We start from the raw sequence: 144179 nt of genomic DNA on the forward strand, positions 1-144179 counted from the left end.
GAGATCACCAAGTAAGTTATTTTGATGTTTATGAATTTTGATTTGGTACTAAAGTGTTTGAAGGGACTCTAGGGTGCTTGGAGAAAGAAGTTTAGAGGAATTTAAGCTAAATATTAGAAGATGTATAGGAGAGAGGTACCAAAGCTGAATAAGGAGAACTTTTCTTCATGGCAAGATAGAATGAGGCTACACCTATTTGGAATTGGAGATAATATAATATACTAGTTGGATAATGAATACACTACACCCGGTGCTCCTATGACTATGGAACAATTGATTGAAAAGAGGAATCATAATAGCCTAATGATTGAGATTGCATCTTCTCTTAATGATGTCGAGTTCGATGATACCAAGAATTGCACAAATTTCAAAACAAATATGGAATACATTGACACTTGTACATAGTGGAGATCTAAATGTGTTGATAGCTAAAGCTAAACTGATAGAGGAAAGTATGATGACATGAGAATGAAAGAAGGTGAGAATGTTGCACAATATGTGAACTAAATCAAAGAAGTTGTGAATGCAATCAGAGTTTTTGGAGGTATTTGTAAATGAAAGTGAAATTGTAAGTAAAGTTTTTAGAACTCTTTTACCTATTTATGCAACAAAATCTTCGACAATTCAAGAAGTAAGATCTACACTTAGTAATGATTTGACACTTGATGGTTTAGTTGGTTAGTTTACTGCTTTTGAGTTGAGAGATTATGATAATAGTATGGTTAAGTTGTTAATGTTTTTAAGTATGCACTAGCTATTGGAAGTTCAAAGAAAGAGAAGAAATATAAAGAAGAAAGTGAATTTGAATTTGAAGTCGATGATCTGGATGAACTTGAAGAAATGCTTGAAAGAAGGTTACCAAGTGGTAATGGTAAACTACCCTTGATTTTCTCTAAGTGCAATGAAGTTGATCATTTTGTTGCTAAGTGTCTTAACAAAAGTAAGAGTGGCAAAATTAACAAGAAAGATTACAAGTATAGGAAGAAAAAGGACTATAAAGACAAAGGAAAGAAGTCATGTTACATTCTAGAAGAAGAGTGCAGTCAGTCCAATATTGATGAAGAGAAGGAAGTAGTTGAGATGGTCTATATTTCTATCAAGGAAGATCCCAATGGAGAAAGGCATGAAAGTGAAACTTCCCTTATTTCACATGTTACCAAGAATGATTCATAGATTATAGATAGTGGATGCTCATGTCACATGACTAATGACTGAAGTAAGTTTGATAAATTTGAAGAAATTGATGATGGTGGAACTATTAAGTTAGGTAATGATGTTCCATGTTTGGTGAAAGGTAGAGGATCACTAATGTTTAATGATAATATCATATATGATGATGCTTACTAGGTACAAGGACTAAAGTATAATATTTTGAGTGTTTCTCAATTGAACAATTCAAATCACAAATTGAAGTTTCAAAATAGAAAAGTCAAGATCTTTAATGGTGAAGGAGATCTAATTGGAATTGGGATGCAAACTAAAGGTAATTTGTACTTTATCTTAATCCTATCATTGAGACATATTTATTTTCTAAAATTGAGGATGTATGGTTGTGGCATTGAAGGTCATGTCATGTAAATTTTGAAAAAATGATAAAGGTTATTAGAAAGAAAAGAGTTATAGGCCTACCGAATCTGCAAAAACTTGAGAATGCTATGTGTAAAGAATGTCATCTCGATAAGATGACAAATTCAATATTTTCAAGCAAGACACACACTTCAAATGATATATTGGAACTAGTGCATACTAACTTGTGCGGACCAATTGGTACAAAAAGTTACTGTGATGACAAATATTTCATCTTGTTTGTAGATGGCTATTCTAGAATGATGATTGTTATGTCTATGAAGTTGAAATCACATAATTTTCATATGTTCAAATGGTATAAGGCTAGAGTTGAGAAAGAAACTAGTAAATCATTGAAATGTTTATGATTTGATAGAGGTGGTGAGTTTATGTTTGTTGAATTCACTAACTTTTGTACTAAGCATGGTAATGAGAGACAATTGTCTACACTGAGGACACCATAATAAAATATGATTTTTGAGAGAAGAAATAGATCAATTTTGGATTGTGATAGGATACTGATGATTGAAAAACATATTGCATAAATTTAATGGAGAGAAGATGTTAGTATTGTTGTTTATACTCTCAACCAAGTTCAATTGAAGAAAGGAGCAAACAAAACACCCTATGAACTTTGGTGTTGGTCATACACCTAATGTAAGTTATTTCAAAAAAATTGGAAGTAGGTGTTACATTCATAAGGATACAAGGAATGGTAAATTTGATTCAAAAGGAAATGAAGTTATATTCCTTGGCTATTCATCAAAGATCAAAGCTTATAAATGTTTGAACAAAGCTACTAACAAAATGATTGAAAGTGCAAATGTGATTATTGATGAATTTGTAGATAAGAACAATGTGGAAAGCAAGAAGGAACCTAAAGATTACAACAAGTTTGTGTATGTGTATGAAGAGGCACCATATACATTACCTGAGTTAAAGCAATGAGCTACCAAGCATCAGACACTATTGCTCAAGTTACAAATTTCCTTACCTGACAACTAGATAGTACAACCCAAGAAGGAAGTTGAACCCCTATCAAGTGAAGAAATTGTTGAGAATCAGAGATCAAAACTTGTATTATCCAAATATTTGAGAAACAACACATTCACCTGAATAAATCATTGGAGGTAGAATCACAAAAGTAGAGACAATAAGTAAGTTAAGAGACAATACTTGTTTAATAGCTAATTTTAAACCAAGAATGCTTAAGGTTGTACTAGAAAATAAAAATTGGATAAATTCTATGAATGAAGAGATTGATTAGATAAAGAAGAAGAACACATGGAAATTACTACCAAGACTTGCAAATAAGAATGTAATAAGAACAAAGTGGATCATCATAAATAAGCCGAATGAAATGGAAAAGTAGTAAGAAACAAGGCATGAAAGTTTGCAAATGATATGCACAAGAAGAAGGAATAGACTATGGTGAGACTTTTGCACCTGTTGCAATATTGGAAGGAGTAAGAACATTATTGGTCTATGTTACCTACAAGAAGTTCAAAGTATATCAAATGGATGTCAAATCTATGTTTCTAAATAGAATACTTGAAGAAGAAGTCTACATTGAACAACCAGAAGGATTCATTGAATCTAATTAGAGGAACATGGTTTGCAAATTAAACAAGACATTGTATAGATTGAGACAATCATCGAAAGCATGGTATCAAAGGTTATATTCATATTTGATGAAGATTGTGTTTTCTAGAACAAGTAAAAACAGTAATTTGTATTTGAAAAGTGAATCTAATAATATGGTGTTGATCTTTGAAATATTTGTGGATGATAGTATATTTGGCAAGAATGATATTCTATGTAAATCATTTTTTGGTCAAATGAGTAAGGAATTTGAGATGTCTATGTTTGGTGAGATCAAATTTTTCATTAGCCTACAAGTTCATCAAACAAGGAATGATATACGTGTGACTCAATCTAAGCATGTCAAAGAAATCTTGAAGATATTTGGAATGGATGAATCTAGACCAGTCAGTACACCTATGGTGACTGGAGTGAAATTATCAAAGGAAGATACTACTATAGAATTAGATGAAACACAATATAGATCAATGATAGAAAATTATAGTGTGTTGTGCATAGTAGACCATATTTTGCACATGTTGTTGGAATTGTTGTAAGGTTTTTATCTAATCCAAAGGAAACACACATGACTACTATGAAGAGGATATTTAGATATCTAAAAGGAACTGAGGATTCTAGACTATGGTATAAAAAGGATGATGACTTTACACCTAAAGTCTATACTAATGTTGATTGGGTTGCTAATGTTGATTATAGAAAAATTACAAGTGGTGGAGCTTTATTTTTTGGATAAAGATTGATAACATGGTTAAGCAAGAAATAGAGTTGTGTTTCACAATCTATTGTTGAAGTTGAGTATATTGTTGCTTGAATTAATTGTTCAAATATTATATGAATTAAGAAATTTTTGGAAGTTATTCAAGAAGAGATAATCAAGTATGTTACCATTTTTGGTGATAACACTAGTGCAATAAATATATCAAAGAACCTGGTGATGCATGCAAAGTCAAAGAATGTATCAATAAAGTATCACTACTTGAGGGAGCAAGTACAAGAGAAATAAATTAGGCCTGAATATGTGAAGTCTAAAGAACAAATTGCAAACATATTTACTAAGTTATTCCTAAGGATACTTTTGAGTATCTACGAGGTAAACAAGGGGTCCTTCCCCTATCCAAAATTCACTAAGTGAAAGATGCATTTTGCATAAATTCATGGATGAACAAAAATATCTTTGTGGAATTGATGCAAGAGTTCACTCTTTAGGAGATTCTTGAAGTTGTGGAGATGAGTTTGATGAAACTGATGTAAATTGTACATGTAAGGTACAAGGATAACTACAAGGTTTTATAAGTTTCACATTGAAACTTATGTTAACCTTTGACATTGTTGTCAAAGGGGAAGAGAATAAGTAGAGAGGATTAATAAAGGGGGAAAATGAATAGGGGGAGAACCAGTAAGAAGAGACCAAGTAGAGAAATGGTAAGGGAGAATATCAGTGAGAAAGATTAAGCCTAATGGGGACTAGAATAAGTCAAAGGGGAGTGAAAGACTAAGAGGAAGAAACTTTGTGAGAAATAGTAAGGAATGATGAAGATGATGTCAGAATATAGGAGTTTGTTGCTGAAGAATATTATATCCTAAAGGGGAGAAATGTTGAAGATGTTTGTTGGTGTTGAAGATATAGACTGAGTATGCCTAATGATTAAATATGTTGAAGAGAACCTATTGATGAATTCAAAAAAATGAAAAGTTATATTTTTGTCAATGCATACATTTGATTATCTTATGTAATATTTTGTAATGCAAAATCTTGTGTTATGTGTTGCCATCAATGCCAAAGGGGCAAATTGTTAGCCCCAACTGATGATGTAACTAATTTTTTTTATAAATATATGTAAGAGTCATATCAATTGGTATGTTGTCATTGATTTCAAAGTCTTAGTTGGCTAGACATTGTGCTAACTCAATAGAGTTCTATATCATTTATTTGATGAAGAGGATTCAATTGATGAAGAGGATTTGAAGAAATTGTGTTGATGATAGAGTTGATTAGTATGGTATTCAATGGATACTTGAATGAGTTGGACAATGATAATGTAATTGTGGTTTAATTATTCTGCAATCATGTAATCTCTTAATGTAATCATCTATACAAGCTACACCAAGTAACAAGGTTAAAGAGGGAAGATAGTGTTCACTGAGTGACTATAGTTGTCACCAAGAACTTGACAAAGCAAGTGAAGGTTCAATATTAACCTAGAAAATTTAGTATTGACCAAGTGATGTTTTACCTAAGTGAAATGTTATGTTCATAGAGTAACAACAAGAAGAATTTTTTTGCAAAGATGGAATATGAGGCTAACTTTTGGTGAAAATAAAGAATGTTCGAGAAGTTCAAAGGTGCGAGCCAAAGTTTGTTACAAGATATACGACTGGAAAAATATAATGAAGATCTAATGATAGAGATTAAAGAAGGATAAGGATGAGCATAAATTTCTATGGAACTTCTATTTTCCAAGTGACTAAATGCATGAACTTGAGATCGACAATTGTGGTTAAGCGGTAAAACCTGGAAGAATCTAGAAGAAGAGGAACTACTATTTAAGGAGGAATTAGAACAAGTTTTGGTTATTGGTTGAATGTTGATTAAGTTGTTGGAAAAAGGAGATCAAAGTGAAAAGTTTTTGAATTTGAAAGAAGAAAGAAGAAATTGTGAAGAGCGGGGAGAAGATCAAAGCAGAACTAAGTGCAAAGTGAAAGTGAAAAGGAGTGAATCAGCCAGAAAAAGATTAGAAGAAAGAGATTATAAGAAGACTAAGCATAAAAGAGATATGAACAAGAAAGGTACTGCTAAACTCAACATATCATTTGAATTGTTACTTTCTATTCATTGTAGCAACAAAATCTCTTAACCGAGTGGACCTAACAAGTTTGTGAAATCCTATATGGTAACATTGATCAATGATGTTTGTAAGTCCTTTAGAGTAGACCACTCTTTAGAAAGGATCAAAGAGTGATAAGGTCTAGATGATCTTCTAGTTAAAATCCTCTAACTAGATCATATTAACAACATGTATGTAATCCTTTAACAATGTGTGCTCCTAATAGAGCTCACTTCAAAAGAGTGAAAATTTTTGGGTTGCTAGTCCCAGGTGGTTTTCCCTTTATAGGGTTTCTACATTAAAAATATGGGTGTCAAATGTGTGATTGTTGTTATGTTGCAAGTTGATTTTCTTGATATTTACTTAATATTGCAAGTTGGTAACAACTAAGTAACATAATAATTATATTACTGATAGTCAATAATAACAAAGACAGTGAGTTAACAAGTTGAAATAAATTGATTATAAGAGTTAGTTGTGAAGTTGAATGAAATCACCAAGTAAATGCTTTTGATGTTTATGAAGTTTGATTTGGTACTAAAGTGTTTGAAGGAACTATAGGATAATTGAACATAGTTCATTGTGCCCCCCCCCCCCCCCAACTAGTTATCTACAAGATTCATGAATATGAAAGAAAATGCAAAACATTTGAAAGTAACATTGGGTAATACCTCTGAAGTGAGAAAATGTTGAGTATACCAAGAGCGGGGGATGAGAAGGCTCCTCCAATATATGCAAGACATCATGACTTATCCAAGAAAAATATCCTCATAGGTTTGTATTGAACTTATGTCCAACCAAGGTATAGGCTCCTTAGACTTTCTGTTGAAATCTCATCATGAGTATACATCTCAACAATATGCCTCTCATATCAAGATAAATCTAGCCTCACCTAAGTCTCTAAGTGTCCATGAGCACCTGTCATCAATCAATCCATGCCAAAACTCAAAATGCAACACAACACTATCATGAAATATCAAACAAATGATCTAAGTACTTAATGCCGATAAACTAAACCAAGATCAATATGAAAGCTCTAGTAATGGAATCAAGAATATAAACATGACAACCTGATCTAAACCATCTCCTTGAAAGAGATAACATGCTCCAAGTGAGAAAATCGCGGTCTCATGAAAAATTTATTATGCCAAAACTCTAATGTCCAATCAAGAGTATATCATGACATAACACAAACATACTTTAAACCAACATCACTTGTCAAGCACCATGAACACCTTAGTCAAATATTTTGAGAGTCCTCCATGGTTAAAAGATGTTAATATCTACAATCACATGAAGTTACCATTTCTAACTAGTGAACCAACAAATGTCAAAGTATCTTCTATGTAACAACAAGATCTAAGGCATCCTTCAACATCTACAACACTAAAGAAGATTATCTATCACTATGGGATGAGTGTATTATCACTACTAAAGCTCCCACTCAAACATGATATCGAGATCTCCAAACATATGAAATGATATCCCACAAATCTAAAAATTATCTAGGCCCACACATTACACTAAGTGAAACCAAGTTCTCCAAACTAAGTAAACACACCATGCTATAGGACCACATAATTGACTATCCAAGTACTCACTTATAATCCATCCTCTCATCCCAAAAAAATACCACACCAATTCACAAGTCACCAGAGAAAAGGCCATATAACCTGTCTACACCAACATTGAATCAAATATGAGGGATATTGACAACCCACATCCAAGTTATCCCACTGTGATTAAATGGGTGACCTACTCACCTAACTACATAATGTGTAATCCAATCATTGAAACATGCAAACTTGCTATCACATTAGTGACATGTAAAATAAAAGAGATCTCAAAGAGTACAATCATGTAGATTACATGACTCAAACACCAAATCAAGCATAGATCCAATTTGCCAATTATGTCCACACCGAGCACCGTAGTCTAGGAATCCAAAAAAGCATCACCATACAAATGTTGAGTGATTGATCAGGTACCAACATCACCATGTAGAGAAAGAATCACACTTCTCACCTGCACAAAAGCATCCACTCATGTAGAACTACAACTATCTTATCCAATAACACCTTGAAGGAACCAAGGTCTAGAAAATAACTCTTCTATAGATCTGCAAAACATCACAATTTTTTCCTTGATCATACAAAACTTGTAAAACCATTGTGTTCAAGAACACTCAAACACATCCACACCCACTTCTTGTAAGATCCCATCTCATTTAGGACTTATAAGATCATGACTCGTAGGTGATTAATGCAACCACAATATGTTTTCATTATATTGTTAAAGCTTAATTAATAGTTGTATGTATTGTAAACATAAATACTCATAGTGTTATTAGTAAATATGATATGGTCTATGTGTCTTCCTTTTTAACGGTTCCTTGCATGATTAAAAGGTTTATTTGTGAATTATTTAAATTTGATTATCAGGATTTCATCCCATGCATTAGTATTTAATTAAATAGATTTGACTTGTCTGTGTAAGTCCTCAATAACCATTTGAACCGACTTTCTGAGTTATGTAAAAATGTGTATGTGGGACTTTCTATAGAATGCTACTCCTTTCATAGAAGGAAAGAAGTTTGGAGTAATTAAACTTATAAACAATGTCTTAATGGAAACCTTTATTGTCAACGTACAATATAATGGAAGTAAATACACGTTTACATAATATGAAGATACCTCTTTAAGAAAATAAATATTTGTGTGCTAATATAGGACTTAAATTATGATTAACTAGGGACATTAATTTAAACTTACATCATGACTATCTCTTTGAGATACTTATTGTAGACACCTAAAAATCCTTTAGAAAATAATATTTTTATTTTTTGAAAAATTTCTGATGACATCATCATTTATTAATTAATTAATTATTTAATTAATTAATTTATTTTTATGCCATTAAATCCCTTTATCTTAATTTAAAATATTTAATTAAGGAATCCCTCCCAAAAATGTTTAAATCTTATTTAAACATTATTTTCTTATTTATTAATTATTTAATTAATAAATTGACCAAAAAACCCAAAATAAATAAAAAATTTATTTTTTGCCCAAAACTTAGCCAATTTCCTTAAGACCACTAACCTCTTCCAAAATCTTCTAATCCTTCTTTAATTTTAACTAAAGGCTAATCCCATCATTTCCTACCCCTAATCCCAACTCAAAATATTTAATTAAGATTAAATATTAATCCTCATGTTTATTAAAAAAGTTTTAATAAATATCTCCTCAACCCAAACCCTTGAAATAAATAAAACTTTATTTATTTCCTAAAAATCTAATTTATCCTCATCCTAAGAAGTTCTAGACTCTTCTAGAAAGTCTTCATCCTCATCCTAGGAAATTCTAGACTATTCTAGAAAGTCTTTATGCTCATCCAAAGTCTAGACTCTTCTAGAAGATGTCTTTAAACCTAATCATAATCCCCTCCTAACCTTGTCACATTCCCTAAAAATGGGTTAAGACTTACTAACCCAAGCCAAAGTTAACAAATATCTCCTCCTTTACCCACCCTCATTAAATGCCATCCACTTGCCTATCCCTAAGCTAATCCTAAACCATCCTCTAATCATTCGCACAAGCCTAAGCAAGCTTAAAACCTTCCTAATCAAGCCCAAGTCGAAATTTCTCTCATCTCTTTCAAAATATCTCAACCATAAAACTTTATGAAGCCCACTAGGCCATAAATGACTCTTCCAAGCCCTTTTATTGCTCTTACAAGCCATTATGAGGGTCTTTATGAAGATTTTATCCCTTGAGCCTCTTTTGTTGACTCATCCTTCCCCTTTTCTCCATCCTCTCACCCTGTGACATGTGTCACTCCCTGATTGGCTGTAAGGAAGTACAATCCATGTGCTCTCCTCTCATGCAATCTGAGCCCTCCATGAGCTTTTTCCCATCCTTGCATCTTAGCCCTCAATCCCTCAAGCCTCTTGCCTATAAATTGGATCCTTCCCTTTTGCAAAATAACACAATCCATGAAGTAAAGTCATAATGTCATTTTAAGAAGCCATTTTACATCAAAACCATACACTCACACCCAAATTCCAACTCCATTTGAAGCCATTTTTGAAGCATAAGCTTGAGCATACATCCTATCTATTTAGACAAAGCCACTCAACAAGAGAGCTTCTTATTGAGAGAGTCCATTAATGGCTCATATTCTTAATTGAGAGCTCATCTTAGTCTATCTTGAAGTTTATGAATTTTGTTTAGTTTGTAGAAGCTTTATTTAAATTTGGTTTCTATTAGCATACTAACATTGCTCATATACATTTTGGTACGCCTGGTGGGACCCCGCATGGGTCATCTTCATTAGCTTTTTTAGTCAAGTTGTGTATGTCATTTGCTAATTTTGGCTAATTTTGCTTGTTTTTGTGATTGGTAGGATTGTATAAATTGGTTTTGTAGGTCCACATGAGCATGAAAAAGACAAAGGAACTCATAATCTATCTCATAGTGTTTGCAAATTTTTCAAGCTTATAGGTGGACAAAGAACTTGGAATTCTTCTTCCTCTTCTTGTCTATATTCTTCTTATTCCATCTACTTTTTCTTCTTCTTCTTGTGGGAGATCTTGGCCATTTTTTTTAAGGAAGCAAAATCATACACACTTCTTTTTAGTGCTTAAAATGAACCCCCAAATCATACTTAAATCCATTAAAAATTAAAAAATTTGCAAAAAAGAAAAAATCTTTTAACAAGTGAAACTAAACCAATCCAATCATTTGCATCCTTGCAACATCAAAGTTTTAGATGCATTTATGCAAAGTTAGGAACACTTCATTTTTGGGAATTTAAAAAGAACTTCAAGTTTCCATTTCAAAAGGTTCAAAATCAACATTAAGTGCACACTAAAATCTAAATCAAACTCAAAGCATCAATCAAAGATAAAATGAACCTCATTTGCAAATATTTTAAAGTTCTCTTAAAAATCTCATGAAAACTAAGAGTCCTAAATGGTTGCCAAAAATTATCCTAAAAGCTTTGTTATTTGTTCCAAACAAATGTCTTGTTGCAAAATCTTGAATGTTTCTTAGGTTTTTCATGCATCTAAACAATCTAGGAATATCATTTTTGGGCTTAAAATATGCAAACCAGAACACAAAATCTTGAATGAAAACCAAAGTCCAAAGAGTCATTTTCACTTTTGAGTCCAAAATAATCTTGAATGATCTAAGGTTAAAACAAAGCAATTCAAAGTTCTTAAAACAACACACAAAATCTCAATCTTGAATGCTCAAAGGAAAAAACTTGAATGTTTAATCACTTGTCTTTGAATGCATGTTGCTAAAATCACTCTTGAGTGCCATGGATTAAAATCAAGTTTGTTTTTTTTATGAATGCATGATTAAAACAACAAGTCCAATCTTGAATGTCATAGATCAAATAATCATCTTTTGGGGCATAAAAAGAATCCACATTTTTGAAATTTTCTAAGTTATAAAAACTAATAAAGACGCTTTGAGTAAGTTTGTAGTTGGACTCACCCTCTTTAATCACCCATCAATTTAACCATTGGTTGCAATCTCAGTGCCATCTATGGGGATGGGTCTACCTAAGAGGGTGTTAAGTGCTCCACAAAGATCAAAATCCACTCACTTGGGTCTTTAGTGGTTTTTCTAAGTTAGAAAATTCCTTGAATGCACATTAATCTCGCTCACACTTCATTTGGGCATAAAAATTAGACAAATCTTGAAGTGGAGGGCCTCCAGGCACACGCTTGGCAATCGAGTTTCACACATCTTTGTTTTGGGCTTAAAACAAACTCACACTCAATCTTGAATGCCTAACAATCAATGAACATTGCATGGTTTGGACAACTTTTCAATGACGCTCGCATTTCTTATGTTGACGATCTCTCAACTTTCATTATGCTGATGATGCTGTCAAATTGGAATGAACATTGTATGCCATAATCACAAGTGTCTTCAATCATAGCTTACAAAATCTAAATCATCAATTGGAATAAACGCGTGTCTTTTGAAGCCCAAGATCATGTATGTGGTCTTGTTTTACACTTTTTAGGAGGCCTGCTTGGGGATTTCATCACCCCTTGGGACAACCTCAACTCCAGCGTTCCGATGGAGTATAAAAATTAGGAGGTGAATCCAAAGACACCTCTCTTGGAATCAAGATTTTGTCACTCGAGCTGAGCCTCAAGGAACTTTATACCCTTGAGAAGTGAAAGAGGAGAAGTGGGTTACCGCTCCTCTCGGCTGTGTGACATCTTTTTGGTTCCATCTACGGATTTGGGCCTCATGTACCTTGCGTATATTGAGGACTCCCTAGCTATAACAAATTTCATCCTTGTAGAAAGCTTCCTAGGATGTTGGTGTGTTTGACGTGCTTGCTCCAAAATTTTGTCTGCTTGTTTGTTCATAGCTTTTGAATGAATGTTTGCCAACTTTGGTCAAAATCCCCAAAAAGCAGAAATCTCCCAGCTCAAGGCATACTTAGTGTAGTCACTGCCTCATCAGAAAATCATCCAAGCTCCCCCGCTGCAATCAAATCTATCTATTTCCTTGCTTTAGAACAATCCCAAATCTAAAGTCTCTCCAAATCATCCCCCCCAGCCAGCTAGCAACCCAATCCAAAATCACACCCAAGCCTTTAGAGAGTTGTTGTCATTCTGCTAGAATTTGTTGTCCAATCAATCCGACCAATCCACCAGCCTCACCAAGGTTATCCCTTTGACAGAGCTTTGTCTAGGGTAATCTAGCTTTGTCACTTATTATCCCTCATCACCTTGAGCTAAAGGTTGGGATCCACAAGTGGTCAATCTCGTGTCATGCCCATAGGATCATTAGTCTATCCTTAAGTTGACACAATCTCCACCAATCCAGTGCATGGGAAAGCAAAACTCTCACTTTTTGATAGCATGCCCTTGAAGTCTTCCATCCATAGGAAAGCCAAAAATCTCCAGCCAATCCTCCTTAGGTTTGTCATACAACTTTGACTCTCCCTAGGAAATCCTTCATCAGCCAATCCAAAATTTGCGCTTAATCCAAATCCAACCATGAGCTTCCGTGTTCATCCATATGCAAGACCCCATCCCCATCTGACTCATCAGCAAAACATGAAATCCCAAACCTATCATGATGTGTTCAGTCGTATTGTCCTTTCTCCTGCCACCTCCTATTCCAATGATGATGAAAATCTTGTTGACTATGACGGGTATATTGAAAGCCTTAGAGGCCTTCCACCAACCATCCCCCAAAATCCAAGAGTTATTCCAAACTATCTAGTCATGCCATCTGATATCTCAGCTTCTCCTCCATCACCCAATCAACCAAGCTTCCAATCTTCCACCCTCATCACACCAGCTATTCCTATCAATCCACCACCTCCACCTCCGACACATGAGTCCCCAAGGAATCTCCTAGAGGAAATACAAGAAAAGCCGCCTCCAATAGTCGATAAGCCATGTCATCTAATCCAACCATGTGAAGTAGTCAGCGATGAAGCTTCCCCATCTATAATATCATCCCCATCTCCCATAGCTATCATCCCCATACCATCCATCAAATTGCTTAAAATCCTTCCACTTCCCGCAAGCATCAAATTCCCACCACCCATCGAATCGCTCCAAATCCCATCCACATCTCCTCCTCCAAGCATTATGCAAATCCCATAAAATGAACCTCATGCATCCACTCCCATCCATTCCTGTCAAGATCTTGTCCAAAAGCATGTTGAAATATCCTCTGACAGAATAGTAGATCCCGCCATCCCACTTATTCCTCTACATGATCCACTTTTACCATCCCCTCCATATCTAAATCCTACCATCTTACTTACTCCATCTCAAGATCCCTTTCCCTCAGCCCACCCAACTCAAGATCATATCCTCCCATCTCCTCTACTTCATGATCATACATCTCCCATAATCCATGATGATAGATCCATCTAAAAAGAACTAATTATCATATCCGAAGCTCCAACTCCTTCAGCTAGTAATGGACTCACATCTTGTGTTCCAAATAATGAACATCATATTGAAAAAGGAAATGAAAATGTATTTCTAGATGTTGGTATCCCCGCTATTCCTGCATGGTCCCAAGTCCTTCCATCTCCACCCCAAAGTTCCCATCCATCTTATTCCACATCTATTTTGGGCCCTCATCCTACTCCTTATCTCCAACCCTCCATTTTGGGTCCATATATCCCTTATCTAAATCCCACACCCTTTCCATCCATTTTGGGTCCTTACATACCTAATATGAATCCTTTATCCCCTCCATCTATTTTGGGTCCTACACCTTCGCCGTTTCCATCTATTTTGGGCCCATATCCTTCCGTCCCTCCATCCAGTTTGGGAAATTATATCCATCCATATCCTATGTTCCAATCTATCCTTCCATCCCCTCAAATCCACCAGCTAGATCATCAGAGGCACTCACCCTTGAATCCCTTCCAACCTTTAAACCCTATCACTCCATCTCCTCCATGCTCTTGTTCCCATCCAATGGCTAATAGAAGCATATTGGATGCCAAAATACAAAAGCATAAATCCAAAAATCCACAAAAATCCAAGTCTCAACATGTCCCTTCTAAAATACATGTTCAAAACAAGAAACATTTAATCCCAATCAAAGAAAAAGTTAAGAGGCCACAAAAGCCCAAGCTAAAAAAGTCAAAAATCATGTGGATACCCAAGATGCTCATAAAATAAATGCATCTCAAAGAAAAATCTCAATTGGCATCCATTCATGCTACTTAAAAAGCCTCATCCATCCATCCTTCATCCAAATCCCCATATAAGCATCCTTCATCCCCCCAATCCATTTTTAGTCCATATGCTTCTTATCCTAAATTTCCCATCCTCCATCTTCCAACTCTACTTTTAGTCATTATCTTTCTCTTCCTCCATTTTCTCCTCAACCTCACTCAAAACCATCTTTCCCACTGCTTTATCACCTCTCAAGGTGTGTGCCAATGATGATCTTTCCATTTTCCTCATCCATTTACCCACAAGCCTTATGTCTTTGCATCCATTATCTGTCAAACTCCCACCCACCATTCCACTTGTTCAATCCAATCCTTTTTCATCCATCCTACCAACATCTATGAGCCAAAAATATCTGAAGAAAGCCAAAATCATTCTAGCTAAGTCCAAAGTCAAAAACTCAAAAACTCAAAAACTCAAAAAAAATATAATAAAGAAAAATAAAGCGTCCACTGGTGAAAACTTGACAATTCAAGCACCTTGGACAAGTACCATGATGAAAACTTGGCAAACAAGCGTCATGCATAATCCTGCCACCCCGAGCTTAGCCTATCACCCTCATGCTTTTGGTCATCTCTTGACATCCAACTCCATCTTCCAATCTATCCACCTATCCTCCACCCTCCATCTTCCATCTCACACCATCCACTTATCTCTTGCAGCTTCAGCCAACCATCCCAGCTATCATCCATCTCCCTAGCACTTTCTGCTTTTTCATCCTAGCTTGAATCCTATCACATCCATCGTAAGACCTCCTTCCACATGTCATCTTCTGACTGGGGGCATTGTATTCCTTGGAGATCTTTTCTTGTCCATCCTCCCTTGTCATTGGTATCTAGCTCTAGGCTATCCTCATGCAAACCCAATGTCATCTCTTTATATCCATCATAATCCTAGCTATCTACCATCCTATCCAGCCATCTCATCCTGCTCCTCTAGCTATCCTTGGTCACAAAATCTCTCATCATCATTGGATGCATCCTGCCAAATCCATATCTTTCGCTATCACCCCACCCTTAGCTTTCACATCTTGCACAACATCGAACCATCCCGCTATCCTCTCATCCTGAGCTTTTTATCCATCTGTATCATACCTATCATTGGTCTGTTAGTAACTTGTCCTACCCATCTCTTTTTTTTTATTTGGACTCTTCCCTGTTAGGTCTTGAAATATCTTTTCCAAGCAATCTCCTTGTTCCCTCCTCAAGGTTGCCACAATCTTCCATATCATGGTATACTACGAATGGGGCAATCAGAGCGTAAGGTCTTGATCATGTCTTTTACTTGTTTTCTTTTCTGCTTGTGGGTTACCCAGTGTCGTTTCCATATTGCTTCCTCTGGGATTCATGTGTGATACTAGGGCAATCCTTGCGTGTTTGTTTTGAGTCAGTTTGTCAGTCCTCTGGACAGTTGGTGAAAAGGCCTTGATGATCTTGGTAACCTTGGAAATTAACCAACAGTCCTATAGCAAATATAGTGCTCAACTACATGGTGGTACTTCTCTTTGAAGTATCCCCCCGCTCAAAAAGCTTCAATGGTTTTCCTTCACCTCCATTATCCCCCATCCATATCCAACATCCATCTCTCCTACCCCAGCTTATGCATCAGTATCTCTTTGAATCACTCCTCACCTTTAGCTTTAGGGATCCACAATCCTAGTCTTAGGGATCCACCCATCCAAATCAATCCACCAAGCCTCATCTTTCGAGATCCACAATCCTAGTCTTAGGGATCTTCGAAACCCATCTTCCGCCAATTTGACTCTTTGAAATCCTATTGCATCAGCTTTATAATCCCCTCATCTATCTCCCTATCCTGGATTCCTTTTTATAGCACTATGCTCCTTCATCCTCCACCTTCCCTAAAGTCTTAAGCTTGCTTCCTCTTGTGCATCTGATTCTCCTTTATCATTCTCCCATAGTGAGAGTTTGAGCTAATTCAGCCCCTTCTCTTTGCCAATCTGAGTTTTCTTGCTCATCTCGGATTCTTGTACTTTTCAAGAAGTTGTCAAGCCTCGCTTTCTCTCCCCGCCGCCTTCTTGAGGGGGCATCTTGCAGTCCATTCTCTCCTCTTCTGCTCTAGCCTTGGGCATCTTATTTTCTTATCTTTGATGCCATGCCACTTGCGGCATCACATCAAAGAGGGGCAAAATGTAGACACCTAAAAATTCTTTAGAAAATAATATTTTTATTTTCTGAAAAATTTCTGATGACATCATCATTTATTAATTAATTAATTAATTTATTTTTATGCCATTAAATCCCTTTATCTTAATTAAAAATATTTAATTAAGGAATCCCTCCCAAAAATGTTTAAATCTTATTTAAACATTATTTCCTTATTTATTAATTATTTAATTAATAAATTGACCAAAAAATCCAAAATAAATAAAAAATTTATTTTTTGCCCAAAACTTGGCCAATTTCCTTAAGACCACTAACCTCTTCCAAAATCTTCTAATCCTTCTTTAATTTTAACTAAAGGCTAATCCCATCATTTCCTACCCCTAATCCCAACTCAAAATATTTAATTAAGATTAAATATTAATCCTCATGTTTATTAAAAAAGTTTTAATAAATATCTCCTCAACCCAAACCCTTGAAATAAATAAAACTTTATTTATTTCCTAAAAATCTAATTTATCCTCATCCTAAGAAGTTCTAGACTCTTCTAGAAAGTCTTCATCCTCATCCTAGGAAATTCTAGACTATTCTAGAAAGTCTTTATCCTCATCCAAAGTCTAGACTCTTCTAGAAGCTGTCTTTAAACCTAATCCTAATCCCCTCCTAACCTTGTCACATTCCCTAAAAATGGGTTAAGACTTACTAACCCAAGCCAAAGTTAACAAATATCTCCTCCTTTACCCACCCTCATTAAATGCCATCCACTTGCCTATCCCTAAGCTAATCCTAAACCATCTTAATCCATCCTCTAATCATTTGCACAAGCCTAAGCAAGCTTAAAACCTTCCTAATCAAGCCCAAGTCGAAATTGCTCTCATCTCTCTCAAAATATCTCAACCATAAAACTTTATGAAGCCCACTAGGCCATAAATGACTCTTCCAAGCCCTTTTATTGTTCTTACAAGCCATTATGAGGGTCTTTATGAAGATTTTATCCCTTGAGCCTCCTTTGTTGACTCATCCTTCCCCTTTCCTCCATCCTCTCACCCTGTGACATGTGTCACTCTCTGATTGGCTGTAAAGAAGCACAATCCATGTGCTCTCCTCTCATGCAATCTGAGCCCTCCATGAGCTTTTTCTCATCCTTGCATCTTAGCCCTCAATCCCTCAAGCCTCTTGCCTATAAATTGGATCCTTCCCTTTTGCAAAATAACACAATCCATGAAGTAAAGTCATAATGCCATTTTAAGAAGCCATTTTACATCAAAACCATACACTCACACCCAAATTTCAACTCCATTTGAAGCCATTTTTGAAGCATAAGCTTGAGCATACATCCTATCTATTTAGACAAAGCCACTCAACAAGAGAGCTTCTTATTGAGAGAGTCCATTAATGACTCATATTCTTAATTGAGAGCTCATCTTAGTCTATCTTGAAGTTTATGAATTTTGTTTAGTTTGTAGAAGCTTTATTTAAATTTGGTTTCTATTAGCATACTAACATTGCTCATATACACTTAGATGCAAATGCACCTTACAAATGGTTACTGATAGAGGTCTAAGAAATATGATGAAATGGTAAATTAGACTCTGATTGTCAAGGACTTAATATCATAGATTCTTACATACATAGTGATTTGTTAATATGATTGCTAGGATGTTATAATAGGACTATTGAATTTCAGTCATATTGAATTATGTTAGAGGTGAATTGCATGTTAGATGATTCAGTAAATTGCTTCATGCACTCATGACTATCTATAATTCATGTAGCTATGTACAACTGTGATTTGAATTATATGAGGATAAGAATTATATTGAATGATTTATTATCTAAATAAGTTAGAACTATGGAAATGTAGCTAACAATTATTATGATTGTGATCTAATCTAGACTGTGCGTGTTCCAGGAAAGTAAGCATACCTTAAGAGGGAGGAGAAACTTTTATGACTCAAGCAGAATATATTATTAGAGAGTTAAACATCATCCTTTTGTTTTTAAAAAATTAGGGTTTGTTTTTTGAGGAGTTAATGGTATAGGTTGATGTGAGGAATTTTAAAATTAAGGTTAGGTTATGAGAATTTATGTAATCTTAGCATTTAAAGTGAAAGTAGGTTTGAGAGCCCCACTGTACTCAAATTTCGAAATTAGTCTTTCTTGGGATTTTAAAAAGTGTTGAGAGGTCATTTTCATGAATATTTTTGCCAAGATAGACCACTAAGGTCTATACCTATGAGAAAGGCTCTAGTTGAGAATATAATATTGTATTTTAGACATGATAATACACCTCAAAAGGGCCACTTTTCAATAGTGACTAAAATGGAAGTGGGAAACCCATTTTCCCCATCTTGAGAGATTCCATATTATGAGTGGGGACTAGAGTGGGAGATAAAAAATGCTTGGAGCCATGTGCCTTATTAAAAAAATCTAAAAATGGGTAGAGGGATATTTGAGGAACCATGAGAAGAGCTAATGGGGCCTTCACCACCTCTCCATTATTGGAGATAGTTAGGAGTTAGCGAGATTTTTGGAAGGAAGAAAGGATAAAGATATTATGTTTGGAGGATGGTGATCAAGAGAGAGCTTGACAAAACATAACTGAATTCTTTCCTTCATGCATTTATAGTAGGATGTTGTTAAATGTAAAAATTTGAGATAGGAAGTGATTTAAAGATATTGTTAGGGAAATGTTTATATATATATATATATATATATATATATATAGAGAGAGAGAGAGAGAGAGAGAGAGAGAGCGCTCGTATGATAGAATATATGATCTTTTGTTGCAATGAACTTATGCTTGGTCAAGGATATGGCTAAGATACTTGAGATCTCATGATACCATTATGGTTGGGAGGAAAAGAGAAAGCTTGTTAATTTTTAGTTAGGTTTCTTTATTCATTTCACTCAAGTGGTGTAAAATGTGTTTCAGAAAAGCTATGGAAAGTTGTAAAGAGTTATGTTTTTGTTTTCTTTAATTTAGCATGCATAAGATAGAATGTGAAAGAAAGTTGCTACTACATATTTGTACTTAGATAGGAAGCTTTTGGCTATTTCATCTTCTAAAGTGTTGTAAGGTTTCCTATGAAATTTTATATATTCGTTATTCTTGATCATATATTCTTATTTCTCTTGGGCACTTGTATACCTAATGTAAATATGTTACATTTTTAGATTTCTTTTTTAATGTGTTTAAGGGTTACAATAATTTAAAATTTACATTTATATTATACTTTCATGTAAATATTAAAAGAAACACTTGAAAATATTTGAAAGTACATAGCATTTTTAGTTTTAAACATGCTTTACAAAAAAAAAGGTTGTATAAGTTAATGCTAAAATATTGGGCATGACACACTAGAAGACTCAAAGCCTAAAAGAACAAATAAACCGAACCTATAATAATGGATTTTCATAGATGAGCATCACCTTTAGATTTTTAAGGAAAATATATCCATGCAATTAAAATCATCTAAGAGGAAAATGTAGTATAGGAACTCTAGGCCCACTTGTAGATAAATTCCACAACCACTACTACCACATGCATATAAAAGAGATAGGCCATCCAAAATCTTCCAAATCATCTAATGATCAACTTTATATCCTATATGAATTCTAGGTAACAAAATAAATGTCTTCCATACCCATGCATCAAGAATTATTTTGTTGTGAGCTAATAACTCCAAATCAACATCATTTCAACATGACCAACTCCATTTTCTTTGTCTTTGCCATCCTTCAAAAGATGTCTGATGTCTCTTGAAAAGCTAAATCAACTACAAGACTTCCACTCATCAAACGATTAATTATTAGCCAATTCTTTTAGAAAAAATTCTTTCAAGCTCTACAAGCTAAGAAATCTTAATAGAAGAAATACTCTGAACTAAAAACATTGTGAATCATTATACACAAGTAGCATGCAATTTGTAATGCCCCACCAGGGAACCCAAAACAAATTAACCTAAAGTTTCACTAAGTTTATCAAACATTATTTTTTTATGAAGATAATAAACAACAAGAGATAACATAGTGGAAGCAATAACTCACATACATACAACCATCCATAAACAAATTGCATCTCTTAAGGGTTCCATGACATTGAATCACATGTAAAAGTTTTATTAATACTAAATCTGATAAATAACAAATCCACCTCATGGAATAACCATAAATATAAATCCAATTAAATAATATACAATTACAAAGGATGCCACTTGGCATAACCAGAATGGGTGATCATTTGTTTGTACAAGTCACAAGGTATGAAAAGCTAAAAGAATATACATCATGAATAAATATATCATCTCATAAGATCTCTGATAATCAAGTACTATACAATAGAATATAACCATCCAACAAACTACAAAATCAGAAAGAAAGGAATAACTGCACAAGTACATCCAGTTGTCAGAGCTCAATGGTATAAGAAACACTACCTCCCGACTTCATGGAATTTAAATGGCCCACTCCCACCATGCTGGGGAGATAGTCTCAAGTCTCAAATAGATAAAAATCCACAAGTCATAACCAACATCTAGGTCAAGGAAAACTTAGTAGCAATCTATCTCAAAGGTACCAAGACACAAGTAACATCTAAACCCAGAGGCAACAAAGACACGTAGGAAATCTACTATGTAAATGGGCAAGTGTCATCGCATGAGCCAAGTCTAAGATTACCCTAGTAACCTCTCTAGATTTTTCCCCCCTAGTGTCTCTATGCAACATCAATATCCTTTCGTATAGACAAGGCATATTAATGAGGTAAGGTCACAACCAAGCATCCTCTCTACTCTCATCCTAGCCTGTACTAGCACTCAAGACATGGGTGAGGAAAAACACTGACTCTTATTAATTTATTTTACTCTTATTTAATAAAATGTTACTACTTATTAAAACAACTTACAATTGGTTACCCAAACAACCTCTTTAGGGTTTTGGGCTCCATTGCAAGCCACTTCCCAATGTACAAATAGATTACCTACCCTAAGCTCATAAAAAGTACAACTCATAAAATCACAATTTTTACCTCAGTCCTTTACAAACAACTGGAAAGCACCTATAGATAAAACACAATATTTACCTCAGTCCTTTACAAGCAACTGGAAAACACCTAAAAACAATCACAATAATCACCTCAGTTCCATACAAGCAAGTGGAAAGCACCTAAAGACCAATCACAATAATCACCCCAGTCCTATACAAGCAACTAGAAAGCACCAAAAGATAAGCAATCGAAAACTCAAAGGTTACAATAAGAAAGTCACAAAAATCACCTCAATTCTATACCAACAACTGGAAAGCATCATAGGATAACTGATCAAAAACTCAACAGTTACACTAAGAAAATCACACCATTCACCTTAGTTCTATACAAGCAATTAGAAAGAACTAACAACCAACTGATCAAAAATCATCATAGAAATATGTGAACACATCACAATGGTCAGGTATAAAAGATTGTGACCAAATAATAACCATAACATCATTATAGAACAAAACTCCCCAAGCCTCTGGTAAACATCCAAACTGGTCAACATACTAAGTCAAACTTGAACCCCAACATGAAATACAATATACATCTCATCGAGTAATTTAGCAAATGTAGTTTTCATTATTTGTTTGGTTTTCAAAACACAAAGGTTTGATATGCAAATAGGGTTTTCAGTTTTTATGTTTTCGAAGTGTCGCGTATTCTCAAGTTTTTGAGTTTACAAAAGTAATAAAATTTACTTAGTAAAGAAATTATTTTCATTTAAAAAAATGAACCCTTTGCCAAAATAACATCCTTCATAAAAAAATACTATTCTTAATTGCGATCAAAATTCCTCTATTTATTTATTTAAATATATAAATATATTTCTTCTTAAATAAAATAAATAAATCATATTTTATAAAATAAAATCATATAATTAAATATTATTATTAAAATTTAATAATGATTAATTATGATATTTATTATATTATTAATAAAAGTATATATATATATATATATATATATAAAATTATTATTAATAATAAATATTAAATTAACTATTATAATAATTAACTTAATAATAATAATATAAATATACAATTTTATTAAATAAACTACATGCGATAAATATATCGCTATCCCAATAGGGGTGGTTGTTAAGCCGCTTGACTACTAAAGGCAATCATTGCCTTGGTAGTGTGCACTGCTATGGTAGCATTTGCTGCTTTTGTAGCCGGGAGGGGGGGAGGTCACGACCCCCTCTTCCAATTTTTTTAATATAATTTATGCCTCAAACAAAAGAAGACGCTCCCCTCCAACAAAACCATATATTTAAAAAAACACCATTAAGGGCATGGTATATGACTATTTACCAACAACCTTTAAAAAAAAAGAATAAACACACTGATTTTCCCAATTTTAATATAGATCCGAGAACCCCAATAAGACAAACCCTATCTAAGTTGATCACCAAACAAAATTTATTCAACAAAAGGGTTTTCAAAATTGATTTCATTCACAAACATTTCCAAAGAACATTAAATTTTGACAGCAAGGGTTTCAACTCGAATTAAATTCTGAATATAGATCACAACACACATGGAGAAGATAGAGAAAATTTTGAAGGGAAAACTATTGTACAATTATCAACAAGATCCTACCTTACTCTTATGCTAACTAGAGGAATGTTTGGAGCTCAGAAGACATTCATGTCTTCTCAAAAACCCTCTTTCTCAAAATTTGCTCCTCCAAACCCTATGTGTGGAGAAATGAACTCTAATTTCTTAATAAAGAGCCTTCTCCCTTTAGAATTTTGGTTTTTGCAATCACACGAAACCTTTTTCTTTATTATTTTATTTTATTTTAATTTTATGCAATTTTTTTACATTTTCAATTAAAATAAACTTTATTAATATAATTTTCTCTATCTCTTTTATTAAATCACAAGATGTCTTTAATAGTATATTTATTAATTTAACTAATAATAATATTTAGAGTTTATTATAAAAAATGAAACTTTTAAATAAATTATTATTATATTAAATAAATTATTATTATATTAAATAAATATAATTACGCCAAAATTAGAACTTTAATTAAATCTTTTAAATTTAATTCTTTTATTTAATTAATTAAATATAATTAAATATTTTTTTATATTAAATTTTTCTTAAATTAAATTATTTAATTCTCTTTTAATTTGATTTAATTATAACTGAAAATCACAACAGAGCCACAAATCTAAATAAGAAAGATCATTTGAAAGACCAAGTATTAAATCAAACTCAACGGTCAAAATCACGAATTCACGTCACTTGACGAATTCAAAAGGTAAATAACTCAAATGCTTGTCCTACTTTCTAGGATAATTGGCTTAAGGTTAAGATTTAGACTCAAGAATTATCTTCCATCTTTTATCATTGAGACACTGTGATAGGGCATGCTCATCCTAAGAATTCAGGGAAGTCGATGCCCGATACCTACAATTTGCATAAAATTTGGGCATGTACATATACATATAAATCTAAACTAAACATGAATGATGAGAAGTGTGTTAGAATATGCAGTCCAATGATATAACTAGGGGGGTGAATCAGTTATCCAACTATCATCACAAACATTAACTTTAAACAAACTTAACCATGTGATTAATATAAATTGAAACCACAACAAGATACTCATACACAATTAACACCAGATATGTTAACTAGGAAAACTCTTGATAAGAGGGAAAACCTCGATGGGGATGGTACCCACAAGATGATGTACTAATATAAATATTCCTTGTTAGAGGATAGACCCTATTAGGAGTCTGGTACAACACTCAATACATATGAGTACCTATTAGGAGACTTTGAATCCCTATTAGTAGATTCCAACCCTGTTAGGAGTTGTTGAAGATATAGCTGAACCCACTGCCCAAACATCTTCAAAGTTAAGATCAAAGAACCCACTGTCCAAATGATCTTTGTATTATTCCTTGCAAAATAATAGAACTGAAATGTACTTCCTTCCTATATCTCTATCCTAACAACTAGACTTTTTGTCCTTCATATCTTGTAGCCAGATGTCATACTATGCATACAATGATCCCTTGGATCACTTATACGCATTCAGTAAGCATTCTGCTCCTTCTTGCTTTGCACACTAATCCTTCGCATTCCACTTGGTCTTCTACTCCAAGATTACTTTACAAATAAGGAAAACAACTTTCCTTTATACCTTATCTTCATAATAATTTCTTAAGTCAGCCTTGAGGCTTTCCTAATTAATTAAAATAAGATAATTAATTAATTCACAATTACAACAACACTGACGGCTCACAGTCTATGCAAAACTTTACATGTGTGAAACCATGTCTTTCGCACATGTTGGTGTCACCATATGATTGTCCTCTATCATTTTTATTTGTGCATCACATTCATTACATATCAAATGAAGGATAGTGATAGATCACCAAAACTCTATTTTCCAATGCTCTATTTTTGCACTGCTTTTAGTAAAACAAGTGTAACTTCTGTACAACATCAAGTCAAACTTAGTCCTTTGAACCATGTCATTAGGACAACCTCAGAAACATGTCCTCTACTACACATGATCTGAAATATCCTCAGCTTCTAGGCATCTTAAGACTACTGACTGTTATTCTTCTAGTCTTAACATAATTACTGCTATGTTGACATCAATGACAAATGCAGTTATGAATGCAACATATCAATACTCTTCAATGCTTAGGATACTCCCCCAATGTAGTATCATAAACATTCATGCTAAAAATCTCCCCCTTTGGCATTGATGGCAACATAGATGAAAAATATCTAAGTTCCAAGAATACCAAATAGTACTCTGTTGCTGACATCTTCTCAAATCCTCTTCATCAATCAAATCTAAAACCCTCTGGAACACTTCTATATTCTTCTTCTTCTTTTCAGGTTGCATTTGCGCACTTACACTTTCTTTTGCGCACTTGCATATCCTTCTGCACACTTACATGAATCTTTCTAAATCTCCCTAAAGAGATAACTCTCTCATTGCCATCTCAACATGTGTTTTTCTTCTCTTTCTTATGTGCATTCTTTCAATATGTTTTTCATGTACATTCCCTCCCCCATTGACATGAATGTCAAAGGTGTCAATCAAAATACAACTTGTTACATACCAATTGCTAATCAACTGGTCAATTTATTAACTAGCTCAAGTGTCCAAAGACATTGTTCAATATCAATTACCAAGAGTCATTCATGACCCAGTACATACTAGATACTCCCCCATACAAGAAGCATCAACATTCAATCCAGTCTGACCATAGTGCTTTGTACCACTGGATTGATGCACTCCTTGCATCAACTACTCTAAAGTAGGTAGGGGCATAACCCCTAGCATACCTCTTAAGTACTCAAAAGTATCTTTAGGCAAAGGCTTCGTAAAGATACCTATAATCTAATCTTTAGAACTTACATACTCCAACCTTATTTCTTTCTCTATTGCCTTCTCTCAAAACATGATACTATATGGATATGTTCTTTGTCTTAAATTGAAATATTGAATTCTTAGACATACTTCTTGTACTTGTGTTATCATAGTAAATGATAATAGGCTATATAAACTCAATTCCAATATCCTTCAACATTTGTTTCATCCACATAACTTAATTATAGTTATTTGCCACTACAACATACTCTGCCTCAGTTGTACTCTGAGATATACAATCATGTTTATTGCTCAACCAAGAAATCAATCTTCCTCCAAGAAAGAATGCTCCACCACTAGTGCTCATACTCCCTGCCCAATCTGCATTCGTATATGCGCACAAGGTGAAATCACTTGATCTATCATACCAAATTCCATAATCAGATGTACCTTTCAAATATCTGAATATCCTTTTTATTGCTACATAATAATACTCTTTAGGATCAACTTGAAATTTTGCTACAATCTCGACTACATTTGCTATATCTGGTTTGGTGTGAGTTAGATATTTCAATCCTCCAATCATAGATCTATACTTTTTCTGCTCAACTATAGGTGTCTCATCTTTGCCGGATAACTTGTGACCAGTTATCATGGGTGTGATGTGAATATCAGGATTTAGCTGTGTGATTTTTTGAGTCAAACTCATGGACCCATATTTCATGAGTAGTGATTCAACATGAATCCATCTCTCATGAGAATAAATGGAACACTTAACACTCATTGGATCTAGGTGATGCTCACATCATGGGCGTACCAACTAGTTTGCAACTTTTCAAACCAAATCATTTTAACAAATATTTCAAATATTTAATTTGTGAAATAAATATCTCTTCTTTGTTCTGCACAATCTACAATCCTAGGAAAAACTTCATTTCCCCTATCATGCTCATTTCAAATTCATTTTTCATGTCTTCAGCAAACTTGTCACTTTCTTCATCATTTCCTCCAAATATTATGTCATCCACAAATATTACAATGATAAATAGACCATCATCAATTTTTCTCAAATATAAATTACCATCTGTTGTACCTTTGATAAATCCAAGCTTTGATAAATACCTATCCAACCTTGCATACCAAGTTCTAGGTGCTTGCTTCATACCATACATTGCTTTCTTTAATCTGCATACAAAATCTTTATCTTCTGCTAGAGGGAATCCATTAGGTTGTTCAATATAGACTTCTTCAAGTTCTCCATTAAGAAAAGCTTACTTGACATCCATCTAATAAACCTTGAAATTCTTACTTGTTGCATAAGCCAAGAACATCCTTATTGCTTCCATTCTTGCTATGGGTGCATAGGTTTCTTCATAATCTATTCCTTCTTGCTGTGAGTATCCTTTGCAAACAAGTCTTGTTTTATTTCTCACAACTTCTCCTTGCTCATTCATCTTATTTTTGAATACCCATTTGGTTCCTATCACATTCTTCTCTTTAAGTCTAGGAACTAACTCCCATGTCTCATTCTTCACAATCTAATCTAGTTCTTCTTTCATAGCTTGCATCTAATGATCATCTTTAGATGCCTCATCAGTGCTCTTAGGTTCCACTTAAGAAATTAGACACAATTCCTCATTTACTTTTTTCCTTTTCATTGCACCTTTATCCTTGCTCCCAATTATCTGCTATGGAGGGTGATTCTTTGTCATGTTTCTACTAGAAGTAGGAGTTGACATCTCAACTCTTATCTCTTCTTTAGGTTAAGAACTTTGTTCTTCTCTATGCTCAATAGATACATCATTTTGCAATTCATTGTTAGTCTCAAAAAGAACTTCAGCATACTGTCTAACAAATCCAGAATTATCCTCTTCTTCATCAAAATTATAATCTACCATCTTACCTTTAGTACCAAACTTTTCATCAATTTTTACAATTGTGCACTCAACTATTGTCTTAGTTCTATAGTTGAAACATCTATATGCTTTGATTTTTCATGAATAACCAAGAAACATACCTTCATTGCTTCTAGGATCAAACTTACCAATATCATCATCTCTCTTTATGTAACACTTACTTCCAAATATTCTAAAATACTTGACTGATATGAATGACCAAACCATAACTCATAAGGTGTCTTGCTCATACCTTTTATGATTTGTACTCTATTCGAAGTATATATTGCATTGTTAATTGCTTCTCTCCAAAATGTCTTTGAGACATCATTCTCAAATAGCATTGCTCTTATTGCTTCTGTTATTGACTTGTTCCTTCTTTCAGCAATTTCATTATGTTTAGGTATTCTACATGAAGATAATTGTCTTTTGATTCCATTCTCTTCATAGAACATGTTGAACTCTCTAGAAGTGAACTCTCCTCCTCTATCTGATCTTAAACACTTAATCTTAACACCAAATTCATTTTCAACTCTATTCTTGAATATTTTAAATTTCTCAAAAGATTCAGACTTCTCTTTAATAAATGCTACCCACATCATCCTAGTAAAATCATCAACAAAAATTATAAAAGTACGTTTCACCATAGAATCCTCTGGATCTTGTAGGACCACTCAAATCTGTGTGAAAAATCTCCAATTTCTCTATTGTAGAGAACTTCTTGCTAGGAAAAGATACTTTCCTTTACTTAGCCAAAATACTTTCCTTGTAGATAACATTAGTAGGCTTGACAATCTTAAGCAGATCTCTCACTACAAATGTACTGCTAACTTTCACAATATTATCAAAATTTATATTACAAAACTTTCTATACCATAACCAACTATTATCAACCTTTGCAACCAAATATGTTATTTCAATAGGATTCAACTGAAATACATTACCTCTTGATCTAGTTCCAATACCAATCAACTTACCATCTTTGTCTTTGATAATGCAAGTATTTTCTGTGAATTGCAACAGATATCCCTTGTCTACCAATTGTCCAACACTTAGCAAATTATGTTTCAAACCATCAAAAAAGTAAACATCATCAATGTTAGTTTTACCATTAAGAGTAACAGATCCAATCCCTATAATATGACAGGTTGCATTGTTACCAACTCTAACAATACCTCCATCACGATTTCTAAACCTAACAAATTTATTCACATCACTAGTCATGTGATGTGAACATCCACTATTAATTACCCAATCTAATTTCTTCTCAACTTGGGTAACTAGAGCTTTCTCTTCTCTAATTTCTCTATCAAGTGTATCTTCCTTAATAACCACAAATCCTAATTCATCATCACTTTCATTTTGATCTTTTCCATCAGATTCTTCATCCTCATTATCATATAAACAATTTCTATCCTTATCTCTTCTAGGCTTGAATTTTCCTCTAAATTTTTCTCCCTTTTTAGGACATTTAGATGCATAATGACCATATTCATCACAAGTCCAACATTAAAAAATTTTCTTACCATCTTTCTCTCTTCTTACGAGAAGGGCTATTCCTTCTTCAATCTTCTTATCTTCTTCAAATCTGCTACTACTGGCAAAATCTCCTCTTGCATTTGTACTTCTTGATAGATTAGGTTGAATGTTCCTATCGCTGAAAGTTATCTCAGCTCTAGCTAATTCTCCAAACCGTCTCATTTCTATTCCTACAGATTCTAATCTTCCAAGCACAATTTCCTTTGTGAAATATTTGGTGCAGAACATTACTAGCTGAATCATCTAAGTTGTTTTCTTGAATAGTGGTGATAAAATTTTCAAAATCTTCCATATAACCTCATCATCTTGTTTAGTTCCAGCAAGAGATAGAATACCTACAACAATTTCTGATATTCTTCCTACATAATTTATGATGGATTCATCTTTCATCATCTTAGCATCTTGAAATGCGCAAATCCAACTTTGCAATTTCATTCTTTTTGCATGTTCATCACCTTCAAAAGTAACTTGTAATCTTTCCTATTTTCATGAGAAGTTTGGAATGTCTTTACCTGATTGTATTCATTCTCTGGAAGAGATGATAGTAGGGCTTTTATGGCTCTCATGTTACACATGAATAGATCTCTCTTTACTTCACTGCATTCTTCAATCTTTCCTTCTTCCACAATTTTCTTCTCACTCTTTGTCAAAATCCAATAGCCCGGACCCATGCACAACAAATGAGTATTCATCTTTTCCTTTCAACTATCATAGTTGGCCCCATTGAATCTCAGACTATCTTTCCTGAACATATTCGTCATTGATCTCCCAAAGTTGTTAAGCCTTATCTTCAAGAACCTAATGCTCTGATACCAATTGTTAGAATATGTATTCTACTGATATAACTGAGAGGGGGGTTGAATCAGTTATCCAACTATCATCAAAAACATTAACCTTAACAAATTTAACCATGTGATTAATATAAATTGAAACCACAACAAGATACTCATACACAATTAACACCAGATGTGTTCGCTAGGGAAAACCCCAGTGGGGATGGTACCTACAAGATGATGTACTAATGGGAGACTTTGAATCCCTGTCAGAAGATTCCAACCCTGTTAGGAATTGTGGAAGACAGCTGGACCCACTGCCCAAATAACTTCAAGGTTACGATCAAAGAACCCACTGTCCAAATGATCTTTGTATTATTCCTTGCAGAATAATAGAACTGAAATGTACTTCCTTCCTCTATCTTTGTCTTGTCAACCAGACTTTTGTTCCTTCTGATCTTGTAACCAGATCTCATACTGCACATCCAATGATCCCTAAAATCACTTGCACACATTCAGTAAGTATTCTACTCCTTCTTGCCTTGCGCACTAATCCTTCACATTCTACTTGGTCCTTTGCTCCAAGCTTACTTGACAAATAAGGAAAACAACTTTCCTTTATATCTTATCTTCATAATAATTCCTTGAGTTGGCCTTGAGGCTTTCCCAATTAATTAAAATAAGATAATTAATTAATTCACAATTATAACAACACTGTCGGCTCACAGTCTATACAAAACTTTACATGTGTGAAAGTACATCTTGTGCACATGCTGGCATCACCACGCAATCGTTCTCTATCACTATTATTTGTGCATCACCTTCATTACATCTCAGATGAAGGATAGTGATAGATCATCAAAACTTTGTTTTCCAATGCTCTATTTATGCACTGGTTTTAGTAAAACAAGTGTAAAATCCATACAACATCAAGTCACACTTAGTCCTTTGAACTATGTCATCAAGAGAACCTCATGAACATGTCCTCTACTACGCATCATCTGAAACATCCTCATCTTCTGCGCATCTTAAGATTACTAACTACTTTTCCTCTAGTCTTAACATAACTATTGTTGTGTTGACATCAATGACAAGTGTAGTCATGAATGCAACATATCAATACTCTTCAATACTTAGGATACTCCCCCAATGTAGTATCATCGACATTCATGCTAACAAAGTGGTGCATCATGTAGATCCTGACTAGCAGGTGACTACGATTCCCTCTGTCAACTACATCAGAAACATCAAACATAAAGTAAAACATAGAAGTACACCATACACATGCAAGTATGGGGTAACCATAAAAACTGCATATAAACCATTCATCTAACTAATCATCATGAAATAATGGAAATCACTATATGAACCTACATTTATCATCATCGAAATAATCATGTACACATGAAATAATTGAGTATCAAGTAGCTCATCAAATATAAAAACTAAGTATTAAATAACATTTAATAAAATCTAGTAACCAAGTACCGCTAATCATAAAACATAACCATAAATTGGCCTAAAAGAATTCGACAATAATAACATGAAAAGAAAACTAGGGGTTGGCATTACACAATTCACAAAACTAATCTTTGTTACCAATTGAAGGGAAATGAGAGCATCCCAGAAAGTTATTTAAGATCAGTATGTGCATCTAGTAACCAATGATTTCTTCAATAGATTATAATAAGCAAATACAAGTGCATACTATTATGCCATAAAAGTGGAAACAAGCATAGTTGATTTCCAGAATTAAAACCTTAAAAGAAAGTGATTACAATTTACAAATCTAACAAATCTCAGCACCACTATAGCATATAGATTTAATATTCTAGAATCATAAAACTAGAAGAATAAGACATGATAGTAAACACTAATATACATGGGGAAAGCCTTTCTAAGTAGAAAACCACGAACCCCAAAACATCAAACTAATCTATTATTCAACAAGTTACAATACATTTTTAGCCTTCACATGGAGATTTACATCTTGCTCCATCCTAGAGAAAATTTAGCAACATAACCCTATGTTATGAACCTTTCTTCTCTCTCACTCACATCTCTTGAGTAAAACATTATATTTATAGAGTTTTCATGCAAAAGGAAAATGTTTCTAAAGAATCTGCATTCAATGTATTTACAACCTTTAAGAATCTTCCTTTGTGTAGAACTCTTGCATAAAAACAAATCCAAAAGAATATGTTAAACAAGATAAACTTTCTAATTTCTACTACAAGTCTATCCTTATAGAAGATTTGGTCTCCTTTGGCATATTTCCAAAAAATGCATAAATAATTAACCAATAAAATATCGTAAGGTTGATTCACCTTATCCCAACTAAAGGTTGAAAAAAAGAACTTTGAACAAAAGCACAAGTGGTATGGGAATCGATCTTGAAGTTATTGCTTGAGCAAGAGCTTCTAATTCATATGGAAATGGAGGCCAAGAAGCTAGGTGGGTCAAAACTAACCTTCAACCCCAATGACTATTGATTCAACGATCTTGTGCAAATGTAAGAGGAGGAAAAAGGAAAGAACGTAGTAAAATTTGGGTTGAACACCCTTTTTGAATGTTTCCTCAATATTTTGCTTAATTTTACTATGTTTGTGGGTTTCGTTTAGTGGGGTTAGTAACGACATATGCTATTAGTATGAAACTCCATCATTTTGGCAATTATTATAGTCAGATTGTTTAGAATCTATCTATTTTTGTGTTTTTGGATTCAATTGTGTGACTATTTTTCACATCAACATTTTGGATCATGCTTTGTGATCCATCACCAAGATGAAAGAAAAAGAACATAGTCCTTATGTCAAAAAATAGTCACACAATCGATTCCAAAAGCACAAAGTAGATAATTTCAAATGGATTATGGAAATCTTCTTGTTCTTATTGTTCAGAATCTTGTATACTACAACTAGCTTAGAGATGCAAGGTCAAAAGTTTTATGTGTGTGTGTGTGTGTGTGTGTGTGTAATAGCTCCAAATATAAATAAAGAGTGTAATGGACACCCAGGAATGCCCAAAAGCTGAACCAACTGCTGAAATTATATTAATTCTAAAAATGCTGCAATCAAGTACAAAGAGATGTATTCCAAAGGCCAAACCCTAAGGGAATGACGTCTAGAATGTTACAACAGAGAATGAACGTCCCCTATTGCCAAAAAAGAGTGTGATTCACACATCCAAGCTGCTATCAAATGCAAGTCATAATCATTCGATATAATAATCTCATGCTAAACAATGAGACTCTCACCCCTATTTATCCTATTCCTTCACCCTTCTAGAAAGAACTAAAACATTAATTAATTGCAAGTGCTAGAAGCTTCCCCCTTCCAATAATTAATGCACTCTCTAGAAACTCCTCTCTTGCAATAATTAATTGTGCTTCTAGAGGCTTCCACCTTTCCAATAATTAATACACACTCTAGACGCATCTCCTTTGTAATACAATAATTAATTAAATTAATTAAATATAAAGCCACCTTTTAATTTTAATTTATTTAATGACTTTATAAGAAATTAATTTAATTTTTTCTTATCCTCCACTTAGACTTTGGAGAACGTGAAGGCCAAAAGATGGGATCATTACAAATCCGCCCTCCTTGAAATTGCTTGTCCTCAAGCAATTAAGTAACATAATGGACTCCAACCTCCACCTGGATCCCAATATGTGATATCCATATGGAAGTTAAACCAACTGCAAACCCGCATCATCAGGACCAACCCCTATAGCCTAGCATTCAAAACTTGTGCTGATGAAGTCAGAATGTCATCATAAGGATATATTTCGATGCGGCAACACCTATTGTTGATACAGTTAGCATGAGTACATATGGTTCACCTACAACTACATCTTTTTCAATGCATGATGGTGATAATATGCATTCCAGTCCAATATATATTATGTGGATGGATAAAGGGAAGAAGATGTTTCATAGATCTTCTATGGAGTTGCCTTATGATGACATTCTGACTTCATTAGCACAAGTTTTGAATGCTAGGCTACAGGGGTTGGTCCTGATGATGTGGGTTTGCAGTTGGTTTAACTTCCATATGGATATCACATATTGGGATCCAGGTGGAGGTTGGAGTCCATTATGTTACTTAATTGCTTGAGGACAAGCAATTTCAAGGAGGGCGAATTTGTAATGATCCCATCTTTTGGCCTTCACGTTCTCCAAAGTCTAACTGGAGGATAAGAAAAAATTAAATTAATTTCTTATAAAGTCATTAAAAAAAAATTAAAATTAAAAGGTGGCTTTATATTTAATTAATTTAATTAATTATTGTATTACAAAGGAGATGCGTCTAGAGTGTGTATTAATTATTGGAAAGGTGGAAGCAATGGACACCCCTGGATGTCCCAAAAAAACTAAACCAAATTGCTGAAAGGAATTATGTCAAACAGTTTGCATTCAACTTCTTATTTCTCCGTTTAATGTTTTAAACCCCTTATAACTCTGAAAATCAAACGTTTATTTATTTTTTGTGTTTCGTGCATGGAATTGGTATCATACAACATAAACAAGAAAGAAACTACAATGATATGCAAAGTGGAAATGATTGCTGCTAATAAAATGTTATTTTCAAAATTCATAAAACCAAATACATGGCAGATTTATCAACTCACTAATTACTTCAGCAGTATTGACATAATACTCCAGCCCATGCTTTCGAACTTGCTGCTACAATACTTAGTCCTTCAATCAGTCCACTACCTTCATAATACCATTCCCTCAAAGCGGCATAAGCATCGGACAAGTAGTGAAGAAGATATGAGCAAAATACCAAATATGCTTGTAGCCGGAAATGCAACTAAACTGCCTGATAATGAAGCCAATAACAAAGAATTTCAAAGGCCAATCCCCAAGGGAATGACGTCTAGAATGTTACAAGAGAGGATAAACGTCCTCAAATGCCAAGAACGGAGCTGCAACTCACACACCAATTTCTTCTCATATTCAACCCTCATCTGAATCGGAGTGTTGATCCTCCCCTTCTGACTTTGACTCTTCTGCTGAAAAATAATCCATTTGATTTGCCTTAGCCTTGAGAGAACATTTATGAGATAAGTCCCAAGGTTTCATTGTCTAGTCCTTTTGATCCTTCTTTGGGTTTGCTATACTCTTTTTGAAACGGTTTTTTGTCTTTGTCCTTGCGGTAGGAAGAATCTATTGAATGGGTTTTTCCTTTCTATACCGAAGGGGCTAAATCTCGTGCCTTTTTAGTTGCTTCAGCTAAGGTGAGTGGATCATGTCCCTTCACCCAACCTCATAATGGATCAGCAAGACCATCACAAAATAACACCACCAATCTCCTAGGAGAGATATCAGTAACAAGTACAGACAAGTGCTGAAACTCGACAATGTAAGCATCCATAGAACCTGACTGTTTTAACTGTGCTAGCTCCTTGAAATGTAACTCGGGATCCTTAGTGTCAAATCTCTCAATCAATTTTTCGGTGAATTCCTCATAGGATGTAATCTGATTATGCCCCAAAGTCACCATGCCATGATGCCACCATTCATGTGCAACACCATCCAAGTGCATAGTCGCATACTTGATAGCCTCCTCCTCAGGCATAGGATTTAGCTGCAAGTATGTATCTACCTTCTGCACCCAAGCTCGTGCAGTCATCTTCCCTGAAGCATCATAATAAGGTAAAGAAAGTTTTCCAACTTTCTTCCTCAGCTCAAAGTTTTGGTTCCTCCCTCTTGCTTTAGGCATGTGTCTCATCCTCAAGTCCATATTATCTCTAAGAGAAATATCCGCCTGAAACTCCGGTCCACTAGCCTCCCAGTCCCTCCTGAACTGATCCTGTAACTCGGTAATCTGCGGTTCGTTTACTGGTTGAACCAGATCTCTGGGTGGGAAAGTGGGTAGAAGAGGTCTCGAGCTCGCAGTCCGTGTTGGGCGTGCAACGTGTCTAAAGTTATCAGCCTCATTCCCATTGTTGTCGTGTCCATTATTACCATTAATGTTATTCTCAGGACCATTGCTGTTGCCTTGGCCTCCATGGTTATTGTTTCCCCCGTTGTTATTGTTTCCCTCGTTGTTATTGTTTCTATTGTTGGCATCACCTGGATTAATATTGACACCCATCTGTCTAGCCATGAGCTGCAACATCATGTCCATTCGCCTATTCTGCTCCTGCTGCATACGATGCCCCTGCTCTAATGTATCCAGTAACTGTCTCAATAGTACCTCCCCCTGATCTGGACCAGCATTTCTGCCTCCGCCTAATCTTGTATTCCTGTCATCTCAATCACCCATATTATTGTCCTGATCAAAGAATATCTCCTCTGTGTTTGTATGGTTGGATTCAATGTCCACCTGCACAGACGTACTAGACTGTTTGCTTTGCAAGTCTGAAATCCTATTTTGTCTTGCTCTGGTATCGCGGAAATTATAAGACCCCTGTCGCATGCTCAAACATAAATGCTTAGCCTGTGTTTTTACTTATTTCTGATTTTAGTGTTTTGACATTTCATCAAACACTTTTTCCCTCTATCTGGTTGTTCCAAATTTCCTATAAGACCTCCACAGGATGGCAGGACTTATAGCTCTGATACCACCGTAATGGACACCCAGGAATGCCCAAAAGCTGAACCAACTGTTGAAATTATATTAATTCTAAAAATGTTGCAATCAAGTACAAAGAGATGTATTCCAAAGGCCAAACCCTAAAGGAATGACGTCTAGAATGTTACAACAGAGAATGAACGTCTCCTATTGCCAAAAAAGAGTGTGATTCACACATCCAAGCTGTTATCAAACGCAAGTCATAATCATTCGATACAATAATCCCATGCTAAACAATGAGACTCTCACCCCTATTTATCCTATTCCTTCACCCTTCTAGAAAGAACTAGAACATTAATTAATTGCAAGTGCTAGAAGCTTCCCCCTTCCAATAATTAATGCACTCTCTAGAAACTCCTCTCTTGCAATAATTAATTGTGCTTCTAGAGGCTTCCACCTTTCCAATAATTAATACACACTCTAGACGCATCTCCTTTATAATACAATAATTAATTAAATTAATTAAATATAAAGCCACCTTTTAATTTTAATTTATTTAATGATTTTATAAGAAATTAATTTAATTTTTCTTATCCTCCACTTAGACTTTGGAGAACGTGAAGGCCAAAAGATGAGATCATTACAAAGAGATGGTAAAAAAAGAATTTTAAAATTATAAAACATATCTAATATGTACTTTTGATATTTTGTTAATAAAATTCAAACTATTTTCACTAATAAATAAAAATATAAAATAACATTTAACAAACATATATGAAAATTTAACTATTCTTATGAATCAATATTAAAATTTATATTAAAATAATATAATTTTTAAATATGAATTCTTAATATGTACAGCACGAGTTAAAAAACCTTAGTGCTTTTTTAGTTCTTATCTACTTTCTAGCAAGGGTCTGTGCCTATTGTGATGAGACAAAGAAGATAAATTATGTTTAAAATATATTTATTAAGAATATATAAAGATTAAATTTTATAATAAGTAGGGGTAAAAATACATTAGCAAGTAGTGGCATCTATTAATGAACATATGTAACTTGGAATGAAGGAAACAATATTGAAAATTATTAATGAATCAAACAAACAAGGTATTACAAGGATAATTTGAACATGTACTCATATGACTGATAAAGTTGAAAAAGAAGATCTTGCATGATCAAATGTACAAGAATCTAAATTAGTTGATATTTATTTTTAAAACGAGTCTTTGTAATAATAAAGTTTATTGAAATCTGTGTTGGGTCTTTGCTCTATCAAAAGATCAATTTATATCTATTAAAAAGTATACATCTATTTCAATATAGTTGTAATTCTATAATTCGATTTTGACCTTATCCCAAGACAATGTTCTTTTTATTACATTGTGAAATGAATGATAATTTACTTTAGACTTTCTAAATATTTAAGAATTTTGCTATTGACAACCTCTAAAATGTGTCCCTAATAATTGATCCAACAATCTCTAAGAATCAATTTTTTCTCAAACAAACTCTAAAATGTGTCCCTAATAATTGCAAACATGATAACTATAAAAATAGATGGTTAAAAATGAAATAATAGTAGGTAAAGGTAGACTTGACAATGTCTCATCTCCACTCATTTTCAGTACTACAAACCCTAACCATGAACAAAACCCTAACCCTAGGATCTTGTGGCTTCTAGGTCTCTACAGCCTTCTTTTTAGTCTTCTCTCAACTCTGAATGACAAAACAGGGCAACTGAAGTACAATATTCCAGACAATGGGCAGCAACTACGACATTTCAACATTCTCAATCATAGTAGCGGGTTTTGTCAAAATAAAGAGTCAAAATTTCGTGCTAGGGAATGACCTGGTGGACGATCCTTCAACCGTCGTTCCCAATTTTTGCCTCCTGGCTCAATCCGCTGTTTCAGAGAGGCTTTTCATATGGCAGGTCATCTGGAGTTTTTTTTAGTCCTTGTGCTCAGATTTCTGGTTGACTTCGACGCCGAGGTGGGACTCCAGCAGGCAGAGTCTCTCGAATGCCTTGCACAGCTCACAGCGGTAAAGAACTCCATCGTCATTCAGATCTAGGATTTCAAACTTTTCATCGATGATCTTGTTAAAAACCACCTCATTTTGAAACGAATTCCCTCGCCGTCGATGATCTTGTCTGAAATTGATTACTCCTTACCTTGTCTTTACTGCAATGGATTTCTCATGCTTCCTGAATTGGCGAAAGGCTCATTATTTACTCCATTCCAGATCAAGTCTCTGGTTTCAGATTGCCTGATCCATAGTTTCCAACATACCTTCTCTTTGTCTCTTCGTCCACTTGTGCAGTAGGGCATTACTTGAGCACTACTCTCGTCAATGTAGTTCATAACAAAATGGATTGGCTTTAGGATAACCTCGACCGTGGTCGGCTCAATTAGTTTTACTAGCTTTTGGCCGCCATTGAAGCCCTCAACTTGGTGTATTTCATCGTATGTGCTACTCTTTATAAGTACAGCCAATTCCGACCTAGATTTTGAATCCGTCGGTGCCCAGGAGATGAAATGCAAGAATATGCAGGAAAATGAAACCGATTGTAAAATTGCTTCTTCACTTCTGGCCTATTGTGAGGTGGAGTAAAGGAATGATGGAGAATTTGTGGTTACAGGTTTTAATTCATATGGATCAATGACGGCAAATTTATGTGCTTATTGCAGCATAGTTTCCGGTGGAATGTGTTATTGATGGTCAGTTTGGTTTGTGGAATTGTGGACATTGAGATTTTTACAAATATCGAATTAGCCAAATCAAGAATTTGTAAAGCATTACTCTGGACATTGAGATTTCTACAAATATCGAATTAGCCAAATCAAGAATTTGTAAAGCATTACTCTCTTTTTTTATTAGATTAATCAATATAATCCCCTCCTTAAATTTGCTACCAGCCAATTAAAAAATAGAAATTACTCATTAAAAATTAATTTAAAAATAAATTATAATTTTTGAGCTTTAGAAGTTCACAAGTTTTAGTGATAAAAATTAATTGAAAGAGGAATTTGGGAAACTTTTGTTGTTCACACGCAACTTAATCACTTCAAAAAGACTGATTATTTTGACCACTAAGTGTAAATTGATAATTTATATCAAATGATAAAAAAAATTAGTGTTATTTGACATGAGGAAAATAAGGACTACTTCATAAATAATTGCAATTTTCATAAGTATTGATTTTTATTCTCACTAAGTGTCATGATTATTTCTTTTGTGTAATAAAAAATTGAAGTGTATGGAATTATATAATGTTTGATCAAATATTCAATTTTTTACTTCTGAATTGTTTTTCAGTAGCCTCTTCTTTTTAATAAAAAGGGTCATGGTTAGTTTGGTTTGTGGAATTGTAGAAATTGAGATTTCTACAAATCTCAAATTAGCCAAATCAACAATTTGTAAATCTTCAAAATGATTTTTATAAATTTAGTAGAACTATTTGGTTCACTTCAAAGATGAGCGGAGAGATACATTTTCTACATTTGATTCTTGCAATTGGAATTGGAATTGATGCATAAATAAGTTTGGCTTGGGAATGAACAATACACAACAGAATGAAAGCCCTGTAAATCCAACAAATGAAATATATTGATCAACATTGTGGAGTCATTGTCGATGGATGCAACCTTAATGATCTTGTTTCTAGGTGATCATGTTGAGACCCATGAGTGGTGTACACTCGCGGTGTGATTGGATTTATGCAATGGTCTTAGTAGACTGTTCATGCTTATACTTGATTGATGAGATAAAAGTTCATGGTTATCGATAGATATTGTTAGATTTATTCTGATGTGCTTATGCTACAGATATTTACATCGTTCTTGCAATAAACTTTTATTATGGTACAAATGAATGATTTTAAACAGATTATTTTAATAAAATTAATTACATGATTATTTACATGACTTTGTGCACTATTCATTTGGCTATATTATTATCATGCATCTACACTTGCTCGAGTTGTTTATCATACTAGATTTATATCCCCAATTGTGGCACGTGGAGTTATTGATTCAATTGTTCATTCTGAGTTAATGTCATCTGTGTATGAGTGATTATTTGTGTTAATTAAAATAATACACCCTCCAATTAATTGGTAGATCTGAATTCATTATGCATTTGTGATTTCATTTAGGAATTAGTTGTGGTCATGGAAGTTAATAAAATATTGTGATTATTTTTATGAGAATTTTAGATTTGATTAGTTTCTTTTACTTTATTGGCTGATTTTTTTCGTAGTTGAATTCTGACAATTGGAAATTGCCAGCTTTATTTGGGTTAAAGGAGCTAATTAGATTATTTAATTTAAATAATCAAATTTATATGTCACTTTGTAAAAGTGCATAGATTGGCTAAAAGTGAGTTTATTCTCACTACTCACTTTTGAAATTCAACATTTTGGAGCAAATCCTCCAAAACTCTCTTATGAGCATTTGGAAATTTGTTCGTTGTGAGAGCTACACTCATGGGATCATCACGAGGATAGGCTCATTGGATTTAGAGCGGGAAACTCCTTTGTCAAGTTTTTCATTGTTGTTGGCAGACTCGTTATTTTGTGGTGTTCATTTTTGTGTTAACCACTTTGTTTGCGAGGTAGGTCCCTTTCATATTATTGTTTTGACTTAATTTTTGTTTCCGTTTTTTACAGTAAATTGGTTGGAGGTTGAGAGTTAGTGTTCACCTTCATTTTGGTATGCTACTTATACTCGGTTAGGCGAGTACAAATATTTGAGTACTTTTGTGGGTTTTAATTTGAAGTCTCATGTTGTTATGTTGGTTGTTTTTGCATATAAGCTTGAAATTTGTTTTTTATTTGATCTTTGGGTGTTTGACCCCCATTTGGGAAATGAATTTTAATTTTGTTGATTTTTGACAACATTGACTTTTAAGTAATTTTTACATTGCTTCATTTTTTTGTGCCGCCCAATTTTCTTGGGTATTTTTTGGCACTTGTTTTGGTCATGGATTTGGAATGTTTGTTAGGTTTGGAATCCAACCATAGCTTTACTTTACCACCATTGGGATTCATGTAGAATCCATACTCCTAGATTTAGGTCGGTTGAGTGAGTTCATGATACTTGGTGATTTTATATTGGCATTGTTGTCAAATCCATAGTCCCGGATATAGGTCGGTTGAGTGAGATTGTTATAATTGTTTCATTTGTTGCATTTCTCATACCCAACCCTTGCATTGGTATTATGTGATTACATTCATGAAGATGGTTCTACCCACACACGAGTACGTGTGCGTGCATATGATGGGATCTTGAGAGATCTGAACTCTCGGATATGTTGGTTAAGGGATTGTTTCTTTTGGGGTCAAGTTGGGAACTTGCATTGCCTTTGGGCACACATCGTGTGATGAGTATGGGTATGTAGGGTAGGTGGTAGAGTGGCTTCTGTTGTGTACCCCGGCATATATTTTGACAAGGTAGTGGTGAAGTTCTAACGAGTGATAACTAAATTAATAACTGGGTAATAAAACTTAATGATAAGATAAGAGAACGTTTACTCGGTTAATCAAAGGGTGTGTGTTTATGTGGTTAATCTAAAGGCACAGTGTGATGGTTCCCTGAGGGATTCATTCCACACCAAATATAGCTTGGGCTTTTTGATAACAAGCTACTTACAGTCCACTTGAGTTCCTACATTGTTATCCTATAGCGGGTATGACCAGTGACCTAATGTATTGCATTATCTTTGTAATCATGTAGATGTTGGTATCATACTTTATTGGTGTGTGTGTATTAGCCATGAGTGAGTGTCTTATGTGATTATGTTCGGGTCATTATCTCCATGAGAATGACAGATGTGAACCTGCAAGTAAAACGTGGTTGGGAGGCATAGCTACCTATACCACTACTAGGGACTGGTGTACAAAGACGGTCTACTTCTAGTTGAGGTCGGTGTTGGATGTTCACTTGGTACTTTGGTGCACCCACAGTATGTTTCCTTGTGGTTTATGCTTTACTTTGGATGCATTTGATATCACATTTAGATGATTTTTAGTATGTTACTTGATGCATTCATTTATCATGATGTTGTATCTTATTGCTTAGTTGATGTTTCTTACCATTGATTTGGATTAGCAATGCTATTGTAGATTAGCATACTAGGTGTTTCTTATCTCATGTGATGTTGTGGATGGTTTATTGGTAAGCAAGATCTCATGAGGCAACTCCAACGATCTTGTTGGTGAAATGAGAGTTCATGCTTGTGGGTATGGTTAGGACCTTTAAGGTCTTATGATGCCATTATGGCTGGGAAGAAATGAGCACAATTATTTTAGTTAGGTTGATTCTTCTCCTTGTGCATTCCCTTCCTTGTGATGTTTCTTATGTTCATGTTTTGCTGATGTTGTGGTTTAGATGGATGGATGTTATTGTTCTAATTTCTAGCATGTTAGGGTCATTTGATCTTCTTTTATGTATTCGAGTGATTACTCCTCAACTTTGGTGGTTCTGGTACTCCTTGATGTGGAGGTTATAACCCTACTTTTCCCTCTAAGTCGGTCGAATAGCCTTGTGAGTATCTTGGTCAATCATTTACCAATACTTTTTAATGTTGTCCTAGTGTAGACGCTTAAAATTGTTCCAAACACTATATTAATTTATTTAATATTTCCCTTGACATTATAATTAATTAATTATATTTATCATATTCTTCTACTTATTAAATTAAATTAAATAGGTTCACTTCCCTAATGTATTTAAATTTAATTTAAATGCATCCCCTCTAATGTGTTAAATTTATTTAATACATAGTGCCCCATAAATCCCCTTTTAAATAAATTTCAATTTATTTAATTCCCTCCACTTTATTGAATTTTATAATCCTATGATTGATCAAGCACGGAGACTTCCCAAGAGGTCACCCATCCTTGTACTACTCCAGCTTGAGTACACCTCACTACAAAGTTTCCTCTGTGGTTAAACCCACTATGCTTGCAACTCCATTTACAAAACCTTCACCAAGTGTTGTGTCTTATGAGCCATTCATTAGAAATCCCTTTAAGCTCATCAATTGATAAGTAGGAGATATTTTCCATAGCTAGTCAAATTGTGATATTGCTATCAGGATTCAACTGTTTGGTTTTTTTAGTCAAACTCATTGACTCATATTTCATGAGTAGTGGTTCACACAAACCCTTCTCTCATGAGAATGAATGGAACACATAGCACTCATTGGATCTAGAAGGTGCTTACATAGGTGAAGCATCTGGACTTCCTAGGAGGTCACCCATACGAGTACCACTCTAGCTCAAGTGCGCTTAACTACAGAGTTTCCTCCATGGTTAAACCCACTCTACTTGTAACCCCATTTACAAAATGTTCACCAAGTGTTGTACCTTATGAGATTCATTAGAAAGCCCCTTAAGCTCATCAATTGATAAGTAGGGAGATATTTTCAACAGCTGGTCAAATTGTGATATAGCTATCGAGATTCAACTATGCAGTTTTTTGAGTCAAACTCGTCGACTCTTTCATGAGTGGCAGTTCACATGAATCCATCTCTCATGAGAATGAATGGAACACTTAGCACTTATTGGATCTAGGTGATGCTCAAAGAGGTGAAGCATCGGGATTTCGAGAGGTCAACCATCCCAATACTACTCCAGCTCAAGCGCACATAACTACAGAGTTTACTCCATGGCTAAACCCACTCTGCTTATCGTAGGCAAGAAATATGATCTTCAGAATTTCATTAATTTTGATTTTATGAGTAGCAATCCATAAAACATTATTTCTTTTAGACATGAATGGTCCGCTTAGTACTCTTACATCTAGATAATGCTTATCGAGGTGAAGTATCGAGATTTCTTGAGAGATCACCCATCTAAGTACGATTTTATTTTTAAAAACACATAGTTAAGTCCTAACAAGATATCATATAACTTGACATAGTACAAAACACAAATTAAATTTTAAAAAATGATCTAGGGAGTTCTAATCGAAGATTTTACAATTAGAGCAAAGAGAGTTACTTGGTCTTGGGGGAGAACTCTATGATTAAGCACATTAGAGTTTGAATGATACTATAACGGACTACCTTTTAAGAAGTGGGAGACTATAATACATGTCCTTGATATTTGAAGTAAATCATTCATAGTCATGATAAGAGTTCTTGCTTATCATCAATATGGTTAAATTAAAATTGACTCAAGAACTACATATTTGAATCTCAATAAAAAATTGTAGAATACTAGTAAATATTGATTGTTATAATCATCTTTTTATAATGAAAATGATATATTTTTAGTTCACGTATGTATGTGTGTGTGCGCGCGCGCGATACTAACCTTGTAATAACATACAAACACATGTGTTCTTATGTGTTGTGTATGTTTCCAAACTACTACAATAAAATTACGAATATGAGTGAAATGGAAAGAAATGCTAATGTAGAAAGAAAACTTAAACAAGAGTTTATAATCAAGCAATATAACAATTCACTATTTGGTGTGTGTGTGTGTGTGTGTGCGTGCGCACGTGCATGGTGTGTCTATGCATGTCCATGGATGGTTGTGTGCGTGCACATGTGCATGTGTGTGTGTGTGTGTGTGTGTGTGTGTGTGTGTGTGCATACACGTGTGCGTGCTTTTATGTGTGGTATTAACCTTGCAATAACATGCACACATAGATTCTTATGTTTTGGGTTTCCAAACTACTCCAATAACACTACTAATATGAGTGAAATGGAAAGAAATGTTACTGTAGAGAGAAAACCACACAAGTTTAAAATCAAGCAATATAACACTTCACTATTTGGGTGAAATAGAAAGAAATGCTACTATATATAGAAAGAAAACCATACAAGAGTTTAAAATCAAGCAATATAATTATTCTATATTTGCAACTACCCAACACTAAACAAACGACAACCACAAACTTTGATTCTTGAATTTATTATTTCAATCCCCAGCATAGTTCCTTTTGCTAATTCCCAACAATTAATAATGTAATGAAAGCCAACCAAGCTGTCATTTTAACAAAACTATACAACATGATCTTCAAAATTACAATTTTTTTAATGAAATTTAATCCAATATACATGGTTTGAATAATGAAATCAACTTAATCAATTTATTAGAGTAAAGTCACCTTTATTTTATGGTACTTTTCATTAAAGTACAAGTTGGCCTCCTATGTCCGTGTGCTCCTAGCCCTTAAAAGGAACTTTCATTTCAAAGGGGGCATTGATCAAAAAGATTTGCAAGTGCAACTTGCATGGTTCTATGAGAGCTAATATTGGATATTTGAGTTTGGCCAGAATCACATTAATTTGGTTGCTCTAAGTTGTGCTTTAGAGTGAATGAAGAGAGTTACAATGGCCTACTAAGTCATATGTCGATCTAAGTTACATTGTTGACACTCCTTACCTAGTTCATACATAGTTACATCAATAGGGAGCTTTCTTCACCTATATCCATATTGTGTCATGTATTCGTTGCAAATGCCTTAAGGGCTTCAACTATATATTGTTGTTGTGGGGCTTTGGTCTATTTAAGGGCAGTTTTTGGGACTTATGTATGTTTATGAGTCAGTTTTCTTTTGTTGATAAGAAGGCTCTACACTTCATTCATACATCTTGGATATTTATCAACTATATATTGTTGTTGTGGGGCTTTGGTCTATTTAAGGGCAGTTTTTGGGACTTATGTATGTTTATGAGTCAGTTTTCTTTTGTTGATAAGAAGGCTCTACACTTAATTCATACATCTTGGATATTTATCAACTATATATTGTTGTTGTGGGGCTTTGGTCTATTTAAAGGCAGTTTTTGGGACTTATGTATGTTTATGAGTCAGTTTTCTTTTCTTGATAAGAAGGCTCTACACTTAATTCATACATCTTGGATATTTAATAAAACTGCATGGTACGTTGATAAGTAGGAGATAAGTTCCATGACAAGTCAAATTGGGATATTGCTATCAGGATTTAACTCTAGTTTTTGGGTCAAATTTTGATATTGCATGATACATTATCGAATAGTGACATACTAGAGGCCCCATTCAGTGTTGACATCATCGAAAGCTCCAATTAATCCAATTGAGAATATAACTGTAATAAATCTGCCTCTTCGAAAGATTTTAGATAAACACTGGATAAAATAACATATTAAGGGTCATGTCAGAAGCATCCAATCAACTAAAGACGAGTATTTATTTGACTATTTTACCAAAGATACAGAGGCCATACATTGGATCGAAACAAATGAAATTCTATCTAATATAGCTCACTTTGAGTATGTTTGGTGAAAATGCGACAAGACGGTCCTGATTGAGAATATTATAGTAATGCAAATGCTCAATAAAACATCAACTTTGAACATGGTTGTAAGTTTGAATAGATCTTGTTTGGTGGAGACACAGTAATTTATATCTGATTGATTTCCTTTGTATGACAGACCTGAAGGATGTATAATGAAGTCTTGATCTCTGAATTTGATGTTATCTGATACTTGTTTAAATTTCCAGTCTGAGATTGATATTGCCAATGTAATTGATATTAATCTGCAGATGAGAATTTGAACTGGATATATATATATATATATTGAAACATGATCAAGTTGAGGCATGACCCAATGTGATCAAACTTCAATATATACAATATTAATTGTAATCTCTAACATGTACTAATCCAACCAATGGTAATCTCATTAATGATAATGGTGATTGTTTAAGGAAACTCCTGATTATTCAATCGGTGGAAGTAATATGAAGTTCCCTTCATAACTGGAGATGGATATATATATGAGAAACCCAATAGTCATCGGTGATAATCATATGTATTAAATGCACCCGATACAATCTGGATTTATAAGAGGCATTGAAATTATTCTATTCAACCTGAAGATTGACGAAACTGCAATCAGACTGACAGGGAAAATATATGAATATGTATTCTGACAATACTTACGAGACAACAGGTGTTTCAACACAGAATGCTAACATTCTTAACAGTACTACTATACCTTGATTGGTCTGCTATTAGGTTTTATTGTGTGATTTATGCATTAGTTGTTTAAGTTGTTTTGACCAAAATATAAAGCAGGGAGCCTCTGCCACTGAACTTTAAAATATCGAAAAAAATTAAGGAGATCAATTTTAAAAGAAAAGGCAAATGACATTAAAAAGCAATGACTTGGTAACTAGCATGCTTATTTAATCTACAATAAGTTGATAAATATTTGAATTATGTGCACTCCAAATTTACAAAAATTTGGCAGCATGCTGAGATTTTGCTGATTCTTTTAAAATGGCACCAACAATGGCAGCCTTCTCAATATTTCCTGCCCTCTTTAGGGCATCAAGGAGTATAATACAACTCTTAACACTTATTCTACACCCTCTCAATCGGGTTTCCTCAAAAATATTGTATGCTTCCATTTCTCTGTTTGCATTGCTTAGACCAGTTATGAGGGAATTGTAACAAACTGAATCAGGCTTTTGACCTCTTGCTTTCAATTTTTGGAACAAGTCATGTGCCTCGGCTATATTCCCAGCCATAGCCAAACCAGATATCATAGTAGTATATGTAATAACATCGGGACAGTAACCATCCTTTTGCATTTCTTGCCAAAACACAAAAGCTTTGTTAAATTTCCGTGCTCTACAAAATCCATTTACAAGAATACTGTATGTCACTAGATTTGGAGAACATTTCAAATCTTTCATTGAGCGGAAGCAAACTAAAGCCTCACTTATTTCCTCCGCCTTGACAAGAGCATCAAGTATACAATTCCATGTGTAAACATTTGGGTTCAATCCTTTCTGCATCATTTCCTCCATTATCAAGTATGCTTCATCTATTCTGCCTACTTTTCCAAACCCATCTATAAGACTGCTATAAACAACTACATTCAAAACTATGCCTTTTGATTTTGCTTCTTCAAAGAGCATATATGCTTCATCTAATCTATCAATCTTTGCAAGTCCATCAATAACAGCTCCATAAGAAACTACTGTGGGAGGATAACCCTTTAGCTTCATTTCTTCAAGGAGTTGATAAGCTCTGTTCACTTGTCCCGACTTGCAAAAACCATGAATGGTAGTGTTATATGCATGAGTATCTAGTTCACACCCTTGTTCCTTCATGGCATAATACAACTTGTAGGTCTCCCGTGCTTCACCAGCTTTTATGAGACCATGCATTAGAATAGAATACGTTCTAATATCTGGAAAATACCCATGTTCTTTCATCTCCTCAAATATCTCACGGCCCTTCTTAATGTCCCCTTCCCTAAGAACACAATCCATGTATATATTATAAAGTGTTAGATCTGGTTTGCATCCTCTACGTATCATGTCTTTAAAGATCTTATGGCCATCATCTTTCCTACCACATTTAAAAAAGTTCTTGATAAGCGATGTGTACACAACAGCATTTGGTGCATGCCCTTTGTCTAGCATCTTTTCAAATAGTATGTATGCTTCATCAATCCTGCCCTGCCGGCCTAATCCATCAATCAAAGATGAATATGTTACAGAATCTGGAGTACACCCTTTGGCTCCCAAACTCTCAAAAAGCTTGCAGGCTTCATCTAATTTCTTACCTTTACACAACCTGTCAATCATGATGTTCAATGTCATCAAATTTGGAAACAGGCCTGCCCGTGTCATTAATCCTTGCACTTTGTAAGCCTCATCTAGCATGTCTGCCTTGCATAGGATATCAATGATGATATTGTAGGTTGAGAGATTTGGTTCAGCATCTTTCTTCATTTCATCAAAAAGTTTATAAGCTTCATCCACTCTTCCTTTTTTTCCAAGGCAAGTAAGAATAGAGTTGTATGCTATGACATCTGGTCTGCATCCCTTCTCTCTCATTCTCTCAAGTAATTTATATGCTTCATCAAACTTTCCAGTATTTCCAAAGCCCATAATCAACGTGTTATAAGCATAAACACATGGCACTTTTCTAGTATGTTCCATGGTTTCAAAGATATCAACTGCTTCATCTAATCTATTTCCCTTGCAAAGAACACGAATCATAGTTGTATATGTCACATCATCTGGCATGACGTTATGGGCCTTCATTTCATGGAAAAATTTCCAGGCCATATCTACTTTTCCTACCTTTCCAAAACAATCTATGCAGGCATTATATAAAACAGTGTCTCCATTCAAGGCATTGCTTCTCATTTCCTCCAACAAGGATAATGCAGCATCAAGCTTACTTTCTCTGGCAAATGCGCATACCAAGGTAGTAAATAGGTGGATACTTATTTCATATCCTATTGCCTGCATTTCTTTCAACATCAAAAGTGCCATGTCTGGCTCATGAGCTTCTCCAAGTGCACCAATGAGAGTTGTATAAGCAGAAAAAGCAGGCTGAAATTTAAGCCTTCTCATAGCGAGAAGCATTTCCACAGCCTCTTTCAGCATCCTAGAATTGATACAGCTATTTACCAGTTTAACAGAAGTAGTGAATTGTGGCTCAAATCCAGCTATATGTATCACTTTAAAAACATCTTGCAGCTTATCATACTGTTTGCTCTTAGCAATGATCATTAGAAGTACATCATACATTTCTGCTCTGTTTTGATTTCGATTTTTCTTTTGGAGCCATCTGAAATAATTCAGCGCGATGTCCACATTCTTCTGCCTCTTTAGTACCTCTGCAGCATGTCCAGAATGAAACTTATCATTCATTCGTTCAAGAGCTTGCTCCACATGTGGCCCCCATGTATCTTTACCTAGAATGTTGCAGATTTCATTTACCTCACTGTCTATATGTTTTTCTTGTTCCCTGATATTGTTGTGCTCCCCTCCACATCCAACTGGCTTCCTTTGGCCAAATGACTCTGAACTTCCATTTGAGAACGAAGAAAATTTCCTCAACTTCAATAAGCATCGAGAAACGGAAGGGCCCCATTGGCGATACATAAATAGACCTGCATGAAATTATTTAATTAAATTACATATTCTGCATTTTAATTATGATGATCCAAACTCTGGGCTAAAGAATTGGAATTCAAGGCATTAACGAAAAGAAAAATCAAGGCTAACAGAGAGGGTTATAATTGTAATAATTGAATTGACAGTTTGAATAATGAGCATCCAAGTTTAACACTTCAAAATTTCATTATAGAAGAGCTCTTTACAGAAAATAAAATTTGAGATCAAGATATATCACATATATGCTTGTTCTTAGAAAACATTAATGGAAAAATAACACAGACAGAATTGAGATCTAAAACTAAATGACAAAGGAAGATGCTCGGATATTACTTGTTGACCCCAGAGATAGCTGTAATGGTGAAATGCAGTAAATAATCAAGAAACTGACCAAACGCAGACAAAGTAATCATAAATCCAAAAGCAGTTTCTTCAGTCAAAACAAAAAATCCAGAAAGCTTTCACTTTCTTTTAGTCTTTGAAAAATGGAAAACCAAGTTCAGCTTTCCATATTGTTTTCTATTCTATCTCCTATCACTATTGTACATGTCCTCTGAAGCTCTGATGAGAATTTTCCTTGTAGGCTTACATCTTTGCTCATTCCCATTTTGGCGAAGCTCAAGAAAATTCCAAATTCACTTCATATAATTGCATACACAGGCACTCTATATTTTCTGTATGCAACATATTAAGAATACTGTATACTGTATTCTGTTGATTGGGATAATTTCATGTGGTAAGTATTGGGGCTTCCAAAGGGAAGCCCAAGAGACATCATACTGTTTAAATTAAGTACCACATTTAAATTTCTGGGCATCTGCATCCCATGAATTTGACAGAAGACGTACCCAGCAGGTGTCATCAGAGATTCTAAACAAATGGTCACTCTGCAAGAGAAACACATCAAATCAAACAAAAAAAAATTGCATACAAATTATTTTATCCCTAATCAAAACTAATCTCACTGTAAACATACTATAAATCCAACTAAAAATATCTCACAGCATATCATATTATGGTAGCTTAAAAAGGCAATGTTTTAGATATGTGCCTCAAGCTTTAAAAGCCTATATAAGACAATCCGTGATGATAGAGAATGAACCCTAATTTGAAATAGAAAAAGGACTAAAGCTAGTTTAAGGCATGCCTCCAAGAGTCAAAAGCCATATTCCTTAGCATACATGGTGGCTAGTGTCTTATTCTAGTAATGTAACTGTTGTTTACCACATCTATAGATCTGTATAATGTAATGAATTAGTAGCATATGCAAGTATTATTTTTCATGATATTTTCTTAACTATAGGATTCTGGGTAAGCAAGGCTACTTACTCTTTGGCAGCGAATTGTTCCAACCTGGTTTGGATTTAAATAATAATAATAAATTTTAAAAAAATAAAAATTGGACTGATTATTTCAAAATTTCAAAAAATAAAAGCCTGGATTCATCATAAAAATATCTAACAAATTTATAGCACAGATCATAGATATAGTCTACACTGTAAAATTAAAGCAAAATCATAACTTCAGACATTGCAAACTAAATTTACAGTTAAACTACATTATTATGAAATAGCAAAGAATATGAAAATTCAATGCTACCGCGAGACGTGTTTTCCGCCTTCCAAGATGTGCCTCAGAAATAGAGACGCGTCTTTTGAGACTTCTGAAGTCTCCGGTTTTCAAAAATGGCTGGAGACTTCATGGCGAAGTCTCCCAAAGAATCCGAGTCTCCGATCCCAAAAAATGAAGTCCCTCGTGCATCTCCAGATAAAAAGGGAAATTTAAAACATATTTTTTATTTTGACCCTCATTTTTAGTCATTTAGAGATACATTTCTGATTTTTGTTTACAGTTCTAGATAGATTTTTGACTCTTGTTTTTAGTCATTTCTAGATAGATTTCTGGTTTTTGTTTACAGTTCTGAGTTTTTTGTTTGCATATCAGTGATTTAACATTAAACTATATATTTTTAAATTTCAAATAAGTAATGATAATCCCAGCAATTATTAATATGATATGACCATATGCAATGCTCAGAAATTAGATATGCAATGTGGGTTTTCAACTATTTGACTCTATATGACACAATATTAAATGACAGAATGAGTAAATGCATTACTATTTAGTATTAGTGTTTGAGTCTTTAGTATTTGCCTTTGGTTTTACCGTTCAATGTTCATAATTCTTATATCCCAAATTTTGCCAATTCAAATAGTCATATAGTCATTATGTAATTCATTGTGAATGTTAGTTGGCTAATAAAACAGTTGAATATTATGATCATGTGAAATGGAAATATGGTTGTTCGTTTTAATTCATGTAGAAATGACATGTTAGTTGTTCATTACATCTTTTCATTAACAAGAAGTGAATATTATTATTTCATTACCCCTCTCTCATTTGATGTCTTCTGATTTCATTACCCCTGTCTCCTTAAAAGATGCGTTTCCTCCTATAGTTATGTCTCTTTGGGGAGTGATGCTTGTTCATTGTATTATTATTTCTTAACTAAACAAGCCACTCCTTGTAACTGATGTTTGTTGTATGTAACTGTATTTAACGCTTGATTACTCTTATTAGGATTACTGAATTATAATCAGATTATTGTTTTATTTCTGGGCATTCCTGAGTTTCTACAGATTGTTGTTATTATTATCAGCAAGTTCTGATTATTTTTCATATGTTCTTTAATAAATCAATTATCTCCAGAGTTCGTCACCTCTTTTTTCAGTCATACCATGCTATGGTAAATAGATGTTGCTGTAGTTGTATTAATTATTGTAGTTGTATTAAACAAAGGAAATAAAAGCTCCTTATATAGATTTACAAAGACAATGTTTCTAAAAGAAACAATCGTCAACAAAAGTAGATTTACGAATCTAAAAGAAACAATCATGAATTAGATATGGAAATAGAAACTATCTAATAAACTTAAGACTAACTAAGATAGCCATTAAAGTAACATTAGAATATTCTAATACCCTCCCTTAATGGTCATTGTCTAACTATTGTCTTTTGGTCACAAATTCTTCAAAACATTTTGCTATTGCTGAGACCCTCCCTAGATCTACAAAATATTAATGACCAAGAAGCAAAAATTTGTCAATAAAATAACATAGAAGGGTGACCCCTTCTTCAAAATGATTTGCAAAACCAGACAAGAGCCTGCCACAAAGATGAGTACGCCACTAACCCTCCTAGAATCAACAAAACATCTTGACCAAAAATCATCACAAGAACATCCAACCTAATGTTGGTTAATGAAGCTGCTCTTCCCTGGAGACAAAGACAAACACAAAGAACAACTAGCACAATTTTGAAAAAAAACCACCAAACCTTCCAAACTTTGCAGGTAAGCATGATGCGCCAAAACAAACTGCAAAAAGCCACAATTTTTTATGAGAAAGATCGATGAAAAGAAAACCCACCACAAATTTTGAGGTGAAAAACTGATCAAAACCAACATGATTTTTGAGGTGAAAAATCAATCAAAACCAAACAAAATCCCAGACACAAATAATAGAGTACAAGACTTTGTTTTTGACCCATTAAATAATTTGAGGAAAATTTTATTTATCCACAAAGGAATCCCACGCAACTTTGCAAATTACAGAACTAGAATTTTTTTAATGGAAAATTTATGAAAACCCATCAAAAAAATTTTTATGGGAAACCATGTAACCCAGGGATGAGTCCCTGGCCTAGAACGCCAAGTTTCGGAAACATCTGGGAGGACGGGTATGGGACGCCCCCCCCACCATCCCCATTGTCTCAGAATTGCTAGAAAATGTCCCAAAAATGTGGGGACTTTTGGCTAACAAAAAGGGGATGTACGGACATCGCCGGTACAGAAGGGGATGCCTCAGACGTCCCTCATCCATCCCCTTTATTTTGGACGCCCAAAAAAAAAAAGTAAAACAAAAAACATAAAATTTATTATGCATACTTGGTCGTCCAATGGATCCCACCTCTCTAATAGCCCTAAAAGGTCAAAAATGACCACATAATGCTAGTTTTGACAATTTATTTTTTTTGCATGTGAAGTTGGAGTTTATAGCAGTAGGCTGGGGTTTTCATTTTGCAAGAAGAGAAGGTGATTTTTTTGCTTCCAAGAGCTTCAACGGGGATTTGAGTTTCTTCTATTGTGCACCAAGTTGTAATGTCCCCTTGTTGGATTCTCTGGATCAAGGGACAAGTAACTTAAATTCCTTATATACCAATTTGAACTTCCATGCTATGTAATTGAAAATATATAGTACTGATATTATGAGAGGATAACATTGAAATAAGATATTGGATAACATTATGAAGAAATAAGATATTGTCATCTTGATATATTACTTGGTTATATACAAGGATGGCTTTGGTCATGATTTGTGCAATTTGATTTATGCAATCAATGCTGATGGCTCTCTCTGATACGGCTCTTAAGTTGATGCTATCTGTTGGAAATGGTGCTTGATAAATAAGTAATCTTCACCACCCAAATGCTTTATGAGATAGATTCTGATATGACTATGGTGAGTCTGAAGGTATACAAGGTCTTTTATATTATACTAATTTATTCAATAACTGCAGAAAACTTCACAACTTCTGATCTGAGATCTAACGTTGACTCATATATTAAAGGTATTGCTTAATTGTATTGATCCAATATAGAGGATGTATTAATTCACGAGAGCTCTTGATTATGAATATTCAAATCCTTAGATATGTACGAGGGTTTGATTTTTAATAAGTGTCCTCTAATTATAAGAATTCAAATTATAATGGTTTTAAACGACTAGTATGGATATGTCATGTGTCTGCTCTCTAATGAATGTGCTTTCCACCCAATATATATATCTCCTTTATTATCTTATTCCTGTATCAATCTGCAACTCTGCATATGGATAAAAATATGTCCTCAAAAAGTTGGAGATAAAAATATGTATGTTCGAATGCCCCAATTTATTACTGTTGTATTCGCTTGTCTGAAGGAAGGTAGATATTTTGTGGTGTCGTCTCTAGGTAGATATCTGCAACTGGCTTGGAAAATAAGGCCCATACTCAATCATTCACTACTGTTTGAATATGGCTAAAAGTACTGACAGTGTATTCTGGGTGATGATTTGACTGCCTATTCTCCAGTTAGGTGATTGTCAGATATAATGTTCTCAATTCTAGAATCTTATTGCTTATGTTTGACGTGACCACTTTATAAATTTGTTGACTGTGTATATTCCCTCAATCGTATTTATCACTGGATAATTTGCATTGATCTTGGTTGACGGTATATATAATCCCCTCATAATATTGTTTGATTGTGTTTTGTACAGTAATATATTTGCTTGGTGCCCCATCTTGCCTGCCTTCTTCCCCCTGACACTCTGAATACTCCAGACTTATATTCATCATCCTCCATTCCATATCCTTGAAGCTCATTGTGATTGCCTATTGCATCGTATGTCTTTGGCAATAGCTTCCTCACTTTCGTCGTGAGTTGCTTCCGGCTTTTGTAATCATGGAAGTCTTTCTTGGTTCTATATTTCTTTGTGCTACGATTATATGGCTTTTCTGCCTTTCCATGTTTGGTCAAGTTTATGTGATGGTGGTTCAAATCCATGCCCTTCGTTTTCGTTCTTCCTCTCTGACATGATTCCTTTATACTAAGTGATGAGGTGCCATGTCAACGGACACGTCCTTTACTCCGTATGAAGATTTGTTATTGTGTAATAATGGTAGTTTGAATTGCTAAGTGCTCAGTCAGCAAATTGATAAATATTTGATTATTCTTTATCATCACAATATGCACTTTGATTTTGATATTTATATATATTATGGATATGTATCAATTTAAGATATTGTTTTGATTTTAGATATGACAACAATATTAGTAATTATATCTTGATATATTATATTATTATCTAACACTAATAATAGTTTGTATAATTGATTCATTATTATTTTAAATTATTATTATTATTATCCATATTGTAAGCTTATAATATCATTCTATATTAATGAGATTATTCATTTATTCATTATTAAATCTTATAAATATGGGGACATCACATAAGTATGTAAGTCTTTTTGCTTCCATTTTTCAATTTTTAAATAGATTTCAAGCTTAAAAGAGAAATTTTTTTCCCACTATTTCAGCTCATATTTTCATTGCAAATTTAAATCTGAAGAGAAAGGAAAATGAGCAGCAGTGCAAGTACTAGTAGTGGTGGTGATGAGGAATATGTGGTTGGGGGTGATATTGCTAGTAGTGGGACTAGGAAAGAAGCTAACCCTAAAATTGATTTATTTAAATGTCTTTCCACCATCATGAGAAAATATGCAGAGGGTCCTTTCAATAGGAAAAAATCTCTTCTCCACTATGTCAAACCTAGGCAACAAAGTAAAAAGAATGGAGGAGGGACTAGGATGTGTGATTGTTATGTTTGTCATGATGATTTTAGGGGCAGCTATACAAGGGTGAAGTCACATTTTTTAGGTGTTGCATGCCATGGAGTCAAAGCTTCTTCTGATTTGATTAATGAGGAGAGAATAGATTGCCTAAGATTGCACTTAGAGGCTAAAATGGGGTGGGGTGGGGTGGGCTGGGGAGGGAGGGCGTGGAATGGGGTCGGGTGGGGAGGGAGGGGGGTGCGGTGGGGAGGGGGGGGGGGCAAAATTTGATAGTTACATCACCATCTGTTCACTCGCAATCATCTAGGCATATGTCATCCGCCATTGGTACTAGTGGCAGCCCTACTAAGACTAAAGGGAAGAGGAAGATTGGTAGTGGTGAGAAGGGTTCTGTGGAAAGTTTGTTTAATGCACAAGCAAAGGAAAATTGTGAGGCATCTATATTCTTTGTTGCTAATAGTATCTCATACTATGCAGTAAACAAATGATGAAAGATATATTGACTATGAATCCCTCATTTGTACACCCTGGTGAGCATAAGCTACAAACCACCGTCCTAGATAATGAGTACTCCAAGGTTGCTTTGTTGTTTGAAGATATGAAACGTACTTGGGTTAGAACGGGCTGCTCTAGTGTTATGAATGGGTGGACCAATGTTAGACATCAATCACTCATCAATATCAATGTCACATCCCCTACAAGCTCTTATTTTTTGAAAGCCATAGATTGTTCAAAAAAGAGGAAGGATGCAAGAGTTCCAGTTCACCATTTTTAGGGATGCCATAGAGGAGGTTGGGTCAGCTGATGTACTACAGGTGATCACAGATTTTGCATGTGTGCGCAAATCAGCCGGTTTGATGGTAGAGGGTGCTTACAGGAACATCTTTTGGACTCCTTGTGTTCATGCATTAAACAATGCATTGAAGGACATAGGGAAGATTGAATGGGTGAAACAGATGGTGTTAGACGCTAGTAATGTGCAAATGTTTATATGCAACCACCACACGTCACTTGCTTTGTTCAAATCCTTCTCTAAAAAGGAGTTCCTTAAACTAGTTGAGACAAGGTATGCGAATTTTAATTATAGTTTAGTTTGCTTTTATTTTATTTTATTTTATAATTGTTAGAAACTTACATGTGATGTGCTTAATGTTAACTTTATTTTAATTTATAATTCTCTATGGGTATTGCACATACTTCATCTTGATGGAGAGGATGATTGAGGTGCATGAGGCCCTCCAATTGATGATGGTCAATCTAGAGTGGGGATGATGGTCCAATTTTAAGTCCTCTAAAGAAAAAGTAGTGAAGTAAAGGATCCTTGATGACAACTAGTGGCCCACAATGAGGTAAGTTGCTGATTTTTAAATTTTAAATTAGTCTTTCGCTTGTTGATTTTCATACTAAAAATTTCTAATTCTGATTTTAATATTTGTTTGCATCTTGCAGAAATATTTGCTCTATCATAGCACCCATTGTAAATGTCATTAGATATGTTGATACTGACACTCCTAGTCATGAGATTTTTGACAGTATGTTGGGGAAGATAAAGAAAATCATTGCAACAAAAGATCCTACATTGGGGTTTTATGAGGAGTATATTAGGACTATTGTGACGCGAAGGTGGAACATAATGAATTCCCCGCTTCATATGGTAGCCTTTGCTCTAAATCCCAAATGGTATGCAGAGTTGGGTGGAAGGGGCCTCCCATGTGATGAACCTAAGGTATTGGATGGCTTCACAAGAGACACTGATAAGATGTTTTGTCATGTCCCCTCTTTCGCGCTAGTTCTTTTGGTGCTTGGTTAATCTATCTCCACATCTGGATAGATTAACAACATTAATAGTAAGGATGCCTGCTAGTCACAAGGAAAGATTTGTCTTAGATTCGTCATTTCATGTCTTAAAGTACTTTAATAAAGTTACTTTATGTTTTATTAAGACATTCACTTTATAAAGTGACTTAAGTGACTAAAAGACGAAATTGGTGTTTTATCCCACATCTCTTATTCCAACACTCTTCCCTCACTTCGAGGTTATAAATAAGAGGCTTAGTATTGAGAAAGGCACAACGAATATTTGATATTGTCAACAAATCCGAAAGGTTGCTTAAATGTGACTAGAATTCTTCCTAAGGACGAAACCCCTTAAGGAAAGTGATGAGACTAGACACAAACCTAGTACTCATGTGTATTTTCAGAGATAAAGTAAATTAATGCACATATTTTCAGTCTATTTGGACCTCATGGCAAAGTAAGAGATTCTGATTTTATAGGGTATGGCATTTTTAGAAGTTTGGACAAAACTGAGCATCAACGGCATACTGTTATTTTCAGTTTGGCATAGTAGCAGAATAAGTCCAGTTCAGTTGAGGTAACTCTCAAAACTACAATTCGAAGATTGATACATTTGGAGCTTCTAGGAAGTGGAAGCTAAACAGCAGAAAGAAGAATAGACAGCTGAAGCCGATTCATCACCAAGTACAGTCACCCCATAGTGAGGAAGATGAGGTGAGTCCTAGCGTGAAGTTAACTCTCCATCATCTCGAGTTAAAGCTTTAGTCTGTTTTCCCAAGCATTAATCAACAGTCAGATTCAATGTGGAAGTTGGTGGTGGCATTTGATGTCCTCAACTAAACCCACAGCGAATACAACGCACAGGATTCCTTTCAAGGCAGAGATGACAGGTGGGAAAATGAGGGAAACACCAGAATAAATGGATTGACAGTGACTGTGGGGAGTTTTCCAGAGAGTCAGTTATAGACTTCATACAGCAACTGCAAGGTTACACTCTCCTTCAGTTGTCGATGTTCTTAGGTGGACAGCAGGTCTATAGGATAATCACGTGCACTTCTGGGCAGCCATGTATGTATACTGTATCTCCCTAAAACGTGATTCTCTCAATATTTGGAAAGAAAACTTAACACCAACTTACTATTAGCAACTTGTTAGTGTTGAGATTTGCCATATTTACATATGCACCATTAATGAGAGTTTCTTGAGATCATTGAATTGATTTGCTATGCAATCCTCTTGTTATTAAAACAATTGTTAGCCGGCAAAATTCATGGGTATCATAAATCACAATTGTTATGTGTTTCTCAACTGTTTGCTAAAATGCCTGCTTAATAAATCAACATCTTTTAGTGAAATTTCAAGGAAGGATATTACATGCTTTCAACTTAAGAGGCCTCTACTCTTTGTGCACAGTTCCTTGACTTCCCCAACCTTCGTGGCCCAAACTTGAGTAAGCCACAAGAAAGATTGGATAGAGCGGTTTTGGCACAGAGAAATCCTATTGGATGATGGACCTAGCATGGCAGATATACACCAGAGTTGAAAATACTTGCCACTCTCCTTGCAAAGGTTGCTAATTCCTCAATTGCAAAGGGAATTGGTCCACATATTCATTTAGCCACTTCGTTAAGAGGAAAAGACTTGCCTCTAACGAGTGGAGAAGCTAGTGGCAATGCATCATGCTCTTCGACTTCTGGATCATCAAACTCCAAAGTATAGGCACACTCCAACTTTGCAGTTGGATGTTGAGCCTAAGGGTGTGGCTCAGATAGATGAGGATGAGACAACACCATGATTGGTTGGGGTTCTATTGGATGAAACTACGCTTCCTGTGGAGCATGATAGTGAGGATGAGGACTCTGATTTTGATGCCATGGTGGCAAAATCAAAATAGAAGCAGCAATCTGCTTCATTTTTCTATATTTTGTTTTTTATGTTGAACTTGAACATCATGATGAGACTTTATGGCAATCCTCTAGCCATTGGGCAAATCTAGATTTCCATATTTCTATGATATTGTTCACTACTAAACTTATATTTTTGTTCACATATTGACAATTGAGTACTGAATTGGTTATTATTTCCGAGATGGCATTCAAATGGTGTATGTTAAGGTTCTATAATGTTAAAATGGCATGCTTTGTGCTTAGTTTCATATTAATGACATGTATATTTGCAAATTTCAATTTACATTTTTTCCCCTATATATAGCCGTTCCCATTTGTCGTCCCCAAAATTGGCAAAAAAATTGCTGTCCCAAAAACCCATCATGTCATCCCCTGTTGTCCCCGTCCCCGAAAGTCAGGGGAACATAGAAGGGAAACAATTATGAAAACCCACCAAATTTTTTGAAGGCCAACAAACCATGAGACCGCATGGTGAACCAACACATGCAAGCAACATACAAGTACATGCAACCCTAAAAAATCAGAGACTTTTGCTGCAACCAAGAAATTGTGGGATCAAAAATCTTAACCAGGCTTGCGATTTCTAGCAAAAATCCTCAAAGACAAACCACAAAAAGTTTCATAAAATGCCTCTAACTATTTTTATTTCTAAAAATCGAAAAGCAAATTTCTTGAAAAAATCTAGATCAAAAGAGGCTCAAATTTTCTTTTAAAAATCTGCCAAATTTTATGAAATCCCATCGGCCTACTCTGATACCATGTTATGGTAAACTGATGTTGTTGTAGTTGTATTAAACAAAGGAGATAAAAGCTCTTTATATAGATTTACAAAGAATATGTTTCTAAAAGAAACAATCGTGAACTAAAGACGGAAATAAAAACTACCTAATAAACTAAAGACTAACTAAGATGACCATTATAGTAACATTAGAAGATTCTAATGTACCGGTCTATCAAATACTACATATTATACTAGCCTCTCTAATGATGTTCTTTTGATGTTGGATTTCTTCTCTTTTAGCATATTAGTTTCCAGAGAATAATTAAGTTATACAAGTCAAACAATTTTCTAACAATTGATAGTTATCTCAAAATCCCTCACATCAAAGACATGTCAGTCCTCCTATAACAAACGAATTTCCTTAACAAAAAAGAAAAGAATTAAAATCTGTTTTTAAGTAGAAATGAAAATAATACTTCAACTAACTTTCAAAACATAACATCTTATAATCCATTTCATGAGATATCAACTAAATAACGATTAATTGAAATAACCATTTCCTAATCATTCTTTGTATACAAGTAAAGTAAATTACTGCCATTTTTACTAGAATGCAAGAGGAAACAAATGCATAGCAAGGATATAGAAAGAACGTACTAAAAGTAACCAGTGAGTCTTTAACAAGTTGTACAAGCCTCGGCTTTCAAATAAGAGGAGAAGCATTGACTTAAGCTTAACCTCCCAACCGCGGACCGTATTCATCCCCACATAATCTTTTGAAAAGAAAGGCCCTCCCTATCTCGAGGCTAGGCTTGGGGTACCACTAGTCCAGTCATCCGAGCAATACTAGTGTTTAGAATGTCTGCACAGTTATGGACGAACATGTCTATATAACTGGCACTACCAACATTATGTGATCTTAAGAAGGCAAGCATGCCTTTAACGACCTTGGCTAAGATTTTTGGATGGGTTTTAATACCCGATCACCACCGCTCGACTTGACAACAGGAAAACAATATAAATGGACATGCATGAGCTATTAAGTGTTTTCTTTTAAAATAATATCTTTATCGTATTACATCTAATTCTGTATCGTGTTCTTGCAGATTTTTCTCTCACTTCTTCACCCTCTTCTTTGGTCATACAACCGGGTGAGTCTCAAGTGTTTAAATCTTAGAGTAATCCAACTCTTTTTGTTGAACCTCAGCTGGTATAAAGAATATTACAAATTTCAGTATGTCATATCACAATTTTTATGACTTAAGAAATGATCTTAATGGGCTTGCAAGGAAATAAAATTTGATTTTCAAATTCATCCGTAAAACAGAGACGTATGAACCTATTATGTACACTTGATCTTGACTCGACATGGGAAGAATAGACTCATCGAATATCTATTCGATATTGCAATTCAGAAGTAATGTACAGAATTTCATGGACACATTCCTTATTGTTGTAAATTTGAAAACAATTATAAACATAAAGCAATCTATGATTGGAAAGGCTGAGCACATAACTTGGTCTGAAAAATGTGAGTTTGGCTCGACTCTATGCGGCCGGTTCTTCTTGACGTGAGCAATCCAATTGCAGAGCTCAGAGAGAATACGACTTGTCTGAATCACTCACAGCAAGAATAGAATAAAGGATAACGTAGGTGAGTAGAGGTAAATCGTGTAGAAGAATAATAATGTCTTTGGCTTCTCCCGACTTCCATAAATAAAGACAATCGAAAAAACAAAGGTTTCCAAGAAGCCATAACTCTTGAGCAGTTTTTAAAAAAAAGAATAATTGTCTTCTTGAATCATCGATAACATATGCCAAGTGTACATTTCCACCTCTTATAAGGAAATAAATAAATATGGAAGAGACCTCGAAGGTTACTAATCAAAAGGATAATTTATAAACATACATATATATATATATATATATATATATATATATATATATATATATATATATATATATATATATATATATATATATAATTAAGATGGCATCATATTTAATGTTTATCCAAGGTTTTACCTATTAAGTATGTATATCTAAATACATGTTTCACCTGGAAGATTATTTTATCTTCTTATCCACTCATGGTGTGCATGCATTTAAATGCACATATTTTAATAGATATAATCTTGAATAAAATAATGTTATCATGTCACCTCATATTTATATCTATGTGCACGTACATAAATATGTATTATATTGAAGTGATGAAAAATATCAACCATAAGCCATTAAAGGTAGGTACTTTAATTAAGTTTAAATGATTAATGTTTTTAATATTTATCTAATAGCTCATGCGTGTCCAATGATTGTATCCTGATATACAAGTGGCTGGGTCCTTACCAAGATAGTTAGAGGTCATACCTGTCGACTAGATAAATGGACTAAGGTAGTATCCCATTCCGTAGATCTCATTAAGCAATGCTTCTCCCCTTCGTCTACTCCTACAATCACCTAAGCAACATTTCCACAATAATAACAAGTTCCACGATAAATCCATAATAATATTTAACATTAATAATAGCAAGGAATTTAGTAATTCCGAAAACAAGCAACTGCTAACTACTATCATTGTCATATGACAAATAACGGATAATGGCCACCATCATTAAATAGTTAGACAAAATAATTGATGACAAACAATTTCATAGGATACAATGGTTATATTAAACTACCCTTTTTACATGAATAGGAAAGAAAAATCCATTCAAGTCAACCACTATAATAATTTAAATTAGGTCAAAATTTGGGATGTAACACCTCCCCTCTCAAATACTACTTGTCCTCAAGCAATGGTTAAATGATCATAGACTCTTATCAATGATCCACCTTCCAATGCGCTATTCTAATTTTATTGTATGCATTTTCTTCCTTATTTCAAATTTCAGTTATGTTTGATGGTTGGAACTTGGCAAGATTTTCTACTTAAGACAGGGTTTCTCTCATCTTTCATAATGGCATGGATCCTTCCTCAATTAATAGTAAGGATGTGTTTTTTGCACATTTTTAGTTATTCTCCTCTTCGAGATTAACTTAAAACATAGAGCAAAGCACGAAGCATACACTTCAAAAAGTGAAGTATACACATAAATGCATGAAGACACAAAGCAAACACGAATTAGACGCATCAATGTATCTAAATACAATTCATACACATGAAAGCACATATTGTCATGTCCCCTCACTAGATTGCTCAGCAATTGGCAGAGGGTTGACCATCACTAAAGTTCTCATTGGTCAACGATATGGTTAGGGGACATATTCTAAGGGTCAAGGAGCTTTGTAGGGGCTCTGTGATTCGTTTTGGAATTTTAGGCTGCAGCTCCTACATTTTAGGGAGGTCTTCTATTTTTTAGGGAGAACTTACAGTTGATTGGATAACCACCTAAAGGACCATGGAGCAGAGTAGGATTCTTTTGAACACTTTTAAGTGTTTGGAGATAGGTTCCTATTTTTTAGAGTTGATACCTACCTTTTAGGAGGAAATTTTGATTAGCCTACAGGATACAAATGTCATCAATGATCACAAGGTTCTAATCATAATTCAATTCTAAGTCCAAATTTGCATTTTAAAAATAAAACCGGGACATATTTTAATATTTCTTAATTTGGTATTGAATAAATTAATATTAAAGTGATTTTATAAGGTCACTTTGTTATATTATAAGTTATAATAAAATATGGCCCTTTTTCCTAGGCGTATGAGCATAAATCATTTTAAATAAGGGGGAACCAATACAATAATAAAATATAATGCCTTGGTGGTCAAAGTTTTCAAGGCAACACTTATTAATAAGTTAATAAAATAAAATAAACTCTGATGTAGGTCAATTTGGCTTGAGGAATAGGTTTTGAAGGCTCATTTTCATCAGCTAGGTTTATTATTGTGAATGTATATTGTGAAGAGCTCAAATTTTAGGGTTTCTGCAAATTGAAGCTTCTAAGAACGGAAACTCTTGAGGTTGCCAAGTTGGATGTCCCCCTAACTTGACTGTGGATTGGAAATTTATTCGTATTTCGGCTACTACGCAAATGAGGAGATTCATAATCAAGTAGGCAGCGAATTTGTGGACAGAGCTGCAGATTAGATTGAAGGCAATGCATAAAACTTTATCTATTTTGTAGATCAGTGTTGTATGGCTAGTTTCTGCACTTCCCAGAAAATCATTTCCAATCGTACCTTCCTACACAAGCTTCCACACCCTTCTTGGGCTGGCATTAGGGTTCGAAGAGGGGTTCGAAGTCATTCAACAATCTATTTTGTGGATTAGAAAATACCAAAAAAGCACAAAAAGGAAATCAGAAAAGGGTAAAAACAAAAAAATTAGTGAATCCTTCATCAAATTGTTGGTCAAGGAAAATTCAAGGAAAACCATTGTTTACCACTATGGGTAAAGTGAATTAATGCATACTACAAATAGAAGAACTGTAATAAATACAAATAAGTGCAATGTAATATCAAAGAACTGCCACTTCTTCCATTAGTGCCAATCAAGTTTACATCCAATTATGACTCCATACACGGTGATAAGCATAACGATGATACACCAATGATGCCCTCTTTCATCCAATAGTATACATATAAACCATGAGGGAGTGCAAGGTAAATCATCGCAACCATAACTCCCTGCCCCTCAAGTACACTAATGACCAACAACATAGTTAACACTTCATAACATATTGGACGACAACATATCATTATTTCCAACAACATCAACCCCACCATAAGGAAAGTTGTCTCTTGAAAACATACAATCAAAATGGAATGATATTAAAACCCACACTACAACTGTACAAGAGCGAAAAGAAAATTTAGGATGGGGAAGGCTGAGAGTGTGTCCTTGATCTCGTAGCCGGTAATTGTGGTAGTGGGGCTTCTCCTAAGTGTGCGTGCAACTTGTACACCTGCTATGTTCTAAGCTACAAGTCTCGATTCGTCAGCAACTTCTGCTACATTGTCCTCTTCACCATCATGGCTACCTCTACTAACTTCTCCTTGGTATCAACAGCCTCTATCGAACTCACCAAGCAAGACTCCAACATGACCTTATTTGGTCTAGCCTCCTCCGGCTGAGCCAACAAGATATCTCTCTCAACCTGCATGGCTTTCCTCTACGGAACCCATGCCTCCCTATCTCGAGCCACATCTACCTCCAGCTGTGCCATCTCTCCCTGCACTATCTCAAACTCATTCGCCAATTCCCTTCAGGTTGTCTCATGTGTGGAAGAGAGATGCTCTGTGCAGCATAAAGTATAGTAGCTTTCCCTAAAGGCCTGCTCAATCTCTTTGAGCAATGCAGCCACCCGAGTTTCTCATGGTCATTCTCAAAGTGCTCACTCCTCCATGGCAAGGGACTTTGTGGTAGGCCACCCCCTAGACTCATAGCGAGCTTTGAACTCCTCGATGCATCCCACTCTCACAAACGTTAAGAGCCTCTTCAACTCCTCTATCACCTCCTCCTAAGCCCATGACTAAGAAGAGGCTATCACCCTCCTTGCTCTACAGCCATCTCCTATAGGTACAACTCTAAATCACACTCTCTAGACTCCCTCCTAATCTTCTGTAGAAGGCCCTACTCTAGACTCACTATCTTAGGCATCTCTTGCGTATGCTCCTCGGCTAACTCCAATAGAGTCTCTGGCTCTCTTGTGTGCTTAAAATCTATCTGCCCCAGCTCCATGGGCATCGGTCTGACTGGTGAGCTCTCAACATCTAACTCAACTATTTCCTATGTGGTTGGTAGTTCCAGTCTAGAGAGGTGAGGGTGTCTCTAATCGACCTCGTCAATGTCATATTGTACTCGCTTAGCCACAAGTTCAAAGTTGTCGTCTCCACTTTTGGCATCTTGCTACCCCCAGCATCTTCATCTCTCCATGTGGCAAGTTGCTTCAGAGTCTGAGCCAGAGGATAGAGGGAGAGAAGATACCTCGAAGAGCTTGGGCGAGGACTCAAGCTTCACCTCAAGGTCTACATGGGGAAAAGTTTGAAGGCACAGGTACAATGGGCTATACAAATGCCTGTGTTTTGTATTAGAGATTATGAAGGTGCACCAAGGGTTATGATAGACATGTTTGACAGATTCTCAAGCACTAGTACATTCGAGTACTTTGGCCATGACCTAAAGGTCTCCTTTACAACCATGGAGTTCACAAGGGTATTCGTCATACCTGGAAAGGATGGTTAGAAAATTGATTTGAAGGCTAAGAAAATGACGAGGGACGAAAAGAGGTTTTGGATAAAGTTGGTATTTCAAGACCTTACACCTACAGAGTTGGAGTCTGTAGTGAAAGCATTGAAGGGATAGGGAATGAAGAAGTCATTAATAGTCAAAGGCATTGCTTGATGGATGTAGTGAAGAGCAAATTGATAGGGTTGAGCAGAGCGTCTAATATTGCTCTGCCCCAGATAATCCTCATGAACGAGATGCCAAATGGTTGTGTCTACGATTAGGCATCACTCTTAGCTGAAAGGATGTATGAATTTATGACTCTAAAGCACATGCATGACCTTTTATATGCTACACTGAGATAGGCCTTTTCTTGGATGCTACATGGGTCCAAATTCCCCATGTAGACCTTGAGGTGAAGCTTGAGGGGACCCTGTTCTCACCAACAGGGTCCATAATCTGATAGCCTTGTTCTCACCAACTTCAAGACTTTGTACAGACCCAACCATTTTACTTTGAACTTTTCGGGCTTGATCGTGTTCCTTGTGTTATATTTCAACACTGGTTGATCTGGGGTAAAACGAACCCGTCTAAGATGCTTACCATGCCAGGCCTTGCGCCTCTGTTGCGCTACCTTTGTGGCTCACTATATCATGATTTGACATTCATCCAATTTGTTTAAGTTATGCAATCTCTCTCGGAGGCTTTCGATACCCTCCAACTTGTTCTCAATAGTTATCCTAAGGCTCAGAACCATGAATTCTGGAGGGACAACATCTTCTTGTCCAAACATTAATTGAAATTGTGTATGTCCCATTGTTAATTTATATGTTGTGCAGTATGCCCAAAGTACGGATGGTAACTTCTCCCAATCAACTTGCTCTACTGCACACGACTTGTATATTACTGATACCAAGAATTTATTTGTAATTTTTGCTTGTCCATTAGCTCAGGGGTAAATATGGAATTGGTAATGAACGAAAATTTTTAAACTTTGTTGTCAACAATCAAATGACATGGTTCACAAAGTGACCTCCCCTATCACTAGTCAACTAGATGGGGATGTTATACCTTGTAATGATTTTCTCATAATTAAACCTTGTCATACTAACTGTCAAGTTCTCTGACAAAGCTCATGTCGAAGAATGTCTTTTTGGGGTAGGAATCCTTTGTGTGCCTGTTCTCCTTACAGTCAATTCTTTAAAGTCCCTCATCATCGATTTCATAGCTTTAAACTCCCTCATCCATTCCATATCCTTTTGGAGAGCATACACCTTATCCGACTCGTCATCGCTACAGCTCACCCTATTACAATAATAGATAAGACGTCTATTATTAGTTAATGGTTATCTTGTAAATATCTTTAGCTTTAGTTTGCTTTCGTTTTTTGCTTTCTCTGGAATAGAGTGTTTCTATTCTTTACGATCGTTTCCTAAGGAAACATCGTCTCATTCTTTTGTATAAATTGACCTCTCGGTCTTTGTTAATAACAAGCAAGTATTTACCAATTACCTCGTAATATGGTATCAGAGCCAAATGCTTAAATTTTTTTGTTAAAATTTATAATTTCTTCTTGAAATTATTTGTTTAAATTTTTCCAAAATTATTTCACCTATTTTCTCCAAAAACCCGCCTAGGTTTTTTTGTCTAGAGAAATTCTGAACTCGGGTCTACAAATTGCATGAAAATCGTGGTCGTTTTGTACCATTCTCAGCTGGTATCTGAAAATCGCAATTTCTTTTGCCTAACATCCTCTGCAAATCGCGTTTTTTTTTTACACTCCATTTTCGCATCTTCAACCTGCGCGTTTTTGGGGTGAAAATCTGCATGTTTCTGTATCAAATCTGCATGCTCGTAGCCGTCTCAGTCTGTCATCGGGCTCTGGGAAGCAGATTCGACCATTTTTTATCAAGAAATCTAAAGTTTTTTCAAGCTTTTTTCAGCTAGGGCCTTTTTTTTCCGAAACCCTAATTTTTGGGGTCGAAAAAATATTTTGTTTGCAAATTCTTAGTGGGTTTTTCGAGAGCTCAACTGGGTTGTCGTCCGTTTTTTCTGGGTGCCTCAATTTTTGTGCCTTGATTTTCGAGCCAGCGAATTCAAAAAACGACAGCAGATTCTTTCTGGGTTTTTCGAGCTCTTTTGGGTCATTCTCTGATTCTTCTGGGTCTTCCATATTTTTGCCTCGAAGAACGTGCCTTCACAGATTTTCACTGTTTTTCATTGAAAAACGTGCTATGGCATCTCTAACAAATATTCTGCTCGAGCATAATTCCAAATTCAATGGTCGCAATTATGGAACCTGGAAGCAGCGCATCATCGCAATCTTCGAATATCGTAACGCCGATCAACTTGTTCTGGGTGTTAAGCAGCGTCCGACTTCTCCGGGTCCTAATCAAGATACATGGGATCTGAACAATCGAGAGGCAATAATGCTTCTCAAACTCTCCGTAGCTGATGACCAGCTTTCTCAGATTCCATCCGGCAAGACAGCGGCCGAAATCTGGACACATCTCAAAGGTCTTCATGAGACTTCCAACAAGAGCAGAGCCTTCTTTTTGAAAAACACTCTGTTTTCTATTGTCATGGATGAGCGCACCTCGCTCCAGGCACACCTGAATCGGATTCAGGAAATCCGTGATCAGTTACTTGCCATCGGTCGCAAGATGGAGGAAGAGGATATTGTGGTAATCACTCTTTGGAGTTTACCAAATTCCTATGAGCATTTTATCGAGACTCTCAACATCACATCTACTGGTGTTGATCTAAAGTTCACTAATCTCTGCACCCTACTACTTCAGCAAGATCGGTGGAAACAACAGTTCGGTAGTAGCTCCAGTTCCACCTCCACTGAGCAAGCCTTTGCTGCGAAATCCTTTCAGAAGGATAAGGGCAAGTTTCAGCAACCATCTCAGCAGAAGTCTTCTGCTCTAGCATCCGATGGTACCAAAAAGAAGAACATTCAATGCAACTATTGCCACAAGTATGGTCACATGAAGGTTGCATGTCGGAAACGCTTAGCTGCCCAGTCTAAGCAATCAGTTTCGCAACCCAAAGCGAACAGTGCAGAGCACACTGAGCAGGCGGAATCTGCCTTTTACGCCTTCATGGCTAAAAGACCCGCAGATCATGTGCAGTCATCTGCCTGGTACATTGATTCAGGTGCCTCTCGACATTTCACTCACCGCAGAGACTGGTTTACTGACTACCAACCTTATTCAGATTCTGTTATCTTTGGTGGTGGAGAAGAGTACACGGTTGTTGGTAAAGGCAACATTCAAATTCAGCCTGTTGGGAGGAAGCTCATATTCCTTGATGTGTACTACGTTCCAGGGATGGAACTAAATCTACTCTCGATCAGTCAGTTGCTGCGACATTCTCCACACTTGGCAGTCACCTTCAGTTCACATCAGTGCACCATCACTGATCAGGTGACTAAGTCTACTGTTGCAGTTGGTCTTGAGGATCATGGTCTTTTCAGACTTACTGATTCTGGTGATTCTCAGGACTTAGCTATGGCTGCTCGGCGATCTTCCATCAGCACACTTTGGCATCAGCGATATGGGCACTTAAATGTGCATTATCTCTCACAACTTGCTCGGGATGAGCTTGTTCTTGGTTTGCCAGAGATTCAAACCCAACACCTTGGAGTTTGTGACGCATGTCAGGCTGCGAAGCAACATCGCACACCTTTCCCCAGTGGCGATTCCTGGCGAGCTTCTCAAGTACTTCAACTTGTTCATGCTGATATCTACGACCCTATGGCCACTTCTTCTGTTCTTGGGTACAGGTATTTTCTGTTGTTTGTAGATGATTTCAGTAGAAAAATGTGGGTGTATTTCCTTAAAAAGAAATCCGATGCATTTACTGTATTTCAGAAGTTTAAACCCTTAGTTGAAAAAGAGTCTAAGAAATCTATTATTACTCTTAGATCAGACAATGGGGGGGAATTTTGTTCTAATGTTTTCTCCAGCTTCTTGGATACACATGGCATCCAACGCCAGTTCACCACACCCCACACGCCACAACAGAACAGTGTAGTTGAACGTCGGAACAGGACAATCACCGAGATGGCTCGTTCCATGCTCGAACACAGACATGTTCCGAAGCGTTTTTGGGCAGAAGCAGTTAACACTGCAGTTTATCTGTTGAACCGGTCACCCACAGTGGCGGTCAAAGGTAAAACTCCGGAAGAGGCTTGGTCAGGTCGCAAGCCCAGAATCAGTCACCTGAAGGTTTTTGGCTCTCTTGCTTTTGTTTGGATCCCTGATGCTTCACGCACCAAGTTGGATGCCAAGAGTCAAAAACTGATGCTTGTTGGATATAGCAGTCTTCACAAAGCCTACCGCCTTATTGATGTTGAGACATCTCGTCTCATATACAGCCGCGATGTAGTCTTTGATGAGCAGCGAGGACCATTCATGCCTGTTTCTCCTGTTCTTGATCCAGCAGACCAGCCTATGCAGGTTCATGATTTGGGAGTTTGGCTTCCATTAGGTCCATCTGATGGGAGGGCTCCAGTAGCTCCTCTAGCTCCAGTCCTGCTAGTGATACCTGTACAGACACTTCCGGCTTCTCCTGCAGGATCACCTCGTTTTGAAGATGCTTCACTTGAGTTTGATCCAGATTCTTCTGATCAGGATCCTGCTGATCAAGCATCTACTAGTACTACTGTTGATCATTCTCCTCTCCGGCCTAAGTGGTGGGCTAAGACACTTGCTGATCTTCATGATGATGAGCTCATTGATGGGAGAACTGCTCCGAAAAAGAGCAAAACTACAGATTCTGTTAACTTTGCTCTTATGGCCAACATTCATAGTGTGTTTGAACCTCAAACATATACCGAGGCTAAAGGAATTCCAGAGTGGGAACAGGCCATGCAATCTGAACACCAGAGCCTGCTGAAGAACAACACTTGGGTCCTTTCTGATCTTCCCCCAGGGAAAAAACCCATTAGCTGCAAATGGGTCTACAAAATCAAATACAAATCAGATGGTACTTTGGATAAGTACAAAGCTCGTTTAGTGGGAAAGGGCTTTTCTCAGCATCAAGGCATTGATTATGAGGAGACCTTTGCTCCTACTGCAAAGATGAGCACCATCAGATTAGTCCTAGCCATGGCAGCACAGTTTGGCTGGAAGGTCCATCAGATGGACGTAAAGAGTGCTTTCCTGAATGGTGATCTCCATGAAGAGGTCTACATGACGCAGCCTCCTGGTTTCAAGGTTGCTGGTAAAGACCATCAGGTTCTCAGATTGGTAAAAGCTCTCTATGGTTTGAAGCAGGCCCCTCGGGCATGGTACATCAAGATTGATACGTACCTCAGTGATCAAGGCTTGAAGAGGAGTTCTTCAGACTCAAATCTGTACATCAAGACTACTGACAGTGACATCATCCTTCTAGTTATCTATGTGGATGATCTGATCATCACTGGCAGTTCGGCATCGTTGATTCAGGGAATCAAACAACACTTATGCCAGTCTTTTGATATGACTGACCTTGGGCTCATGCATTATTGCTTAGGTGTTGAAGTTTGGCAACAGTCTTCTGGTATATTCATCTCTCAGTCCAAATATGCTAGGGCCTTGTTAGACAAATTCCAAATGCAGGATTGCAAACCTGCATCTACACCTATGGAGAAAGGTCTCAAGTTATCAGCCAAGTCTGATTCTCCTTCCGTTGATGATAATACGTATAGGCAACTAGTAGGCAGCCTCATCTACCTATCTGCTACTAGGCCTGATATCAGCTTCGCAGTCAACTATATTTCATGCTTTATGACAGCTCCCAAGGCTGATCATTGGATGGCAGCAAAGCGTGTGCTTCGTTATGTGAAGGGCACTTCTGATTATGGACTTCTGTATTCTCGGAGTTCTAATCCTAAACTCAGTGGGTTCACAGATTCAGATTGGGCAGACTCTGTTGATGATAAAAAGCCAACATCTGGATATGTGTTCAGTTTGGGATCCGGTGCAATCACATGGACCAGCAAGAAGCAGCAGGCAGTTTCTCTCTCTTCTACAGAGGCTGAATACAGAGGGACTGTTAAGGCAGGATGTGAAGTTGCCTGGCTTCGTCGGATGCTTGGGGATATGCAGATGTCACCAGCAGTACCGACTACTCTGTTTGTTGATAACGAAGGCGTTATCAAGTTAGCACAGAATCCAATCTTCCATGAACGAACCAAGCATGTGGATGTTTATTGTCATTACATACGACAGCTGGTTGAAGATGGGACTATAGATCTGTAGTATGTTCCTACCACAGATCAAACTGCAGACATTCTCACCAAGCCTCTTGGTCCTGATAAGTTTGTCAAATTCAGAGGACAGCTTGGTGTGTTAGATAGATTAACCATAAAGGGAGGGTATTACAATAATAGATAAGACGTCTATTATTAGTTAATGGTTATCTTGTAAATATCTTTAGCTTTAGTTTGCTTTCGTTTTTTGCTTTCTCTGGAATAGAATGTTTCTATTCTTTACGATCGTTTCCTAAGGAAACATCATCTCATTCTTTTGTATAAATTGACCTCTCGGTCTCTGTTAATAACAAGCAAGTATTTACCAATTACCTCGTAATACCTAGATGAGTTACCATTCTTAGACGATGACTTGCTCCTCTTCTTCTTAGAAGTTTTGTCTTCACTTTCAAGATTCGTTGCTCTATCATATGCCTTAGCATATGACATCGACGCTACTATCTTCATTTTTTCTAAGAGAAGGCTTCAATCCCTCCACAAACCATCTCTTTTTCAATCTATCAATCAATTGGTTCTCCATCTTTTTGAGTAGTTCCTTCAGCTTCTTGTTGTAAGATCTTATAGTTTCCTTCTCCCTGCTTAGTATTGTATTTCAGCAACTATTTCATTACCATACTAAAGTAAGTAGAATCCCACCTGAAATTCCTTAGGTTATCCCAAGTACTTATTTTCGTTTTATACATATCGAAGTACCAATCGACAACAACCCCGCAAATGATCACTGGAAACTATGGGACCTATTCATCTTTGTCAATTACTCCATTCGCCGACCAAATTGTTTCACGTGTACAGCACTATCTGACAAGGTCCTCTTTCCTGTTGCTAGTAACTTTTGGTAGTTTTTGTTTTCGTGTCATCATAGCTATTTTGGTTACCAATTGTGTTGGTATCCCCAAGCTTGGTGTCCCTGAACTAGAAGTATTTAAGTCTGGCAGACTACTTTGATTCATGCGTCCCTATGTCCCTCTGATACTCGTAGTTGCACCAATATTCCTCACACCTCTCCCCTCGGCCTCTTCTCCCTTCTTCCTTCGAGTTTCCCTCCCTTTTGTTCATGTGGTGAGAGTTATGTTCTTGAACCAACTTCTCATTTCCTCGATGAAATCTTCCTCTCTATTCTCTTCACAATGGTCCTCCCTACCAAACTCTTCTCGGTGTTTGTCACATAAAGCCTCGCCTTCACTAACCACCTTTTTCGGTAGTCCCTTCGCAAGTCTCCTCAACCTTCGCCTTCATTTTGCTTGTTGGTTGTAATAATAGTGTTTTATGGATAGCCTTCCACCCGTCTACGTATTCTTTTCAATTTTTATCTTTGTTTAACTAGTTTGGAATTAATTGACTCTTTGAGTAAGCAAAAGGAAACAAAACATGATATAATCAAGAACACTTTACTAATTCATTATTTGTGTACAATGTGTGTCACCACACGGACATAATCGTAACACTCTCGTGTTCTCTTTTGTTTGTATTCCCCTCAGGGAGTTTAGATCATGTTTCGCTTTCGATAGGTTTCATCTCTTCCTTCTTCCTCCCTTCGGCAATGGTAGTTGCCTTTGGTTCTCCTGGTTGACCTCCTCTCAACGGTTCTAAAAGGCAAGGAATGTTTGTGCCAACAATCAAGGGAGATAAAGTATCAATTGATCCACTGTCGAACTCACTCTGAGGACACTCCACACGATACTCTCTGGTACTTCTCACATGGCTTCCCTCCTCACATGAATTTCGATGGATGCCTATAGTAACGCGACAAAGTCCAATGCCGCCACCCATTTGCCTTCAAATAGTTTTGAGTTTTCCTCTTCTTTCTCTTGGCAGCTACTTCCACCGCAGTCTATCAGCTTCCCCATTATTTTCCATTCGCCATCCACATTCCGTAACTTTGCGAGGTCGTAGAGGCAATGACGCCAAATTTTTACTGCTACAGATAAAGTGAATCAATGCATACTGCAAATAGAAGAATTGTAACAGATACAAATAAATGCAATGTAATATCAAAGAACTGCCACTTCTTCAATTTAAGCTAGTCAAGTTTGCATCCAATTATTACTCCATAACAGTGATAAGAATAACGATGATACACCAATGATGCCCTCTTTCATCTAAAAGAGTGTACATATAAACCCCGAGGGGCCACGAGGTGAATTGTCACAACAATAACTACCTACCCCTCAGGTATACTAATGACCAACAAACATAGTTAGCACTTAATAACATATTAGATGACAAAATATCATTATTCCCGACAACAACCATCAAATTTGTGTTTGAAAACCTATCTAGGACCTTTCAAAGATCATAAACAAGAATATATGTGGGCATAGTTCACTTAGCCCACAAGAGGATAAAACATCCAACCAAGATCAAATCCATCTCTTAGAGCAACCAATCTGTAAGAGGCACAAAAATCTAACCATGATTGGATCCATCGCTTGGAGTAACCAATCCACAAGAGGCAGAAATGCCCAACCAAGACCAAATCCATCTCTTGAATAAACTAGTCCACATGAGGCAAGAAGTCCAACTAGGACCAAATCCATCTCTTGGAGCAATTAATCCATAAGAGGCAAGAACGTCCAACTAGGACCAAGTCCATCTTTTGGACTAACCAATCCATAAGAGGCAGGAAAGTCCAACCAAGACCAGATCCATCTCTTGGAGGAATTGATCCACAAGAGGCAAGAACATTCAACCAAGACCAAATCCATCTATTTGAGCAACAAAACCATAATAGATAGGAATGTCCAAATAGGACCAAATCCATCCCTTGGGGTAACCAATTCATCATTTCACCTTTGTCTCATCCCATCCCTCTTGGCCTCATGTGGTCGGTGTCATTCATGGGGAGGGGTACCTAGTAAGGTATCCTATTATCATTACCCTCAACTTTTGCCACTTCTTCTTTGTTCCAATGATGGAACATCCATATGCATTGGTATTCCATGCTAGAGGTCATGAGGAGTATTCACAACTAGATGCCCAAAAAGCTCATCCTTCCTAAGCCCAAAGGCAGTCCCTTTTATCCCCCTTTGGCCCCACGGCACTCCCTAGGCATATACCACGAGCTGGCATGCTTAGAGGGTGAACCCATCGCCATTCCCCTGCTTGTAGTCCCCCATTTCCTCTACCATGGAAGATCTTAAGAGTCAATCAGGACATACGAAGAATTCAATCTTAATTTCTTCCATGTATCTGCTCTCTATTCCCTCAAGTTCTCAGAAACGATGCTTTGATACCACTTGTAATATCCCTTTTTCAGGATTTACCTTAATTCAGTTCTTGATTTACTGCAGTAGCTCTCCTTTGGACTCCCTTGTCAAAGATGAATAAGTAACAAAGGCTTCTTCCTATCTTTAACTTGTACACAATGTGTGTACTGAAAATGATTTGTAGCTGTACATTTCAGTTCTTTAACATATAGTATTATTGTTCATAGACAGTAGGGAACTCAATCGATGCAAACGTCTGCTACCTTTAAATAACAGAGACTCTAGTGTCAAAGGATAGTTCTGCTACAAATCTCTGATCTGAATTCAACCAGATAGATTCAATATTGATCTCACAATATTAAATGATGAGGTCAACTGGCTTTTGACCAGCAGAGTATAAGTCGGTCTTCTATAAATTCAAAGTTTCTGATATAAGTAATAAAAATGGCATAATGGATGATCCAAAAATGTGCAAAATTCTGATATAATTCAGAATCGATCCTTGGGGGTTTGGATTTGGAAGCATCATGAACGATCCAATCTTTTATGATAAAGAGAGTTCCCTTAGATATTATTATCACTGTATCTGATATGTTTTCCTCCTGCTTAGGCAATGTCTTGGAATAATGCTGTTTTGATAATGTACTCATGCGATCTTATTACTTGCCAATGGTAGATTACTTCTACATTTCTTGTCTTCTATAAAACTCTAAGACAGCTTAGTCAGCAATGTATGTAAAACAATCTGCATTCATGCCTTTGGAGGATTGAATGGCCTTTCTGTAATATGTCACAGGGAGTTGTACTGGACCAACATGTCTTTTGCCATTCACACCACATCCATGTAACTAATCATTTGGTTAACTAACTACTGTTCTTCTCCTTGGGAGGCAGTTATGCAAGGTTGCGCACCATTACCAACACGTAAGTGTAAGCATCGACATATCTATAGTATGTGTTTGTTTTAAACTGATAAATTGCTGCCTTCTTCAAGAGTATGCATCAATGCTCTTCAAGAGATGTAATAATAGGTTTTCTGCTCCATGAATGCATTCTACAGAAAATGTAACATCTTATAAATAAGATGTTTTCTGAGAATGACATCTCCTTCTCAATATATGCTTGTACTTGGATGATAGAACTGCCTGCTCTCCTGCCTTTCTTATGAATCCATGCCCCCTTTCTCATTCAATGCCTTAGGTATAATTTAACCCTCAGCTTGGAAATGGAAAGACACATCACCTTCTACGTTTATGTCTCTTTGGAGAGTGGTGCCTGTTCGTTGTGTTATTATTTCTTAACAAGTCACTACTTGTAACTAATGTTTTTAATATGTTACTGCTCCTTAACAAATGATTGCTCTTAATAGGATCGCTGAGTTATTATCAGATCAATGTTTCATTTTCTGGCCATTATTGAGTTTATAAAGACTACTGTTATTCTTATCCGCAATTTCTGATTATATTCATAAGTGCTTTAATAAATCAATTATCTCCAGAGTTTGCTGCTTCTTTTCTGAGTCATACCAGTCTATCGAATATTGCATAGTATACTGGCCTCTCTAATGACATGCTTCTGCTATTGGATTTCTTCTGTTTTAGCATATTAATTTCAAAAAAATCATATAGTCTTGCAAGTAAAACGGTTTTCCCACAGTAGATAGCTATCTGGAAATCCTCATGTAAAATTGATGCCTAAAGCCTCAGACAATGACAGAATGTCGCAATCTACAAGAAGAGTTGCTGTTAAAAATGAAGGGATTTGCATAAATGAGGAACTTTCTTTTATGACAGCATTATGAATGATAGTAACGTGATTAAGGAGGAACTTGGGAAGCAACAACGTGATTTGATTTCCACTGCGGTAGAAGAGGAAGAAGCAATTGACAAAGAATGCACTAGGACAGGCAGTGGTACAAGGCAAAATAGTAGATAAGTGGCACAAAAGTTTTTTTTTAAGGACAAACAAGAGGAATAAATGGATGAAAGGGCAAGATGAAATTCTTTGCAAAACAAATGAGTGACGTTTAGAAAGTTGGTAGGCAGCTCAAGAGAGCTCAAAAGAGACAAAACATGATGAACTTCAAAGGGTAAAAACAGGCAAGATATAAAAGGCAAAGTTGAATTGGCTGATAGTGGTTGTGAAGCAACAATGGCAGAAGTGAAGATCGAAGAAGCAAAACCACAGACTAGAGTTCAACAAAAAAGGGTAAACAACCTAATCAGAAGGATGAAGATCTTAGGGATCAAACAAAATATACATAAGTGATGTATGACGCAAAAGATCATTTGTTATTGTAAAGGGATACTGATGGAAACAATAAAAGTATAGAAATGTTTGTAAATGGCAAACAAAATGAAGTAGAAGAGATCAGCACAAGAAGGATAGGATGTGGAAAACAGAAGAGAATGAGAAGGGCCACTGGAGGTTTGTTGCAGCAGTGAAAGACAGCCCTACCAAGGTGGTGTTGTGGAGTTTTCACACCATCGCCCCATTGCAAATAGGGACCCCCTCTTTTTGCTTTAAAAAATAGGAGTTACTGTTTTAGGTGGTTTTAGAAGGCAACATTTCAAAGTCTCCAAGTCTGAGGGTGAGTTTGAGCAATTTTGGCTTGCTGGAAAGCAATATGTGTCCAAGGTTTGTATGAAGGTTTCGATATCCTTTTGAGGTACTTTCATGGCCTAATTCCTAGTGGAAGGGTAGAATATTAGTCTAAGCGAGAAAGGTTTACATGCTTGAGAGATAGGAGAAGGATTATGAACAAATTTAGAAAGTGGTGGAAATCCTCTGATTAAAGGATTTCCACAGTGAAAATCCTCAAACTCCAGGATTTCCGCCAACTATCATCTCTCCCCAAAACATTCAAGATTTCACTTTAAAACAAAGGAATGTGGTGCAACTTGATTGTGAGGAATCCCTAGCTTAAATTGATTGATGCAATGTTAAAATGATGAAGAGAAGGAAAAATGTAATTCTCCTAAGGATAATTGCTACAGTCATGTGTGGTGGAAATCCTCTTACCAGAGGATTCCCACCATGGAAATCCTCTAACCAAAGGATTCCCACCCTTCTCCTCATCAATTCAAAATTGATGCAAAATCATGCTAAGGCATATCAACTTGAAAATAAATGAAAGAATTAGCATAAGGGAATGAAATGGCATTCCACCACCCTCTAAGGCATTCAAATTCTGGCCTAAGGCATGGACTCAACATCATGAGTAAAAATAGGGCAAGAAATTGTAAAGGAAGGTTGAAATGGGATGAATTTTAAGGCAAAGATGTGCAAAATCATGTTTAGTGGAAATCCTCTCACTAGAGGATTCCCATTGCGGAAATTCTCTCTCCAAAGGATTCCCACCACATTAATCCTCTTGACTTGGAATTTCCCACTTTCCCTTTAGCCTTATTTTGCTCATGTGAAATAAAAGACAAATCAAATGGGTAGATCAAAGAGTTCTAGAAGAAAGGAATTCTAATGCTAAGTGATATTGGGATACCTTATTTGTCCTATTTGGTGGAAATCCTCTCTCAAGAAGATTCCCACCATGGAAATCCTTCCACCTTAGGATTTCCAGCCAAGAACCATTTCTTCCAAGCCTCTTGAAATACCCAAGACATTGATCATTTCAAGAAGATAGAAAGGCTTAATCTAAGTAAGAGAAATCAATTTTGTTCACTATTAATATGATTTTATTTTTTGATTTCTTTCGCCAACTTAATAAAGCCTTTTTTTTAATTTTGCAAGGCAAAAGATAGAGATGATGTCAAGTGTAACATCCTATTTTCCCGGGTCTAAATTAACAACTAACATACTCAAAGAAAATATAGTTATCACTTCGTTTCATAGGAAGACAATTATATCATTCTTGTTCATGCGAATAAGATTTACCGTTAAATTCAATTAGACAAAATTTCTTAACTGAAAACTTGAAACACCAACAAATGATATTACTACAAAAATTGAAAACCACATACCTCGGAAACTGAGATCGTAATCAAAACTAAGGATGCTTCTGCAACCACCCGGGTTAGTTCACGAATACCACTATAACAATATCACATGACGACCATCATCTAAAAACCGCTATCTCAAAATCAAATGATGATTACAATTAAATACCACTATATTTAAAATTAGGGCATCACATACCACTATATCAATTAGGGCATCATTTACCATCAATTCATTTAGGGCATCTGATACCCCTGTATCACTTAGGGCTTCTGATACTACTAAATCAATTAGGGCTTCTGATACCACTAGTTCAAATAGGGCTTCTGATACTGCTGTATCATTTAGGGTTCCAACTATTATTCAATCAATTTGGGCTTCAGATTCCTTTCCTTTCGATTTACTTAACTATGACAGTAACTAAGATTAGAAATATACTTATGTTTGATATTCATATAAATGAAAAACAATCCATGAATCTCTCTTTTGCATCTAGGTGGAACGATGAGACAACTCAATTAATCTTACCTTCTTGCATATTAATCATAAAAGTAAAGTTACCTGTTCTGATATAAACAATTGGATGCATATCTTATCTTTGTTCGATGCTAATCCGGCAACTTATGGAGAGGTGAAACATTGTCAGGGGCTTAACCACCCAACTTCGGACCACTTCTTATCCCCTCACAATCTCTAACGAGAAAGGCCCTCCCTACCTAGAATAGATAGGGGACATCTTGCCATCCACTGGGCTTCCTGGTATTTATCCACACCACAAGACTTGACGGCAGGAGTTACAACAACAGGATCAAGTATGAGCTATTAAATATTCATTATTCAAATCTGATTTCTTGATTTTGTTTACAAGTTAAATCTTCACACTCTTCACCATTCATTGGCCTCTCTGCCGGGTGAATTTCCTCGGTGTCAATATTTTCTAATTCCCTACATGGTAATATGTTAAAGCTTTGCAAACAATTGGATAGGTTCCAATATACATAATTATCTCAATTTCAAAGGCTGATTAATTGGTGTAAGCTCGGGATCATTTTAATGATTGAAATCATAACACATCAGATATTAGCAGGTAGCATAATGGATTATCTATACTAATTCAGTCTTAACCGACTGAGGAGAATATGTCGAATCAGATTAAGAAAGGAGAAATAAAATGATAGTTGGGAAATACATGTGCTTAGATATTGCTTTATACTACTCAATTGAATTCTCATGGTTAATCAATTTTAAATCAAGAACAAGATATCAGACTGCTGATAAAAGTTACTGTGGTCAGACTTTCTAATTTATTTCTCTGCTCAATAACATTCAACAACAGCAAAGTATTTAAGGGTAAACAATTCTACAAAGGTACAGATTTTTTTCTGAATAAAAGAATATAGAAGCCGACTGAAACAAGAGTCACATGACCTGATCTTCAAACTCGAATTTCTTCTTCCACCAGCCGGTATTCTTGGTCTCTGCTGTATATTGCCCTTGTTCCGATTTTCTACCATTATTGGACTTAGAAGAATTCAGATTATAGCGATAAGAAGGTTTAATATGAGGTTGTGGTTCTCAGGTTTTGGTAACAAATGTAGCAAATTTGGAAAGAAAGTAGGAATATCGCAGAAGGAAGAAGGGGGTGTCTCAAATCGATTCAACATTACATTTATTGGACAGCAGCATCAACAGTAAGACAGAACGCTGACTTAAGAAAAACAATAAATGAAAGAAACCAGACTGTATATACAAAGAAGGATGGTCTGATGTAACTCATGTGACCAGTTGCTATGAACTCTCTCTCCTACTGCAGCTGGGAATGATGTCCTCCCGTGTTGTTTCTTGCTCTAAACTTGTCCAAGAACAAGAATGCGAAGGCGGAATGCAGACTATGCGATTGATAAGGGTCAGAATCACTCTGTTTGCTCAAGCACGAATTCAAGTGTTTGGAATGGTGACCAAAAATTACAGTGGGAAGAAACAGAAGGGCAAGCTTATGAGGCCGATATAAATCTCAGAAACTCTTGACCTTGCTTAGACACATTAGCAGATGAATAGAAGGGTCACCGAAAAGCAAAGAAAAAAAGGAGGTTATATCAAATACGATCAAGGAGACTATTAAAAAGGTTGTTTTGGCTCTGCGGCTAAGCCATTTGAATGCCAATCAAATTGAATTTTCAAAAGAAAATAAAGTCGAAAAATTATACAATTCAAATTGTCAAAAATTAAATCGATTTTCATGTCAATTGTTATTGTTTAAAAGCAAAGAATATTAAATCAGAAAGAGTAGAGTTGGAGGGTTGTAATTTGAAAATTATTCAGATGTTATTTTAATTCGAACATTATTATAATCTTATATGTACATGAAACATCACTTTATTAATTATTAAATTATAATGGTGCCAAATCATTTTTATATTATATGCATGTTTATAAATATTTATTAAAATAATATGATGAAAGATAAATTAAAATCCTTGAGATACGTTTTATATTTTAACCTAATTATTTTATTTAAATTATTTGTTTATATAACTCATGTGGGTCCCACAAATGTATCCTGTTCCAAGTCACTAGGTTATCTACCCATCTGTCCAGTGATGGTGATGCTCCTGCCTAATTCTTTTCTAACAATGCTTCCACCCCTTCGACATGTTTTCTGCAAGGAAATTCTCCGCAATTAAATTATATGATTTAATCATAATTAACTTCTCAATTCCATGAATTCGTGATTAATGGTCAACTAACATGTTATCTTCACTTGAAATCATAACGACTAACTATCTTACCATTTCGTCAAATTATAACAAATTAAACTATCAACTGACTTCATGTGAACTTCAACAACTATATTTCAAATTAGGTCAAAAATTGGGATGTAACATCAAGGATGAGCTTGAGACTTCAAGCGGGGAACCAAGTAGATGCTAAAAGAAGATGACTCAAGCATGAGGACTCAAGTGAGAAGGAAAGATTCATTTCAAGCTATCAACCCACAAATTCAAATTGAAATCAAAAGGAAATTTAGGAAAGCACAGAAGATCTAGTTGTGTGAAGAGATATTCAAGGAGAATCAAGAAAGATCAAGTTCACAGGATCACGAAGATGCAAGTGATCAAAGTCAATTCCATGAGGAAATTTTAAAGTATGGAGAAAATCTCAAATGTTGAGAGATACTTTCTAACAATCAAGCAAGAAATATCTACAATTTTATCAAACACCTTCTACAAGCCAAGATTCCAAGCACGGGATAAGGATGATGATGTGGCAATTGCTTGTCTCCTCCAATTAAAAAATTTCAATTTCAAGCACAATTAATCACAACATGCCAAGTGTCTTATTTTCTCATTGGTTGGAAAAATCATTGTAATTTTCTTATTGGCCCATGAAGTGGTGCCTTCATGTAACTAGTTGTAAATTTTGCAACCCTAATTAGGGTTTGTGGGAAGAAATCTTGACCCTTGATCTTGACTCAATCTTGGCCCTAAATTGTAATGGAACTACTATAAAAGACCAAGGCCTTCTCATTTGTAATTCATTAGCTTAGAGATTGGATGTAGTAGAGAGCTAGGAGGTTAGAGTAGGCTAGCTAAGGGAAAGACTTGATGAAGTTGTTGCTATAATGCTTGTCAAAGTAAATAATAATTCACTATTGGTTCTTCATGGTGGATTACTTAGTATTGTTTTGTAGTATTGCATGGTTTCCTCAATCTTTCACTTGGAGTAGATTTATTTTCATTTGGAGTACTTTAGTTGAATGGAAGTTGTTGTGGATGTTTATTTGCTTGACTCAAACAAATCAAGGCCAGTAGCCTCTTGTTGACGGTAGGAGTGCCTTGTGTGGTAAGTCGATCATTGAATGCACTTAACTTCAATTGATGTTGAATCTTTAGTTTGCATCCATTTGATGGGATTGGAGAGGAGATATTGATTTGAAAACCATTTGGGTGTTCCTTAGAAGCTTGCACTAGCTGCATGGAGTCGTTGAGATTACATTGAGTAGAGTCCAAATCATCTATAATGCCTTGCATTGCAGTTAGGAGTAGAAATTAGCCAACTTAAGTTTGAGTTGAAGTCGAAAGGTTTGAAAATCAAAACTATATTTTCGTTGCACATTGCAAAGTCAAATCTATAATAGAATGAGTTGATATCCATTGAATGAATAATGCAAGTCCCTTTGTGATAATCAGCATATCACATCATAAAATTGAGTGAAGTCCACAATTAAAAAGGAATCTTGAAGTCATTTCATGATCTTACTTTACAAGCTTAGCATGAAAATGACCTTATATCAAGAGAGGATTGAGTATTTGGTATTCCTCCTTAAAACATTAAGTATTTGATTATGTAAGTTGTAGGGGGACAAAACTCACATCAACATAAACTGGCGCTAGAAGGAGGGCATGAACAAAGGTCATTGATGGAATTATCAATAGGAGTGAGCTTTCAAGTATATTTGAGATAGGAGATCTCTTTAAAAGAAAAAAGAAATAGAGTGAAAATTTGATCCAAAAAAATTAAAATTAAAAAAGAAAAGGTTTCTCGATGGATAGGTAGGTTGATGTTCTCCCAATTTGGTTTGAGTTAAACAAACAATTGCATCCATGTGATGACTCAGCTTGCAGCATCAAGGCACTGTAGGATACATGACACCACCGAGCTTGAAGAAATGCATTGTTTGATTTTTTTTCTTGAGGGTGGACTTGGCATTACGAGGAAGAATTTTATTTTCACAAGTATATGAGCCTATGGTGCTTGTCAATTCAGAAGCAAAGTTCCTTGAGTTCAAAGAAGCTATCAATAGGAAACCAAGAAGTGGATATGGAGGAAATACTTGGTGTAGTGTGCATAGCCTTTCACATTTGGAAGTTACTTGCTCGTCTTGTCAAGATACCATTGACTTGATCAAATTTCAAATGGGTTGGTATGAGGAGATATGTGGAGGGTGTCAGGGATTTCTTCCAGCTCCCAAGTTGGATGTCAAAGAGAGGTGGTAATAATCACTCAAGCTGGGAACTAAAGGTCAAAGAAAAAATCAGTTACATCAAGGAAGTATGGATGAGTATAATGACAGTGATAGTCAAGAGGAAAAACTTTAATGCATCACATCATATGAAGGTGTTGAAAAGAATATCAATGACACAATCAATTTCATCCAAGGAAGAGGAGAAATAGAAGACAAAGACCAATATCATGAAGAAATAGAAGATCACCACAAGTTTGAAGAAGTAGTCCTTGGCGAACTTTCCCTCATGCTATAAAGTTGAATTCTTGAGGATGACTTGAAAGAAATTTCACATAGCCTTGAAAAGGAAGGCAATGAGGTGGACAGGTTGAACGAAGAAATACAAAATATCTCATGCAAATCTAAATAAGAAAAACAGTTTGACAAAGCATTACAAGGAATCACCACGACCAATTTCTTTGGGGGGGTGCTAAACAAAATCATGAAAGAAGTTGATTCATTGCTAGACGCATTTAAAGACGATCAAGTTACTGCAAGTGGCATGGTTCACCATCAACTTTGACCTCCAAAGATCTTGCCACTTGATATTGAATTTGATGATGAATTAATGAAGATGTTGAATGATCTTCCTTTTAGTCACAAGGATGCTATGCTTGACAAGATTTTACATAGAGAATTGCAAGATGTTGCTAAAGAGAAATCTGCAAGAGAATCGCAAGATGCTGCTAAAGAGAAATTTGCAAGCAACGCCATGGGGGAAGACAATGAAGAACTATTTGGTTTGATGTCACAATTGGATATTGTATTTGAACAACTTAGGAAGATAATTGAATGAGACCTCATCAAGGAATCCTTGATTTTTGAGGATGCACTTAGCAATGCACACAAGGATGTGTGGTTCATGTTATACAAGGACAAGCTACCTAAAGCAGTATTGCAAGGGCTCGATCTCAAGAGTAACCTAGCCTTGACCACCCATGAGTTCGATGCAGACGCTGGAGAGGGAATCCACCACCAACTACAACCTCTTGAAGTTGTGGATGATCAACAAGAATTTTAACATGAATTACCATCGAGACATGTCAGACTCTTTCTTTCCTTGCTTTTGAAAATGAAAGTTATTATTTCCACATGAAAGTTATTATTTTGATTATGGAGGTTTAGGAAAAAAAACTTGCATTTGGATTAACCATGGACCACATGAATTGCCTCAACTATTGATCTTGCATGATAGTTTTTCTAAGTTTGAAAATGGGGTAATCAATTTTTTTCAAAGTACAAGGATAAAAATGCCAAACTAAGAACCCTTATCCAAGCCTTGCTACTCTTGAACATCTTGAGACCCACATCAAATCGAGTGTATATATTAGTTTGGTTTGTGTCATACCTTCAAGATTCTTGTACATAGAGTAGGGTTAGGGTAGGTTTCCTCTTTGTTGGTTAGAATAGTTGTTTCCTTGTGGAGCCCAGATGGTAATTTGCATTGGGTTAGTTGGCTTGAGATTTGTTTCAGTGGCCTGGTTAGTTACTTGGCATAATTTTCTTTAAAGCATCAATCTGTAGCTTTGCCTTGAGTCATTTGACTTGAGTAGTTTAGTAGTTGTTTCCTTTAGTTGTCTAACCTCCTTTAGTTGAATTGCCTACTTGGTTAGTTTATTTTAGAGGGATCCAAATTTGTGAGAAAGGTGAGGTGTCTGACAATACACACTAGTATTTCTCACAGTAGAATTGTTTGGTATATTTCCTTGATATCTCTCTGTAAGGGTTCCTTGAATTGGAGATTTTTTTTTTTGAATCAGTAAGAGGCCAGAGCCAAGATTAATTATTATGTGTTGTGATTAATTATTATTATTTATTAAGTGTGAGTAGATTCGAACCCAAGACCTCTTCGATAAGAGGCTCACAATTTACCATTGTGTTGTAGGCTCTTGCCTCCTTGAATTGGAGATTGGATTCCTAATGGATCTATATTTCAAAATGGATTTGGATTGAATTCATTTATTGGGTCTAAGGCATCCAAGTCTTTCGATTGCAACATTTTACTTACACTTTATTGCTCCAAGTTCTTCGAGAGTTCTTTAGGTGAAATTGGGATTAGTAAATCATACACCTACTTTAGCGCCATTGTGGTTTTCCAAACCCTCTAGGAGATTCATTGCTTGTAAGCCAAACAAAACAGTCAAAAAGAAAGGGAAAAAAGCAATATCAAAAGAAAGAAAAGGAAAAAAAGGGAGAAAAATGGAAAAAAATGAAAAATGATACGGTTTGGCTCTGGGTGTGTGAATAAATCTATTGGTGCTACTAAAGTCACTAAAGGTAGAGCAATATTCGTCGTTGACCATAGTGATAACCTCGTCAGGGCTATGGATGCCTGAGTGATGATGAGTTTCTATCCAATATGCTTTTGGAGTAAGGATATCAAAATACCAAAGTTCAATAGATCTAGGAGGTTTTCTAAGTTCTTGTCAAAGAATGAATACACTTGCGCACATGTGTGTAATCGAGGATAAAGGTGTTGAGAGCAATTCATAGTTTCTTCCATTTCGAGAACATTTCCTAGTTGTTTGGTAGGTCGAAGTGGACTCAATCAAAGGCTCTTGGTTCTACACAAGTTTTATCCTTAAACATTTCTTTGGGTGGGTGCTAGATGTTGTGGGGTTTTCACACCATTGGCTCGTTGCAAATGGGGACTCCCTCTTTTTTCTTTAGCGAGTAGGAATCGTTGTTTTAGGTGGTTTTAGTTGGCAACATTTTATATTCTCCAAGTCCGAGAGCGAGTTTGAGCAATTTTGGCTTGTTAGGACGAAGTATTTGTCTAGGGCTTGCGTGAGGGTTTTGATATCCTTTTGAGGTATTTTCATGGCCTAAGTCCTAGTGGAAGGGTTTTAGTCTAACTAAGAAAGGTTTACATGCTTGATATATAGAAGAAGGATTATGAACAAATTTGGAAAGTGGTGGAAATCCTCTGATTAAAGGATTTCCCCACTTGAAATCCTTAAACTCCAATATTTCCACCAGCTATCATCCCTCCCCAAAACTCTCAAGATTTCACTTTAAGACAAAGCGATGTAGTGCAACTTGGTTGTGAGGGATCTCTAGTAAGGCAACAAATTGATTGATGCAATGTTAAAACAATGAAGGGGAGGAAAAAGGGTAACTTTCCTAAGGATAATTGTCGTGGTCATGTGTGGTGGCTGTTGAAATCCTCTCTCAGGATTTCCACCCCTCTCCTCATCAACTGAAAATTGATGCAAAATCATGCTAAGGAATAGCAACTTGAAAATAAGTCAAAGATTTAGCATAAGGGCGCAAAATGGCATTCCACCACCCTCTAAGGCATTCAAAATCTGGCCTAAGGCATACGCTGAAAAATCATGAGTAAAAATAGAGCAAGAAATTGTCAAGGAAGGTTGAAATGGGATGAGTTTTAAGGTAGAGACATACAAAATCATGTTTGGTGGAAATTCTCTCACCAAAGGATTCCCACTATGGAAATCCTGTCTCCAAAGGATTCCCACCACATTAATCTTCTCAAACCAAATTTTCCCCCTTTTTTACTTTGTGCCAAAATTGACTCCAAGCAAGTGTTAAAGGTAAAGGACGTTGTGTTGAACAAGAATTGATGAGAAACGATGAAATTTTGGAAGGGTGGAAGGAAATGAAGTGCTAAGTAAATTTGGTGGAAATCCTCTAACCAGAGGATTCCCTTCATGTAAATCCTTTGAGCTCAGGATTTCCACCAATAGAATCCTCCAACTTCAAGAAATCTACCACTCTATTTTATAATTCTAAACAAGAGTTGAAGATGAGGGATGCCACATAGGGAGATATTTTATGATAAGAAGAGAAAAATTTGAAAAAATTGTGGAAAAAGGAAAACCCATATTTGGTGAAAATCCTCTAACTAGGGGATTCCACCATGGAAATCCTCCCTCCAAAGGATTCCCACTACAATAATCCTCCCGACTTGGAATTTCCCCCTTTCCCTTTAGCCTTATTTTCCTCATGTAAAATGAAAGACAAATCAAATGGGTAGATCAAAGAGTTGTAGAAGAAAGGAATTTAAATGCTAAGTAACTGAAATTGGGATGATTTTATTATCATATTTGGTGGAAATTGTAATGTCCCATTTTTTGATTTATTGTTTTTGGGAGGAATTAATTATAAAGTTATCAATTAAAAAATATATATATTATAAGGTAACTTTATAAATTAAATAAAGAAAAACTTCTAGAGGTTGTTGGAAGAAACAGAGAAAAATTAAAAAGGGAGGCCGACCTATCAAGGAAAAAAGAATAAATAGGCAGTGAGGGCTCATTGTCTATCATCGAGACTTATTATTGATTTTTTCTTATGTGCGTTGTGGAGCCTAGGGTTTCTGCAAATAGTCACAATTGGCCATTGGGAACGAAAACTCTCAATTGGTACGCAATTTTGAGGGTGTGAGAGATCATCTGAATTATTGCAACTGTGGGAAGGATATTTCAGTCCTTTCATTTGTGCTTAATTGTTGATTTGGAGTTTCCAGTGGAATTGCACTTTCACCATATCATCTACAGCATTCAGTCTCCACCATTTGATCAATCTAGGTTCTTCATTTCAATCTGTAGTTGCAACAAGTTCTCAATTGTATACAGCCGGTTAGGGTTTCTCTGTAATGTGCTATGTCATAATGTTTTGGTGCTCAAATTTGCCATATCATTTGTAAAACATTTGGTTTTTATTGAATGAATACATTGGCACTATTATTTCTTTTATTTCAGCAATAGACTTTAGCCGTGCATTAAATTTAGGGTTTGTTTAGTGGCCTATTGGTAAGGGTTTGTTTAGTGGCCTATTGGTACAGGTCATTACAGAAATCCTCTCTCTAGAGGATTCCCACCATGGAAATCCTCTCACCTTAGGATTTCCACCCAAGAACTTTTTGTTCCAAGCCTCTAGAAATACACAAGACATTGATCATTTCAAGAAGATAGAAAGGCTTAATTTGAATAAGAGAAATCCATTTTGTTCATGATTGATATGATTTTATTTGTAGATTTCTTTCATGAACTTAATGAAACCTTCTTTTTTGTTTTGCAAGGCGAAAGATGGAGATGATGTCAAGGATGAGCTTGAGACTTCAAGGGGGGGACCAAGTAAATGCTACAAAAAGATGGCTCAAGCCCAAGGACTCAAGGGAGAAAGAAAGAATCATGTCAAGTTATCAACCTACAAATTCAAATTGAAATCAAGAGGAAATTTAGGAAAGCACGTAAGATCTAGGAGGATATATATTCAAGGAGAATAAAAAAAGATCAAGTTCACGGGTTCACAACGATGCAAGTGATCCAAGTCAATTCCGTAAGGAAATTTCAAAGGATGGAGAAAGTCTCAAACATTGAGATACTTTCCAACAATCGAGCAAGAAAGATTTGCAATTTTAACAAACACCTTCTACAAGCCAAGACTCCAAGCAGGATAGAAATGATGATGTGGCAATTGTTTGTCTCCTCCAATTAGAAAATTCCAATTTCAAGCACAGTTAATCACAAAATGGAAAGTGTCCTATTTTCTCATTGGTTGGAAAAATCATTGTAATTTTCTTATTGGCCCATGAATTGGTGCCTTCATGTAATTGGTTGTAAATTTGGCAACCCTAATCAGGATTTGTGGGAACAAATCTCAACCCTTGATCTTGACTCGATCTTGGCCCTTCATTGTAATGGAACTACTTCAAAAGGCCAAGGCCTTCTCATTTGTAATTCATTAGCTTAGAGATAAGAGGTAGTATAGAGCCAGGAGAAAAGACATGAAGATCCAAGGCGGTTTGGTCGTGCAAAAGGTAGCAGAAAGAAGAAGAGACAGCAAGGAAGAGTGTCTAAGGTCAAATAGATGTCGGACAAAAAGTAGACCTTTGACAAAGGCAAAAGTAGAAATGGAAGATGTAGAGCAACAATTGAAACTGAAGTTGATTCTCTAGGTTTGGAAAGTAATTATGGATTGACAAGGAAAGTAGATCAGTTAGTGTATCGAATGTAGATTTAAAGGCTCTACAATGAGACAGAACAAATAAGAAACATTTGGAGGAGGTGCTCAGACTACAATGAACAAGATCCACATGGAGAATGACAAAGTTGGCCAAAACTTCATGGTGGAAGATAGGCTATGACCTAGCCAAGGCTAGATGAGATGAAACAAGAAGAGGAATATTCTTTAAAGGCACTTGTAGAGATTAGACATGGCAAGGTTCAGCACAGACCAAGCTCTGAAAAATGTAGTCCTTATTTCTAAGTTGTTAGACCTAAGGTTTTCGCTGCAAAAACATTCTTGGTCTATTGGTCCATACATTGTTTGGAGACTCCAACTCGGAGAGTACATGAAAAGCCCAAAAAATTGGATTTGGCAAAATCTCGGGAAATACTCAGCAAGTTGGATAGTATTAAAACATACAATTTCTTTTTAAAAAAATATTTTTGTAAATTTAAATTATAGATTAAGAAAAATGTACTAAATTAAAAACTGACATCTCAACAAAGAAAATGCATAGTTTTATGGCAAAAAAATGTGTGGAAAATGTGGTTTAACCAGCATTTTACTAGTGAAATAAATTTTATCCACATTTTTCTTGTGTAAAAAACCTCATGAGCTAAAAATTAAAATTGTAAAAACTTCCAAAGAAAAAACTAAAAGAGAGTATTCAACAACTCAGAGAGTACTTAAAGGGTTTGCAAACTATGGCTCTATAGGCAATCCTATACTAACCAAAATGATTTGTTCTTTTATTTGTTTTATTTGTAGAGCAGGTCATTTTTGTGCATTTGAAGATAGACCTTGTGCTTTCTCTTGTATGAATTGGAAAGGATCAGAAGTGCGATTGCATTAATGTAAAGAGATTTGGCAGTTGCATGCTTTGGGCACTCATTCGCAACAGGGTCTTATCAAATCTTGCTCACCATAATAATAATTTGAGATGTGCAATAATGACTAGATAATGTTCTATGCTCAATATCTGTATGGGATTTTACTGAGCTTAGATATGTTCGTTTCATCATTTGGAAGACACCAACAATCAAGTTTTCTTAGGAACACTTGCTTGCGATAGTATTTGAATTCAAGTTCTAAATCATTTCTTCTTGTCAGTCTACCCCGCATATAGAGACCACTGAATAACTGAATCCAAGCAATCATTGGTTCATGGTTGATTTTGGAATATCCCCAAGCAGCTGGACCAATCAAAAGGCAGATCATGATCAGTAATAAGAACGCTTAACATTCAGAGGTTGCATATCTGTTTTGATCCACCATGGTGGATAACTTAAATTTCTAAATGCAGGCCAAATTTAAAGGGTTGAACCCAATCCTTGGGATATTGTAACAGGTTTTATTTTGAACGAAGACATGTATACATGCACATCCCTAAGTGCATTATAAATCATCACTCGCACCCAGAAAGTCTGCAAGTTTTGCGATTCATTCAGAGATCATTCTGACCTATATTGGTTTGGCCTTGCTCATGAATTAGATTTAGAAATGTTTATCTCAGATCTTGGAATCAATCTTATTCTCTATGTTTTATTCTGTTTTTTGAGCATTTTAATTGTTATGTTGCTTGGTTGCACGACCCTTATGCGAATTCTTGAACCTTGACCTACGTCACTATACATCTTTGCATTCTGTGCAGTTTCTCTATTTTGCCTTATTTTGATATTATCAGTTGATAGTCACATAACTTGGTCATGACAAAAGGTCAGCAACATGCATAGTCAAGGGTGAATAAGAGGTTCATTAAAAACTTGGAGTGAATAAAAAACCTAAATTATAATGGTAGGAGAGCACAATGTGGAGTTGAACGTGCGTAAAATACTCATAAATACCCATTTTCAATAATCCACGGCCTCAATAACCTATATTTTTTTTAGTGGTCCACAACCTCACTTACCCATATATTTCAATGTTCTGTGAGATATCGTTTCTGTTACACTACACCTTACTGTGGTATGAGTTTTGAAATTGTGTCCCTCCTGAAGTATTAGATCATTTTACTTTAACAACACAACCCAGTGAAACACTATTTCCATATTAAAACAAATAAAGTATCTCAATGGCCCTACTATTTCAGTAGTTCAACTCCACGCCTCCAAGAATATACTTGGCAGCAAGGTTACAACAAACATAAATTATCAATAAGCTTTGACATTTGGTTTAGAAGACATAAAAAATTCATCTGCATCATCATCTATTATTATAGAGTGTACAATCCAGCTATTTGAAGAAACAAAGGATGTAGCACCCGTATAATCAAAATCAAATTTCGAATCACTGTTATTTCTAAGTGGACTTAAAAATAAGTATTACGAGTAGAGCATAAGATGGAACTTGCACCTGGCATCATAGGCTATAATGATTAACGTACTCAATATAGTTGAATAGCTCGGGTACATCAATATACATTTGTAGAAGAATGCCCAACAAATCCACTATAGTTTTTGATAAATGGAGTTGATCCAATGACTGGTATGGAATATCGGTCGATCGCACTCGAGCATAGCCCGTATCAGAGTAGGTAGATATGTAATGCTAATTTACTTACAATTTGAGTTTAAAATTTTGGAGGATAAATTTGTGTTTGAAAACTGAATCTCTGTTGAAGCACAGACATATCGTAGGGTTCCGTTGCATTTGAACTTTGGAATAGTCGTGGGCAGAAAAAGTGCAGGACAAAAAGTGGAAAAACAAAACATTCGCTTATAAAAAACTAATCTCCAGAGCAAATTTAATTGCCATTCAATTTGGGTTCACCTATAATTTAGGTCAAGAGAGTCCAAGGCTAGGGTCTCATAGAGGGACCTTAAAAATAGAGATTGGCACTTCGTAGTTATTAGGAATATTAAAGCTTTAATTTGTTTTAGTTTTAAAATTTTAGTTCTTAAATTTAAGCATCCTCAATGTCACTTGAAAATTTTCAATTTATAATGTTATTATTTTATTGCTATTATAATATTTTTTTAAAAATAATTAATACATTGTTGAAATGTGGTTAAAAAGATTTCTAAGGTGGACCCCTTCCCATGGGACTCTATCTAAGAGGGATTTTGGAGGTGGTGGTTTTTTTAATTTTTTTTGGGTAAACAATAGGAAATTGAAATGGAGAAGACAAGATATGAAGAGAGTTGATAGAACAAGTGGCACATTATGGTAAGTAGCTAAGAAATATTAGTTATTAATAGTCAATTAATCATATATGAATAAAATGATTCAAAAAATCTATACTAAAAAATTCTATGCAAAATTAATTGGAGAAGTAGACGAAATAATATCAAAAAAAAATAGCAAAGATAAGAGAAAATGAATAGATATAGAAGAAAAAATAATATGTTACCAAAAAACTTGCAATTAAAAAAAAAATCAGTTAGATTTGGGCAAAAAGATTAATGTTTTCACCCTATTAACTTAAATATAAAATCATATATATATATATATATATATATATATATATATATATATATATATATATATATATATATATATATATATATATATATATATATATATATATTTACCATTCAATAAATAATTTAACAGACATATTATTGTTTAAAAAATCTAAAATATATGGCAATATTGTGTTAAAAATGGCAGTGCATAGAGTGAATTTTACAAATCCAAAATACAATTAAAAACATCCCATGAAAAATAAAATATATAACTCTAATTGCAAAAAAAAAATGGTAGAAAAAATTAAGGAGAAAGGGTATGAGTGACTCTTAAATTGAAGCAAACGGTCAAGAAATCAACTTTATACAAAAATAACTTTGAGGCCCTTTCAAAGCTTCATGAAGAAACAGGGAAGTAGATATTGCAGGATTGGATAAATTGGGGCAAGCTTAACCAACCTACCCAGTCAACCAAAATAGAGTACAATGTCGAAAAGGAGGTAGGAATTAACGATCCCCCTAAAATCCTATGTAGTCAATCAAAAAAAAAAAGGATCAAGAAGAGGGATGGAAGATAGTCAAAAAGAAGAAAATAGGTAAGGGGAAGAAGTTTATAAACTCTGGATATTTATGAGCTATAGGTGTGAATTCAATCTCAGTAAATCCAAAAAAAAGCTTACATGAATCCAGGTGTAAAGCCAGTAATCCTAGCGAACTCCCAACTCTTCCAAAACAAAATTAACCCTCACATAAATATTCAAAAGAGAAATACAACAAAATTCAAGAACTCATAGCAAGCAAGCTATCCACACTTGTATCGAAGGCGACAACTATCAAACTTGGAAATAACCACCCTAATGAAAGGGAAAAAATTGTAACAAATGACATACCTACAACATAGAAATATCATATAGAATTTGAGAAATACAACTTCACAAAACTCAAAGAACACCTGCATGCAAACTAATGTATCACAAGGAAGAATGGAGCAAAAGACAAGAAGATGATTCTAAAAATAGGAAAGATCTATTTCACAGATAATGGAATTGGATTACAAAGTATAAAGGATCAATCCTTATAAAAGGAGATCAAAACCTAGAAGGTAAACATTTAATAATTATTATGATTATTAAATGTGAATAATGCATAAAGTGAAATCTTAAGAAGGCATAAAAGGTAACTTAATAAAAGAATTAAGTTAAAATATTTTACTCCAACACCCCCTTAAGATGTCTAAAAATGCACCTACAAATAATGCATGAAAAGCAAAGCAAAATTGAGTCCTACCAACAAGGCCTGATTAGGTACCCAATCATAACCAAATCTCTTTACGGTGAAGAAATAGAGAAAGCCGCATGGGAAAAACTCTACTCCAAAAAGAGATGGAAATAATTTTGAAAGAACTAATGAAGGACTGCAAAAGCCTCCAAATTAGAGAATGTCCCTAAAAATAGGAACAAAAAAATGATCATGAAGAACACTACTAAAGCATATAGAAGTTGAAAACATTATCAAAGGATATTTGTTGATTTAAAGAACCTCCGCTAAAATAGAACCTGACTAGGTAGAGAAGACTATAATATGCATGAGTGTCCTTAAATGACACTAGTTGAATCAAGAGACAAACAAAGACAAACAATTGAACTCAAAGATACAAATGGTATAAAACATCAAATTCTAAAGAGCTTATCAATTGAACATAAAGAAATGCATCCAAAGTAGGAATGAAAGGGAAAATATCCTTATGATAAATGATCCATCTCACAAAAATTCATAGGTACCTAGCCATTGCAACTGCCTAGTACATAGGAACAAATATTGTATTCATAGATCACTCCATTAAAGTAAGAAAACATAAGAACCAACAGGAGAAACCCCCCTTAATACAAACAAGGGTGACGTGATAAGCAACTAAAAAAGTGGTCAATAAGAACTACATGTCAAGAAACTGTAATCAAGATATACACAAAAAATATAATAGTGTCATGTGGTGGTCGATCTTGAACATGTCATGAGGCTAATGTCATGGAAGGAATACTTATGTGACAGAGGTAAAACATCAACCGCCCATGACACTTAATTAGAGTAGTGTGTGCATAATTGTTGGGTGGATATTATACAATTGATAAGTTATACAAACTCAATCACAAAATAGCTTGACCAGCCACTACATGTGAGACAAGGTCTCTCCTACTTTAAAGGGAAGGCTCCCCCTTCTCATTGTTCCTTGGATCAACTCAAGGTAAGACAGAAGTTATGAGATATTGTAAAGGGGTATTACCTCTACTCTTTCTTCTTATCTCAAGAAAGAATCCACTTACTCATGGACAAGTAATGGGTAATGTTTAATCTTTATAACTACACTTATGTCTAATAGTTGGAAACAATGATGTCAATACCAAACACCGACTCAAAAGCTTATTGAAAGCATACTAGATTAGATATATGTCTAGTTCTCCTAACCTATAAGAATGGTTATGAAGCAAGAGTAAATCTCTACTGTTGGGGTGCACTAGCTTCCAAAAGTAGATGATTTCTATACTTCAACTTAATTCTAACAATTTACATTAATATGAGACACTACCATAAATTAAAACCAAAGATGTTAATCGATGTTACCATAATACTCCCAATCAAATCTTTGGCTCTAATTATTTCTTGTACTCACGATGCTCTAGTAAACAACCAATAATAACATGAATTAAATATAATAGAAATAAATGATAGTCACACCTTCCAATCTATTCCATCATAATTATTTCCTGTCAAAGATTTGAATCCAACTGCTTTTTATTCATTTTTCTTTCAAGTTTGCACTACATAATCATAGTTATACTTGCACAAGTTTGGTAGAGCTTGTTGGAAATATAAGAGGAGAAACTAAGAGGGGAGGGGTGAATCATTTACCACAAAAATAAATCCTAGATCCCTTAGATGTCAATATAAAACATAAACTTTGTTGATATTGTTATTACTCGAAAAACACTATAATAATAATTGTTACTTGACAAATACTGAAATGAATATCTTAAGGTATTATATGTGATTAACCTTAATTAACTTAGTTGCATACGCATAAAAGAAATAACATGAATACAAGTGACACCAAGATTTAACGTGGAAGCCCAATCTGCGAAAAAATGCTAATTGCAAACCCAAGTGAGCCCTATTAGGAGCTAACCATGTTAAAGGTTACAAAATAGATTGTTAGGTGTGACCCTTTTAGAGGATTTAATCACCCTGTTAGGAGTGGTCTTGTTAGAGGTCTTTAGACACTTTAATCTAGAAATGTCACCTTATTAAAGGATTTGGCAAATAATTGTTAAGCCAACTCTGTTAAGAGATTTGATACACTATTGCAATGGTTATAGAGTAATAACGATATGACATGACTGTTGATGCAATTAGATTGTTGATTTTGTATCTCAATTCAAGCTCGAATACTTGATCCTTTCTGATCAAATGTATCTTTGCAACTCCACAAGGATATTTTGTGTATCCTTCAAATTCACTTCCTTTAAGCATCTTCTTATCTTCCAAACTCTCTCTTACATATTCAATTGATGCAGGAGCATCCAGAGGTATAAGGGCAATCCTGTGTCACCCAAAAAAATGTACTTAGACTTAGTGTCTATTTTATGTCTTTACATTTTTGGATACCCATTTGGCTCAAATAAAGGTTCCAACTCTCATAGTTCAACTATCAGTGCATTTGAAAATCCTGAAAAAATAGGAGCATGCAATTTGGCCATCATTTTGGTGACCTAGAAGGTGCGACTTGGCCAGATGAATGTAATTGAGATTTAGAGCATTCCAGAAAAATAATTAGGTCAAAAGGCCCCACGGTTTGAAAGTTATTACAGTTTTTCGGGTTTTGGAGACCTCCTAAGAATGCTTTGAAGTCAGGTTTGGGGCATTAAATGACCTCAAAAAGGGTCGAAAAATGGGGGACGAGCAAAGCTCCTCCATAGGGCTATAGAGCGCTTCGAGACCTTTCCAAAAATGTAAACGGTTCATCAATCGGAGCTACGGTTCAAAAGTTATGCCTCCCGAAAGTTCGGCTACCGTTTCTGGATTCTTCTAGATTTGCACCGACTTCTAACGCGGCTTCTGGAACCTTCTGTTTTGTCGGTGGATGCCTACTAGCACTTTCTAGAATGTACTCCTAGTCCTTAACCCTTCGGGGTCTATTTAAGGAGATTTTGGCATTGTAAAAGGCAGTTCGGATTGGAGCTTGAGAGGAGGTGCTAAAAGGAGAAATATTCTCCAGATTTATGCTATTGTAAGCCCGTAGGGCATGTTTTGAAGTTTATTTTCTCTGCACTGTTTGTACTAGCTTATTTTCTCAGTTAATATAATTCCCCTTTTCTATTGTGTCCATTCTGTTGTTGGGTTGTGTCTCCATCAAGTGGTATCAGAGAGGGTTTTCCTGAGTGTGTAGACAGAGCGCCGACTGTGAGGCAGTTTGCACCAGGACTGTGTGGTTGTGGGTTCGAGTTAGAAGATGCCTCCACGAAGAGAGCGTGGCGGAAGGGCCAGAGCTATTGATCCTGAGGAGGTTAGAGCCCTCCAGAGACAGGTACAAGCATTGCAAGAGGAGCTTCGTAGAGGAGCAAATATTGCCGCAGATGACAATAGTGAGGATGACAATGAAGAGGAAGTAATGGAAGTTGACGGGGAAGTTCTGAATCCTGTAGAGGAAAGGCTTTTTAGGGCCATTACTAGGTTTGGGAAAAGACCTACAATTGAAGTGGGTATATTTTCGGGAAATTTGAAACCAGATGAGTTGATCGATTGGATCAATGAACTGGAAGAATACTTTGAGTATGAGGATATAAGAGACCCAGATAGGGTTAAGTTTGCAAAGGCCAAACTGAAAGGCCATGCCAAAATCTGGTGGCAAGAGGTTCAACTGGAAAGACTTAGAAGAGGAAAGGAGAAGATCACAAGATGGGATCGCATGGTGGACAAATTGAAGAAGCAGTTCATTCCTGTGGACTACGAGCTTGATCTATTTAAGAAGATGCATGGGTTAAAGCAAGCAGGAAGATCAGTCCAAGAATATACAGAGGAGTTTTACCGACTCCTGATTAGAGCGGGGCATGCAGAAGCAAATAAGGAGAAGGTTGCTCATTATATCAGTGGGTTGTGACCTAGCATCCAGGAGGAATTAAGTCTGGTAAGAATGACCAGCGTTGAAGAAGCATACCAGTTTGCCCTACGAGTTGAAGAGAAGTTGAGTAAAAGGTTTGAAGGAAGACAAAGAGGGCGCGGTCAAGGAGGAAGGGGAAGCGGTAGATCAGCGGGAGGCCGCAATGAAACTCAAAAGAAAAATGAAGATGAGGGTACTAGCAGGAACCAGAGGAATGAGGGTTTCAACCGCTCCCGTGATATAGACTTTGGAAATCAAAGAGGAAGAGGTAGAGGACGTGGGCAAGGAAGAGGAGGCTTCCGTGGTACCTGTTTCCATTGCAATGAAGAAGGTCATCGTGCCTTTGAATGCCCTCAACGACAAGGAAGGACAGATAGGAGAGCTGAGGGCCAAGCTAGGGTTGCTCATGTGGATGAGGATGCACAATCATCACATTCAAAGGATGCAGAAAGAGGAGAGGCCTTGGTAAATGAAAGAGTCCTACTAAGTGGTGAGAATGAACCAGGGCAACAGAGGAGTTTGTTCCGTACCAGATGCAAGTGTGAGGATAAATGTTGTGATGTGATCATTGATGGTGGTAGCACTGATAACCTGGTATCAGAAGAGATGGTCTCTAAGTTGAAGCTCAAGAGGGAGAAACATCCCCAGCCCTATCGGATTTCTTGGGTAAAAGATGATCATAAGGTCCTGGTAAGTGAACAATGTTTAGTAAAATTCAAAATTGGGAGTTACCATGATGAAGTTCTCTGTGATGTTATTTCGATGGATGTTTGCCATCTATTGTTGGGTAGACCATGGCAGTTTGATAGACATGCAATACATGATGGACATGCAAACACATACTCTCTGACAAAGGATGGAGTTCGCCACAAATTGAAGCCCATGAAAAAGGAAGGTGAAAAAGTATGTAGCAGTGCTAGGATTTGTCTTGTTGATGGAAGGAAGTTTTTAGATGGCATGAAACATCAGCGTATGTGCTATGCTTTGATTCCTAGGAAAGATAAAGAAGGTGGTAGTGAAATACCATTTGAAGTTTCAGAATTACTAGGAGAATTTGGAGATATTATCTCTGATAATGTTCCAAATGGATTGCCACCAGTAAGGCAAATCAGTCATCAGATAGATCTGATTCCAGGAGCTAGTTTGCCTAACAAGGCTGCTCACAGGATGACTCCTACTGAAACAGAGGAGCTAAATAGACTGGTTCAGGAGCTGTTGAGGAAGGGCTTGATTCGAGAGAGCCTGAGTCCATGTGCAGTACCTGCAGTACTTGCACCAAAGAAGGATGGAGAGTGGAGGATGTGTACAGATTCTCAAGCTATAAATAGGATAACCATCAAGTACCGATTTCCTTTACCAAGGATGGATGATCTTATGGACTGCTTGAGTGGAGCTCAGTACTTCACAAAGATAGATCTAAAGAGTGGCTATCATCAGATACGGATTCGAGAAGGAGATGAGTGGAAAAACGCCTTCAAGACCAAGGAGGGTCTTTATGAGTGGTTAGTCATGCCCTTTGGATTGACGAACGCCCCAAGCACCTTCATGCGGCTCATGAATGAGGTACTTAAGAAGTTCTTGGGAAAATTTGTTATTGTCTATTTGGATGATATCTTAATTTTCAGCAAGACTTTGGAAGAACATTTACTGCATATTCGTAGTGTCCTTGAAAGGCTAAGGGAAGAGAAACTGTTAATTAATCTAAAGAAGTGTGTCTTTGCAAAAAGGGAGTTAGTCTATTTGGGATTTGTTATATCACCTGAAGGCCTCAAAATGGATCCAGAGAAGGTAAAAGCCATCTTGGAATGGCCTACTCCAAGGTCTGCTACTGAGGTAAGATCATTTCATGGTCTAGTTAGTTTTTACAGGAAGTTTATTAAGAATTTCAGTGGCATATGTGCACCTCTAACTGATACAATAAGAGGGGATAGAAAAGAGTTCAAATGGACTACAACAGCTGCGAGAAGTTTTGAATTGCTGAAGAAGAAGGTGACTGAACAGCCTGTGTTGGCACTTCCAGATTTTAGAAAAGTATTCCAGGTGGATTGTGATGCTAGTGGTAGCGCTATTGGGGCTGTATTAAGCCAAGAAGGTAAGCCTATTGCATATTTTAGTGAAAAATTGAATGATGCAAAGAAGAAGTATTCTGTTTATGATCAAGAGTTCTATGCAATAGTTCAGGCCTTAAAGAAATGGAGGCATTATTTATTGCCAAAGGAATTTGTTTTGTATACTGATCATCAGGCATTACAGTACCTAAATAGCCAAGGTAAATTGAATCAGAGGCATATGAAGTGGGTAGAATTCTTGCAGAGTTATACATTTGTGTTGAAGCATAGAAGTGGAAAATCTAACAGGGTTGCAGATGCATTAAGTAGGAGACAGTTATTGCTTACAACAATGCAGGTTGAAGTAGTTGGGTTTGATGAACTCAAGAATTTGTACCCCGAGGATCCTGATTTTGCTGAAGCATGGAAAGCTTGTAAAGAACCTGTGGCTGTAGATAGAACCAAGTGGTTAGACTATTTGATTCAGGATGGCATGTTGTTCAAAGGTAGTCAATTGTGCATTCCAAGGAGTTCCATGAGGGAAAATCTGATTAAGGAGAAACACAGTGGAGGGATGGCAGGACATTTTGGTCAGGATAAGACCATTGCCATTCTTAGAGAACATTATTTTTGGCCTCAGATTACATAGGATGTAAAGAAGTTTGTACAGAGTTGCTAGGTTTGTCAAGTTGCCAAGGGGTTTAGTCAAAATACTGGCCTATATCAGCCATTGCCTGTTCCATCAAGGCCATGGGAGGACATAAGTATGGATTTTGTTCTTGGATTGCCAAGGACACAAAGGGGTAATGACTCAGTATTTGTGGTGGTTGATAGGTTCTCCAAAATGGCACATTTCATTCCATGCCACAAAACTCATGATGCTGTCCATATTGCAGACTTGTTTTTCAGAGAGGTGGTAAGACTACATGGTCTTCCAAGGAGTATAGTTTCTGACCGAGATACTAAATTTGTGGGGTATTTCTGGAGGACATTGTGGAAGAAGTTGAGAACAGACTTGAAATTCAGTTCCACGCATCACCCACAGACTGATGGCCAAACAGAAGTGGTAAATAGAAGTTTGGGCAATTTGCTGAGATGTTTGGTTGGAGATAAGCCCAAGGGATGGGATTTGATTCTACCACAGGCAGAGTTTGCTTATAATAACTCTGTAAATAGGAGTACTGGAAAATCACCATTTCAAATTGTATATGGAAATAGCCCAAGGACTGCACCGGAATTGAGGAAGATAGAACAAGGGGAGAGAACAAGTGCTGAAGCTGAAGAATTTGCTAAACACATCAAGCATCTACATGAGGAGGTTCAAGCACACATTATCAAGATGAATCAAGAGTATAAAGCTAGGGCTAATGCAAGGAGGAGACATAAGGAATTCCAAGTAGGGGATCTTGTCATGGTGCATTTACGAAAAGAAAGATTTCCAGTTGGTACTTACAACAAGCTAAAAATGAAGAAATTTGGCCCCTGCAAAATTTTGAAGAAACATAACTCAGGAAATGCATATGAGGTGGAGCTACCAGATGGTATTCACATTTCTCCCATTTTCAACATTGCAGATTTAACAGAGTATCATGATGATGGTGCAGATGAGGAGCTGGTTTTAGAGCCATGTCCAATTCCTGCTTCTAAGAAGGAGGAAATATAAGACATTCTAGATCATCGTGTGGGTAGGAGTACCAGAAACAGGCAGTATGAAGAGTATTTGGTCAAATGGAAAGGACGGCCAATCGAGGACTCAACTTGGATTTCAGCAGCTGAGGTTTCCCATTTGGGATTTCCTCTACCATCCATAAAGTTACAGGGTCACTTTTCAATCTACCCTGGGTGTCTGATGCAGGAGCATCCAGAGGTATAAGGGCAATCCTGTGTCACCCAAAAAAATGTACTTAGACTTAGTTTCTATTTTATGTCTTTACATTTTTGGATACCCATTTGGCTCAAATAAAGGTTCCAACTCTCATAGTTCAACTATCAGTGCATTTGAAAATCCTGAAAAAATAGGAGCATGCAATTTGACCATCATTTTGGTGACCTAGAAGGTGCGACTTGGCCAGATGAATGAAATTGAGATTTAGAGCATTCCAAAAAAAGAATCAGGTCAAAAGGCCCCACGGTTTGAAAGTTATTACAGTTTTTTGGGTTTTGGAGACCTCCTAAGAATGCTTTGAAATCAGGTTTGGGGCATTAAATGACCTCGAAAAGGGTCAAAAAATGGGGGACGAGCGAAGCTGGTCCATCGGGCTATAGAGTGCTTCGAGAGCTTTCCGAAAATGTAAACGGTTCGTCAATCGGAGCTACAGTTCAAAAGTTATGCCTCCCGGAAGTTCGGCTACCGTTTCTGGATTCTTCTAGATTTGCACCGACTTCTAACGCAGCTTCTGGAACCTTCTGTTTTGTCGGTGGATGCCTACTAGAACTTTCTAGAATGTACTCCTAGTCCTTAACCCTTCGGGGTCTATTTAAGGAGATTTTGGCATTGTAAAAGGCAGTTCGGATTGGAGCTTGAGAGGAGGTGCTAAAAAGAGAAATATTCTCCAGATTTATGCTATTGTAAGCCCGTAGGGCATGTTTTGAAGTTTATTTTCTCTGCACTGTTTGTACTAGCTTATTTTCTCAGTTAATATAATTCCCCTTTTCTATTGTGTCCATTCTGTTGTTGGGTTGTGTCTCCATCATCAATCCTTAACTTGATCTTATACTTATATCATATGCATTGTCAAGTCGGCTTGAATACAACTTAAAATAATTAATATTCATCTCCCCAGTTGGCTAGAACCAACAAACAAATCCATTAAAATCAATATGCCAAAACAAGAAAATCCTTTGTTAATTGACCCTGCTCGGTAGACACTAACACTAGAATGATTTTCTTGTGTTAACCAAGTGAACTTGGTTAACACTGCAACTTTGTAAAATTCCTTTGGTAATTGAGTGAGCTCGGTTAACACTAGTTCCATCCAAATTTCCTTTGTTAACCAAGTGAGCTCGGTTAACACTCAACTTCTACGACCTTCTCTTTAATGCCCAAGTGAACTTGGTAGACACTGTCTTCTAAACTTAGGAAACAATGGAATTATCAACAGACACAGGAAACTATCTTCATTGCTCGAGTGAGCTCGACATACACTGATTGGTAAAGATATGAAATTTTGTGTAACCTCAAAGACAATATACTATTTATCAATTATTTTCAACAATCTCCCTCTTTGGTCTTGATGGAAACATGACATGTCATAATATAATGAAATTTTAGAGCAAAATAAAGTAAGGAAAATATCATTAGTTTTATTCTGATTCTCATCCATGAGAACTCCCTCTATCATTGTGAACTCCCTTTGACTTCAGTTTCTCCCTCTATCAGTAGACTCTTTTGTCTTCAACATCTTCTTCTGATAGTAAACTCTCCCTCTCTAATATCAGACCAAGTTCTTCCTCTTTGACATCTCCAAACAAAAGTTTTTTGATATGACACAGGCATAGACACAAACTCTCCCTCTTTGACATCTTATGCCAAAAGACAATATTCAGTGAATATCAATGTACTTGATGTACATATTCATATGTAATCTGCTCTTTCATTACTACATCAACTAGATTGATCTTCAACATGATCTAGTTGATGCATCACTAAACTTTATTCAGTGAGTCTCAAATAGGGGAATAACCCCTAACTTACCTCTTAGATACAAGAATGCATCCTTAGGTAATGGCTTGGTGAATGTGTCTACAATTTATTTTTTAGTATTCACATATTGCAATCTCACCTCTTTGTCTTGCACCAATTCTCTTAGACAATAATATTTTATTGCAATGTGCCTGGTCTTGGTATGTATCACAGGATTCTTTGATATATTAATTACACTTGTGTCATCATAGAAGATAACCACTAGATCCTTGATTTATAACTTCATACCTGCCAATAGTTGCTTAAACCAAACAACATTGGAACAATTAACTGTTGTTGCAACATACGATGCCTTTGCTATAGACTGAGAAATGCAATTTTGCTTCTTACTTGTCCAAGACACTAGCCTCTTACTAAGAAAGAATGCTACACCACTGGTGCTCTTCTTGTCATCAACACTTCCTGCCCAATCTACATTAGCGAAGGCTTTCCAATCCAAATTGCCTCCTTTCTTGTACATAATCCATAATCTTCAGTGCCCTTTAGATACCTCATGTTTCTCTGTATTTCCATCATATGATTTTCTTTGGGATTAGCTACAAATATTGCCACTATATAAACTACAAGAGTAATATCAGACCTAGTATATACAACATACTGAAGTTTGTCAATCATTGATCTATATGTGGTCTAATATACCTTTTTGGAATCATTATTTTTGGAAAGCTTATATCCAATAGACATAGGTGTTCCAACTACTCTTGAATCCTCCATTCCAAATTTCTTTAGTATCTCTTTGATATACTTAGATTGAGTAATATAGATACCATCTTTCTTCTATTGAATCTACAAACCAACAAAGAATTTGATTTCTCCAAACATTGACATCTCAAATTCCTTACTCATTTTCTCTGAAAAAGCTTTGCACAAATCATCATTTCCAATAAACAATGTATCATCCAAAAAGATTGCTACCAACACAATCTTCTTGTCTGATCCTTCTTTGATGTATAAGTTGTTGCTATCATTAGTCCTTTGAAAACCAATATTCATCAAATAGTTATGAAGTCTTTCATACCAAGCTTTAGGAGCTTGCTTGAGACTATACAATGCTTTTTATAGTTTACAAACCATAATTTTTTTGCGGCTCCACAAGGATATTATGCGTATCCTTCCAATTCGCTTCCTCTAAGCATCTTCTTATCTTCCACACACTTTCTTACACATTCAATTCTCAACTTAACCTTATATCATATGCATTGTCAAGTCAACTTAAATACAACTTAGAATAATTAATATTCATCTCCTTAGTTGGCTAGAACAAACAAACAAATCCATTAAAATTGATAGGTCAAAACAAAAAAATCCTTTGTTAGTTGACCCTACTCGGTAGACATTAATACTGGAATGATTTTCCTATGTTAACTAAGTGAACTTGGTTAACATTGCAACTTCACAAACTTCCTTTGGTAACCGAGTGAGCTCAATTAACACTGGTTCCATCCAACTTTCCTTTGTTAACCGAGTGAGCTCAGTTAAGACTCAACTTCTGCAAACTTCTCTTCGACACTTGAGTGAACCTGATATACACTATCTAGAAAACACTATAATGCTCGGCAGACATAGGAAACTATCTTTATCACCCGAGTGAGCTCAACATACACTAAATGGTAAAGACCTGACATTTTTTGTAACATCAAAGATAATATACAATTGATCAATTATTTTCAACAGAACTCTCTTGCATATATTAAAAGATGATTTTTACAATGAGGGGCACTCCTTTATATAGGAAAAGGAAGTAAGATAAAGAAGCAGAAAAACATGGGAGAAACTCAACCACCTTGACTAAGTCAAAATAAGACAGAAGATTTATTATATTACATGATTGAAGGTTTGTGTAATCAAATTACATGTATTCTATCTTCTATAACTGCAAAGGTCAAAATAAACTTGAAGAAAAATTTGAAACTATCGATAGTTCCTATATTTTGAGTCACTACATTCACTTTGATAACTGAGGTGTTTTATCTTTGATAGCCTCCTAACTCTCTCTAATGAATTGCCAGTTGTCATTTGAAAACTTGACATTCATTCAATGGTTATTGTGAATTTTTATTTTGTTGGATCCATGTACTCCAAAGTTTCAAGAACCTTGAAGATATTTTCAATCACATCTGGATGGAAGATAAAAATTACCCTTCCATATGCATCTTTAACTAATTTTCTTTTGGATAAAAATACTTAACACATTTCCACACAAATTTAGGTTCTAGGGTAGCTATTGAGAAAGTGGAGACCAAATGAATTATCACTTCTGTTAATTCAACGCTTATCTTATTTATAGAATGTCTCTATTCTTTAATGAAACTATAACATATCTCAGCTTGAAGAGTTAGCTCCAACATGAAAATTCTAAAGAGTGAAAATGTCTTTCAATGGAATTGAATCTATGAGGGTTTCAAAATTTGGATAATTGATGGTAGATCCATGGAGCACAAGTGTTATAGGTATTATTTAGATACTTTTTGAACACTTAGGAAGGTTGTAAATTATTCAAAAATCTTATATTTTGGGAAAAAATGGCCAAAATTTGGGGCTTGGATAGTGGATTGCATATGGACAAAATGTGTTGGAAATATAGATGGAGTAACTAAGAGGGGGGGGAATCAGTTACCACAAAACAAAATCCACATATCCCTTAGATGTCTGATAAAACTAGTTACTGTTGTCACTCAGTAAACATACAAAAAATTGTTGTAACTTGGTAAATGCAGTGTATGTTAACTTTAACTGATCTTAAACATTCACGGTGATTAACATGCAAACATAAAAGAAATAAGATGAACACATGAGACACCAGATTTAACGTGAAAACCCAATATGGAAAAAACCACCAAGTAACTAGCTACTAATTTTCACTCTTCTAAATTGAGTCCTATTAGGAGCCAACCTGGTTAAAGGTTACAAAACACACTATTATGTGTGACCTTGTTAGAGGATTTAATCACCCTGTAAGGAGTGGCCTTACAAAAGGTCTTTAGAACAATTTAATGGAACTGTCACCTTGTTAGAGGATTTATAAATGGTTGTTATACCAACTCTGCTAAGAGATTTCGGAATCACTGCTATAATGGTAAGAAAGTAACAACGGAATGACCTGAATGAGATGCAACTGAATTGCTAATTATAGATCTCTATTCTACTTCACTAGATCCTTCCTAATCAAATATAAATTTGTTGCTCCTCAAGGATATTTGACCATCCTTCAAATTCGCTCACACTTTCCTTTTCAAGCAATCAATACACTTGCATACTCACTCATACTTTAGAATCTCAACTTGACCTTTCACATATACCTTACAAATTATCAAGTCGGCTCATTTACAACTTACAATCACCAATAATCATAACCTCAGCTGGCTAGAATCAATACTTGAAACAATTAAACTTTATTTCTTAAATTAACAAAATCCTTCATTAGCCGACCATGTTCGGTAAACACTGTTCCTGACCTGATTTCCTGTGTTAACCAACAGAAGCTCTGTTAACACTGCAAACCCTACAAAATCCTTTGGAGACTGAGTGAACTTGATAGACACTAACTTTCGTTCGTTAACCATGTAAGCTTGGTTAACACTGCTTTTTGCCACAATTTCCTTTGATGCCCGAGTGAGCTCGGTAGACCTATCTACATACAGTATTTTTCAGAAACGCTCGATAGACACTGACTAATAACTAATATGACATTTGTGTAACATCAAAGACAACACATAATTAGACAATTGTATCCAACAATCTCCCTCTTTGGCATTGATGGCAACACAACATGTCATAGCATAATGAAATTTCAAAACAAGTCTTTTTCTGATAGAAATTTTCTCCCTCTTAGATTTTAAGCCACAAACTTCTCTAATGTAGTAATCTTCCTCTGTGAAGGAATTACCTAGCTTCTTCTCCAAACATAAAACTCTCCCTCAAACAAATTTGAAAAAGATATGACAGTAAACTCTCCCTCTTTGACAACACATGCCAAGGACAACACATACCAAATGAGTATCAATGTACCTTGAGTACTGATTCATATGCAATATTCCCTTGACTATGCTGCATCAACTGATAGATCTTCAACTTGGTTCATGTTGATGCATCACTAAGACTTTAGTGAGCTTCAGATAGGGGAATGACCCCTAACTTACCTCATAGATACAAGAATGCATCCTTAGGTAATGGCTTGGTGAATATGTTTGCAATTTGTTCTTTTGTATGGACATATTCCAATCTGATCTCTTTTTCCTACACCAATTCTCTAACAAAATGATATTTTATAGCAATATGATTGGTTTTGGAATGCATCATTGGATTCTTGGATATGTTAATTGCACTTGTATTATCACAAAACATAGCAATTGGTTCTTTGATCTCAACCTTCATGCCTTCCAACAACTGTTTAAACCAAACAATATTAGAACAGTTCATTGTTGCTGCAACATATTTTGCTTCTGTTGTAGATTGGGATGTGCAAATTTTTTTTTTGCTTGTCCAAGATAACCTTTTTCCAAGAAAAAATGCTCCACCACTTGTACTCTTTCTGTCATCAATGTTTCCTGCCCAATTAGCATCAGTAAACACTTTTAAGTCCAGATTTCCTCCAAGTTTATACCACAAGCCATAATCTTCAGTTCCTTTCAAGTATCTCAAGATCCTTTTGATTGCCATCATATGGTTTTCTCTGGGTTTTGCTGAGAATCTAGCCACTATACCAACTGCAAGAGCAATATCAGGCCTTGTATGAACTACATACTACAATTTTTCAATCATTGATCTATATAAGGTCTTATATACTTCTTTTGAATCATCATCTTTGGTAAGCTTTAGTCCAGTACACATGGGGGTTCCAACTAGTTTACAATCTTCCATACCAACTTCTTGAGTATCTCCTTGATATACTTAGATTGAGTGATGCAGATACCATTCTTGCTCTACTGAATCTAAAGACCAACAAAGAATTTAATCTCACCAAACATAGACATTTCAAATACTTTATTCATTTTCTTTGAGAATTCTTTGCATTGATCATCATTCCCTATAAACAAAGTGTCATCCACAAATATTTATGCCAAAACAATCTTGTTGTCTGGTCCTTCCTTGATGTACAAACTACTATTATCATTAGTTCTCTGGAAACCAATCTAAATAAGTTAGTTATGAAATCTTTCATACCATGCTTTAGGAGCTTGTTTTAGACCATACAATGCTTTGTGTAACTTGTAGACCATTTCCTTTTTGTCTGGAACAACAAAACCTTTAGGTTATTCAATGTAGACTTCTTCATCAAGAATACCATTGAGAAATGTTGATTTAACATCCATCTGATATACCTTAAATCCTTTATGTGCAACATATGCAAGTAAGGTCCTCACACCTTCCAATCTTGCAACAGGAGCAAAAGTCTCACCATAATCTATGCCTTCTTCTTGAGAATATCCTTTACACACCAATCTAGCTTTGTTTCTTGATACCTTACCATCTTCATTCAACTTATTCCTGAATACCCATTTTGTTCCAATCACATTTTTGTCTTTAGGCCTAGGTACAAGAGTCTAGGTTTTGTTCTTCTCAATTTTCTCTATCTCTTCATTCATAGCCTTGATCCAACTTTCATTTCCCAATGCATCTTTGACATTTCTAGGTTCAAAATCAACAAGAAAACATGTACCTTTTAGCTTACTTATTGTCATAGTATCTACTGATTTGTCTCCAATAATTTGATCTGGTGCATGATGTCTTCTGACATACTTGGCCAATACAGGTTCTTTGCCTCTTGACTAAGTTCCATTGTCTTCATTTTGAGTTTCAACTTCTAGCTCTGGTTGATCTGTTTGTAGCTCGGGTCCTTCAGACTCGGTAGGCATTGGCTTAGTAGCTTCAGAATGTGACTCGGGTCCTTGTGACTTGGTTTGAACTTCTTGCAACTTGGTGATTGAGGAAGACTCGAGAGTAGAAGTTTCCTGATTGATAGATGTGTCTGGCAATGTATCAAGTTCAATGAAAACAAATCTCTTGTAATCTTCTGGTTCCTTTTTGCTTTCTTGTTTAGTCCTTTCTGCAAACTCATCAACTTCTACATGTGCACTTTCTATGACTTTGTGAGTAGACAAATTCAAACACCTATATGCCTTACTCTTGCAAGAATATCCTAAAAATATTCCTTCATCACCTTTCACATCAAATTTTCCTTTTCTAGATTCTTTCAAGATGTAACATTTACTTCCAAATACTTTCAGGTAACTTACATTGGGCTTATAGCCATACCATAACTCATTGGGGGTTTTGAATGAGTCCTTCAACTGTACTTAGTTTAAGGTATGAACTACAGTGTTGATAGCTTCCTTCCAGTATTTGATATCAATGTTCTTTTTAATCATTAGAGTCCTTGCACAATCCATGATAGATTTGTTCCTCCTTTCAGCTATTCCATTATGCTCGGGAGTTCTAGGAGCTGATACATGTCTTTTGATTCCTCTTTCACTGCAAAATTTATTGAATTCATGGGAGATGAATTCACCACCTTTGTCTGATCTCAAGCATTTCAATCTTTTCCCTATTTCCTTCTCTACTATGGCCAAATACCATTTGAATTTCTCAAATGATTCTGACTTCTCTCTTAGATACATAACAGTCATCATCCTAGAGTAGTCATCAACAAAAAGAATGAAGAACTTTTCTCTAGTATAGCTCTCAATTCCAATAGTTCCACACAAATCAGTATGTACAATTTCCAAAATATCTTCAGACTGATAGTTTTTATTTTTAAGCTAGTCTTTCCCATTTTACCAATCTAACAATTCTTGCATAGACCAACATCAAGTTTCTTCAAACTAGGAATGCCTCTTACTTTCTTGAATTTGCTTATTTTTACCATATTATCAAAATTCACATGACATAACTTTCTGTGCCATAACCAAATTTCTTCAACTTGAGCAATAAAACATGAGCACTCACCAAGATCAAGATAAAACAAGTTACCTTTTGTTTGTTTTCTTGATCCAATTAGTTTTTCTTTGTCATCCAGTAGTCTTGCCTTGCCATGCATGAATTCCACCTTGAATCCAATGTTGATTAGCTATGCCACACTCAACAGATTATGTTTTAGTCCTTCAACCCAATAGTCATTATCACATACAAGTTCTTTGGTTAATGAGATTTGACGTCTTCTTTTTATGCAACAAGGTTCATTGTTTCCAAACCTTACACTACCACCATCATAGTCTTTAAAGTGTTCAAACTCTATTTTGTCACCAGTCATATGATGTGAACATCCATTGTATATTATCCATGTATCATTTTTTCTCACATGAGAGATAAGTGCCATCTTATCTTCTTCATCATTTATCAGATTCATCTTTCACAACAATGTAAACAATTTCATCTTCACTATTATCAGAATCTTTAAAGTCCTTAGCCATAAAACATGTTTTCTTACCTTTGTCCTTGAATGATTTGAAATCTTTCTTGCCATTGTACTTATGACCTTTCTTCTCATCCTTGCTTTGCTTGTTTTGGCACCTAGCTGCAATATGACCAATTTTTTCACATGAAAAATAGATTAGGGGAACTTTACCTTTATATTTTCCTCTGCCTCTAGAATATTTCCTTGCAAGTAGAGCTTCAACAACTTCAAGATCATTTTCAGAACTTTCCTTCGATTCTTCTTCACTTTCTAACTAAGTGTCCTTTATTTTCTTGCCTTTTTCCTTAAGTGAAAGATTTGCCTCAAATGCAGATTTAATATTCTTGGAAGCTGGAACATAATTATCATAGTTATCTAGCTCAAAGGCTATCAATCTTCCTACTATGGCATCCAAAGTTATCATATGATTTGTTTCACATCCTCTTTCTTGAATTGTAGATACTCTAATTGCATAAATAGGACGTAATGTTCTAAGAGCTTTACTTACAACAGTTTCTTCCTTGATATCTCCTCTAGAAGCTTTGATTGCACTAACACTTGCTTTGATCCTTTCAACATATTTGGCAATGTTTTCATCCTCCCTCATTTTCATCTAACCAAATTGACCTCAAAGGCTTTCTGCTTTGGCTCTCCTTACATTTTCATCACCACCGTAGATATCCTTCAAATTGTTCCACATTTCAAAGGAATTTTTGCAATCCTTGATATCATCAAATTCTTCATAGCTTAGAGCAGATGTAATGTCTATCATCATGGTGTTATGTGTCTTCTTCTTAGAAATGTCATTAATAGATAATGTACTAGAAGGAGTCATATATTCTTCATCAAGGTATTTCAATCCTATATATCCAATGGAAGCTAGATGAAGTCTCATCAGTCCCTGGCATGCTGAAAAGTTATCTCTGTTAAGCCTTGGAATTTCTCTTGTAGACATCTTGATCTTTAGCTTAGGTCCTTGAAACCCTTCCTACAAGCACCAAAAGCTTTGATACCAATTATGGGAAATATAGATGGAGTAACTGAGAGCGGGAGGGGGGGGAATCAGTTACCACAAAAACAAATCCACAGATCCCTTAGATGTATGATAAAACTAGTTACTCCTGTCACTCAGTAAACATACAAAAATTTGCTATAACTAGGTAAATTCAGTGTATGTTAACTTTAACTGATCTTAAACATTCACAATGATTAACATGCAAGCATAAAAGAAATAACATGAACACATGAGACACCAGATTTAATGTGGAAACTCAATATGGAAAAAATCACCAAGTAACTAGCTATTGATTTTCACTCTTATGGAGTGAGCCCTATTAGGAGCCAACCTAGTTAGAGGTTACAAAACACACTGTTAGGTATCACCTTGTTAGAGGATTTAATCACCTAGTAAGGAGTAGCCTTGCAAAAGGTCTTTAGAAAAATTCAATGGAACTATCACCTTGTTAGAGGATTTACAAATGGCTGTTAGACCAACTCTGCTAAGAGATTTTGGAATCACTACTATAATAGTAAGAAAGTAACAATGAAATAACCTAAATGAGATGCAACTAAATTGCTAATTATAGATCTCTATTCTGCTCCACTAGATCCTTCCTGATCAAAGATAATTTTGCTGCTCCTCAAGGATATTTGACCATCCTTCAAGTTTGCTCACACTTTCCTCTTCAAGCAATCAATACACTTGCATACTCACTCATACTTTAGAATCTCAACTTGACCTTTCATATATACCTTACAAATTATCAAGTTAGCTCATTTACAACCTACAATCACCAATAATCATAACCTTAGTTGACTGGAATTAATACTTGAAAGTTAAACTTTATTTCTTAAATTAACAAAATCCTTAATTAATCGACCCTGCTTGGTAAACATTGTTCCTAAAATGATTTCCTGTGTTAACCCATAGAAGCTCGGTTAAAACTTCAAACCCTACAAAATCCTTTGGAGATCGAGTGAAATCGATAGACACTAACTTCCCTTCTTTAACCATGTGAGCTTGGTTAACACTACTTTCTGCCATAGTTTCCTTTAACACCTAAGTGAGCTCAATAGACATTATCTATGCAAAGTATTTTCCAGGAATGCTCGGTAGACACTAAAAATCACCTTGTTGACCAACTGAGCTCAATAGACACTCAGAATTGCTTTGCTAACCAACTGAGCTCAATAGACATTGATTGATAATTGATATGACATTTGTGTAACATCAAAGACAACACACAATTAGACAATTGTATCCAACAAAAATGAGGCTTTTCTTTTAAATGGCTAAGAATGCAAGTTGAAAGCGTATGAATATTTGTAGGATGAGATTTTTTGTTTAAAAATGTGAATTTTAGGAGTTGCAATTACATGTAGTAAAAACTCATCAGTTTTACTTGAGGTAAATATGCAATTGGCTTTGAGGAATGCAATCACATGTGTAGGAATATGGAATTTGGACGAATTTGGATATGGATTGGATATGAATAATGGAAACATGAAGGATACTTGCATTCTCTGAGGGAATTGAATCCATGAGGATTTCAAGATTTGGACAATTGATGACAAATCCATCATATTTTGGCTAAAAAAAATGGCCAAAATCAGGGCTTGGATAGTGGATTGCATGTAGGAAAAATGGGTCTTTTCTTTTGAAAGGCTAAGAATAAAAGTTGGAAGCATATGAATGTTTGTAGGATGAGATTTTTTATGTTTGAAAATATGAATTTTTACCAAAATTAGGTTTAGGAGATGCAATTATATGTAGTAAAAACTCATCACTTTTACTTGAGGTAAATGTATAATTGACTTTAAGAAATGCAATCACATATGTAGGAATTTGGAATTTGGATATGGATTGCATATGAATAGTGGAAACATGAAGGATACTTGCATTATTTGAGGGAAGATCTCCAACATTTCTTCATAAACCAAGCCAAAACAAACTAGAAAAAGAAACAAAAGTATTTACAAAAACAAAGAAAAGAAAAGAAAAACATATCTCTATCTTTAACATAAATTGATAACTTGGAACAAAAATTTAGTGTTGCATCCAAAAAAATGGATGATAAAGAGAAAATGAATGCAACAAATTAACAACTTGATCAAGAAATGCAAGAAAAACCGAAATCTTACTCTTAGTTAGAGAGCAAAGAGAAAAAATTGGAGGAAGAAGAAGTTGGAATGAACTTTTTCTCTCCAAAATTAGGTTTTGGAAGTGTATTTTCATGTAAGGATCAAATTTCATTGAAAAATTCAAACCTTAGCTCCAAATTATGGTTTGGAGATACAAATGCATGTTCAAGATTATGCAAATGGTGTTGTGAATTCCCTCTTACATACAACTTGCATTTCTCCAAATAACTTTCATGTTTGAAAATGCCTTCCCAAGAGAAATTGTTGTTTGGAACTTGCATTACATGTGTATAAAATGGTGAGATGGTTGCAATTTAGGGTTTGAATGCTCTATTCTATGTAACACCTTTGCATCGAAGACCCAAATCATGGTTCAAAATTCCAAACCCATGTGAGAGATGTGCAATGCAAGTGCGTGAGAGAGAAAAAAAATTTCACAAATGTCTATCTTAATGAAATCATGGTTCTCCAAACACTTTACATATATGAAATGACAAATATATTTGAAGCCAAAACCAGGGTTTGAAAGGAAGATTACATGTAGCATTTTCCTTCACAATCAAAAAATGGGGTTTGAGGAAGACATATCGTGTGTTGGAAAAGACATGAGTATGCACCCTTTGCCTTTTTAAACTAAAATAAAGATTTTAAAACCCAAATGCATGTTTTAAATATGCAATGTGAAAGCATGTAAATTATGCCCAAGCAAAAATCAAGCTTAGAAGGATGCATTACAAGTGCATGTAATAATGAAAATACATTTTAAATACTTTTTCTTTTCAACATCTAAGGAAAAATTGGGATTTATATGAGCCTTTTCATATCATGTTTTTCCCTGAAAGAGCAAAATTGGGGTTCACAGGCTCTATTACATAGAACGCTTCTCCTTAGAAAGAGCTTTACATTCAATACCTTTGCATGTGTTTGGAAACCTAAGACAAAATTAGGTTAGAAGGAGTTATTTCATGTTGTTCATGACTTGCATTTACATGTAAACTTCATACTTTGGAAAATTGGGGCCAGGAGAAGGCATTACATTTTTGCATCTTACATGTAAAGACCAAAATTGGGGTTTGGAAATTCATTTGCATGTTTTAAAATGTAAGTGAAACCTATTAGGAATTTTAGAATAAATGAGAGGAGGGGTGAATCAGTTACTCAAGGTCTATATGTACCACTTGAACAATCAAACAATAAACAATTTACTATCCTTCATATCTTGTTGTTGCTCAGTCACTACTGTAAAATTGTCATAAACATAACTTGCATTACATAATGAAAGCATTATCAAATGTAAACATGCATAAAACATTCATCACATTTTTGACACTAGAATTTTACATAGAAACCCAATTTGGAAAAAACCACTAGCAACATGTTACTCTTTTTCATTCTTTCAAAGTGAGCTCTATTAGGAGCCAACCCTATTAAAGGTTTGCAAAAATACTGTTAAATGTGACCTAGTTAGATGATTTAATCATCCTGTTAGAAGTGGCCTTGTAAGAGGACTTTGATCATTCCATTTAGAATTGTTAGAGTAATTATATATTTCCTTATTACCTCTAGTTTCTTAAGCTAAACTTTAGGCATCTAATAATTGATTATTTTATTAATTATTTTGATACAACCTAGGTTAGATCTTTTTAGGGTTTCAATCTCCTTTATAAGGATGATCTCTCATTGTAAACATTTCATTGAGATTAATTCACTTTTGATTATAGCAATCTCTTTTTTGATAATCAAGAATGTCTCATCTATGGATCTGGCAATTTCAACCTCCATAGTTTTTTGCTTCTCTCTTCTGTTATAGGTGTTTGCATGTAGGTGATTCTTGGGAGCTATGGGATTGACCTTTCATCAACTTCAACATGGTATCAAAGCTCTAGATCTTCATGCCCCTATTTTATTCTTGAGAGATTTGGCATCAGTTTTTAGATCTATGGTGTTTAGAGGATTTTGTATTGGATCTGGGGAGGACCAATTTTTTGGAGCACTTTGAGCTCAAATGGATATCATCGTTGAACTCAAAGTGCTCGAAAACCCCCGTTTCCATATAAAATACATCCAGTTTAGATGCTATTGAAATCTGAGGCAAATCATTTTTGCACCTAGGCCATATTGACCTAGACACACAAATTGAGACAATAATTTTTTTAATTTTATTTATTAAACATAATTCTCGAAAATTGAGGTGATGATTTTTTTTTAACTTAATGCAAAGTTTTTAATGAACATTTGATTTGGCAAAGGAAGCACATGAAAATTTTATGAAGGCATTTTTTGGAAGGGTTGTGTAGTTTTTTTTTTGTCAACAATGATGCTAACATGTCTACAGTTTTGGGGATTGGCCTCTACCCTTTTCAGCACTCCCACCCTCCTTTGGCTTCCACATGACATTGTCATCTTGGGTCATTGTGATTGGTTCTGTACTTGCTTTGGAATGTACAAGATGAATGTTATTTGAAAGGTTTTTTTTTTGGGGGCTACCGATGGGAGCTCTCTTAGTTTGTGAGATAGTCTTTTCCTACCCACCTTGCTCATGCCTAACATTAAAGACAATTTCCATAAAAAAATTTGTCACTTCTCAAATAATGATCACTAACTCTCATGTTGATTGGGAGACTCAAACACATGAGTAGAGGTATGACCTTTTTATTGGCCCTTGCACTGATAACTCCCATGTACACCTAGTCATTCTTACTGCACCTCCCACCTTAACATTCAATGTAGCCTCCACCTCAGATTTTGATGAAGAGCAGTTGTACAATACACTTTTTATTTGTGTTGGAGACTTCATAATTCTTTGTGTTGGAGCATCAATGATATATTAGTCTCAGGCTTGGATTACATCAGGCCTTTCTTTTTATTGGACCCCTTCTTTCATGCATAGACAAGTTTCAAGTTTAGCAACCTTTCTTGGAAAGGGTCTTGGGCTTCGTACTTGGGGAAATGTTCTTGGGCATGCACTCTTTTTTATAGAGTTTGTACACTGTAACTCCAAGTTTGACATGCATGTTTGGCATGACATTATTTGGCAGTTTGGAGATTACTTCTTTGTGGAGCGAAATTTCCTCCATGATTAGCTATGTCCCCTATCCAATGCCAACCCCTCTCCTAGCCTTATGTGGAGTTTACACTTATGGTCACCTGTTTTGCATTCTGGCTGCAGTTCCACCTCAACTCATTTATGGGGAACCCGCATTTGAAGCTAGCGGCCCATTAACAACATTTTTTTGGTGATTTCCGCCAAGTTTGGAAATGTTTAAGGCATGTTCTTCGTTTCATGCCCACACAAAATTCTTTGTTGGTTGTTGCACCTACTTTTTTGCGCTCCTTTTTAGGTACGAATGCTGGTTTGAGAGACTTCGATGCCATGCATGTGGGTGGGTGTCCTTGGACTTCAACCATATTTACTCCTATGTAGGAGGCTTGCAATGGTTACTCCATGTCACCCATCAATGTGGGGTCCCATGCAATTCTGCCTACAAAGTGGTTTGGAGTATTTTTTTAGCAAGACTTTTATTTCATTTTGGGTATTTTTTACCACCGCTTATATTTATTGGGTTTGACATGTTTCCCAATGAAGTTGACTTTCATCCACCTATTTTTCCCATTGTTTTATGGTAATTGTGATACTTTTAGTTATTTTAACCATTGATTTTTAATCTAGCACCGACCCTTTGATCCAGTGACATTGTTTTTCATACATTGTCTTGTTTCCGATGACTGGATTTTTTTTTTCTAGTAGGGGTCATTTTATGGCATTTTTTGCCTCAACAACCATTTAACCATCAAATTTGGGCTCATCACTTTCTGACATTAGTACCTTATAAGCATTGCATCGGTGTTCCTGTCACTTTCTCACGCTCTGTTTGGACCTACCTTTGCTATTTTGCTCATATCTCGGGCATATAGACTCTGTTGTACACAAACAAGATATCATTAGAAAGCTATTTCAGAGCCCATCACAGTGGTACAAGTATTTTTAGTTTTGATGTTTTTTTGTTGTCAAAGTTACAGGTATAATTTTTCACTCTAGGGGATATATCTTGAGCATCCGATCTCCAATTTGGGAATTCTTTATATCATTGGAAAGGTCTTTCAGAGATCTTTTCAGTGATGCTGGTTGTTTTTTGAGATTTTTCTCTAGGAATATTTTATTTGGTCTTCTGCATTTTTGCATTTTAGTAGATAGCTTGGTTGTTTGAGGTCCGAGGATCAATTTCATTACTTCAGATGATTTTTCATGACTTGTACTATCTATTGTATAAGTCTCATGTCTCTTCTGGTCTATTTAGACATCATTTGTATGCATTCTTGCAAATGCACTGAGATAGAGCACCATATTCCATCTGTATTTTATTTTAGTTGTTTTGCCTTATTTTGCCTTCTAATTTATGTAGTGTCATTTGAGGACGCTCGTACAAATTATTGTATTCTTGGGATTCATTATGTCTTGTGCCTTATTGTACATTCACTACTCTAATAAAGTGCCATGGGGGGTTTATGTTTTGCCTTTGTTTGCCATTTTCCTTTGTCTAGTGAGTGTCCCTTCCGTGACATTAGCCTCATAACATGTCTGAGATTGATCACCTCAGTACACACATATGTACTCTTTTGTGCATCTTGATTGTGGTTCCTTGACATGCAGTCCTTTTGGCCCATTTTTCCTGTTTCTTAACACCTCATCCTAGTCTGCATAAGGGGGGTTCTTTTGTTGTTTCTCATGCTTCCTTGGTTTGATTGGTCAACTCTTCAGGATTTGGTATTTCATGCCATATGTATCTTTGAATTTAGTTGTTTGCCTTTGTGTGCCTCTTGATTCGATGCAGATTACACTCTTCTCTACCTAGTTAGGTTCTATTTCAATGGAGGTTCTTTAGATCGATAGTTACTTTTGATAGAGCTTTGCAACTTCTACATGCTTCAATGGTGTTCTTCATGATCATATTTTGTTCCTATCTTCTAGGACATTCCCTAGTTTGGAGGCATCTTTAGTCCTTCACTAGTTTCTTTCAACATGTTTCCATCTCTTTTTGGAGTAGGATTTTCCCCATGTGATTTTCTCTATTTTTCCTCTTCTTAGAGATTTGGTTGTGCTACTCCTTAAGTTTATCTTAAGGGGGGTGTTAGAGTAATTAGATATTTCCTAATTAACTCTAGTTGCTTAAGCTAAACTTTAGGCATCTAATAATTAATTCTTTTAATAATTATTTTGATGCAACCTAGGTTAGAAATTTTTAAGGTTCCAATCTCCTTTATAAGGAAAATCTCTCATTGTAAACATTTCATTGAGATTAATTCACTTTTGATTATAGCAATCTCTTTTTTACTCATCAAGAATGTCTCATCTATGGATTTGGCAATTTCAGCCTTTGTAGTTTTTTGCTTCTCTCTTTTGTGATAGGTGTTTGCATGCAGGTGATTCTTGGGAGTTGTAGGGTTGATCTTTCATCAACTTCAACAAGAATTTCACCTAGTTGTAGGATTTACATAGACTGTTAAGTCTTCAAATGATTGTTAGGTCAACCTCTGTTAAAATGATTTAAATACAAATTGTTTACAATTATAAGAAAGATAATAATAGATTTTGATTTGTGTGATTACAACTGACTTTTGCTATGTTAGATCTTTGTTTGGTCCTTGTGCTAGTTTATTGATAAGCCTTCAACTGACATCTCTGATCTTTTATTTTCTTGGACACCCTTCAAGCAATTAGTCCACTCTTCTCAATAACACTTAAGCCTTCTACTCTAATGTACTTATCAATAACAACATCATATCTGCAAGCTATCTCTATTAGCTTAACATCCACTCACACTCTTTGTGTGTCTCTGATCAACCTTTCAATGCATGTCTATCTTCAGATACAAGCTTGCACATTAAAAAAAAACACACAACATGTTTGACTTTGTACCTCTTTAAATAGGCAATTCATGCTTTACCATTTTCTACATCCACCATAGATCTTAGGGTTTATGATCAAGTTCAACTCAATTCAATGTATCTATCCATCTTCTTGATCTTCTCTAGAAAATTCTCTAGAATCCATTTGTTAGGTCTTTACCTAATATTCTCCTTGAATTTAGTGATCCAACTCATCAATCTTATCTTCAACACATTTTGCATCTTCTAAGAAATCAACTGAGTCATCTTGATCTTGAAATTTCTTTGAATTCATTCTCTTGTAGTTACTCGAAAATCTCCAAATTCTAACACTTGATCATTACTAGAATACAAAGTCATTGTAAAGCTTTCTATCTTAGCATCAACTAACTTGCTTGGTTGTTGGTTGATGCTAATGCTCTGTCAGCACTAGTTTTACTCAACACTAACTGTAGCTCAATTGACACTTGCATTACTCAACATTCCTTAGCATTTTATTCTTCTGCTCGACTTGGCTTAGCTTTCTTAACATAAATAATTACTTTTCTTTATCAAATTATATCTAATCAAATGCCCATTGTAACTTCCTTTTCATAACTCAACCTTTCCTCTAGGTGCTATTGTTACGAACAACTTCTCAAATCCTCTTTATCAATCAAATAGATATGACATGTAAATTAGGTAACAATATAACTTATCAATATATTTGACATCAATGACAAAACAACAATTGTTCCAATTGTAATTTTCTAACAAAACCATCCCATTAGTTGTTTTGATGAGAAAATAGTGGGTTTTAAGCCAAAACCGTGGTTTGGAGGAGCAATTACATGTATTTCATTAAAAAAATAAGTAAATGACTTGCATCACTTAAAACTTTATATATAGCATATGTCTATTTGATTTACTTAAAGGTGTAAAATACATATTTACACTAATATATTTGACATATTATGTGTAAATATGTTCTAAATGTGATATTTCACTTAAATGACTTAAATCACTTAAGTAATGGCCTAAAATTCATAAAGTAAATTAAAAACATAACATAAAGTGATTTGAAGTTATTATTTTAAAAAGTACAACTCAATATTAAAACATAAGGTCAATATTTTAAATATGCAATTTAAGTTGCTAACCCCACTTTTTAGGCACTTAATCCTTAATATCTTTTGACTAACAACTCTAATTAGGCCCCAAGATATCTCAAATCTAAGGAATGACTAAAAGCAAGAGATTAAAAGAAACATAAAGATAAAATTAGTGACAACAAACACTTAAAAATGCAAAAGGGACTTAGAAGGCCTCAAAAATAAGCATAGGCTAACAAATTGAAAAATGAAAAGTACTTGATGAAAGCCTTAAGTAAAAGGTTTTGTTAAATGAATTGAGAATTATTGATTGATCAATATTTACCAATAAAATAATGAGGTGACAAAATGTAGGACAACAATAATAAGGTACAAGATATGGTAGACCCCAAGAATACAATAATCTATATGAGTGCCCTCAAATTACACTACTTGGATCATAAGGAAAAATAAGGTAAACAAATGAAGTAAAAAATACAGATGAAAAATAACATTTTATCTTAGTGTGTTTGCAAAAACATGCTTACAAAAGATGTCAACAAAGATTGGAAGAGATATAAAGCTAGTACATCTAAAAGTACAACACAAGATGAGTCATCCCATGTAAAAAATAATCCATAGACCTGAAACAACTAAGATATCCAATAGAGCACAAAAATGCAAAAAATTGAAAAAAGAATGTATGGCTGGTAGAATATGGAAAATAAACTAGCACCATTGGAAAGAGCACAAGACAAGATTTCCAATGATATAAAGTTTTTCCAAAATGGAGATTAGATGCTCAAGACATGTCTCCCAAAGTGCTAAAAAGAGCCCCTAGCTTTTAAAGTAAATAAAACATCAAAACTCAAAACTACCTACATCACTATGACGAGCTTGGAACCGACCTTCCAACAATATCTCATTTGCATAAAATGGAGTCGATATGCCCAAGATATGAGCAAAACACTTTTTATAGGTTCAAATAGGGCTAGAAGGGCTACCGGGCATGAGGCAATAATGACATTAATAGATAATAAGCCTAAATTTGATGGACATATGGAAATTTCTAGAATATAAACATCCCTGCTAGAAAGTGTCACCAAAACACTAGGTAAGTTATAGAATTAAAAAAATGGTCTATTGGAAAACTTGCCAAGAAAAAAGAGGGTGTCTAGAATAATCTTTGGAATATTCTAAAAATTCCAAACCACCCGTTAAAAGGGAAAAAATACCCATGAACCAACATAAAGGTCGTAAACCACCTTGTAACTCTAAAAAACTACTTCTAAAATCACAAAATTGCCCATAAACATCGTGAAACCAACATAAAAGGCCAAAAATTGCCCATGGAGCACGAAACAATCACCAAACCATTGAATATATTATAAAATTGCTAAAAGAACCCAAGAAACTATCGAAAAGCAATACCAAACCTTTATTCTTCCTAAAATCAACCGTTGGAGATAATTTGGGTTCCTTTGGATACCGTTGTCCATTGATTAGCAAGATTGTTGGATACAATATGAATTTTAGTTCAAGGAAAGATGAGGTATCAACTAGATTCATTCAAGTTGCATACAAAATATGTGCTGACAAAGTGAAAGTTAACCTATGTAAAATTTAGATGCAAAAACTATTTGACAACATTAGAAGGATTAAGAGGGATAAGTATACATGTTTTACATTTGAATCATTGATTACATATATTTTCTTTCATGTGGTAAAAATATTTCCAAATATGCCTTCTTCTGAATGGAATTCAAGAAAATTTACTATGGAATTGAGAATACATTGGTTCAAAGAATTTTCTAGTGAGAAGATGGATGAAATAACTACTTTAATGATCAAATCATTTCAGAAAAAGATAAAGAAAAGAGTAAAGATTCCTAAATTTGTGGTAGAAAAGTACATAGATGACATATGGTTTATGGTTGATACTAATAAAGCATGCATTAAGGTAGTAGAACCTAGAGTTGTGTATGTTGAACCACTTAATTATCATATCACTAAAGACATTATTGATGGTTATGTTAAAGAAATTCTTGAATCTAAAATAGATGAGAAATACAATAGATGGAGAACAAATGAGGAGAGAATGGGTGATTTTTAGTAACAATTGACAAGCAGAGAAACAAAGAAAAAGGAGGATAGTATAATGAGTAACATCTTGAAGGATTCTATGATTAGTAAGTAAGAATGGGAAGATGTGAAGAAGAGAGCTTTTGATATAAAGGCTAGAGGACAATCAAACATCATGTTGGTTGAGTTATTGGCTATAGATGCTACACCTAGCACCCCCATTGCACCACAACCTACACATGTTGCACCCTTGAGAGTAGAAGTCCATACACCATAAGAGAATGATGTGAAGATTTCTCATGTCAAATATTCACCTGCAACACCTAAAAGAAGATTTACTAGGACTACACCACCAATTATTTAGACGATTTTTAAAGAAGAGATCAAAAAGAGAAAGAAGAAGAGGTTCCAAAAAGATCTAAGAGAGTTAAAGAAATGGAAGTGGGACCTGGACTCAAGAAGAAATTGAAGATAGTAGTTTCCTACCAAGGAAAGGAAAAGGATCAAGAGGAAGTATTAGTTAAGAAGATGAGAGGGTGAATTTCATTTCCTCAAGAACAACCAAAGCAAGATCAACCAGAGTAAAGCAGTGGTAGTAAAAGGAAGAAATAGAAGCCATAAATTGGTAAAATGAATGAATTAATTATGAATTATGGTAACTTGGAGAAATTAAAGAAATCTTATGACAACTATAATGATAATCGGAAGAGAAATTCAGATGTACCCATTATTAAGCATACCATCAAATTCAGAACACCTCTTAACATGGGAGATTGCTAAATGAGATGCATGAGAGATTGAATAAGTCAAGACTAAGGACAATAGAAGAAGACAAGAAGTTAAGAGGAATTTCTATCCATAAATATTGTGTTATTAATGATGATGAGTATTGGAAAGGATAAAGCAAAAGTTTGATTCACTCTTGACAGACAAAATAAGAGCAATAAGATTAATGGGTGGACTATATGAAGAAGGGAAGAAACATAGAAATTAGTTTATCAAGTATTAAGTAAGCCTGGTATTTTGACATCAACAAAGGTACCATAAGAGTTGTCATAGAAAGACACTGCTATTATGGATATAGAGGACAACATTTCTACAGATCATATGGACAACACTTCAACATGCATAGATAGAGTAAAAATTAATATTGACATAATAATGGACCCTTTTAAAGATTTCTTTGAATTTTTATTTGGAAATTTGATCAGTGATAATGTTGAGGAATACTTTAGTGACGAAGAAGGAAAATATTTTGCTAAATAACACCTTGAAGTAGAAGAAAGTATAGGTAATCAAGGCCCAAATGCTCAGTGTAGTGAGGAAACATCAAATGGATTATTTTTGACTTGGCCCTATCAAAATTTGACATCATCACTACCCAAAAATGAGAGCGTATATATAAATCTTCAAGGACAAGTGGGGAAAAAAGAAGAGGAGAAAGAGAGAGGAAATAAAGAAGAAAATGAGAAAGAAAATGAGAAAGCAAGGAGAAATATGATCAATTTGTAGCCATCATAGGACATAATTGAACAAGGTAATGTACTAAATCAAATAATTGAGGTTGTGATTAAGATATTAGATGAAGTTAGCAAGGAATCACATATCATAATTTTGCAGACACTCCCTAAGGAAACTGATAATACTTTAGCCAATACATCAAAATCACCCTTTGAAACATTAGTTTCAAACTTTCCAGAAGATGTTACAAACATGTTTGCTGGAAATATGGACATTCAGAAATATATTTAGCTATCAACATTTTCTATCGGGAAAAATATAGAGGAACCATGAATTAACCATTGAAAAATTGCAAAGTACATAATATTTTCATGTACAGTTGACTTAGAAAAACATTTTGAAGAGAGCTGATAAGATCATAAAATATTTTGAAAAACATTTTTCCACTTGTAGAAGTGGAAAACACTAAGGCACATATGGAGCATGATGCTAAGTTATTCAACACACCTATGAGAATATAAGGAATAACATGATAGCTCTATACATTTTCATAAAAGAGTTGAGAATATGTACTTATGAGGGAAAGGACATATATGTCAAATATGCCTTAACACATAAATATAATTAGAATATCTCAAAGGACACCGGAGAAAATAAGAGTGAATTGGAGAAGATGAGAAGTTGAAAAAACTAGATGAAAATATCATGACATTTGAGTATTGAATAAGTAATGTTGGTTCTCAAAATTAAAGCATTGATTTTGAGTACCCTATTTGATAACTGAGTCTAATCAAGCCCCTATAAAAACTTTTTATGCATGTGTACTTGACTATCATTTGAGGACTATGCTATGTTTCATGTGTTTAACACCTTTGATTCAGTATATGCATATGTCCATGATGGTAAGTTGTTATTCTAAGTCATTTTGTGAAGTGTCATCTTGAGCATTTGTCAAATCTGCATTTTTTCTTAAGTGTCAAATAAAGTTTAGAGGGCTAGTTTGCAACTGAATATATTGCGCATGGTAAAGTTTCATGATTTTGCACTTTGGGAGTGTCTAGTATGCATACCAAATAACCTATGTTCTAGATTTCAAGTTATTTCAATTTTTTTTTACAAGGTTTTGAATCCCTCAAAGTTGGTTGTTCATTGTTGGCATGTTGATGCACATTGCTTAGAATTCTGAGAAGCTCTGTTTGAGAATGAAAAACTCGTGACCCATTAATAATTTTGAAGAAATGATCATACTACTAGGTTGAAATCATAAATGACATCTCATGTCTTCATTTTCAAGGTTTGATAAATTCATTTAATGAGTTTTCTAAGCTAATTCCATTTGCAAAAACCTAAAATTGCCAAGTTGCACTTTCTGATAGTTTAGCAAGTAGCCTTGTTTGACCAATTATAACTTTGACACAATTGACCCTATTGATAAAATTATTCTTCCATTGCATTCTAGGGGTTAGTGTAATGCCTACCACTAGTTGAATTTTCATGCTGGATTACTGAATTCTTTTAGGCCAATTTTTTAATTATGTTTTATGATCAGTAGTACTTGGTTACCAGATTTGATTAGATGTATTTCATATTCAATTGATATATGTGTTGAGTTACTTATTTATTTCATGTACTCATGATTAGTTTGATGATGATATATGTTTGTTCATTTAGTGAATTTTAGTTATTTCATGATTTTAGTTAGAGGAATGATTTATATGTAGTTATATGGTTACTTACCCCATACTTGCATGTGTATGGTGTACGTGTATATTTTACTTTATGTGTGATGTTTCTAATGTGGTTGAGGGAGGGATTTGTAGTCACCTGCTAGTAAGGATCTACATAATGCACCACTTCCCACCATTGCCTATTTAGTTTAGATTATATGTGTATGTACATGGGTAGATTTTATGCAGATTGTAAGTACCGGGCATCAACTTCCCTAAATTGCTAGGATGAGCATGCCCTATCATAGTATCTCAATGGAAAAAGAGGAGAGATAATTCTTGAGTCCAAACCCTATCCTAAGCAAATTGTCCTAGAAAGTAGGACAAATATCTGAGTTATTTACCAATCCAAATTCATCAAGTGACGTGAATTCACGATTCTGACCTTGGAGTTTGATTTTGTTCCTTGTCTTCAATTGAGTTGTCGTATTTAGTCCTATGGGTCTGGTGTGTTTTTCAGTTGTAATTAAATCAAATTAAAAGATAATTTAATGATTTAATTTAATAAAAAGTTATAAGGAAAATTAAATATTTAATTATATTTGATTAATTGAGAAATTAATTAAATAAAAGAATTAAGTTTAATTTTTTTTTATTAAAGTTCTAATTTTGACATATTTATATTTATTTAGTTTAATAACAATTTCTATAGGAGTTTCATTTTAATAAAAACTCTAAATAATATTATTAGTTAAATTAATAAACATTTAATTAAAAGTGTCTCATGATTTAATAAGAGAGAGAAATTAATTGATTTAATAAAGATATTTAATTAAATTGCAAAAAGGTTGTACATGAAAATTAAAATATAATAAAGTAATTAAGGAAAAGGAGTTTTGCATGATTGTACAATCAAAGCCCTAATTTGAAGAAACACTCTTTATTAGGAAATTAGAGTTCATATCTCCATATCGAGATTTGGAGGAGCCAATTGTTGATATTTGATTGAAAAGATCATTTGATTAGAAAGATTACTGAAGAATACTGTGTGTTTTAATCATTGTTTTGTCACTGATGTCAAACCTACTACATGTTGGTAAGACAATTGCTTATATGTTTCAAGTACTATCACTTAGTTGATTGATGAGGAGGATTTGATCAACAAGATGTAACAAAAGTACCTAGAGGAAAGGTTGAGTCATGATTATGTATTGAAGTACAAGAATCAGTTAAGACAATGATAACATAATGTATTGATGATCTATTTGATGCTACAAAATGACTGGCTACACTTAGAAAGATCAGAAGAATAAAGTAAAACAAAGTTCATTTGCCAAGCTTGACCAAGTGGATAGTAGGTGCTGAGTAAAGTTAGTGCAAGCCGAGCAAAAAGTTAGTTGGAGCTAAGTGAAAGCAAACTCTAGTAGGTGTCAAGCAAGTTAGTAGATGCCGAGTAATTTTTAGTTGATGCTGAGCATTAGTAAAATCTAGTTGATGCCAAGTGATTTTATAGTAGATGTTGAGTAACATAGTATGTGCCAAGCATTAGAAGATTGATAATGCCAAGTTGCTGCATTATGACAAAGATCGAAGATTCACCAAATAAAAGTTGACAAGTTTATTTTCTTAGAACTTGTGAATCAGGAGGAAGATAAGATTGATGAGTTTGTGGCACAAAATCTTATGTAAATTGTTTTGGAGTCAAATTCAAATGGATTCTAAGAGAAGTTTCTAGAAAAGATAGGATACAGGGTAGATACATTGTATCCTACCTAATCCATCGAAAACCCTAATTTTGACGATGGATAATGAATGAGAAAATGTTCTAATTTCCTATATGTAAGAATATCTGGTCACGAAGCAAAGAGTTAGAGAGTTTGATGCGAAAATCTGATAAGGATAAGGAAAGGGGTTTTGCTTCATCAAGTGACCCAAGTGAAGAAGTCCGCAATGATGTACTAAGCTAGAAGGCTTAAAGAGGATGAATGCTTGAAGGGTGAACACGTTATCAGAGCTACAAAGATTGGAAGCCAAGTAGAGTTGAGGATTGAACAATGATCTATAATTTGCAAGGTGATTGAAATCCCTTAATTGAGTCACATTTAACAGTGTGTATTGTAACCTTTAACAAGGTTGGCCTTTAATAGGCATCACTTCAAAAGAGTGAAAAAGGAGTAGCATGTTATTGGTGGTTTTTCCCAAATTGGGTTTCCACGTTAAATCATTATGTCAAATGTGTTGATGGATATGTTGTGTTTCATGCTTTACATTTCTGCAAGTAAGGTTGTAAGTTGTATCAGATCAAACCTCTACTGTTACTTTCTAACAATTGGTATCATAGCCATCTACTTAAGAGGATTAGTTTTAAGGTACTAGAAGCATAAAGATCAAGATGTCAAAAAGAGAAGTTCCCAAGCTCAACAAAGATAACTTTAATGCATGGAAAATTTTGATGAAGCTACACCTTGGAGGACTTGGAGATTATGCACAATCTTGCATTGCAATAGAGCATGTTGATCCAACAGGAGCCCTAACTATTGAAGATTTGAAGAAAAAGAAAGAACACAATTAGGCGATGTTGGAGATTGCCTCTGCCCTAAGCTATGCCAAATTTGATGATATCAAAGGCCTTAACAGTGCAAAGAAGATGTGGGATGCCCTAGACACCATCTATGGAGGAGAAAAAAATGTTCAAAGAGCCAAGTCAGAGAGCCTTAGAGGTAAGTTTGATGACATGAGAATGGAAGAAGGTGAGAATATTGCTCAATATGTTTCTAGAATAAAAAAAGTTGTTAGTGCAATAAAAGGTGCTATTGGTAAAATAGATGATGATACTAAGTAAAGTCTTAAGAACATTGTTGCCTATATATGCCATTAGAGTATCTATAATCCAAGAGTTAAGATGTATACCAGGAAATGATCTAACCCTTGGAGGTCTGGTAGGAAGACTCATTGCTTTTGAGCTATCTAATTTTGACAACTATAGACCATAAAGTATTGAATCAACTTTCAAAGAAAAATTGTTATTGAAGGATTTTGAAGAGGTAAAGCAAGATAGAGTATGCATCCAGTAACAATAATATAGATGAGGAAGAAATTGAACAATTGGAAGCATTACTGGCTAAAGTAGAAGAAAAGAAAGATAAAGTATGCATCCAGTAGCAATAACATAGATGAGGAAGAAATTGAACAATTGGAAGCATTATTGGCTAGAAGATTTCACAAAGGAAAAGGCAAGTTCAAAGGTAAGTTACCTATCATTTGTTTCAATTGTAATGAAGTTGGTCATATTGCTATAAGATGTATATAGAAGATAAACTATAGACAAGCACAAAAAGAGAAGAGAAGATGATGGAAGAGACTACAGAGACAAATGCAAGAAGCCATGCTACATTGCTAATGAACACGACTCTAATGAAAATGATGATGAAGTGGTATATGTGGTAATGAAAGACGAATCTGATGAAGATGAGGCAACTACACTTATGACTTGTGTGAACAAGAATGATAAGTGGATCATTGACAGTGGATGCTCACATCACATGACTAGAGACAAAATTAAGTTCATTATCTTAAATTGTCATGATGGAAATAGTGTAAGATTTGGTAATGATGCACCATGTTTGATAAAAGGAAAAGGGTCTATCAAACTCATAGACAAGATTTCATGTGACAATGCTTATTATGTTGAAGGATTGAATTATAACTTGTTAAGTGTGTCACAATTGAATAATTTGGGATGCAAAGTTGAGTTTGAAAATAAATCTGCCAAGATATATGACACAAATGGAAACTTAATTGGAAAAGGTGATCAAACTAGAAGTAATATGTTATATATGGATATAGAAGATGCTACTTGTCTTATTGCAAAATTTGATGATGTATGGCTTTGGCACAAGAGATTATGTCATGTTAATTTTGATAATCTAATTAGTATTAGTAACATGAAAAGAGTTAGAGGTTTTCCTGAGTTGAAGAAACCAAAAAATATAATGTGCAAACAATGTTAGCTAGGCAAGACGACAAATTCAAGTTTTAAAAGTAAACCTTATACCTCTAAGGAAATACTTGAAATTATTCATATTGACTTGTGTGGACCTATTGAAGTGCAAAGCTACAAAGTAGATAAGTATATAATGCTATTTGTTGATGATTACTCTAGGATGATGACAATCATGTTTCTAAAACAAAAACATATGCTTTTCAAATGTTTAAGTGGTACTTGGAAATAGTTGAAAAAGAAACAGGTAAGAGTTTGAAATGCTTGAGATTAGACAGAGGAGGAGAATTCAATTCAAATGAGTTTGAGATGTTTTGTAATGACAGAGGAATCAAAAGACATACATTTGCACCTAGGACCCCTCCACAAAATAGAATTGCTGAAAGATGAAATAGGTCTATAATGGACTATGCCAGAACACTCATGATGGAGAAGAATGTTGCTTTGAAAAACTGGAGAGAAGCTGTAAGTACTATTGTATACACCTTGAACCATGTGCAAGTCAAGAAAGGTACTCATTCAACACCTTTTGAACTATGGTATGGATATCCACCTAATGTGAAATACTTTAAGATATTTGGAAGCAAATGCTATATTCTTAAAGATGTTAGGAGTGGAAAGTTTGATGCAAAGAGCAAAGAAGGTATATTCCTTAGTTACTCTACAAGAAGTAAAGCTTATAAGTGTTTAAATACTAACACTAACAAAATTGTGGAAAGTGAAAACGTGAATTTTGATGAGTTTATAGAAGTACATGAGGCTGAACCTACAAAAGAACCAGAAGAATACAAATCATTTGTATACTATTATGAAGGAATGCCTGCTAAAGAAGATTCTACAAATTATGCTACAAACCAACAACAAGTTTCAACAACTGCCGAGCCATAGCTTGTGAATGTCGAGTTACATTTAGATGTCAAGTTACATAATGAGAAAAATGCACAATCTGACTCTAAGATTAACACATATGAAATAGATGTTGAAACACTTGACAGAGATGTACACAATGACACTAAAGCTGAGAGACAGAATGTAGGTGCAAGAATTGAGCATAGACTGTCCAAATATGTCAAAAGACATCATCTTGCAGATCAAATCATTGGAGATAAAGATGTAAGGCCAATGACAAGAAATAGATTGATAAGTGAATCATGTTTGTTAAGCATGAAGGAACCTAAAACTATAAAAGATGCATTGGAAAATGATGACTAGTACAAAGCTATGGAAGAAGAAATTCAACAAATAGAGAAGAACAAGACTTGGAGTCTAGTTCCTAGACTAGAAGACAAGAATGTGATTGCCACAAAATGGGTATTTAGAAACAAGTTAGATGAGAATGGTGAAGTAACAAGAAATAAAGCAAGACTAGTATGCAAAGGGTATGCACAAGAAGAAGGAATTGACAATGGTGAAACATTTTCCCCTATTGCAAGAATGGAAGGAGTGAGAATTCTACTTGCTTATGCTGCATATAAAGGTTTCAAAGTCTATCAGATGGATCTCAAGTCTGCATTTCTAAATGAGATATTAGAAGAAGAAGTCTACATAGAACAACCATAAGGTTTTGTTGATAAAAATAATAAGAACATGGTATGTAGACTGCACAAAGCCCTATATGGATTGAAACAAGCATCAAGAGCATGGTATGAGAGACTTCATACTTATCTTGTTAAAATTGGATTTGAAAGAACATATGATAACAACCATTTGTACATAAAGATAGATAAAGAAAAAGGTATATTGTTATCTAAAATATTTGTTGATGATATCATATTTGGAGGACAAGATGCTTTGTGTAAGGATTTTGCAAATCAGATGAAGCAAGAATTTGAAATGTCAATGTTTGGTGAGATCAAATTCTTTGTGGGATTACAAGTTTATGAGATGAAATACGATGTATATATCACTTAGTCAAAATATGTCAAAGAGATATTGAAGACATTTGGACTAGAGGATTCAAAACTAGTAAGTACACCTATGGTGACAACACTCAAGCTATCAAAGAATGATGATTCAACTGAGGTAAATCAAACATTATACAGATCCATGATTGGAAAATTGCAATATGTAGTATACAATAGACTTGATATTGCATTAGCTGTGGGGATAGTTGAAAGATTCTCTGCTAATCCCAAAGAGAATCACTTGATTGTTGTGAAAAGGATAATGAGATACTTGAAAGGAACATAAGAGTTTGGTTTATACTATAAGAAGGATGAAAAGTTTGAACTAAAAGCCTACACTGATGCTGATTGGACTGGAAATATTGATGACAAAAAGAGCACCATTGGAGGAGCATTCTTCTTAGGAAAAAGACTTGTTAAATGGACTAGCAAGAAGCAGAGTTATACTTCCCAATCTACTACTAAATCAGAGTATGTTTTTGCTGCTATTAACTGCACAAACATTGTATGGATCAAACAACTACTTCAAGGAATGGAGGAAAAAATCACAAAACTAGTGACACTTTATTGTGATAATACAAGTGCTATCAATATATCAAAGAATCATGTGATGCATACGAAGACAAAGAACATTGCAATCAAGTATCATTATGTAAGGGAATTGGTTTAAGATAAAGAGGTGAAGATGGAATATATTAATGCAAAGGAGCAAATTGCTGATATCTTCACAAAAGCATTACTTAAGGATGCTTATGAGTATCTGAGAGATAAACTAGGGGTGATACCCCTATCAAAGGTTATGTAAAAGACAAAGGGAGTACCCTGCATCAAATAAGCTGACATTCATTTCATACAAATTGATGCAGTAGACCTTACTTTAGGAATTGCCTAAAGTAATTACAAAAATGGAATTACAAATTAGACACAAGCAAAGTGATAGAGGGAGAAAATTGATTAACCTGCAAAAGCCTATATCTGCATATATTAAAGATACCAAGTGTTGAGTATATGTCTTTGGCATTATTGTTAAAGAGGGAGAAAGTACATTAAAATGATCAAGTGCAAGAGGAACAATGAAGAGAGTACACATTAGAAGATCAGAAGATTAAAAGAAAGAAAGAGGGAGAAAGCATAAAGTAATCAGAATAGGAAGGATCAGAACAAAAAGAGGGAGTTATATTTTGTAACCTAATAAGAAGTGGGAGCTACTAATAGAGGGAGAAATTTCAAATACAAGTTTTCTTTTTGGTATTGTCTTACTATTTTAACCTAGTTAGTTTGATGGAACAAGATGTTCATCATTTGTTTGATTGGTTGATCAGTTTGGTTTGCCATCAATGCCAAAGAGGGAGATTGTTGATATCTGATTGAAAAGATCATTTGATTAAAAAGATTGCTGAAGAAGACTATGTGTTTCAATCATTGTTTTGTCACTAATGTCAAACCCGCTACATGCTGGTAAGACAATTGCTTATATGTTTCAAGTATTATCACTTAGTTGATTGACGAGGAGGATTTGATCAACAAGATGTAACAAAAGTACCTAGAGGAAAGATTGAGCTATGATTATGTATTGAAGTACAAGAATCAGTTAAGACAGTGATAACATAATGTATTGATGATCTACTTGAGGTTACAAAATGACTGGCTACACTTAGAAAGCTCAGAAGAATAAAGTTAAACAAAGTTCATTTTCCAAGCTTGACCAAGTGGATAGTAGGTGTTGAGAAAAGTTAGTGCAAGCTGAGCAAAAAGTCAATTGGAGTTGAGTGAAAGCAAACTCTAGTAGGTGCTAAGAAAGTTAGTAGATGCTGAGTAATTTTTAGTTGATGCCGAGTGATTTTACAGTAGTTTTTGAATAACGCAGTATGTGTCGAGCATCAGAAGATTGATAATGCCGAGTTGCTGCATTATAAAAAAGATCGAAGATTCGCCAAATAAAAGATGACAAGTTTATTTTCTTGGAACTTGTAAATTAGGAGAAAAATAAGATTGATGAGTTGGTGGCACATAATCTTATGTAAACCATTTTGGAGGCGAATTCAAATGGATTCTAAGAGAAGTTTCTAGAAAAGACAAGATATGGGGTAGATACATTGTATCTTACCTAATCCATCAAAAACCCTAATTTTGATGATGGATAATGAATGAGAAAATGTTTTAATTTCCTATATGTAAGAATATCTAGTCATGAAGCAAAGAGTTAGAGAGTTTGATGCGAAAATTTGATAAGGAGAAGTAAAGGGGTTTTGCTTCATCAAGTGACCCAAGTGAAGAAGTTTGCAATGGCATACTGAGCTAGAAGGCTTAAAGAGGATGAATGCTTAAAGGGTGAACAAGCTGTCAAAGTTGCAAAGATTGGAAGACAAGCAGAGTTGAAAACTGAACAGTGATATGTAATCTGCAAGGTGATTGAAATCCCTTAACTGAGTCACATTTAATAGTGTGTATTGTAACCTTTAATAGGGTTGGCCTTTAACAAGGCATCACTTCAAAAGAATGAAAAACGATTAGCATGTCACTAGTGGTTTTTCCAAAATTGAGTTTCCAAATTAAATCATTGTGTCAATTGTTCTGATGGATATGTTGTGTTTCATGCTTTACATTTTTGCAAGTTGATTTGATAGTAACGTATCAGTTTTAATTAACACACAATGAATGCATGCACGGTTAAGAATGTTTTATGGGTTCATTGAATTGTGAAAAGTTTTATTTGTACATCTGGACCTTGAATAATTGATTCACCCCCTCTTAGTTATTCGAAAAGAATTCCAACACCAATTTCTAAAAAAGAGGTTTTCGAAAGAAAAGGGAAATTCTTGCACGTTTTTGGGCATTCATTTTTTAGCATTAGAATCAGGTAAGATCTCGTGAGTTTTGTGTAGTAGTTCATCTATGAAATGATATGTCTTCTTTATGTTTGATTTAAAATCGTTTCAAATTATATTTGGGTTGATACCCTTGTTTGAGAAGAAATTGATTTCTGTTCTTTGAATTCTTTGTATTCTTTGTGTCTGGATGAATTTATTTTCCAAATTTCAATTGGGTGGAAACCCTTGTTTGTGAATCTATTGTTCTTTTTTTTAAAGATGCCTTTGAATGAATTTTATCTTCTTGAAACCCTTGTTTGTTAAATTGAGATCATAAACCCTCATTTGATTTAAATTGGGTGATTCATAATAGATTTGATTAAATTTGGGATAGGGATTTTGAAAAGAAAACTAGTTTTAAATTACTAAATTTGACTATTTAAATATCATTACTCTATCAGATCTAGATTGGAAAGTTTCTATTTTTAGTAGGTTTATGTTTTTGGAAAGTTTATATTTTTAGTAGGTTTACATTTTTGGAAAATTTTCATTTTTAGCAGGTCTCCATTTTTCAGAAAGTTTATATTTTTAGTAGGTTTCCATCTTTAGAAAGTTTCCATTTTAGCAAGTTTCCATTTTTGAAAAGTTTATACTTTTAGCTTGTTTCCATTTTTGGAAAGTTTTGTTTTAGTAGGTTTCCATTTCAAGAAAGTTTTTCCAAAGTTTAATAAATATAAACTTATTTTGGTAATAATTGATAATTTTTATTATCAATAATTTTAATAAGTATTGTTAAAATTCTTAATTTAATTATTTGAAAATTTGATTTATTACTTTATTATTTAAATATAATTTTAAAGTAAATTGAAAAAAATTAATTGGGAGAATTAATGTTCTCTTTTATAAGATTGGATGTGTTTATATGGTTCAGATATATGAAAATGATTTGTAATACTAGGGAAATTTTATTATTCGAAAACTTTGGTAATTATAATACTTTGAGAAGACGAAAATGTGAACCTTAATTGTAATTAAAAAAACTCCATAAACTATAATAGTTGGGAATGAGAATTGAAAAAAATGATGAAAACAAATGTGTAGAAGACTTTGATGAGATGTGTGTTGTTTTACATTTGGGATTTTATGTTTAAAATATTTTTTAATGATTTATTGAGATTTGAGACTCATGTGGACTAGAGAACATTAGCAAACCTGTGACTTGAAAATGATATAGAAACTTGAAAACCTTGTGTGAAAATTGAACTGTTGTGTTTTCAAAACCTAATGAATTATGGAAGTTACTTTTGCATGTACTGTATGCATTATGTGGTTAAATTATGTTGGGGTTTTAGGTTTGACTTAATACTTTGACCAAATAAGGATGTTTATTAGAGGCTTGGAGGTTTTGTTCTATGATGATGTTATGGTTAGTTTTTTATCATGATCTTTTATACTCAACCATGATGATGTGCCATGTGTGTTCTATGATGAGTTTGATCAGATTTTTTTTTGTGCGTTCCAGTTTCTTGTGTAGAACTAAGGTGAATGGTATGAATTTCCTAGCATAACCTTTGAGTCTTCAATCAATTATCTTTGGCTTGATTTCTAGTTGCTTGTTTAAGATTGAGGTGATTATTGTGTTTTATTTTTGGTGATGTCATGTGATGTCATGGATTGGTATATGTGTACTTGATATTGGATCAGTCATGTTAGGATGATTGTATTAGTGAAATCTGTGATTTTGATCAATGATATTTTAGTGATTTCTAGTTTCTTATTGAATAGCTGATGTATATTTTATGATCTTATGAGATCTTTTGCTTTTACTGAGCTTAGGGTAGGTTATTTGTATGCCATGTTGGGAAGTGGCTTGTAATAGAGGTTGGAGCCCTAAAGAAGCTACCTAGCTAACCCATTGTAGGTTGTTTTAATAAGTGATAATATTTCATTAAATGGGGTTAAAATAAATTAATAAGATACGGTGCTATATAAAGTCACTAGGGGGTTAGAGTCTTGAGAGACTACCAAGGTAACCTTAGAGTTGACTTGTTAGTATGCCCTATCTGTACAAAAGGATATTGATGCCATATAGAAACACTAGGGGGCTAGAGTCTAGAGAGGCTGCCAAGGTAACCGTAGAGTTGGCTCATGTGATGACACTTTCCCACTTACATAGTAGATTCCTATGTGTCTCTGTTGCCTTTGGGATTAGTTGATACTTGTGTCTTCGTACCCTTTGAGATAGTTTGCTTTCAGGTGTTTCCTTGACCTAGATGTTGGTTATGACTTGTGTTTTGATATCCATATGGGACTTGATTTTATCTCCTCAGCATGGTGGGAGTGGGCCATTTAGGTTCCACAATATCAGGTGGTAGTGCATTTTTCTTAAACCATTGAGATCTAACCATTGGATATCATTGTTTGATGTATTTGTGCAATTGATCCTTTCTTTCTTATCTTGTATTTGTGATCGTGGTTAGATTTTGTTGTATTATATTTGATTATCAGAGATCTTATGGGATGTTGTATTATTATTGATGATGTATATTCTTTGAGCTTTTCATACCTTATGACTTGTACAGTGGTTGATTAAGCATTCTGATTATGCCAAGTGGCATCCTTTGTGATTGTATTATTATTTAAATGGATTAATACTTGTGATTATTTTATGATGTGGATTTTGGTTATGAGTTAGATTTAATATTAATAAACTTAAATGTGATTCAATGTCATGGGACCCTTAAGAGATGTAATCTGTTTATGATGGTTGTATGTATGTGAGTTATTACTTCTGTTATGTTACCTGTTGTTATTTATTATCTTTAAAAAAAATGTTTGACAAACTTAGTGAAACTTTCGGTTAATTTCTTTTGGGTTCCTTGGCAAGGCTTTATAGTTAGAGATTTGTTATGTTCTAAATTTGAGCTCGTAACGAATCCATTTGACTAGTTTTCAAATGTGGTTCCAAATACATTTTCTAAAGTTTTATGGTATCTAAAAGTGTATAATGATTGGTAACCATGTTCAACATGCTATAACTTAGAAACCGTGATTGGTGAACCTAAATAGATTTCACCACTATATTCTAGACTGAAAATTTTCCTAGTTTGCAAGTTTTCATGAATTTATTTGTGCACTTTCTTGAAGTCTTTCCATATGCAAAAATCCTAGTTCTACTAGTGTTCCCAATCCTACAATTCCAAGTACCCAACTTTGAACGCATCAAATTTTCTTGATTATTTTTCATAAGCCCTAAATTCATATTCATAGTCTCTATATGAGAATCTACTAATGCCCAATGTTTCATCTTCTCAAGTGGTCATTTGACCTATTTTCAAAGTCAAAACCAGATGCATTTTATTGTTTTTGACATGTTTAATTGCAAGACAGTTTGGAGGAGGCAACTTTGATATTTGATATCTTTTGACTAAATGATCATCATAAGGTGAGGTTTTCTAGACTGAAAGAGTTTTCACTAGAGAACATCACTGTGGAGTTTCAGGGCTTAGTCAATAGTTTTAGACAGTTTTTAAAGCCAATTTAGAGGCCTCCTGACATGAAAGTGACATGTTTGTAGTGAGATAGAAAATGAGTTTAAAGGTTGAATCAATAAATTCAAATTTAATTTAGTCATTTTAGGGAATCCAATTAGTATTTTGAATCAGATGGATTAGACTAGAGGGTTAGTTGTTTGAAAATGATTTTTTTTGTCGAGACCCATCTTAGTACCCAATTGAATTCATCAAGCTAATAAGAAATTTTAGAAATTGGAGATGTCTAAAATGTTCATAGCCATGTTGGTTGTTGTGTGCTAAAATGTGAGTATACTTCTATGAGTCATTATGTCCAAGATTGCTCAAGAATGAGGTCTCGAATTACGACTTGTAGCTCTCTATTCATGGAGTGCAAGGGTTTGTAATGAAGGCCCTTAGTTTTGACCTAGTTTGTGCCCATGCAAGTACACCATAAAATGAGAGATTCAAAGATCCAATATGCATGCAAATAGAGATGAAAGCTAATCTATATTATAACAATGCAAAACAATGCAAGAACTAATCTATCAATGCAAAATCTAATCTATGAAAGCAAGATCTAAGCTAATATAAAATGCATGGATGAGATATGATAATGGAAGTCATGGATGCATGAGAGAAGAATACTAGAAGATAAAAATTTTCCACAAAAAGTTTTAGTATTCAAACTCTTTCAAAAATCACTCTCCAAACCTACAACATAACAATAGCATAGAGTGTGTGTATGTAAAATGAGGAGAGTGCTCTCCCTTATAAAGAAGATTGGAGATCAAGATTAAGAAGCAAAAAGATTTAATCAAGGGTAGAGAAAGAATGATTCGTGTGAAATAAAGATCCACCAATGAGAAAATAGGAAAATAGTTAAATGGAATTCCACTTAGAAATATGTGCATTTAAGTGTAGAGGAATTTTTAATTTTTAATTATTTTATTTCCTCTTTAAGTGAGGATTTATTCAATTAAAAGGGAGCAAGTTCTTTTAATTAAATAGGAAATATTTAATTAAATTAAAAGAGGGGTTTTTCTCTTAATTAATTAAATGTGGATGAATCATTTAATTAAAAGAGAGGTCTTCTTTTAATTAAATGGGGATTTATTTTATTTAATTAAAAGAGAGATTTTCTTTTAATTAAATAAGACATAAGATAAAATGATCAACCTTAGAAAATATTGAAATAATTGAATTTGATCAAGGAAATTGATTTGAATTGATTTAATAAAATATTCAAAACCATTGATTCAAGAAATTGATAAATTGATAAATTGAATAATGGAGGCCCATAGTCTAGGTGACCATTTTAGGGTGCATACATTTGCCCCTCTTTGACTAATGTGCGGATCAATTTGAGAGCACATGTAGTCAAAGAAAGAAATTGAAGTGTGAGGTCAATTCAGGATCACAAAACAACCCAGATGTGTGGTCAATTCGAGAACACGTCAGGACAAAGAATACAAATAAATTTTAACTTAAAAAAGTCAAGGATAAAATTGATAAAACTAAATCAAGGATTGAAGTTTGATAAGTACTGCCCCCTTATGATTGAAATCAAAATGAGATAGAGGAGAAACAACAAATTGCTAAAATTGATCAAATTGAACTAAAGATAAGGTTCTTGATGTAAGATGAAAGATATATGAATCACAAAACCAAGGTAGATCATCAAGCATGAAGTATTATGCCCTCAAGTTGAATCAGAAGAAAAGATGTGGGGTGAAAGTAAATGGAAGATAGAAATTTGGAAGAGATGGAATGAAATGGAAAGAAAAAAGAAAATTTTCCTAAGACAGAGAATGCTCCAAAATCAATCAATTGTTTAAGATAGAAAATTTTGATTGATATCACAAAAGAGATAAGGAAATGAAGATCAAAACGCAACCGTAGTTGATTAAAAATCCATAAGAAAGATGAAAGGAAAACCCTCTCAAACTCATAATGCAACCTAAAAATGCAAACTAACATGAAACCAAACAATGCAAGCTACTTGAAACTGCAAAGGTGTACTTAAAATATAACAATTGTAACATAGGATTTTGTGTTCATCATTCATTAGAGAATGTAAAGGAACTTATTTTCATCATCGGGCCATTATTAACGGACATCAGAAAATCACACAATCATCACTAGTCACAAGTGCAACTATGAAGATATGAATGTGATTTATATCGTATTGGAATGTGGAAAGATTCTAACATAAGCATCAAAGACATAAAGGTCAAGATGACTTCAATGTTAGCTTACCCAATTTAATGTAGCAAATAAAACATATGCCTCATGCCCCAAGTCCTCTAGCTATGTATCTCAGAGAGACTTAGGAACAATGACACTCAACAAAAATCAATAACAGTCAACACATAAAGAAAAGGTCATGACATAGCTCAAACATTAAGTGTGTGTGCTTAAAAATTTAAGTGTGTTAACTGATGTCAAATTTCGAGGATAAGGATCGAATGCTTGCAAATAGGTAAGATTACATGGAAAAACTAGGTAAGACCAAACCAATAAGTGCTGAAAAACACTTGATGTCAAGGGTTGTATTGAAAAATACAATTGGGGTGGTGTTGAAAAAAACTATTTGCGAGTTGTCCTAAAGACTAATGCATCCAAGAGACTGAAGCTAACATAGTTATGCCCCCTA

General features: G+C 35.0%; 1 protein-coding gene across 1 annotated transcript; it reads right to left on the reverse strand.

Moving 5' to 3' along the window:
- Window positions 1–48104: 48104 nt before the first annotated feature.
- On the reverse strand, window positions 48105–94901 carry LOC149533003 (Tetratricopeptide repeat (TPR)-like superfamily protein). The gene is made up of 2 exons (XM_089805434.1): window positions 94643–94901; window positions 48105–50895 (listed from the first exon to the last, which is right to left on the reverse strand). The coding sequence occupies exons 1-2, from the start codon at window positions 94650–94652 to the stop codon at window positions 48212–48214; spliced, it is 2694 nt and encodes an 897-aa protein (XP_089661560.1). The 5' UTR covers window positions 94653–94901; the 3' UTR covers window positions 48105–48211.
- Between the last annotated feature and the right edge of the window lie 49278 nt (window positions 94902–144179).

Source organism: Cupressus sempervirens, chromosome 10, assembly GCF_028749045.1.
Source record: "Cupressus sempervirens isolate cs-2001-9-10 chromosome 10, ASM2874904v1, whole genome shotgun sequence".
Taxonomy (NCBI): domain Eukaryota; kingdom Viridiplantae; phylum Streptophyta; class Pinopsida; order Cupressales; family Cupressaceae; genus Cupressus; species Cupressus sempervirens.